This window comes from Cydia pomonella, chromosome 17, assembly GCF_033807575.1.
Source record: "Cydia pomonella isolate Wapato2018A chromosome 17, ilCydPomo1, whole genome shotgun sequence".
In the NCBI taxonomy this organism is placed as follows: domain Eukaryota; kingdom Metazoa; phylum Arthropoda; class Insecta; order Lepidoptera; family Tortricidae; genus Cydia; species Cydia pomonella.
Window position 1 is genome coordinate 7584332 of NC_084719.1, and position 124248 is coordinate 7708579.

At 40.5% G+C, this 124248-nt stretch overlaps 4 protein-coding genes and 1 long non-coding RNA gene across 7 annotated transcripts; 2 read left to right on the plus strand and 3 right to left on the minus strand.

Annotated features, from left to right (window-relative positions):
• The first annotated feature begins 6132 nt into the window (after positions 1 to 6132).
• LOC133526931 (ADAM 17-like protease) lies at positions 6133 to 18536 on the plus strand. Its single transcript, XM_061863791.1, has 17 exons — positions 6133 to 6395; positions 6499 to 6738; positions 6937 to 7058; positions 7482 to 7617; positions 8090 to 8361; positions 8797 to 8856; positions 9418 to 9552; positions 10230 to 10368; positions 11814 to 12049; positions 12755 to 12893; positions 13333 to 13402; positions 14265 to 14391; positions 14788 to 14899; positions 15371 to 15486; positions 16261 to 16416; positions 17315 to 17424; positions 18410 to 18536. The coding sequence occupies exons 1-17, from the start codon at positions 6335 to 6337 to the stop codon at positions 18468 to 18470; spliced, it is 2292 nt and encodes a 763-aa protein (XP_061719775.1). The 5' UTR covers positions 6133 to 6334; the 3' UTR covers positions 18471 to 18536.
• A 212-nt stretch (positions 18537 to 18748) lies between these two features.
• Positions 18749 to 102472, minus strand: LOC133526935 (dynein heavy chain, cytoplasmic). 2 transcript variants are annotated; one of them, XM_061863794.1, is made up of 96 exons: positions 101992 to 102472; positions 101589 to 101659; positions 100793 to 100995; positions 99708 to 99845; positions 94524 to 94641; positions 94073 to 94186; positions 93107 to 93279; positions 92555 to 92675; positions 91260 to 91381; positions 90328 to 90469; positions 89096 to 89306; positions 87799 to 87998; positions 86949 to 87084; positions 86571 to 86677; positions 85664 to 85827; positions 84800 to 84905; positions 84564 to 84587; positions 83348 to 83503; positions 82884 to 83063; positions 82426 to 82569; positions 80635 to 80780; positions 80241 to 80390; positions 78876 to 78968; positions 77943 to 78157; positions 77231 to 77357; positions 76844 to 76946; positions 76405 to 76627; positions 75928 to 76075; positions 75369 to 75474; positions 74595 to 74804; positions 73485 to 73631; positions 73158 to 73330; positions 72497 to 72664; positions 71876 to 72041; positions 71063 to 71248; positions 70599 to 70781; positions 69734 to 69856; positions 69414 to 69573; positions 69034 to 69167; positions 64833 to 64956; positions 64024 to 64264; positions 63585 to 63699; positions 63262 to 63457; positions 62903 to 62991; positions 60366 to 60413; positions 58769 to 58878; positions 58366 to 58491; positions 56074 to 56251; positions 55560 to 55669; positions 54417 to 54534; positions 53891 to 54048; positions 53363 to 53489; positions 53201 to 53290; positions 51791 to 51950; positions 50922 to 51109; positions 50572 to 50698; positions 49787 to 49935; positions 49417 to 49610; positions 48867 to 49012; positions 48441 to 48556; positions 47486 to 47677; positions 47001 to 47162; positions 45631 to 45740; positions 45264 to 45417; positions 44026 to 44234; positions 42238 to 42397; positions 41442 to 41543; positions 41111 to 41210; positions 38586 to 38784; positions 37277 to 37394; positions 36703 to 36801; positions 36381 to 36497; positions 35416 to 35571; positions 34958 to 35131; positions 34450 to 34614; positions 33792 to 33928; positions 33234 to 33394; positions 32985 to 33127; positions 32623 to 32691; positions 32260 to 32433; positions 31559 to 31779; positions 30509 to 30677; positions 29919 to 30093; positions 29541 to 29658; positions 28997 to 29210; positions 27342 to 27414; positions 27075 to 27196; positions 26433 to 26618; positions 25336 to 25464; positions 24613 to 24718; positions 23173 to 23270; positions 22752 to 22880; positions 22196 to 22396; positions 21746 to 21856; positions 21494 to 21654; positions 18749 to 19180 (listed from the first exon to the last, which is right to left on the minus strand). In XM_061863794.1, the coding sequence occupies exons 1-96, from the start codon at positions 102230 to 102232 to the stop codon at positions 19003 to 19005; spliced, it is 14034 nt and encodes a 4677-aa protein (XP_061719778.1). In that variant the 5' UTR covers positions 102233 to 102472; the 3' UTR covers positions 18749 to 19002. The 2 variants fall into 2 exon arrangements, with proteins under 2 accessions (XP_061719778.1, XP_061719779.1); XM_061863795.1 differs by lacking the exons at positions 60366 to 60413; positions 84564 to 84587.
• On the minus strand, positions 67299 to 68331 carry LOC133527107 (uncharacterized). Of its 2 annotated transcripts, XR_009800825.1 has the most exons (3): positions 68202 to 68331; positions 67814 to 68001; positions 67299 to 67743 (listed from the first exon to the last, which is right to left on the minus strand). It is a non-coding gene; the product is annotated as an uncharacterized LOC133527107 (long non-coding RNA). The 2 variants fall into 2 exon arrangements; XR_009800824.1 differs by lacking the exon at positions 68202 to 68331 and having other exon boundaries at positions 67814 to 68147.
• A 5-nt stretch (positions 102473 to 102477) lies between the features above and the next one.
• LOC133526932 (dolichol kinase) lies at positions 102478 to 110036 on the plus strand. Its single transcript, XM_061863792.1, has 9 exons — positions 102478 to 102700; positions 103049 to 103299; positions 104208 to 104422; positions 104892 to 105080; positions 105507 to 105716; positions 106781 to 106855; positions 107128 to 107302; positions 108082 to 108159; positions 108870 to 110036. Exons 1-9 carry the CDS (start codon positions 102567 to 102569, stop codon positions 109016 to 109018), a joined length of 1476 nt encoding a protein of 491 aa, XP_061719776.1. The 5' UTR covers positions 102478 to 102566; the 3' UTR covers positions 109019 to 110036.
• LOC133526934 (NAD-dependent protein deacetylase Sirt6) lies at positions 109815 to 114971 on the minus strand. The gene is made up of 6 exons (XM_061863793.1): positions 114793 to 114971; positions 114581 to 114708; positions 114036 to 114278; positions 112727 to 112900; positions 112197 to 112320; positions 109815 to 112112 (listed from the first exon to the last, which is right to left on the minus strand). Exons 1-6 carry the CDS (start codon positions 114856 to 114858, stop codon positions 111444 to 111446), a joined length of 1404 nt encoding a protein of 467 aa, XP_061719777.1. The 5' UTR covers positions 114859 to 114971; the 3' UTR covers positions 109815 to 111443.
• Positions 114972 to 124248: the final 9277 nt, after the last annotated feature.

Genomic DNA, 124248 nt, shown 5'->3' on the forward strand with positions numbered 1-124248 from the left:
AAGCCACTGTGCGAGTCTGAGAGTGGTGTATCCGCTCTGATATTACATAATCCGTGTCCAAACCAAACCTGCATAGAATTACACCGTTAACACTGCACCCGTGGACGAGGATGGCGACATACAATACCCCTTTATTATGGTAGCTCAATTTCGAATTACATTTTGAATATAACGATGTGATAGCGTTATGTTCGGGTGTTTGTATCCGTATGTAATCGAAATTTATTGGGTCAATCTTGCAGGTTTAGGGTTTAAAATTGTAATTTGGAGCCACAATGAACAGAAGATCAGAAGAAGGTCGTTATAAATATTAACTAGGTACCTAATCAGCAGAGTGTTTTAAATATACAATGGTGAAAATTGCTATTACATTTTTTATCTGGTATAGTATACCTAATAGTGTAGTATATAAAAGTTTTCGTGTAGGTGCGCAAACTTTTTTGGACACGTCAATGTCCGTAAACTACGCTAGAGCAGAGGGCCTACCGCGAATTACGTTCGACGTGTTGGCTCTCTGTGTCACTTACAAATTCGTACGTAAGTGTGACAGGGAGGCAACACGTCGAACGTGATTCGCGGTAGGCTCTCAGAGCTCAACTGGGGAAGTACCTCCACCTTACAGAAAACCGCAACCAAATAACACTAGACCCTACTCATAGTGTTGTAATCCTGCCGGTGAGTAAGGTTACCAGAGCTCAACCAGGGTGCGGAGGGTTACGGTCGGCAACGCGCATGTAACACCTCTGGAGTTGCAGGCGTCCATCGGCTACGGAGACTATATAAAATATACTATATCTGTAAAATCACCCTTGCTTAACTATGGTCCAAAATTACTTCATTTATGCGAGACGTAGGTGAGACTATTATTTGAAAGAAATTCTATTATTACCAAATTGTTTATATAAATAGAGGAAAAAACGTAGACTTAACCAAATCTTGCACTTGTGAAACTGTGTTGTGTTGTAGCCAGTGCCGGATTAAGATATTTTGATGCCCTAAGCATTTCTAGACCATGGTGCCCCCTCATCAAGATTACATTGAATTTTCTTAGTAAATTGAGTGACGTTTATTGCCGCATTACTGCTGAGAATAGACTTTCAATCCGTCACATCATTTTATCACGGAAATTGACAGTACTGCAGCAGTAATGTAACAGTAGGTAAGGTCAAGTGTAAGCAAATTCGAAGACCGTGTTTCGCATAAGGCAGGAGGCCGAGCCAACCAATATCAAAGTGTATGCGAAGACGTAGGACAGGCCGTACTCCGCACAGGGTTTTGCAACCTCTAGAGCTTTCCTGCGAAGCTCATTCATGTGAGGGCAAAGGCCTTCAGTAGGGGCCTGGGCCAATTATTGACCTGACCTGACGTTTCAAGAACGGCGTTATCCCCATGGTCTCGGAGAAGACTGGGTAAAGTCGACATCATTATCTTGACGTTGGAGGTAATTTTGGAACTTAATCAAACGCGATTAAGTCCCGTTTTCTTAAATAATAATGTGTCACAATTACCTAGACCAAAAAATTAGATTTTTTCAAATTTGGTCCTAAAAATGCGTGTAATCCGAGTTTGCTCCATCCCAGGAGGTGTGCTGGTAAATGTTTCCTCTTTTTCAGTTTTTTTTCTTGTAAATCGAAAACGGTACTTCCGTTGGAAAAATTGTTCTAATTATGACTAAAATTGATATCTGAGGATCCGAAATAACTATGTTCTTGTTATAATTTAACTATGTTCTTCTTCTTGCAATAAAATTTATTGATTGATTGAAGATACCTTGATATGTATTCGTAGTCAATTGTAAAAAAAAGATCGACATTTTTTATTTTTGGTAAAATCATGTAATAATCCGAAAACGCTTTACCAGTGTCTGATCCACCAAGTGCTATGGTTTGTCAATGCAAAGGAAAAAATATCTCCTAAGGATCCCAAAAGGTATGCTGCACACCTCTTGGGCTGGAGCAAACTCGGATTACACGCATTTAAGACCAAATGAAAGTATTAAAACAATTTCCAGCTTGCTGGGAATTAATTAGTATTTATTATTATTTTTCGATCTAATTTGATTGGCCTGAATCATGAAACTTTAAATCAGTGTTTTTAAAAGCAAAGGCTGAGCTTTCCATAAGGCTAAACGCGCGGAGCGTTCGATCGGCGCTTACGGATAGGCCAAAGGTCGAGCTGGAAGAAAGCCAGGCTTGAATTTGACCAATGACGAGGTAAGAATGGCTGGACGTCCGGAGCGTCCGATCGCGGCGCGTTATCATACAATACAACCAACGGCGAGGTGTGAGCAAAGCAGAAGGCCCAGCTGCGAGAGAGGACTTGGATTTGGATCCATAGCCAAGTGAAAGTGAGGCAGTTTGCATAAAGTAGAAGGCATAGCGTCGCATAAGACTTAACGCCGAACTGCAAAAGAGTGGCTTGAAATCGAACCTATGTACCTAATCACGGTTCTCCTACTGCTCAGCCTTTGGCTTACCTCGAAAGCGCAACTTGATAAGATACTTTTGGTTTTCGGCCTTCGCGGGGCCCTTTATAACACTTTGACAATTAGGTCGCAGGATCGCGGCTCTGCAGAAACTCGGTCTGGCCGACACATCTGGTGTGCAAGAGAGCAAAATTCGCTACAAAATCGGTGATCAACGTCGAGAAAATCAGTTGGCCACAAGCCCGACGGTAAGATTTTTTGACCATGAGCTTTGAGGGCCTCCGCGTAAGGTTGGAGATGTGCTTACGTGTCCTCACTCTCTTACGACTCTTCGTTATTAGATGGGTAGACACATACCAAAAAGTTTCGTGTACATAAATACTACACTACGACTGCGATGCTGATGCAGCCTGTGCGTTTTTTTTTCCTACGATTTTGGTGCCCCCCTAGACGTGGTGCCCTAAGCAAGTGCTTATTTTGCTTAATGGTTAATCCGGCACTGGTTGTAGCACTACATTATTTATAGACGAATGGTTTTGCGGTTCATATTTTCGTATGAATGCGGTTTTTTATTGTATAAACCCGTCAATTTGGTACCAGTAGCCCACACCTGTGTTTGCCGTCGGAATCCGCTGCCAGACGCGGTCGCCCATTAATTCCCGGCGCTGATTCACGAGGAATGCTTAATTACTACACCACTTACAGATGACTTGCTTGATTCATGGCAGCCATATTGAATGTCGTGATGGAACTGTTGATTCGGACCAATGATAATAATAAGCATTGCGCTGGACAGTCCGCGTCAATATTTGAGGAAATAATACATGTAGCCCAGAAATAATCAAAGCCGAAAATAACTAGCTATTACGTGCTATTACTTTGCGCGCCTGATTGAACTAAATAGCAACTTTTTAACACAGTGTTTTGCTTCTTATGCATGCGCTCATATTAATCTCGTACATATAAATGTTAAATGTAGTAAATATATTAGTGACCGAGCATTAGCGAAAGTCTCCGTCCGTTTCAGCTTAAGCAAAAAGCTTTCGTATGTCCGGATGGTCTCCTCTGCAGGTCACATTTCTCATTTCTCGTGAAATGTTGTTAGCAGGTGTGATAGACAGATTTTTTCTTTCGTTCCGTATTTTGAAAAAAGTTCAAAATGACGGAAATTGGTATATCAGATTATGGAAGGTAGAGGCAAGGAATAGAATCCCCATAGGCAGAACTGTAGCAAAAGGGACCAGCTGTCAGCTATAAATAATAGTTCCAAATCTCTCCAGAGTAGCGCTAGAGTAGCTAAGAACCTAGGCGTTATTGACGGAGTGAAGTGCGCTGCTGTCTATGATTAGATTTTTTTTCTCAAGTATTCTAGGTATTGTAGTGCCACCTATTTATGGTTTTTTCTCGGACACTTTTTGGTATATGGAGATTCTATTCCTTAACTCTACCTTCCATATATCAGATTTTGATGGACATTTTTCATACATAGAGATTTTGCTCCTTTTTCTACACTCCATAATAACAGACTTAATATGGAAGGTAGAGGCAAGGAACAGAATCTCCATATACCAAAAAGTGTCCGACAAAAAACCATAAATAGAAATAGGTGGCGCTACAATACCTAGAACACTTGGGAAAAAAAATCTAATCATAGACAGCGCACTTCACTCCGTTAATAACACCTAGGTTCTTAGCTACTCTAGCGCTACTCTGGAGAGATTTGGAACTATTATTTATAGCTGACAGCTGGACACTTTTGCAACAGTTCTGCCTAGGGAGATTCTGTTCCTTGTCTCTACTAAACCTAATAAAAAATTTAATAATTTATAAACAATAGCGACTTTGTCCGCTGACCCATTGCCCACAACATGCCCATTATTAGCTATCATGTTTAGAATGTTGTTGCTACTCCCGCGAACTCTGTCAAGCAGTGAGGCCGTTTTCTTGCGCCACACGGCATCAAACCGTCTGTGCGCGCCTCGGCGAATATGGACGATGCGCTGCAGAAACGCGGAAGTCTCAACAGCATCCTAAAAGCATTATTGTATTGAATGCGCAAGATATTGTAAGCTCGCTGAGTATATCTAACCCACAGAGTTGACGTGTAGAATGATGTACAGTAAGCCTTAAAGAGAGTGATTTTGACTTCATCTGTACACCGAGCAAATCTGCGGGATAGCATGTTCGCTCTAAGGCCGTTCAGACCATTCAGACGCCGCGGGCGGCGGGTCGCTGTCGGCCGCGGGCGGCGGGTGAAAACGACCCCGGCCTAACTGACAATGCCATGCGCTCCCTCTCCATATCTAAATCGTCCTTTAAGTCGTCGGTCAGCAAATGTCCCAAATATTTGAAATGTGTCACTCTTTCTAGTGCAACACTTTTAAGGACGATAGGTGGTATAAAACAGGACATTTACTTCTCGCCTTAAAGACCATGATCTTAGTTTTACTTACATTGTAAGTCAAAACATGCGCTGTCGCGTACGCCTCACACACCTGGATTAGCTGACGCAATGCACTGACTGAGGGGTCCAGCAGCACCATGTCATCTGCGTAACTCAGGTTATTGACGCAGACACCGTCAAAAAACAGCCGATTTAAGTGTTGCTGAGTTCTTCAATCAGCGCATTCATGTATAAACTGAACAAAGGTGAGCTCAACCCCCTTTGCCTTACTCCGTAGTCCAGCCTACATGGGTCCGACAGCTCTCCTGCCCACCGCACTCGATTTTCCTGGTGTAAGTACCAGTACTTAACTAGTCACATCAACTCCGGTGGTAACCCTATCCCTTCCAGTTTACGCCAAAGTATGTCATATGAAATAGTGTCGAAAGCTTTCGAAAGATCCATAAAACAAGCATAAATTGGCTTATCCCGGTCGGTGTAATACCTGACAGTGTGCTTCAAACTAAGGATGACAGCTTCCGTAGATAGCCCCGGTACGAACCCGAACTGGGCGTGGGCATCGTGTAACTTCACATACCTTTTTAAATGCGAGTTGAGCACACTGTCCTGTGTTGACCTTTGCTATTATCGTGGCCAAGGAGATAGGTCTGTAGTTGGATTTATCCGATAAATTTCCCGACTTGCACTTGATAATAGGCACCACTAGAGTTTTGATCATGTCCGGGGGCAGGTACGAGTGACCGAGACAGATGTTGTAGAGATAAGAACTTAACGAAGGAAGTAAGTTTACGTTTTTTAAGCTTATCGCGAGGTCGACTTTTGACTGTATAGGTTGCGTACACTTAGGTTACTTCTGTTCTTGTATAATATTTACGCTTTCAATTGACAACGTTGACAATAATTGGTTACTCTTTGGACGGAACTGTAGTATATACGCTTCACACACTTTACTTAATTTAGTAACTGACGACAGGAACACAGCTATATGTTAAACACGGTGGAGATATTTTCATCTCACTTCTAACTATTGCTGCGTCACTTTTGTCAGTTACTGAATTAATAAAGGTATGTGAAGCGCTCCGACTGGAGAAAGAAAAGGCGTGGGCTACTTGAGCGAGTTGTACAAATTTGATGCACCGATAATTCGCGTGAATTCGATACACAGGAATTAAGCAGAGCCGGCAGAGGGCTTACCGTGGACGCCAAAAACGGAAAGCTATATGTACCGTGTGCAAGTATTTGCACTTTTTTACTCTTTACTCTTTCCGAACGTACCGTCAGAACAACTGTCACTGTGACAGCAGGACTAAGAAAAATAATAGTTTATTGACCGTAATCATAAATACTTAAAATACTTTCCTAATTTCAAGAAAACCACTGAATGGGAAATCCACCAATTTTGTCTTTTAACTCCAGTAATTACGATAAGATGATTAAATGTCAACATTTTGAATAGTCCCGCTATACATTCTAGTTCATAGAAATCAGAGGTCTAGTCTGAAACAATGAATCATACAGTGTTTATATCTTCCTTAGTCTTATGTTATTTTATTGTGATTGGAACCTGTAAGTATATTACGACCATTAAATAACAAAACGATTGAGTTTAAAATAAAAATAGTTTAAAGTTTAACATAAAAATTTACTACACAATAAAATGCCTTTTAAGGTTCTATTAATCACAACCTGAAGTATTACGAGACTATCCATGCGTCGAGTCTGCGGCACCACGTTGTGAAGCGCGGAGCGAAGCCCTCGAACCATCTCTTCAATACTATTAAGGAACTACATTTTCGAACCTTGGGCAAGGATTTCAGGCTCATACTCCATCCACGATCATCAGTATTACATTCCAATTTCAAAGCTTATGCTGTTGATGGGGATGGTAAAGAAACTACTGTACATATTGGTAAGTATGACTCTAATTCTTAAGGTTCCATATAGCATTGCCATAAATATGGGAATGTCAACTAGAACCATTGGAGCAAAAGTAACATAAAAAGGTAAAAATAAACCAAAATTCTATCCACTTTTGAGGATCTTTGCATGGATCACAGACTGCACCATCTCTACTTTGATGTGTACTGATATAAAGATATGTTTGTAGATAGAGGCAACTTCTATACTGGCAGGGTGTTTGGTGAAAAGTCTTCAGAAGTCAAGTTGCACATGGAGGATGGGCTCATCACTGGCATTATCCACACCCCAGATGAGACATATCACATTGAGGTGAGAACTCCCAATTTGCGCACCGTGGCGCCCTGGAGCGACAGTAAAGAGGGGCAATCCTCACCGCCTCACCATGATACCTATTTAATTCAAATAGCCTAGCTAGATTAGGGTGCCAAGATTAAATTTTTAACTTCAAGTGTGCTGTGGACTGAAAAGATTGGGATCCCCTGATCTCCAGATCTCACACCTCAGTTAACACTCAAGAGCCTGAAATATAAAGTTCTGTACGTCCTAATAATAAGAAAAGGCCAACTGTGGCAGAAGTCAACTAACCGCAGCTTGCAAGCTACATGTGGGGGTTTTGGAGTTACAATTGTGGCTTCTTTTCTGTTTTAAGGCTATTTTAACAGCTTCAGGCTTGACTATCAACATTTTCAGTTTTTGTGACACCACTCATAGTTATCTTTTATCTCAATTTAGCCATCATGGCGTCACCTGCCAGACCTGGATGATAAGACAATGATTACATACAGAGCTTCTGACATTCGGTTCAGCTGGGCAAACTCCGATGATGACACCAAACCTAGGGTCTGTGGATATGTTAAGGAAGGCAAAGGTATGGAAATAATATACTGATTTTTTGTCAAGAATGGCATCTATAGTTAGTTTTATTTGGGTTCAGTTTGGGTTTAGTTTTTCAACCATTAATATAATGATGATGACCATGATACAGAAATTTGTATTGTAAATAGTTTTTGTGGAACGCATGTTGTGTTTACCTATTATTGGATAGACACTTACTCATGTATTTTTGGGTTTTTATCTGTATTTTTTGTAGTGTTGTATCTGTTGGTAAACCTTAAATAAATAAAAAATAAAATATTTTTTTTTTAAGTCTAACTGGAATAGACTATAAGTAAACCTTCTTGAAACTATCTAGTATCTCTAATCTATATTCATTGATGATTATTTATTTATCGTTGATATTACATTAAGGTGTTAGGTTATCACCAACACAAGACATAAGACTACATGCTAATCGTAAGACTTTGCAAATCCCATTCTAACATGTTCATTATTTTAAACAGAACTAGAAGATGATGATGACGAAAACGACCAACTAGAGCACAAACACGAACAATCAGAAAGGGACAAATACTTAGACAACATAGAAGTAGACCACGAACTACCCCACAAGCCGGACTCCACGAGCGACAGGGACGAACATAAGCGAGTGAAGAGACAGAGCGACTACGAGTACACGCCGACCAAAACACGCTGTCCCTTATTGCTTGTGGCTGATTATAGGTTCTTTCAGGAAATGGGCGCCAGTAATACTAAAACAACTATCAGTTATTTGGTAAGTGTGATGCTGATGATTTTGTGTCTAAAGTAAGGATGCTAAGCACGAAGTATTTCGTACATCGACCCGCCATTTCCTATCTCTATATTCATATTCTTTATTTGTATTGACCATACATTGTCATAGATACGTGCGATATATGCGAGTCCGAGCGCGCCGCTTCGGCCGAGGCACGTCTCCGTTTTGTGCGCGAGGAAAATGCATCGCGCGTGTGTCCGCTCTGTGTGGACCCGCCTTTTTGCATGCGATACGAAATTCTTGTCTTTACTTTACCCACAATTAATATGTATGTTCTCTATGAACTCTCTACATATATCTCTACTGAACAAAGAAAAAAAGCACTTCATTTAATGTTTTGGTCCTCACAATAGCTTTACGATGTCTCAATCGCAATCTAACATAAGTATTACCTAACTTTTAAATCATTTTCAGATAAGTCTCATCGACCGAGTTCACAAGATCTACAATGACACCGTCTGGCAGGATCGTCAGGTGAGCGAACGAACATAACCTCATAAGGCCCAGTCTGCTTCACAATAAACGCTCCGATAAAATCTAATTAGAACCTTACATAAACTAAATCAAGAAGCATTTCTTTAGCCTACTAACACGAAATACCTGAGATACGAGTATTAAGTTACTTAGTTTAGGTATTGATATAAAATATATTAGAGCTAGTTTTAATTTCTGCTTACAAGATCATAATATATATTCTATGTTTACTTTTATAAACCATGTTTGTACATCACACACTGAGTTAACTTTAAGTCCCGTTTTTATTAGTTAATAACAAGTTTGTACATTTCCAGTATTTAAGTACCTACTACATAAGCATAAGCATTGTTTTAATTTTTGATTTTTTTATGAAATAATTTTTTTTTTATTTTTATTTGCTTTCTTATTCAAACGAATTTCATTCTTATTTACTATACAACAGACTTCAATAAAAAATAGGAACATTTTCTGCGGTGGATACGACGAAGTTAAATAGTATATATATATTTTTGGACCAGTGAGTTCAAACTATTTGTAGGAAGCTTATCTATTTCGCAGGACATGGACGGGTTCAAAGGCATGGGCTTTGTGATCAAAAAGATCCTAGTTCACTCAGAACCGACGCGCGTCCGCGGCGGCGAGGCGCACTACAACATGGTGCGCGAGAAGTGGGACGTGCGGAACTTGCTTGAGGTATATTTTGAACCTACCTCTGTTTTTGAATATACTTGCTGACGCTGAATTTAGATTTTCGAACAAAGTAGATGAAAATCTCGCGCCATCTGTTTCCATTTTTTCGTATCTACCACGAAATTATCTATTAGAGAAAAGGCAAGGCAAATAATATTTAGTGGTATAATACTATTATTATAGCACCAAACTAAAATAAAGGGCAAGGCTAGCCTAGATTGTCACGGATATCATTTCGTGGTAGATACGAAGAAATGGAAAAAGATCAAATATAGATTTTATGGATCAAAATTATTTTCGTTGCCTTGTTTCTGACCACTCTGTCACGCTTGTAAATACAAATGTGCCTTCTATCAAAAAAATAAAACAAGTCGAGTGCTATTGCATGTTGTTCTAGATGTAGATTATAATTTACATCGGAAAAATTAAAAAATAAATTTCATCTCGTACAAAAAGCTACACTCCGTCACATTTTTTGGGGACATAAAACAAGATAAAATAATTTTAACCTTTATATCTACAAATATATGTTATGTTACTATACGTTACAAAATGACAATAGTTTATTCAACCGTTTCAGTATATAATGTCTGATTTCCGGTCCGTCAGATTTTTCGGCACACGTCTCAACAGATATGTTTGACAAGTATGACTGCAGTAAACAACTCTTATATCATCAGGTGTTCAGCCGCGAGTACTCGCACAAAGACTTCTGCCTGGCGCACTTATTCACAGACCTGAAGTTCGAAGGGGGCATCCTGGGGCTCGCCTATGTGGGCTCGCCGCGGCGCAACTCCGTCGGCGGCATCTGCACGCCAGGTAGACACGCCATTTTGAACCTACTGACTGATGGGTTAGAGTTTATATTCAAGTAAAAAGGCCAGACTTACAGCGATGAACTTTTACGTGGTCTCGTGTACCATCGATGGTCCACATTCTTAACTCGCACGCCGCCTCGCGAGGAAATTGCCGCGCGGAGCTCGGTCTCTGTAGACGTACCTCGGCGGCATTGCCTCGAGCGAGGCACGTCTCCACTGACCGGACCGGCAATTACCTCGCGAGGCGGCTCGTTCTGTGAGGCCCCGCCTACTGACAATTTGTAGGTAAACCTTACTGGAAATGATAAAGTCTAAGGCAGTGTTTCGTTTTCAAACATTGCTCATGGGTCATGTTATCACAGCCAACTAGTGGCTCAGCCAGCTAAGGTAAAATCGTTTATTATTTATGCCAATCGAAAATTTAAAAATCTACAGAAATGCATACGGGACTATTCGTTGCCACCTTCGTCATTAGTTTTTACTTTTCTATTGGCGTTCTTCATTAACAATGTCACCTTGACTATATGTGGCTTTCCGCTAGAGAAGGGTCCATGTGCACAGGGACCCTTTAAGCGTGTAACCACATAAACGCATGAAATGAAAGAAATTGTGACGTAGAAATTAACACTTATTTATTTTGTGGTGATTGTTAAGCCCTATACTTTTACCGATAAGATTTTGTGATCTTAACATATACCCATGTAGTTATATACATTAATTTAAATATGTTTTCTTTTATTAAGTCACCCTTTAATAGGCATATGGGTGTCAAAAAATATTCAAAATTTAAGCTTATACCAGTAGAATAAATTCACATTAAAACAGATTGAGTTAATTTTTATTTTTAAGCACTTTTGTTTGTTTGACATTGGGTTTGTTTCGTTTTCAGCTATTTCGGTGCAATAGTGTGAGTGTTTATTTTTTGTTTCTTTTGCATGACATTACATTTATATTATTTATTATTACTTATTATGTTGTATTATTTACTATTTAGTGTATTTATTTATGCAATATTATATTCTAGGGTGGTGGAATACTTATGTATTACATGTAGCTTTGCAACTATATTAAATTTGTAACGCAGGTGTAGAATAAGAGATAATGTAGTATCAAGAAAATTCTTACTGAAATTTTCTTTAGCTTAATAATTTAGCGTGAAGTTAACAAAATTTTAATATTTAATTCTAGCCGCTAAGAGGCGTCATTGTATTATGATTTTTAAATTTGACAAATAACAATTGCAATTGTGTAGGAAAATTTTGAGTTGCTAGCGGATAGAGATTAACTATAATCAGTACTATAGTTTGTGTCATCCACGATGACGCGCAGATTTGTCGAATGTAGCCTTTAATAACATGATATTACGAGTCAAGACACGTGTCGTCGTGAATGACACGATCTATCCCCCTTATATATATCAACAACTATTTTTTCCCGAAATTGCAGAATACTTCAAGAACGGCTACACCCTATACCTAAACTCCGGTTTATCCTCCTCCCGGAACCACTACGGGCAGCGCGTGATAACTCGCGAAGCCGACTTAGTAACCGCTCATGAATTCGGCCACAACTGGGGCTCGGAGCACGATCCGGACGTCGCCGAGTGCTCGCCGGCGGCCAGCCAGGGAGGGTCGTATCTGATGTACACGTACAGTGTCAGCGGCTATGACGTCAACAACAAGGTACATATATTATACATATATATAGATTTCTTTGTATTCTCCTCATGTCCGGCATACGACTTGTGAGCCAAGATGACCACTGAGTGGGAGCCCCACGAGTCCAACCGAGGAGCCGGTAGACCTCGTCGGCGATGGCGGGATAACTTGGACTCCTTTTTAAGAGGCTGGCCAGATACAGCACTAAACAGAGACGAGGAAAAAGAGGGGGGGGGGGGAAGGCCTTTGCCCAGCAGTGGGACACAGTGGGCTCTGAATAATAATAATAATAATTTTCCTCATCTCTGAGACGTGACAACTGTGGTCACTAACGATCTCCAAGCCAGTCGATCTTGGGCTTAATGCTAGCCTGTAATGTGGCTAGTTTCTGCAGCTATTCTATCCACTCAACGTGTGACCTTACGTCGATTCCTACGCTTTCTTGCCTTGCAACCAGTGAGCATAGGTTTTTCCAGACCCTTAGGTCCAGATCTGCTCAGATGGTCAAAAAAACTAATTAGAACTATTACCGATATATTATAAAGATATAAAAAATTAAACCCCTAACTTTGCTACAATAATCTAGTAACCAAGTAACCATACAGACATCTTTAAATCCGGACTTAGGTACTAAGCATATAAATAAATCTATGGTAGACAACAGGCGGTCTGATCGTCGAGACAACCTTTAACTTTTTGAAGTCGTTTTAATTGAATATTTTGTGACAGCGTTTCTCGCCGTGCAGCCTTCGCTCGATCCGTAAAGTGCTGCAGGCCAAGTCCGGGCGCTGCTTCAGCGAGCCCGAGGAGAGCTTCTGCGGGAACCTGCGCGTCGAGGGCGGCGAGGAGTGCGACGCGGGGCTGCTCGGTAACTTGTACTTGTGTTACCAGCGTGCCCGCGAAAGGATTTTATCCGACCCGCCGCCGGTCCTATGAAATAATTAGTATATGGCATGGCCCTCCTCTTAAATTTCTTTAACTTTTTGGCTCCCCATGAAGAAACTTTGACCACCACTGTGTTAAACAGTTGCTGCACGCGAAGCAATTAAAAAAGAGACAGGACGCCGCCCGCGCATATAGGTGTGACAGAGAGCACGCTACGTGTTAGCGTGCAGCGACTGCTTGACTATAGTTGTGACTATTTATAATAGAAAAAAAAATTGTGAAACAAATTTAAGAGGGGTTAAATTTGTTTCACAGAAAGCTTTGTTTAACATATATATTAACTGACTTCAAAAAGTAGAGGTTATATAATGAAGTGTAATTAATCCTAATGGACCACAAATGATTCTATTTGATTTCCTCAGGCACGGAAGATAACGACATGTGCTGCGATAAGAATTGCAAATTAAGGAAAAATCAAGGAGCCGTTTGCAGGTAAATTATGTGCTATAACTCCGCTATATATTACGTTATACATATGAGCCGACAACTAATAACGAAATATCAATTTTCAAATTTAGAGATGTGAGTCGGATTTGAAACAAAATCAAAAACGGCGTGAGCCGGTTAACCTATTGTTAATGTCAAATTAAGCTAACGGCTGCCAGACTTGGATTTACGCCAAAGACATAAGACACAAGATTCAAACTTGCCAAAGAGCCCAAGAACGAAGCATACTAAACCTAAAAGGACTAGACAGAGTGAGAAATACAAAAATACGAGAGAGGACGAGAGTCATCGACGCATTAGAACACTGTCTGAAAATGAAATGGCAATGTGCGGGCCATATAGCGAGAATGAGCGACCAAAAATGGACCAAACGTGTAACACTTTGGAAAGGGCCACATGGAAAAAGAAAATCTGACAGACCAACCACAAGATGGGTCAATGACTTCATCAACATCATACCGCACAAATGGCAAGATGTAGCGCAGGACCGCTCAGAATGGCGGCGGCTGGGGGAGGCCTTTACTCGCGAAGAGGTCCACTAATCATAGTGCTAGTTAGTAGTTAAATTAAGTTAATAATAATAATAAAAAAATTAAGTATGTAAGCTAGAGATATATATTTATTAATCATTGTTATTAGAGTGGAATTAAAGGCTTTTTTTTTATTTATTTTTTAAGCTAACGACCATCGGATCTTTCATTTACACATAATAGGCTGAAATTCTTAATATTTTTTTTATTTTTATAAAGGTTCATCAACAGTGAACAGTGATTCTTTTGATTTATGTAAGACACGTCCCGACTCCAATCGTATCCAGATCGTATACAGGACTGTTTTCTCCTCTCAGTGACAAGAACTCTCCGTGCTGCTCGGGCTGCGTGTTCGCGCCGCCGGGCGTGGTGTGCCGCGAGGCCGCGCACTCGGCCTGCGAGGGCGAGGCCACCTGCAACGGCGCTACTGCTGACTGCCCCAAGGTATGACAGTAAACATACTGTACTGAAGACAGTGCCCGTGACCGAGACAGTTCCCGCCACCGGGCGTGGTATGTGGCGAGCCCTGCGAGGCGAGGCCACCTGCAACGGTGCCACGGCCGACAGCCCCAAGGTATAAAAGTATCTTCAGTGACAACTCCCCGTGCTGCTCGGGCTGCGTGTTCGCGCCGCCGGGCATGGTGTGCAGCGAGGCCTGCGAGGGCGAGGCCGAGGCCACCTGAAACGGCGCCACCGCTGACTGCCCCAAGGTACCATTTTACCCTGTCAACTGACCGTTTTCTGGCAGCTTTAGGTCTAAATGTAACTAAAATTGACGGTTTGATGAATCAATGCGAATGTTTTAACGGTTAACCTCATGAGGATGTGTTTTTATGACAGGCGCCAGCGATAGCGGACGAGCACGAGTGCGCGGAGCGCGGGCGTTGCCGCAACGGCTCCTGCGTGCCGTACTGCGAGACGCAAGGCATGCATAGTTGCATGTGCGACATTGGTATGTTGAATTAATCACCCTTAGTTTTGTAGTGTATTCCCTACCCACTCCCCATCCCCATTCCCTAGTTTGTACCCGCCCCACGTAACCGCCGCCATACAATGAGGTGGGGACAGATGGGAATGATTCATATCAATGCACCCGGGGGGAGATAAATGGGAATACACCAACCTTGCTGCAGAAGGTGTATTCCCATTTGTCTCCCCCCATAGGAATAGCAGTGACACATGTATTACAATCATATTATGAATAGTCTTCTTTACTGAGTAAAATCAAAATCACAATGGACTCTCCATTGACATTAACATTTTAAATGTTTTAACACATTCGCTGCCAGCGACCCGCTAGGCGGGTTCTCTGTTTGTAGGCGATCATCGCTACAAAGCGGATAAACCATGTAATTGGTTACACAGGTAGCGGGTAGCTCGCGCTGGCATTAAATGTGTTCATTGATATATATAAACTTTGCAGTGGCGGACGCGTGCAAGCGTTGCTGCCGCAAGAGCCTGAACAAAACGTGTTTCCCCGTCGCGCACAACGACATCCTGCCCGACGGCACGCCCTGCATACAGGGCTTCTGCAACAAGGTCAGTCCGTCCCGTCATAAGATCTTGGTCTTCGGTTGACACTAGGCTAAGGGTCTCATACCGTTACACTTTATTTCTGCGGAGCTCGTTGCAACCCTGCGGCCCACAACGCATCTACATACTACCAAAGACACATTGATTGAGTAAGATGCGTAAAATCAAAGACAATTTCGTGATAATTTCGTGTACGGAAGGTGGAGATAAGGAACGAAATCTCCATGTACCAAAAAACTTTAAATAGGTGGCGCTACAATACCTAGAGTACTTGAACAATAAAAACCAAATCATAGACAGCGCAATTCACTCCGTCAATAACGCCTAGGCTCTTAGCTACTCTAGCGCTACTCTGGAGAGATTTGGAACTATTATTTATAGCTGGCAGCTTTTGCAATAGTTCTACGTTAAGAGATGCCACTCCTCTTAATTCCACATTCCATAATTTCGTGCTTTAAATTTGACAGGACAAAAGTTAACGTTTGACAATTCAGTGACCGTAAAATATACGGCGCAGCACAGCGCCATCTGTTTTGGATGTCCAACTAAGGGGCACGTTTTATTCTTAGACTTTACTTCATTATTACAATCAATTCTCTTTGCTACTAGGCTACTTACTACCTTCATATTTTAAATTTTTTATATAATACTTTAATATATGTATTCTTATGCTGACTTGTGTTTTTAAAATTGTAATTTGCAACTTTTTTAAATACAGCCAACCTCACGAGATCCGCTTACTGTCTTCGGGCACGGTTATAATACAAAATTTAATTCCAGGGTGTCTGCGAGAAGACGATCCAGGACGTAGTGGAGCGTTTCTGGGACATCATCGAGGACATCAACATCAATAACGTGCTGGGGTTCCTGCGCGACAACATCGTCGGCGTGGTCGTACTCGTCACTGCGTTCATTTGGATCCCTGCCAGCTGCGTGGTGAGTAGCGTTACCAGATATACATATACACCGTGTTTTTATTGAATTTCGTTAACTTCGGGGTATTGGTAAGTATGTTTAAGGAAACTACTTGACATAGTTAATTTTTTTTACGTTTTTTTTTGTTATAAAAAGTAATTAAATGTTGCATATAGCGTTGTTGTTGCACGGGCATTACATTTATCTCAATCAAACAATTGAAAACTGTGACATGTCAATGTCATTTCGAACATCGATCGTCCGAGATAGTACTTACGTTTAGTAGCAAATGTATTAACCCGTACTAAACACTAATCAATATGTGAACGGGCCCTAAGGTCAGTGTACACACTCGTAAGAGCTTTATAAGATAAAAATAAAATATTGATTATCTCCGAAATGGAGTTAATTAGAATACCGGTGTCTTTGAGAAAGTTACTTAATTTAAGCTCAGGAATGCACCCTTGAAATTAACGCAAATCAAAAAAACACGGTGTATATATATATTTTACACAACGCCGGTGGCAAACAAGCATACGGCCCGCTGGGTAAGCAGTCTCCGTAGCCAATGTACGCCTGCAACTCCAGAGGAGTTACATGCGCGTTGCCGAACCTAACACTCTCCACCCTCGTTGAGGTCTGGCAACCTACAATATTCTAATTTTTCGGAACCACGTTAATACATAGCCGGGTCCACACAGAGCGAGCATACGCGTGAGGCAATTTATTCACGCACAAAACTGCCAGTGTAGACGTGCCTCGGCCAAGGCGGTGCGCTCGGGCGAGGAAAACGCACGCGCCGCCTCGCGGTTTTGTCAGATGCAGAGAGGTTGTATCCAAGGGGGTTCACCTCTCTTTGCAGCTGACTGTACATGAACCCTTTTAATACATACATTAGTAACTGCTGTTTCTATTCCAGATCAGTTACGTGGACCGGCGGAGGCAGCGGCAGCACCAGAAGTATGTGGAGTGGGAGCGGCAGCACGACCTCGTGCACCCCTCGTCCCCCCGCAAGATCATACACACGAGGTACATTTTATGCGTACACGCTTTTTAAGGTTCCGTACCCAAAGGGTAAAACGGAACCCTTTACTGAGACTCCGCTGTCCGTCCGTCTGTCACCAGGCTCATGAACCGTGACAGTTAAAACTTTCACAGTTCATGTGCTTCTGTTACCGCTATAACAAGAAATGCTAAAAAGTACGGAACCCTCGGTGGGCGAGTGCGACTCGCACTTGTCCGGTTTTTTTGTGAGCGATGAAACTCCGAGGCCTCCTAGTTCACTCTGTACCTTTTTTTTTATACTACGTCGGTGGCAAACAAGCATACGGCCCGCCTGATGGTAAGCAGCCTCCGTAGCCTATGTACGCCTGCAACTCCAGAGGAGTTACATGCGCGTTGCCGACCCTAAACCCGCCCACCCTCACGACTGCATGTTGTGCATGACATTCAATATTGTATACCATAAATGTGGTAGACTACGGACAAGGACATATTACCAATAACATCTTTTATATTTTTACCTGTGGTCTGACAATAAATAATTTCTATTTCTATTTCTCATTGAGCTCTGGCAACCTTACTCACCGGCAGGAACACAACACTATGAGTAGGGTCTAGTGTTATTTGGCTGCTGTTGACCTAGTCTTCTCCTATGGTATCTTGAGCGCCACACCCATTAAATATAACGCCCCCGTATTGGAATGCATGAAGGCCTATATTACACTGTAACTGTGTGCGGCAGTTGACGTCTTTTTGGCAATTGACCTTTTCGACGCCGTGGCAAACACAGAAGCTGTCACTCGGACGCCACGTCACCGAAGTGTTAAAATTTAAATTGTACTTTATGCATATGCACGTAGGTCTATGTTGCTCTATGGTCTGTGACGGATTAATCTGTCTTCAGCGTGGGACCTACGGTGCGGATATATCCGTCTTATGCGTCAAAAAGGTTAAAGAATTAATAACCAATTTTACCAGTGAATTTTTGTCTCATGTTCGTTATTTGTTCTAGATTGCCAAAGCAGAAGCCGCCGGGCATGAAGACTGCCATTCAAGGCACCAGCCAACTTTAAACCTCTCTAATCGTACAAATATTGTAATAAGTAGATAAAATTAAATTACGTATTAAATGAAACAAAGAGCTTTTTATTTATTTTTTATTTGCATTTAATAGTGATTACAATTTATTACCAGAATAAATAACTTAGTAAGATAAATAATATTAATGCTTAGAGCAAAGTAGAGTTTTTACATAATACTCAGGATAATTAAATCTGTATTTCTTATATATTTAATTTCTTATTTCCTTTCTTAATCGGGGATATAATGAACCTTTTTATAATTTTTTAAATTTTCTGGAAATCGGAGTTAAGCACACATGTCTCGAGACACTATTGGGAGACATTAATACGATATGTTTACCTCTGTTTGCTTCAATCTGTACAGTGTTTTAAAATTACAGTTAGCAGAAGTTATAGTTAAGCGGGTGAGGTGTTGAAAATGATTAATAGTGTTACATTTGTCTGAAAAAAAAAAACGAATTAAAAAGTTAGTTGTAAACGTAGACATTGTCAGGTATCCCTCATGTCAGCTCGGCTCGCAGGCTCAGTTGAGCGCCGTGGAGGTGAGCAGCGCCACGCCGCGCTCGTAGAAGGCGTGCGGCTCCTGGCCGGGCGCCACGGGCAGGCGCACCGTGAACAGCAGCTCCGAGCGCGCGCTGTTCAGGTACACCGGCAGCGTCAGCGCCTGCCCGCCGCCCGGGCCCGTGCTGCTCTCCGGCCCGCTGCCGACCGAGGGTAACATGTTAAATGACGGCACACGGAACTACATTCTAAATTACGAAGGATCGACGGAAACGCTCGGAAGATTAATTAATAATGATATATTCTGGAATGTTTCTTTATTCGCTGCTGCCCTTATTTTGTTGGCTTTTATACGTTAAATCTTATGAAGTAAAATTGGTTCCAACGTCTGACGGCTAGCATTAATGTTTGACATTCCATAAGATTACGTGTGTTTGTGACATTCAGCGCCTCTTCACCTTGCCAATTGGACGTAGTTAAAGGAAAAGGATCCAATCCACAAAAATACCAAAACATGAGTTAAGTATACCAAGCAGGCCTTTAATGTGTATATTTTCATTCAGCAAAAAAGCACTGAGCTCACATAGCGTTTTCATATTTTAATCGACATCGGATACCATCCCCCATGTATGAAAGATTAAAAATGATATTCACCAATAAGTATTCAATACTCTTGGTACCTTGTTGTAAAATTAGGTTAGTGACAGGACTGGTTTATATAAATTTCAACAAGAAAAATCCAAACTGCTTGGAATCTTTTTGAGAAAATGCAATGAATACTTTTCGTCCTAAATATATATCAACAAAACTGATCCAACCCATTTGGATCGTTTTTGAGAAACTAATTTGACGATGTGTAAATACTTTAGCTAAACAACAAAAACGATTCAGCAAACTTGGATCACATTTGTGGAATTCTTGTTATTCCAGCATTGGTGTATCAGTAAACAACAAAAACGATTCATGTTAAATATATTAACTTTAGGCTGACTTTTTAAATTTAAACAACTTTATACTTAACCTAAAAGGCAGTTTTACTGCTATGATAGGCTAATTTTGAATTTTTTACTATATATGTCGACTTGGATCGTAATTCATAAACAAACTAAATAGATGAGGAAAAATAACAGAAATCATTCAAACTGTTTGAATCATTTTTGCAGGTTTAAATTAACTTGTTCTTATATTCAGCGTCAAACATCAAAGTAGATTTAAGTTAATTGGATCTTTTTTGATAATTTACTCCAGGTATAGTTTCATAGTGGCAAATTAATCAACGGAAAAGATCCAGTTTACATGAATACGTTATAGGGATTTTTTTATATTTAAAATGGCAATACAATGCTAAATTTTAATAACGATCCATGTTAATTATATTGTTCATAAAAAAATTTGCTTTTAGTATTAATTTCGTTTATACGTTGCTGGTATTAATAATGTTATAGTAATTATAATTTTGAAACTTTACCTATCATTTTTGTAACTAAAAAAACTGATTTTGCTATTGCGTCATGCTGTGCATTGTCGCGAAAGACAGGCCTGTGGATTTGTAACGACAAAAATGGTGAGTAAAATCTATTTTGGTTGAGTCCATCAAAACTTCTTCCGACTTATAAGATAAATTATTAAAGTTCTGTTCTAATATGTGTATGTTATTATTTAGCTGAGAATAGCGATCCTAAATTTTTTGCAAGGAAGGCATGGCGGGACCTTGCTCAGCACAGGGGGGATTGGAAAGCTAGAGGGGAGGCCTTTGCCCAGCAGTGGGACACACAAATAGGCTACTAAAAAAACCGATTAGTGATTATAAGAGGCTTTTATTATCGTTAAACAGAAGTGATCTCAATTTTGTTAATACTCAATACTTTGATAAGCTATTACATTGTTTTTTTAATAAAGTTTTTTTATCTTTTCTTGGTGATTTTTTCGTTTTTTTTCCAATTTATTGGGATGGATCCTTATTGCCTATTTAAAATGAAAAAGGTTACATGGAAAAAGTATTTTCTCAAAATGGATCCAACCCCACATTTAGTTAAATATCTCAAGAAATACGACATTAAACTAAATCGTTTATGTACAGAATCTTAAAACACATCAAAACTCATGTTTCATCCAAATAAGTATTATGGGAAAAGTGAATCAGTAATGAGGAATACCATTTCTAACTTTAAACCTCCATAACTTTTGCTCATCTCGCTGTGGATTGAATCCTTTTCCTTTAACTACGTCCAATTGTCTGACTACCAATTCAAAACCAGCAAAAGTTACCATCTAAGCGCCACTTACACCATTCCACTAACCCGAGGTTAACCGGTTAACCCCGGGTTAGTGGGACGGTGCAAGTGGCCCTAAAGAGATAAATTCTGTTAACCTTTTCGACGCCGTGTCAAACACAAAAGCTGTCACTCGGACGCCACGTCACCGAAGTATCAAAACTGGGTCTGCGGCTTCCTTGCCAGCTCCAGTACCAGCTGTGGCATCTGTACCGGCCCCGGTATCTCTAAAACACGTACCGTATCCACGTGAGCACGGTGAGCGGCAGGTCCACCATGATGGTGTTGGTGAGCAGCAGCCGGTTGCCCTTCACCGTGGCGCCCTGCAGCTTGAGCCCGGTCACTTGGAACGACCACTCGGTCGCGTCCGTGGCTTCCGTGCCCGGTTCCGGTATCGTCACCTAGAGGGAAAACTCGATATTAATAGAAGAAGTAGTTAATATGACGGCAAAGGGACGTGATTATGTTTTTTTTTACAGGTATAACAATTACCTGCAGATGTAGTTCTTCAAGTGACCAAGAATTAGCCTGCGCCACGCACTGGCGGGTGGCCGTGATGTACGCCTCCGGGTTTAGGAGACCTCCGAGCCACACAGGAATGCTCTGAAAATGGTATTCACGTTTTAAATTCGGAAAGCAACTCAAACAACATAAACAAATTTAATAAAAATAAAAATAACCGCATATAAAAAGCAGTTCAAGAATGGTATATGATATTTATAGACCTTATCAAATACGGCGCGATGGTAGCGTATCAAAATACGTCGTGTTGCAGGATCACGTAGTATTTCCCGTCCAAACAAGCCATCGTGATACATATTGAAGACAAAGGCAGTAATGTGTTCTCCCAAACGATCTTTTGTGGACCTTATCTCGTTGCAATAAGATTGGTACATGTTGAATGATGTGGCACAAGCAGTCCGTACTCGTGTGCAGCGGTACCTGCAGGCGGCGCGCTTGGGCGTCCGTGGCCACGCAGTCGGAGACGGTGGCGAGCTGCTGCACGCGGCGCGCGAAGTCGCCCACCCACTGGCGCACCGTGCAGCCGCGCGCCACCGCGTAGCGGCGCCACGCGGCCGGCAGCATGCCGCGCACCAGCGCGCCCACCATCGACCGCGTCTCGTTGGTCTGCTTCATCTCGCCCTGCGCACAACCACAACGACGTTGTAGCACCCGCACTGGCAGGGTCGCCATGTGATGGCGGGTGTTACGAGATACGACTGCTTGCGTACTAGGTAAGAGGATACTGTAAAATACTTATGTTGCGTACGTAATCAAACGTATCAAAGTAAAGGAAATATATGAAAAGGTGTGCGTGTTGTACGTCACATTACAAATTCAAGCTATCAAATACCGCAAGATGACGAGAGATGGGACCGTACCGTCCAGAGGTAGCGGGCTGATTTCGACAAAATTTTATTCCGCTTTAGATAGAGTGTGACATTGTAATTTCGTTAACTCTGCTAAGTACAATATTACCTAAATAAAAAATAGTTACCTGACAGATAGCGAGCACGTTCCTGAGGTCGTGGTGCACTTGAGCCAGCAGCGAAGCTCCTGCGGCAACCTCGCGCTCGAAGAAGCGGTACAACGGGTCCTTGATGTTCTCCACCGTACGGCGAAGCGTCTGGGTATCATTAAAGTTAATCAATAGGTGTTCTATTTTGGGCAGGCAAGCTCGGCTCGGCTCGGCAGCATCGGCTCAGTTGACCACTGCTATATAGACGTCAAAACTATAAACAATATTGCCTATTTTCATCTAATTCAATAGAATAAACCTTTTATACCCCAGATAATAATACGGTAAACACCATATGGTGGTATGGTATCACTGGACGGATACGAACTATTTTATTTTAGGAAATGCGACCTCTGGGGTAGCTAGGGGAAATGACAAACAAAATACATAAAGTTCTTACCGGTAGTTTTTCAGGCAAGAGCTGCAGCCATCCAGTAGCTGTTTGGTGAAGAGACTTCATCCAAGCCGGCCGGCCGTCGCCCTCCACCACCAACGCATCTGTGCAAACACATACAATATAAACCAGCGGCATAAACCGCCTTCCATCTGCATGATAACTTTGACTTTCTTTAGCGACAGGAATATGCGAGTACACTCTGCACACGAGCTCCAATAAATTGTAGAGGAGCCCCGCTTATCCAATTACCCACCCGACTTTTCAGTCTGAAAACGGATGGAGCTCGTGCTCGGACTGCCAAGAGTATTGAAAAGAACTCATGAAGTATCGAGCCACGCATGCAAAAAGATACGTAATATTATCATGCATGAATATTGCAAAATACATGGCTGGTATTATCACACTTAGTCAGGGCTCAAGATGATTTATGCCACAATTCATAGTAGTGTAAACGTAAAAATGCATTAATTTTGAATTTAGGGATTGTAATAAAGACTTTCGACCGTACATCACCATTGTATAAAATAAAATCGTAAAAGCTTGATTAATGCTTCCTGCATAATTTTAAATTAGGTATCTAAAAACTTTCTTGCCAATTCTTTAAACTGCCTAAACGACGGTTAGAATAAGAAGCTCACGCGGAAAGCTTCAAGCGCTTCAAAGTGTTGTGCAGATGGAACGGCGGCCTAAAGCAACACGAATGCGCTGCAGTAACGAACAACGATTAGATAGTACTCAAATTAAATCTAATAATTACCATCGACTTCTGTAACGTGGAAAAAAGAAATACAATTAAAGCCAATTACTAGTTTTGAAGCCAATGTGACATTTTGCGCTGTGTGCTGTGTTTACTATTCAGATTCTATAAGTGTATTTATGTACATAATGCTACATCAATAGCATTAGGTACACACTAATGGGAAGTGTAAGTGATGTTATATGCATTTATTACAATTTTTTTGTAAACGTTTTAGATAGTGTGATGTATGTGCATTAATATTTTATTTAGCTACTTGCTACGGTTTCCATATGTTTGTTATGTTTATAGTGGCGTGTATTTAGTGCTAAAGGGTCAAACGCAAACTACGGGATCTAAAACGCAGCCCCTGTTTCTGATTTATTAGCATCGAGAAGAAAATTCATTACCTCCTTGGGTATGGCGCACTAACGCAAGTCATACAGAGGTGCAAGCACTCAATAATATTATTGCGCAGAGAGGATGATTTTAGTTAATTATACTGCGCAGAAAGGATGGCAATATGAGTGTTCAAATTATTCGAAGTCATATTTCGCGTGTCAGTGGCACGGCTTAATCCCGACATCGAGTTTGTATTTAAGGTCCTTGATTGAAACTAACTTAATAGCTATTTATATTTATGTAAGCTGCGAGTCGCACTACTGAGCTTGGATAATCGACAAGTATAAACCGGCAAATATACTGACTGTCGTCCTGCGACGCAGCGTTGTAGGCGAGCTCCTCCTCGTCCTCCAGTTGCTGCATCTTCAGCAGCTTCGACACCAGGTCGCTGCCTTGTGTTGTCAGCAAAACCTGTACAAAAATACCACATGTCATGATCTTCCTACGCGTTGTCCCCGTATTTTACCAAGGCTCATTTACTTTATTTTCCTTAGCCGATAAGCCACTGGTAAACATCAAATTATATTTCGTATATACATATATTATATGTGAGTCATTCTGTTTTTTACTGCAGGTTTATGCAATTTCAAAGAATCTTGAAATCTCAATATTCGTAATGCGTCTTAACTTACACTAGCTACTAAAACATGATAATTGATAAGTATATAATAGGCCTCAATATTTGACCCTTGACTTTATTTTATTTTTAGAATTTATAAGCCTGGAGTATGCAAACATACAACTATGTTACCATCCCTGCCCTTTTACTTATAATGACAACTTTGTTACTTATAAAAAATAGATATTTTTTACTGTGGTTACAAGACTTACAAGGTATAACTAGTGCGGCATTAAAATGTAATTTATATTGATATACAATTAAAAAAATAAACATAATTTACAAATATAAAAATCAAATAAGTACTTGCTTCTGGGGACAAAAAACCTCATGACTGAAAGTCGCACGCCTTACCGCCAGACTCCCAAAGCCCTTAAATATTTTTTTTTATTTGTTTGTTATGACTAACCTTTTCAGCGTTGTTAGGCAAGCCGAGCCATGACGGAGTCTGCCTGTCGGACAACTCCTCGATCCACTTGAGGAAGTGGTCGCGCCGGTTGCCGTCGGGCATGGTGATGTGCCTCTGATTGCCGCTCGCCTGCGAAGGAATACCTCGTTTATAGATATTATACGTCGGCTATCTTTCCGCCTTATTATAGGGCGGCAGCGGTGACTTTTCTACAAGAATAGCAGCCAATGACTACCTTTTGAATACCAAGAACATATATTCATCGTAAGTGGTCGTACCCAAAGCCCCAACAACGCTTATAGTTGTTAAAAAAATATAAAAGTTTCTTTATTGCACATATAAAAAGAAAAGTTACACAGAGATAACAGTAAGTATTAATAGTAAGGCGCGTAGCAGTGCATTTTCAGACATTGAAGAGGTCCCCCGCACTAGGCCAGGCCTGTATCGCGGAGACCAGTTTACCATATTGTGCCATGCCTTAATCGACATAATATGTAAAGAAGAAATACACAATGATATTTTTGCAAACTTAGAAAAGTGACTAAAATACTAAATTTCCTATACTAATTTTACAAGCAAAGCCTCCGTTTCATTGTATGTTAGTGACAAGAGCCAGGTAAATATAAGTTTTTTGGCATTTATTAGAGAGAGCAAGAGCAGAGCAGATTATGGAACTTAGCCTACTTGTTACTATGTTGTAAATAGTAGAGCCGAAGGCATCGCCGAAGCGTCTACCAAAACCGGTGTTTACTCTAGGTACAGGTACACTAGGTACAGGCAGTTTAAAGACTCGTCTAGATACCAGGATAGCGTAGTTTTCCTTAGCTATAGCTGTTATTTTTGAAATTGTTTTATTTACAAGTAAGGTTTATTTTGGCATATTTTAATCCGAGTGACGTTTATGTATATTTATAATGTATGTTGTTTAAAAGGTAAAAAGGCCAATGATTGGATAGGTTACCTTATAACGGTTTCTAAAGTGTTAAGTAAGAATGACTTATAACTACAACCGCTAGTTGTCGATCTGATTCTCAACCAACAGCGGATTCAACAGGCCTACAAAAAGGACCTTAGTTACAAGGTACAAAATCCCTTACCCCATCGACATTAGCCACAAGCGCAAAGTCCGCCTCGAACGACCTTGGCGTGAACAGTTTGCACAGGAAAGAGTGCAGCAACCGTTGGTCGAACAAGTTGTCGATCTTGCCTCCGTAGATGCACTGCGAGAGCAGCGTCACTAGCGCCTCCCACGGCACCTTCTCGGGGGGCAGGTTGGTGCGGCCCTGGAGAACAAATTAGATTTTATTAGAAAAATATGTATCGAATTAAATATAAAATTTAACATGTTTCGTAATTAAGTTAATACATTAACAGTAATAGCTTTTATGGGCTTATGGCTGATTACCAAATGTAATAAAAAGACGACGTAAATCATGATTAATCTGCGCGATAAGTGCGCTATGGAAAACTAAAATTTAGAGTAGAGGAGAGAGCGTTTATTCGTGGCAAAATAAAAGAAGAAAACAACAAATAAGCCACGAAATGGTCCCGACTCATCATGGTGCTAGCTTGGCTGAGCTAGCGTGGTCTCCCGTGGGGTTGAATTTAGATGGTTGAATATTCATCGAATCAGATTTTCGAATACCCCGATTTCGGATAGCCGAATATTCGCTCCCCGTTATGGGAACGGACAAAGCACTATTCGTTGGAAATTTCATAAAAGCTAGGTATAGAGTTACCATAGCCGTGGCGTCAATCCAGGTGTCGAGCGTGTCGCAGGCCACGCGAAGGTCGGACTCGTTGAACTCGTAGTACTTGGCCCAGCCCAGGGGCACGTATCGGAGCCGCTCTTGAACGATTCCTGTGCGACAAGGATAAAGATTTAAATATAACCTTTTTACATGTATTTGTTAATAGTGTCTTTAAGAAAATATTCCTATGGCTATGTACGATATGCCACTATAAAATTAACAAATGTCGATTTCGACAGGCGTTAAAAAACTGACCGTGGAACCACGCCAACAAGAAGTAGAGACGTGCGCGTTCTGAAGGAGGCTTCATCATGCGGGCAGCGGGTACCTGAAAACAATGAAATTATTAAAAAACTCTAGTTTCACCAGATCCTTAATTAACTTAATGCATTTGAATCGGTTGTGGAAAATATTCCTTGCTGTTGTTTTGTTCTAACACTGTTGTTGCCAGACTTGAGACAACAGTGTTATAATTTATAATAAAAAAATTGCAAGAGATCATGCAGTATCGGTTTTCATGTGTTCGGTGGCGAGAAGGCTGCTGGAGACGAATAGAGTATAGTGAAGCTTGTTCTTCAGCTGCACGAATATAGTATAGTACCGTGGCGAAGGTGCGCAGCAGGTTGGCGCGGATGCCGGGCGGCGGCTCGAACACCAGCACGCGGCCGGCGCGCAGCAGGTTGACGGGCAGCTTGGGGCTGATCTCCGTCGTCAGGAACAGCCGGAAGGCCGGGTGCGGCTGCAGCGAGTGCAGCTTCTTCTCCAGCTGCACGAGTATAGTACAGTACCGTGGCGAAGGTGCGCAGCAGGTTGGCGCGGATGCCGGGCGGCGGCTCGAACACCAGCACGCGGCCGGCGCGCAGCAGGTTGACGGGCAGCTTGGGGCTGATCTCCGTCGTCAGGAACAGCCGGAAGGCCGGGTGCGGCTGCAGCGAGTGCAGCTTCTTCTCCAGCTGCACGAGTATAGTACAGTACCGTGGCGAAGGTGCGCAGCAGGTTGGCGCGGATGCCGGGCGGCGGCTCGAACACCAGCACGCGGCCGGCGCGCAGCAGGTTGACGGGCAGCTTGGGGCTGATCTCCGTCGTCAGGAACAGCCGGAAGGCCGGGTGCGGCTGCAGCGAGTGCAGCTTGTTCTCCAGCTGCACGAGTATAGTACAGTACCGTGGCGAAGGTGCGCAGCAGGTTGGCGCGGATGCCGGGCGGCGGCTCGAACACCAGCACGCGGCCGGCGCGCAGCAGGTTGACGGGCAGCTTGGGGCTGATCTCCGTCGTCAGGAACAGCCGGAAGGCCGGGTGCGGCTGCAGCGAGTGCAGCTTGTTCTCCAGCTGCACGAGTATAGTACAGTACCGTGGCGAAGGTGCGCAGCAGGTTGGCGCGGATGCCGGGCGGCGGCTCGAACACCAGCACGCGGCCGGCGCGCAGCAGGTTGACGGGCAGCTTGGGGCTGATCTCCGTCGTCAGGAACAGCCGGAAGGCCGGGTGCGGCTGCAGCGAGTGCAGCTTGTTCTCCAGCTGCACGAGTATAGTACAGTACCGTGGCGAAGGTGCGCAGCAGGTTGGCGCGGATGCCGGGCGGCGGCTCGAACACCAGCACGCGGCCGGCGCGCAGCAGGTTGACGGGCAGCTTGGGGCTGATCTCCGTCGTCAGGAACAGCCGGAAGGCCGGGTGCGGCTGCAGCGAGTGCAGCTTGTTCTCCAGCTGCACGAGTAGAGTATAGTACCGTGGCGAAGGTGCGCAGCAGGTTGGCGCGGATGCCGGGCGGCGGCTCGAACACCAGCACGCGGCCGGCGCGCAGCAGGTTGACGGGCAGCTTGGGGCTGATCTCCGTCGTCAGGAACAGCCGGAAGGCCGGGTGCGGCTGCAGCGAGTGCAGCTTGTTCTCCAGCTGCACGAGTATAGTACAGTACCGTGGCGAAGGTGCGCAGCAGGTTGGCGCGGATGCCGGGCGGCGGCTCGAACACCAGCACGCGGCCGGCGCGCAGCAGGTTGACGGGCAGCTTGGGGCTGATCTCCGTCGTCAGGAACAGCCGGAAGGCCGGGTGCGGCTGCAGCGAGTGCAGCTTCTTCTCCAGCTGCACGAGCCACACCGGCGCCAGGTGCACGTTCTTGAGCATCACCCATCTGGGGAATAACAAAGCGCATTTAATCTTGGTTGCCCGAAAGACCAAGGTTATCGTAAAGTGCAGTGCTTTAGTCATAAATTTAACAGCCAAATTAGGAGGTGTTGTATGGCGTCATACTTTGTAGTAATTGGATTATCAAATGTTACCTCTTTTTAGATGGTTGTAATATATGTGAACGTAGACCTGATCAAAACTATGGATAATAAATGTGGACTACATTAAAATGAGCTGTCTCATACGGTAGTATCTCTCATCAAGATCACTGGGGGATGCGGGAGGCCTATGTTTAGCCAGTGAACTCTTGTGGCTGATAAATATTAGTACATACCGGCCGGTCTTGCAGGCGGTGTTGATGGCGCGCTCGGCCTGGTTGAAGCCCTCCGCGGACCCGATGGCGATGCTCGACAGAGGCTTGTTCAGTTCCGTTGCCATGTCATCCACACGACCTGTATACAATCCACAAATGCATAGTAGTTTCAAAGATGCGAGGAAATTTTATCACGTTTCGGGCGCGGCAAGTCAAAGGACGGAATTCTGTACGACAGTTCTCGATCTGTATTCGCGTCAAATGCTACGGTGTAAAATGAATTTATGAGATTAGTACTGGTATCTATGTCGTATTTTAGCGCAGTTTCATTACTACTGCAAATATTTATACCCTAATTATATATTTTTGTTGTTGATATTTATCAATAATGCCACATACCGCTGGCATCGTATCCGGGCACGGAGCACAGCAGCGCGGGCGTGGTGGCGTTGAGCTGGTGCTCGGTGATGGAGGCGAGGTCGAACTCTGTCTCAGCCTTGGCCATGAAGCCGGCGCCCAGAACGGCAGCGACGAGCTGAGTGGCTGCTGCGATCACGCGGTCCGGACGGAACGCCTAAAACACAAAACATTTCTCACAAACGAATACTTTTCTTTACAGCGACCTTTAATGGGCATTGACCGCACGCCGACGAAACATCGTTATCGTTACCCGAGGGCCACAGATTCCACGCTCCAAGCGTGCTCGGTGCCGGACATTTTTTTTAACCAATGTATGTGACGTTTTCGAGCAAAAAGTACCACATTGTCGCTTATCATAAGGATGAAATTTGCTTTTATCTTTATACGAGTAATCTGTCAGAGCGATTTTATGACAAACGACGACGTACCGTTTGCTCGAAAATGACAAATATATTATTTATATATCGGTAAGTAACAGCGTCGAGAGAGTTAGAGCGTGAATCAACGTTTAGCCCAAATATGGCGATCTGCGTAGGCGTTGAGCGTGCGTTTCGTGGTCGGGGTGATACCTGTATGAGCAGCAGACGGTACATGGCGAGCGTGTGCGGCGCGGGCGGCGCGCTGGGGTTGGAGTCCCACAGCGTGGGCACGCACTGCTCGGGCGCCGCCTGCGCCAGCCACGCCGCCAGCTCGGGCAGCTCGCCCGCCTTCTCCAGCAGTCGACGGAACGCCACCAGTCTGTGAACGCACAGGAAGTTATAGGATATAAATCAAACAGCCCATACTTGACCAAAACTTTCACTATTATATGATTCAAAGAAACATCTCAAGAAACAATGAATAATACCAAACCAGACCTCTCATCCGTTACCGAACGGAAAGTCACTAAGAAAAAAATTGTGCAACGAAGATGCACAACAACCGCAGGCTAGAGTGCATTAAAGACTCGAATTTGCAATATTCTTACCCCCGGAGTTACAGACAATATTTTTCATCACACTCGCGAAAAAAAACAAAATTTTAAGCGAAATAATTCTTAAATACGGTGAAATTTCAAACATTCGTCCGCCATATTGTCATTCGTTAACAGGTTAGGCATCGGAAGCACAGACCTATCTCTGGCATTCAGCCACGACTGAAAATTGTGTAAAAATGTTTTAAACGGCTATTAAATAAATAAAAAATATAAAAGTCAGTGTTTTAAAATTAAAACTCATTTATACCTACTTGGTATGAATTAGAGGCACAATTAAATAAAGGCGACAAGGAGAATAAATTTTTTGATATTTAACAAACATATATCAGTGAAAATAATATATGGATCAAAGTCAAATGGCGTTCTGAAAGTTTTAATTATGTTTCGAAAGATGGCAGTAAATTTACGTGGCTACAAAGTTTTCTTTGAAAATCCACCTCTATTTCAAATTCTCTTTGATATCGGCTCGATCAATCTCCAAGTATCTTAAATAATTCCGGAATCATCCACTCTGTCCCTTGCAACTGTTCACGTCACACATGGCGACCCTGCCAGTCAATCCTTGTGTTGCGATAGCGGTGCGCTGTACCAACCAGAAAAGAAATAGCTCAAGGGAAAATTGGTCTACAGTATGTAGTCTGACCTAGAGCTAAGTCTCGCAGCGGCATCATGTTGCTGCTGCGTGAGCGGCTCGAGCGGCGCGCAGTGCGACACGAAGCCCTCCTTGCCGCGCAGGAACGTGGCGAAGGGCTGGTCTAGCGTGTCTTCGGCGCCGGTTCCCTTCAGATGGATGCGACACAGCAAAAGGGCGAAGGTGAGGCGGTCCGTGTGCAGCATGCCGCGGGCTACGCGCTCGTAAACCACCTGGATAAAATTACTTTATTAAGGAAATTATTCATCGTTGCTTTGCTTGGGAAGGTAATATCTGAATTTCGATTTTGGCTAGTGGGGGTAAGAAGAGAAAACAGGAAGGACATTAAAAGTATCGATTAATGTTCAAAGGTCTAACCTCTTTGAATATTTTTTCTCAGAATAACTTTGAAGAAAAAAAATATTACGTTAGATTGCGTAACTGGGTATGAAGCCAATGTAATCGGGTTTGGGTGGGTAATTCTATTAAAATATCTTGAGCATTTAGTAGAGTTTAATGGAGTCTGATAGTTAAGACACTAGTTTATATAGTAAATAACATTGCATTGACAATAGACTGCTGTACCAAAAATATAAACAAATCGTGTCAGCATACGCATATGAAAACTCCAACAAATTCAAATGGTATTACGGCCGGTACGGAATTGCGGCCACTATCAGGGCATCCTGTTTTTAAATATTCTCAATACCAACCGTGAACAGTTCCTCGGTAATGATGCTAAGTCGAGCGGTGTAGTCCGAAACTCCGTTGAGCAGAGGACACACGAGGACAGAGCTGAAGATGTCCAGGAACATCTTCAGCGAGTACTGGTACAGGAAGTGGACCTGGTTCAGCGACTCCATCGTAAAGTAGATGCTGCTGCATGCCTGTTAACGTATAAATACTTTTATATTGAAAACTACATATACCATTACATAAAAGGTTTACACATACAAAGTTATAACAGTAGAATACATTTTATTGACAATATGTAGGGACAGGCATATGTCTCACAAAACCGATGTTTTCTAGCGGAAGGTTCTACAACAAGCAGGAATTTAAATTCGTATACTCACTTGAGAAAGAGGCAGGTATTGCTGGCTGACTGTCTCGATTTCAGCGATAACTTTGTCAGTTTCTTCAACCTTAAATAATATAAAAAATGTTAAATGTTATTTGTATCAATATAATCAACAACAGAATGTTCACGGATTATGATAATTGAGCATTTTAATTGCATCAAGTGGCTGTGATTTTGATATTTGAGGAATTGATTTTGATTGTGTCATGATGATTTGAAACAAACGTCCAGCAGAATTCCGAGTCTCATCCTTTCTAAAATAAGCGCAATCATCGTATACTACACACGATGATGACACATAACAATGTCAGTACAAATATGAAGTTTCTTTAAAAAATATCGGTCGCCTAAGATTACCTTTTGACCGATGTCGTCGGCCTCTTTCTTGAGCGTCTCGAGCGTTGCGATGACCGAGTCGTCATCCAAGATCTTGCCCTTGGCGTCATTGAGCGCTTGGAGAAGTGACTTCTCCAGTTGACGCAGACGGAGATGGAATTCACCTGTTCAGATTTTTTAATTTAGCAGCATACAAGACAATTGGCATGGTGTAGGCACTGTGACTACAGCGACGAGCACCTACGGTCCCTGTCGCATGCATATGCTTACCTTGCAGTTTGAGCAGGTCGGAGCGCTTGGTGTCGATGTCGGGCCGCTCAGCCTTGAGCACGCGGTGGAGGCACTGAGACTGAAGCGAGGAGCGCGTCACCGTAAAGTTGACGAACGTCACACGCGAGCACATGTCCGGCGGGAACTCCACCGTTGGGTCCCTGCGATACAAAGGCAAATGTAAACGAGGGCAGAGCAGGTTTACATCGGGTAGTAGTGATGTGTGATGCATTACGCCTCCAGTACAGTACAATCTGCATCGACATGTGATATGGGGCGTAAATATATATATGAAATATGAGTCCTATGTTAAAGTGTACAATACCAGAAACATTATAGAATTAAAATACAGAAGATGCTCTCACATTTTGACGTTTGGTTAGTCTCAATACGCTTTCACTGGGACATATATCGTTGCGTGAACCACGATGGTTTAAACTACGTGATTTAACGAAGGAACTTGTAGAGGCAAAACGTACAATGCGAAGTGAGCTACGCCTGTACTTATTACGTGTGGGAGTGTGAATGAGGCAAATGAAGACTTGCACCGTCCCATACCTGGTGGAGAGGAAGATGACGAAGGAGGGGCTGAGGTCGATGTCCTGGTCGCCGAGCGTGATGAGCACGCGGCCGCCCGTGCGGCGCAGCTCGCGGTTCAGCACCGGGTTCAGGATCGGGTCGTAGTTCTCCACGTCCTGCGAACAGTGTACAAATATTACTCATACCGGCACTAAAAGGCAGACTTTTTTGTCGTCAGTTACTAATGTCGCTCTTTGCAACAGTAAAAAAAGTGCACGAGCTTTATGAAAATATTTTTCCATTCATAGCAAATATTAATCCATTCATACCGTCCAAATGCTTCACTTTTTTACTACCTCAGCGGTTATCGAGTGCTATGAGTAATGTATTCTGTCCACAAACACTTTGGTCTCGAAATTCTGGACAGAAAGAACTGGCAACGACGTCTGGTCATGCGCTCTCGGAACTCGAGCATAATGAACTCTGTCCCTTATCCTGATTGATCTAGGATCGTGGTGTAGTAAGCCAATAATAATCTACATGTGCAGCGGGTTGCCGAACTGCACCTCAGACTCGAGGTTTTTGCGGAATGTATCGTCCACCAACGACGTGAGCTTGCGCTCTCGGAACTCGCGCATTATGAACTATCGCTGTTCCTGATTGGTCGAGGATTGTGGTTTAGTAAGCCAATAATAACCTGCACAAGCAGCGGGTTGCCGAACCGCAGTGCGGACTCGAGGTTCTTGCGGAAGGAGTCGTCCAGGAAGGACGTCTTGGTGATCTTGCGCTCTCGGAACTCGCGCATGATGAACTCCGTCGCTTGGCCTGATGGATCGATGATGAGGGGGTAGCGGTTGAAGCGCTGCAATCAAATTAAAATATTAACGTTTGACAAAATGTTACGTACAATACGTAAATTATTTTTTTTGGTACCTAAATATTTAAAATACTTCACTTTAAAACTACCAATGACGTGTACTAACGGCGTTGGAACTTTTAATTGCAGGACAAAAATAGCAACAAATAGGGTAGACTAAAATTTCAATACCGTTAGCTCTTGCGGAGACTCTTAAAGTCTATTAGAATAATAAATTGAAAACATCAATTTGCGTCACTTGGCACAAGTTCTTAAAATGTCCTGTAGGATCAATCGAAAAATTTCCAGTAAAATGTTCCAGAACATTGGAAAGAGTGCAAGTCGATACCCTCAGCATGATGGCGTTCTCGACGCACAGCTCGTCCGTGGGCAGCGCGTTGGCCTGCCAGCGCAGGCGCTCGTCGGGGTTGCTGAGGTACTCGGTGCGCGCGATGTCGGCGCGGTACTTGATGTTGGCCGCGGCCAGGTGGGCGGTCCATGTCGAGAATAGGTTTTGACGGTACTGTGGACAAGTATTGTTCAAATTATACGTTCATTCCAATATCTTATTGAAGGTATAAATCAATAATATCTGGAAAGCTCAAAAACACGCTTTTGCCTAGAGATAAGACCTAGCTAGATCGATTATTCGCCCCCGAAAACCCCCATTTAGCAAATTACATCGAAATCCTTAGAGCCGTTCCCGAGATCCCCGAAATGTATAAATATACAAGAATTGTTCACTTACATATAGAATGTAACTAGTGTTAAAAAAGATCGAAATTCTTCTTATTCGTCTTCACTTACATGCTGGTCGAAGTACCCTCCGTACGCGATGAAAGCGGCGGAGAGCAGCACGTCTCCGACGATAGTGCTCATCTGCGAGCGGAACGTCTCCGAGCTCGCCTCCCAGCGCTCGCGTTCGATTACGAGACTCTTCAGGAGCGCAATAGATCTATCCACCTGTAAATAATAACATATTAAAACGAGCATTGATAGACGGTTACTGTGAAAATTATTTAAGCTACAGTTGTGACAGCTAAAATGGCTTTGTATGTCATCATATGAGTACATTATGTAGTTAAATAGATAGACTAGATTGTCAAGCGTTATCGCTCACCACAAAACAAAAGCTGGTGTCAGCGTATTCTTTTAGATATCCACCACAGATGATTGTATCGTTACCCCTGTTTGTCTTTTCATAATGTGACTCCATCTGCATATTTCGAATGCCGCTAATAACCACTGGCTGATCCGCTGCGCAACGCGCAAGAAAGACAGCTTCAACCGTGCTTGTGGCAGAGTACACCGATAAAAAGACACGTTATACCTTGCGGCTTAGCGCCATGAGCCCAAGACACACTATGCTATGCTATGTGCTAACAATACTTAGACCATATCACGTCGTAATGAGTTGTAACGGCGATGGTACATTGTGCAGGCCGTTCTCCAAGTCAGTCTTGGTGGCCTGTGCCTGGTTAATGAACTGCGCGTACTCCTCTTTGCAGCTCGCGATGGACTTCTCCAACTGCGCGATAAGCACGCGCATCTAATAGACCTTATCACTTCACTATAAGGTTTAGAGTTAACTGTATCAGTGTCTTGGCTTGCACGTTCTCCATGTCTGTCTTAATGGCCTGCGCCTGACTGATGAGTTGCGCGTATTCCTCCCTGTAGCTCGCGATGGACTTCTCTAGCTGCGCGATCAGCCCGCGCACCTAATAGACCTTATCACTACGCTATAAGGTTTAGAGTTAACTGTATCCGCGTACCTTGGCTTGCACGTTCTCCAGGTCTGTCTTAATGGCCTGCGCCTGACTGATGAGTTGCGCGTATTCCTCCTTGTAGGACGCGATGGACTTCTCCAACTGGGCGATCAGATCGCGCACCTAGTAACATTAAAACATTGGTATCATGTCTTCAAGCGAAGTACGAGTATTTGTAGTGTCTTGTTCGATATATAATGTGTGTAATAGTTGTACAAGTAAAATAAAATATTTTGTCGGTTGTGTTCAGCAAGTACAGGTTTGCCGCAGCTTCATCACAAAACCCTCGTCTTGCCGTCGTCGATTTTTTTTTATCTTATGTTGTTACCTCATCGCCGGCCGTCACGTTCGTCTGCGCCTGATCCTCGAGCGCGCGCAGCTCGTTGCGGAGCGGCTCCACGCGTTTCAACATGTCCGCGTATTCGATCTGTACAAAACATATCATATCGGTAATATCCATTAGTGGCAGCGTCTTTGAGCTATAAGTATCAAGTACGGACAACTTTAGGGGTAAATTTAAATTAATTTAAAACCTTGACTCCTTTAGCTCAACTCGCTGCTGACAGGTTTTTAAAGGCACAGTTGCGGCTATTTAATCCTTTGGTATGCTTTAGCACTGATCATTGATTACAATCAATTGTTTAAAGCATATCAATATTAAGTTTGTAACAATATCGAACAGCCAACATTTACAGTAGCATACTGTTGCATTGATACTTTTTGTTTCAATGAGATGGGTAATTAATTAATACACCACCATCAATGCTCTAATAATAATTTAAAGTAACGTTTTATTTACGGTGTCTCTTCTTCTTAATTGTTTGACGATCCATGACACAACTACTATTATTTTTAATCATCAACAATAATTTCATATGTTAAGCAAATATTGCATTACATACCTGAGCGATAGCCCATTTGACCATAGGCCCGCAAGCCATACTGGCTCGGTTGACCTTCTCGAAGTTGTAGTCAGGATTGCTCAAATATCTGGTCCTCATCTTCTCGCGCACATCGTCACTGGCCACACAAAGGGGTGATTGAAACTTAGAATAAATAAAATGTTACAATCGTGCATAATACCATTCCGTCATGAGTGTATGATCTGAGCGGACGTTCGAGCGGGGGGGTTCGTGTTAAACAAATGCTTAAGTGTGCGCTCTGTGTAAACGCTCCGCTGGACGCTCGCCACTCAGGCCGTACACTAAATCCGTCAAATACTCATTAAATAACTCAAAAAACCCCTCATGCTTTTTATACAAATGAAAAATGTGTGTTGTCGTATGAAACAAAAATAATCACTTACCCACACAGCAAATAAAAACTAAAATGGATAGATGTTGTGTTGGATGTTCAAACAGTTCAACCAGATTAGTGGTATTTTCAATTCCATTTTCTGTCAAGTGAAATTAAATAGAGTAACTGTTTAGTACACACTTCGTTACAAAACAGCCACACGATTATATAAAGTTTACTCGATAGAATATCTATACCATAAATCGACTTGAACATAAATTTTAACATGGTAAAAAAACTCAGAAGTAGCAAAAATATATAAAACGGAACAAAAGAACTCGAGTAATCGAATTACTGTTTTTGATGTTCAATTACTCGGACGAGGATGGACGTGTAACGGAGACGGACACAATTTATTTATTGGCAAATACATGCAACCCGGAGACAAATGTGGATTTCTGGCAAAATAAGGATATTACAGGTTATTTCAACATTAGTTTCACCTTTACTCTACCGCTAACTAGGTAGATTAATTGCAAATAAAACTTGCTAAATCATTTAAATTACTATCTAAAATCGTTATCGGTTAATTTAGCCATCATCACAACACTTAATGTTACAGAGAAATACTGAACACAATGTGCAAAAGCATGCTTCAAGCACCAAACCAAACAGTGCATTTCTACAGAGTCACCAAACGCCCGTACTTACCGCCACTAAATAAAATGGGGTTAAAAACTGCTAATACTTTACTACAGAGGGCGCTAAAGGCGCAATGTTCATTTGACGAGGTGTATGGTTGATCTTTGGCCCTTCGCCATTTTGAAAACAACCGCTATCCGCTAGATGGCCCCTTTGCTTTAATTTGATCACACACGTCTGCTTCTTCATACGTCAATAGAACATAGCCCCTTCAGCTCTGAGCTTAGTTTTTAACCTCATTAGGATTGTAACGGGTTGACAAGCGGTGCTCACGTTATGTCCTCGGTAGAGAAGTTGGAGACGATGCTGTTGATGAAGTTTTCACGCATAATCACGGCTCGGATGGCCTTCCAGTCCGTCGCGTTCTCGCCCAACAGCAAGCAGATAGACTCTAGCGCCACCTTGACGATCGCCGGCGGGTTGCCCATGGACCGCACTTCCACCAAGTGCTGCTTCTTTATCGACTTGACCGCTGTATGTCCAACGCCATCCGAGCGTCCAGCCACCAGCACGAAGCGAGAGCGAGAGATTACAAAAAAGAGAGAAACAAAAAGGCATTTAGCTTTGTGATACATGCGGCTGGCGTTATTATTAAACTTATGTCACGGCTATTTAAACTAGGATCTTAAAATAAAAAAAAACACAAATTGATTAAATATAATGTTAAAAACGATTGTTAATTTTGTTGTTCATGACGATGCTTAGCAGAGTTAGTCACATTCGAGTATCGACGATGTTATTAGTGGTATTTGATGCATTTCGCTACACGAGGTGATCACAGTATTAATGTCGATTGATATATTAATAACAACAGTCACATATGCAAGCAAGCTTAGCTTATGTACAAATAAACTTACAACAATGTTCATTCATAACAGTAACGACTTATAAAAGATTAAACTAATATTAAAATACAATGCAATGCTTACATGTAGAACATTCTAAGAAACAACTTTATAAAGAATTACAATTGAATTACAATTCATTCCAAGTACAATGTGTTTGCCAATAAATATAAATTAAATATATGATATATGACATATGAATAAAGTCTAAAATTTCAAAACTTTTTACCTTTCTTCCTTGCTATGAGGCGAGACGGAAATTGCTACACAAATAGAACAAAAACTACACTATTAATGCATGCCACATTTGTAGTGCTAAGTTTTCTAGAAAATGATCATGCTATAGTTGCAATACTAACTCCTTTAGTTGCAACCCACAATGCTATTTCAGTACTTAATTTATTTAACATTTAATATAACAAAGATTATTTGTGGAAGGACTCATTTTAATAAACAATTTTGAAGCCGAATCCCTTTTAGAGAGTATTCAGATCGGCATCAAAACGTTGTCATATATTTCCGTCTCACCTCGACAAATAACTTATGTTGTACAGACGTTCATTAACAATACATTATAAGTATTTTGCTGTCTTTAAAAGTCAAATAATATTTCCTACTTGGAATAAACACTATTAAGTATATAATTTATAATAAAATAACATCCCTTATTGATTTATTTTTTAAAGTTGACCAATTTTTTTACAGCATTTAACTGTCACGTTGCGTACAACCAGAGACAGTTGAACTAAAAATCGCGTGTAATGTTAATGAACGTTTGCAAATAAGTGTAAAAGTAAACTAACGTGATATTCTCAGTCTCGAAGTTAACAATCGTCGATATAAAGTTGTCCTTCATCACAGCAGAACGTATCGCCTTCCACGTGTCCCCCTTCTCTCCCAGCAGCGTGCAGATGGACTCCAGAGCCATCTTCACGACCGACGGCGGGTTGGCCATGGAGCGGACTTCGACCAGTTGCTGCTTCTTGATGGAACGCACCGCTGTGTTGGGGCTTCGTGTTTAATACTAGGTTTTATGTTTTGGTTTACAATATTGAAGCCAATTTTCGTCGGCCCATCCCCTCAGGCGGCAAATATAATTTTTATTTTAACTAACTGCAAGCAACGACGCGCTTACCGCCCGAGGAGGTATTTGTAAATTCATTATCTAAGATAGCTCCAATATTGTAATTGAATCCATCAAATTGACTGTAGCGCTCCTTCTATAGTAATTAGGTTGGCTTTTTTTCTGTGGCATCAGTTCAAAATCTGCATTGAGTGTTTTAGTACAACATACACTCGATCTTAGAACCATATTTTAAATTACTATCAATAACAATAGTTAAGGCCAGTTGCATCAACCACAATCAACAGACTAATGACTCAATAGAAAACGATGAAAAAATAAACATACAATAAAATTTTAGACAACGCAAACGGCTACAGAAGATGCAACTGGCCCTTACTGAGGCAGAGGCATCGTCTTATTGTGACTGTTCTAACTACTGATCTATTGATGTTAAGCTAATCGTCAAATGTGAACATGTTATCACTAGGTAACACTTTTATGTAGTCTATTAGCCATGTTGTACTACGGTGAAGATCTGGGAGCTATCGAACGAAACATTACAAGTTCCATGGTGATTCTAGTAAAAATGCATCTCTAATAAAATTGTCAGAAAGCGGCAAACACATATAGTTCCGAATCATTTTCGTGGACACATTTTTGTATAAAGGGTCGTTTTTGTTACCGTTTCTAGCTATCAAAAAGCTATCACAATTGTTCAGAAATAGTGTTAAAATCTACCAACGGATATTTAAAAAAAAAATGTTCACGAAAGCGAGGCTGAGGCTGTTACACACTTGTAAAGTTCCATAGGAAAGCACCCTGTAGTGTGAAACTGTTTTTAAACAGCAGAAACGAAAAGGAAGTATAAATGAAGCAAAGAACCAAACCGTTTTGCGCTTCGATGACAGCGGGCTCGACCTGCGCCAAGTCCGCCATTACGTCGCGGCGTTTCGCTTCGATCTCCTTGGTTTGCTTCTCTAGAGCGACCTGATTTCAACAGAACATATTTGCAGATAAAGACACCTCAAAATAACCTCCTAAAGAGGCTCATCATACAAGAAAAATTACCAGTTTAATTCGAAATCAATAGACAACAAAATAAGGTTGAATTTCAGTTGTTTTGAAATCGAACGAAACAAAACTATTGCCAGTCCGTTCCAATTAGATGTTCTAAAGGGTAGGACCGTGGGCTTTAGGAGGTTATAGAGCTTCACTGACCTGAATTTCCTGGCTCTCGACTTTCTTTTTCTCGGCTTCTTGTTGGTCTTTAACCATTTGGCGCAGTTTGGCGTTGGCGGCTTCGTTCTTTTGTTGTAGTTCCTAAACAATATAATAAGATCTTAGTCTAAGCTAGTTTCCCAAATATTAGGTTATAGAAAATATTATGCAATAATTAAATTTGGTTCTTAGATATAATAACTTTAACTCATTTATGGCTCTTTTGTAAAACTTCCTTTTTCACTTGGTCACATAAACAAATCAATTAATAAATAATAATAATAATAATAAATAATAGGTTTTTTATAATGTGTTTATATGTATTTTGTATTTTTTTTTTGTATGACTTGTTGTATTTTACTTTTATATTCATATTATAAAATGCCTAATCTAAGACACAAGATAAATAAAGAGATAATAAATAATAAATAAATAAATATTATACGACATTATTACACAAATTGACTAAGTCCCACAGTAAGCTCAATAAGGCTTGTGTTGAGGGTACTTAGACAACGATATATATAATATATAAATATTTATAAATACTTATATACATAGAAAACACCCATGACTCAGGAACAAATATCCATGCTCATCACACGAATAAATGCCCTTACCAGGATTTGAACCCGGGACCATCAGCTTCGTAGGCAGGGTCACTACCCACTAGGCCAAACCGGTCGTCGAATCTTGTTCGTCAGAATCCGCTCAGTAGTCTTGATGGCACTGTGAAATACAGAACACACAAATCCACATATACTTGTTAAAGCATACAAGTCATTTAACATCATACCTGTGACTTGACAGCGAGACTTTTCTGCATTTCTTCAACCTGTTCCACGGTTTCGGCAATTTTCCCGAGACCCACGTTCAAATGGAGTTGCTGCTCTTCCAAGTCCGCTCGCTTCTCGGCGTACAACTTCACCATTTGTTGGATGAAGTCGAGATAATGTCTGGAAATGATGGTTTGATGAACTTAAGGTAAAGCCAAACTGATTTGTCAAATGATTAAGAGACCATAAAGCCACTCCCAAACAATTGAAGTCACGCTCTCATTTAAAAAAACAAGGTGAAAAAATATGAAACTTAGCACAAACGTTTGTGAATGTAAAACGTTTATTGGCTCTATTTTAGTTTTATTACAATTCCTAGCAAAGAAAACTAGTAGAGCACCTCGCCGCACGCCGCCGGGAACAGCTCCGGCGGCGAGTACTCGGCCGAGTCCAGGTGCACGCGCGGCGGGCACTCCTCGCCACCTGTACACTACCTGGGCGTGATGGCCATGGTGCGGTTGGCGCGCTTGGCGAGGCGCGCGTTGGCGCGGTGCAGCGTCTGGTGCACGTACACGCACGCGTTCACCACGGCCGCGCGGTGCGCCGGCCGCGCGCCCACCTCGCCGCACGCCGCCGGGAACAGCTCCGGCGGCGAGTACTCGGCCGAGTCCAGGTGCACGCGCGGCGGGGACTCCTCGCCACCTGTACACTACCTGGGCGTGATGGCCATGGTGCGGTTGGCGCGCTTGGCGAGGCGCGCGTTGGCGCGGTGCAGCGTCTGGTGCACGTACACGCACGCGTTCACCACGGCCGCGCGGTGCGCCGGCCGCGCGCCCACCTCGCCGCACGCCGCCGGGAACAGCTCCGGCGGCGAGTACTCGGCCGAGTCCAGGTGCACGCGCGGCGGGGACTCCTCGCCACCTGTACACTACCTGGGCGTGATGGCCATGGTGCGGTTGGCGCGCTTGGCGAGGCGCGCGTTGGCGCGGTGCAGCGTCTGGTGCACGTACACGCACGCGTTCACCACGGCCGCGCGGTGCGCCGGCCGCGCGCCCACCTCGCCGCACGCCGCCGGGAACAGCTCCGGCGGCGAGTACTCGGCCGAGTCCAGGTGCACGCGCGGCGGGGACTCCTCGCCACCTGTACACTACCTGGGCGTGATGGCCATGGTGCGGTTGGCGCGCTTGGCGAGGCGCGCGTTGGCGCGGTGCAGCGTCTGGTGCACGTACACGCACGCGTTCACCACGGCCGCGCGGTGCGCCGGCCGCGCGCCCACCTCGCCGCACGCCGCCGGGAACAGCTCCGGCGGCGAGTACTCGGCCGAGTCCAGGTGCACGCGCGGCGGGGACTCCTCGCCACCTGTACACTACCTGGGCGTGATGGCCATGGTGCGGTTGGCGCGCTTGGCGAGGCGCGCGTTGGCGCGGTGCAGCGTCTGGTGCACGTACACGCACGCGTTCACCACGGCCGCGCGGTGCGCCGGCCGCGCGCCCACCTCGCCGCACGCCGCCGGGAACAGCTCCGGCGGCGAGTACTCGGCCGAGTCCAGGTGCACGCGCGGCGGGGACTCCTCGCCACCTGTACACTACCTGGGCGTGATGGCCATGGTGCGGTTGGCGCGCTTGGCGAGGCGCGCGTTGGCGCGGTGCAGCGTCTGGTGCACGTACACGCACGCGTTCACCACGGCCGCGCGGTGCGCCGGCCGCGCGCCCACCTCGCCGCACGCCGCCGGGAACAGCTCCGGCGGCGAGTACTCGGCCGAGTCCAGGTGCACGCGCGGCGGGGACTCCTCGCCACCTGTACACTACCTGGGCGTGATGGCCATGGTGCGGTTGGCGCGCTTGGCGAGGCGCGCGTTGGCGCGGTGCAGCGTCTGGTGCACGTACACGCACGCGTTCACCACGGCCGCGCGGTGCGCCGGCCGCGCGCCCACCTCGCCGCACGCCGCCGGGAACAGCTCCGGCGGCGAGTACTCGGCCGAGTCCAGGTCCATGCGCGTCGTGAACTCCTTGCCCACCTGCACAGAATCGTTTGCCAGGTGAAGGTACGTTTACGTCTGGCGAGTTCGCCTCACTGCACGCTATACATCAGCATACAACAAATCGCACGCGAGCACTTAGCGGTCTCTATGCGAGTATTTCTTGAATCGCACGCTATCACAGATCTAGTACACGTATGCACGACAACTTTCTTAATATGAACCAATTGAATTAGTTATTCAATCTTTATTGCACGAAATAACAATTAACTCCCCAAAGGACGGACTTCACACCATGAAGGGCCACCTCACACTATCATCTCTCGAGCGTCGGCGTCTACTCTCTCTATGGCTGTTGCTCGACGCAACGTTGGCGCAACTGCGCAGCAATGCCATTTTCCATAGTGCTGACTAATCGTCGACGCTCAAAAGAAGCTAGTGTGAGGTGGCCCGTAGTCAACCTCAGATCAAAATAGAAAATATGATAAGTATTTATAAGCAGTGTTTATCGAGTTCCGATAGTCAGTTATCCGATAGAAAACAATAAATTAAAAATAAGTTTTTGGCAAAAATTTCATTTTTGGTACAAACTTTTATCGCTAACTGTACCTTTCTTTCCACAGGCAACTAATACTCATCGAGACAATTCTAAAAACCCCAAACACAATTACGTTGCGTTGTTTTATCACAGAGTTCCTGTGGCTACGTCTTGTCTCCACCATCAGATCAGCTCGATGGTACCATAATATTGCATTGTCACCTGACTTACATATGTATGCAAATTTTTAGCTTCATTGGAAGTAAGTCAAATTTAACTTGCAAGATTTGATTACAGACCGACAGACAGACAACGGGTCAGGTGTAACTAAATAAAAGCTTGTAAAAAAGAATTATGACAAGCACGACTACGGTTAATCATTAGGAGAAATTTGTCTAATTAATCTAAATAAATGAATTGCAATTGGGATTGGGATTTCAACATTTTCAACATGAGCTACAAAATTGCATGGAGAAATTATGAATGAATTTATTGATAAAGTCGCCATGCACTTTTACAGCTGATAATACCTGGAACAACGCTCCGTCACTCCAATCACCGAACCAGTTGAGCACGCAACGATTAAACAGAGCGGGCGACGTCGCGGCACGGTCTTTGAGCCCCTCTGACGAAGGATTCATTGTAAACACCACGTGCAAGTTGCGCATCACTTGCCCAGTGAACCTAAAAATAACATAATTTAAAAGGCCTTCCGTGTCTTCAAGTCAGTTCAATATGAACCTTAGTAAATTCCAATAAGGTTTAAAATAGCGCATTGTATAATAGAATGTACTACGTGTACTAAGTGTCTTCAAGTCAGTTCAATATGAACCTTAGTACATTCCAATAAGGTTTAAAATAGCGCATTGTATAATAGAATGTACTACGTGTACTAACCACTTGTAGAGTTCGTCGTTGGAGTCGAGCATCAAGCCCTCTCGCTGCGCGCCCTCCTTGCACTGCGTCATGAGCGCCGCGAACTCGTCGCCCTCGAACAAACCGGGCACCTACGGATGTTCGTAAAACATTGTTTAAATATAGCCATTAAGTTCGTGAGTCAAAATATCATGTCGCGAGTGCCAGACGCGACCGGCAATGGATTTGAAATATCAATGCTAGCAAAAGTGGTCTTCGAGCGACAGGTATTTTCGCACGTTAATTATTTGGTGTTTTAAGTTATGCGATAGTATTTCCGCGCATGTTAGTGAGAAGTAGGTACATTTTATACCTCATACGTCGTCCAGAATAGAAATCACCAGCATCGTATTTCTAAACGACCTCGCTTAATTTGCCCATTCATATAACTCTCAGCTATCGGGTCGCCACTTTCCCGAATGAAGGTATGCGTCATACTCGTGAACGGGTGCTGTTTTTGGAGACTGTTTGAGCTAATACAGGCTATTATATTTAGTAACTTTATTTTTTAGTATAATTAGTATAATTACAGTGAGGCACCTAATTCGGTTCTCGTATGTTTCTTTTATCTTAATGAATGTTTTAATTATATAGGATTTTGACTCTTGGCCCTTTACATCAGGATAATTTGATAAACGATATAATGTTTTAGTTCATATACGAGGGACGTTTACTAAATAATTTTAGATTTTTATTTGTATGTGTTTGTTTTTATTAATATTATTATCATAGTTTTTTGTAAATCGACATTAAGAGCTTTTTTACATCTTTAAGTAATAATAATACTTTAGTTAGCACTGATATTTTCAGGTCATAGTTTTTTATAATTACTGTTGAACTTTTTTTGCTTGTATATAAATTCCATGTTGACGTGTAAAAGTGGCGTTACCTATTTGCTGAATAAATGTTGAAGTTGAAGCTGGTAATTCCCTATTTTGAGGCATTTGGAGTACAGTTTTTGGACCCGGGTATGTCCTTAAACTACGACCAAAAGAGAGGTATGGGCATTGTGAATGTCATCTCGCCTTGTGTGGTAGGGCACAGCCAGTGGATGTCATTCCAGATCTAGAGCAGAGCCCAACTGGGGAAGTACCTCCACCTTACAGAAAACCGCAGCCAAATAACACTAGACCCTACTCATAGTGTTGTGTTCCTGCCGGTAAGGTTACCAGAGCTCAACGAGGGGGGGGGGGGGGGGTTTAGGGTCGGCAACGCGCATGTAACTCCTCTGGAGTTGCAGGCGTACATAGGCTACGGAGACTGCTTACCATCAGGCGGGCCGTATGCTTGTTTGCCACCGATGTAGTATAAAATATAAATAAAAAAAAAGTGCATTGTTTGTAAATGTTCACCTCTCCGTTGGCCAGCAGCGTGTTCATGCGCTCGAGGAAGCCGCTGTCGAGCACGTTGGACTCGTCCAGGATGAAGGCGACCTTCTCGTCGCGGCAGCCGGCGCGGCGCAGCACCGAGCGCAGGTCCTCGTCGAAGTCCGCGCCCGTGTACTTGTTGTGCACCTGTAGTACAACTAACTGATTACAAAAGTGTTCTTGCCTGACTTAACCGAACCATCAGGCACCTGAATTTCGGCAAGCGAAAAAAATAACCAACAAAAACTTTCAAAAGATTTCGTAACGCCTGTTTTACCCGACAGGACAAAAAAGAGGTCTTTAGTTGCAATAGAAATGCTTTGCAGCTTTTTTTATTTTGTTTAATTCTCCTCTGAAGCCTTGCGCATCTGATGCTATTGTGGCTGACAGAATTTACGGACGATATGCAAAACCAACATCGAACAGGACCAAAAATTGAACTTGTTCGTAGAGCCAAAATAGCTGTATACCTTGATCTGGAAGATGCTAAGCCCATTCATCCAGGCCACGAAGCGACTGAGCGTGGTCTTGCCGGCGCCAGAGACACCGATGAGCAACAGGTGCCCTTGCGGCTGCCGGAAGATACGGTCGATACGAAGAACGTGGTCCAGCACTTCGTCGAAGAGGACGAGGGGTACGTCCAACTCTTCTTCGTAGAACACCTAAGAGAATTATTAGATGGGTTAGTGCTGATGTGCAAATTCATTTTCTCGACGATAACTTGAGTATACGTTATTTCAACTAGGAGTTTGCAGAAAACTCAGATATTCACTGTCTTCTATCTACTTCGCTGTCACTGAAATGTCAGGAAAGGGCAGTAGAATAGGGTAGTTGACAAGTTTTTATGAACGGTATCTGTCGATCAGGTTTGTTTTGAGGATCAAATACAAAAGTCACAAATGATAGTCAGAGTCTGACAATCGCACTTCACTGACGAAACGCTCCTAACAAAATGGCAATACATCGTGACCTCACGATATATTGCCATTTTGTTTAGAAGCCTATTCGATGAATGAAAAATAAGGACATTGTAATTTTTACCATGAAATATTGTGTTTAGGTATACGTAATAAACTACTATATATAATACCTAAAAATTGTATAGGTACTATATATAGTACCTATACAAATTTTTTTTTTATAAAATGTAAGGAATGGAATGGTACGTTTTTTTTTTCATTTCTGTAGGGATAAAAAAACTTTGAGGTCTTGTATTTTTTTTTCATATATTTTTTATGTTTCAAATTTATTATGTTAAACTGCTCATTTTACAATTTGTAAAATTTAACATGTGTCAACAACCCTATTGTAGATACGCGAATAATGAAAATCAGAGTTCGTGATAGACGAAGATTGGTTGGGATTTTTAAAACAATTAAGTCAACACTGTTTTATTTGTGCGGTAGGTTTAATACTAAACGTTACCTTTAGTCGGGCCTTGACATATTCACGCAGTTGGTCCCTCTCGACCGGCACATAGTCCTTGCTGAGCCAGTTGCTGTACAGGATGGGGCGGGCCAATGCCTGCTCGCGGTTAATACCTTGATTGCGAAATACATTTTTCGTATTAATTTATCTTGACTGACGAATTATATTAATATAATCAATAAGAAATGTATTTTTAATAAGTACAATAATTTGATTCATTTTAATTTAGTAGCCTAGTCTTTAAAATACGACCATAAAAGCGGTTAGTACCGATGAATGCTAGAAGCAGAGAATCAATTTAAGCATTTGACAGTTGCGTATAATCTTGTCGCGATTTTAAATTAATTATTGATTGTCAGTTGATTGCAAAAAAATTGCATTCCAGAAAAGGCTTAGGTAATTTTGTTTGTAAAAAAAACTTACCTGGGAAGAACCTCATAGCCACAGTGTCGATGTTCTCATCAGTCCACTGCCTTTCAGTCTCCTCTACCAATCGATCCTGGAAGAGGCGCAGAGCTTCGTGCGCCCACAGTCTCACCAGACCTTCCACGTTCAGGTTGTCAAGAGGCCTGGGAACGAAAGATTATTTAGTGATAAGGTAGTCCAAGAAGCGAATGACGACTAGACAACTGAAACGATTGGAATTACAGAGTATAAATAAAAATTTGAAATAAACTGAGTCACGTTAAACTCTCAATCACTTTGTATAGAAATGTTACAACTTACAAAATCAGATGCTTTTAGAAAATAAATAAATATAACGAGTACAACAACGAATCACGTCGTCCCTCTCTAAAGCATGAGTCGCATCACGCGTGAATGACTTACCCCCTTATTCATAAACGTGTACTAAAGTTACGATGCCGCTAATAATCGTTTGTCCCTTTCCCACGTTTTGGTATGATGGTTATGAATAAGGGGGTTAATGATTGTACACCTCTCATCATCAAAAGAGTAACTATCTACATCTCACCTGATAGCTTCACAGATGCCTCGTACCCATCTGGTCATCTCTCTGGGCGAGTATACGTAATGCGGCTGCATGTCTTGCGTAAACCGTTCTTGTGAAGCCAGGTACAGCTTGACCATGGCTTGGGTCAGAGGTTCTGCGTAGCCGCGAAGTGCGGGCTGCATACGCAGCATGGCGCGAGTGAATGTTCCGTAAATCTGTTGAGAAATATGTGTTAGAATTGAAAAAAGTTACGCATACAGATGGTAAGGTTACAGACGTCCCGGCCACGAAAAACGTAGATTATGATAGTGGTTCTGGATTCTCGTCAAAGTGATTTGCGTGGAGCTACTATGAGCAGACCAGCTGATTATCCACGGGTACTGTACTGTACCTGCTCGAGCGAGGTCTCGCCGGGGTAGTCGACGTAGATGACGGGCACGTGGCGCAGCAGGCGGTGCGACAGCGGCTTGCGGCCCGGGTCCGTGGGCGGGTTGCACGCGCCCACGAACTGGATGCGCTCCAAGTGGACCCACGAGTGATCTATCAAAGTTCAATCACATAAGGCTAACTAAGAACACCTGGCCGCGTAGCTAACGTTACAATCGTTAATACTCCGTAGCGTAGCGTAGCGTAGTCATCTCTCTCTATCACTCTTCAGTTGCGTTTCGTTCGCCACGGAGCGTGAACGATATGCACGTTGGCTACGCGGGCTATCAAGATAAATAAATCTTACAAGATTTTTAGCTGTTTCGTGTGGCGTGTCAACTCATTGTGAACTTTGTCAGAATGGACGAAGGTTAAAATTGGGCTGTAGCCTCGCGCGTCAGTTGAAGCCTTTGGCGGCCAAAGACTAAAGACCTTGACATCGCAAGAACGAATCTTTACATAAAAAAGCAGGGTGCTTAGCCAACATGCCAATCGTTAACGCTCCGTAGCGAAGCGTAATCATCTCTTTCTATCACTCTTCCATATTAGTGCGACAGTGACAGTTGCGTTTCGTTTGCTACGGAGCGTCAACGATTGGCATGTTGCCTACACACCCAGTGGCTGAAACGCTCCGCGGTCTAGTTACTCTAATTTATCCAGGCTAGCTATATCCAACGTGTATCTTTTGTTATTTCCGCATATACTTAAAATGTTTGTTTGAAGGTTTATATTAATGTATGAAAATCTCACCGCTCGCTCTATAGAAGCCTTTGTGCTCGAGCAGCTGCCTCAGGAAGGAGATGACGCGCTGCGTGCCGTACTGGTCCATGTCGGGCAAGTTGATCTCGTCGCAGAACAACACAAGCCACTTGCCCAGCTGAAAACAAACATTGTATTTACAAATACGTTCAGTGAACCAAAAATATCGTGTGATATCATGCAGATTTGAAAGAGCATGGAAACATGAATTATTTACCAGTAAAAATAGATAAAAATGAGATTTCAAAATCTATCTTTCGTTTCTCTGAATCTGGAAATGCGCCATCTACTATTAGCTTTTACCGAACAACCTCATTAGCCTCGTCGCATCAAGTACTAACCTGAACAGGCGCCAACACAACGCCATTAGGGGTCTTCCTGTACTCGCAGTAGTGGTCGAAGGTCTTCAGCAGGAGTTCAGGCGTGGTGGCGGACGAGAAGTTGAGCCCGACCACCTCCATGTCGGGCAGGGCCCGGAGCGCAGAGAAGAGCGTCATGGTTTTACCGGAGCCAGGCGGGCCGCATAGTACTGAAACATTTGATTAAGTTAACGAACAATCGAACATCGGACGCGAAAAACAACAACATCTCTATAGAACGTAATGCTGCGAACAGTCATGGTCTTTAATTGTTGAGCCACCCCTAAATGGCTAAGCAAAGACCGTGACCATGAAGTGATTGGTAATAATCTAAAGGTTATCGACAAGACAAGATAGGTTATGAGATTTGAGTTACGAAAAAAATGGTTGAGACTTAAGTTCGCAGTTATTTGGGAATTTGAATAGTAGTTTGTGAGGTTGTAAGATTACCCTTACGTGTATTACATAGACACCGGGGCCAGATACACCACATATAACATATAGGTAATAACATTTTTTAATATACCATTTCGCACTCGGAGAACCTTAGCTTCTCCCGAGCGTCGGCGTCTAGTTATCTGCTCGACGCAACGTTGGCGCAACTGCACAGCGTCATAACTTTCCATAGCGTCTTTTGGACGTTGTCGTCTAACAACGTCCAAAAGACGCTTGTGTGTGGTCTCTCCTAGGACCACCCCACACTAGCGTCTCCCGAGCCTCGGCGTCTAGTCAACTCGACGCAACGTTAGCGCAGCTGCGCAACGACGCCATTTTCCGTAGCGCTGACTAGACGCCGATGGACAGAAAACGCTTCCTAAGACTCCTGCTATGGTCAGAGCGACGGTACGTACCCAGCGGCTTGTGCTCGGCGAGCCACGTGTAGAGCAGCGCCTCGTGGCGCACCGTGTCGAGCGTGGGCACCACCACGTCGGGCGCAGCCACCTTGTGCGTCTCCACTTCGATTTGCGGCACTTTGGCGGACCAGGGCACCCACTCGCCGGTGATAGACACCTACGTAATATGTATAATACTTAGTGTTGGTAGGAACTCGAGTCTTTTGAGTCTGAATTTGAAGAACTCTACTCGTTTTTACGAAATTCGGCGCTTAAAGTTAAGCGTTTAAGTCCCGAGGCGAGTCATTTATTGAGTCTTTTTTAAGAGAACTCAAAAGGACTCCAGTTTCCGAATAAAGACTCCGTCAACAATTTCATAGTTTTAACCTAAATAAAAGTAAAGAAATTATGCGTTATTGTATTATTTGTGTGCCTAATCCATGAATAAAAAAAAAAATAAAAAAAAAAATATTAATTAAAGACAAAGCATGTCGAAATTTAGCAAAAAAAAGAAAAATAGTTCTCTGAAAAGGACTCAAGTCTCTACAAACGAACTCGAGTTTAGACTTAATATGTGAGTCTGAAAAACTGAATAGAGTTTCAAAGCAGAAGACTCAAAGGACTCGAGTCTTAACCAACACTAATAAAATTATACTTAATTTTTTTTTTGTACTAATGCTAGCGACATTAACCTTTTCACCGCCACGTTAATGAAGTAATAGTGTCATCAACGCGACGTCAAAAATTACACATAAACAAACCTGTCTAAAACCACGACCTGATTGACTTGAGTCGTGGCGTGGGGCGTGGGGGACTTCATATCGAGTCAATGGAGGCGAAACGGTTAAATAGCGTATTGTTACCGATTATTCTCAATAGGGAACGTGCATGAACTGTAGGGGGCAACACAGGTGCAACTTGATTATTGGCGCAAAGTGTAAATGGCAAGTTTAAGTTTCCGATTTAGGTCACAAGATGGCAGACCCTCCAACATGCACGGTCTCTATACGACTTGAAAAGTCAGTACCGTTAAGACAGCCTATCACTGTGAACGGTAAATCGGAGTTCAATAGAAATTGCAGATCATGAAAACAATTATGAGCGGTTTTGTTAGCATTTAACATAATTATAACCTAACATTTTTACGAAGGTTGTTTTTACTAAAATGTAGTTAGTATATATTTTACAAAAAAAAAAATTAAAAGACTTATTAATATAAACTGTTAAAATCATGGATGTCCTTAAAAAGTACAAGATTTCGAAGTAGTGGTGAAAAATATTGATTTATTTACGTTTCTTTCAATTGAACTCCACTTTATATGTCGCAAGGTGCTTTCCTAAGGTGTGGTAAACAATGAAGAAATTACTAAATAAAATTAAATAAAGAATACGAGGTAGATTTACGACAATGAAGTGTAAAAAGCTCACCTCGAAATCAATGATGTGTTGATTTGCCCCGCAATTCGGCAGAGGCATAGTGCTGGCCGATCTTATGAAGTCGCCCAACTCATTACGATCCTATGAAAAAAACACCTTTAGTTTTGGACGAATGTGAACTTTATTACAATATGAATAAAGTTCAAAAAATACCTTGAGCTTAGCGTCACCAGCGAAGGACCATAGAAGGGAGTAGACGAGCCATTTGGGCACGTACGCTTCCAACTGTTCGTTTGTCACTGGGAAGTCGGGATGTTGCCGGTTGTAGGCAAGAATGTTTCTGTAGAAAAATCGTTGCATAAGTTTTGGTTTTTAGCTAAATGTTTTAACCATTTTTTTTATATGTTGCATAGCAGTTTTTTAATGAGTAAAAAAAAAGTACTACATGTATTGGTATATACGTAGACGTGCAGGTCTGCGCACACGCATCCAGTGTGCACAGACTTTTCATAATTACGTATTTTGTGTGTATGTCAAAATGACTCTCATGCAATAACGTCATTCGTTTAGTTTATCCTATTTAATTTAGTTTAAGTGAATTTATTTGCAACTTTATCATGAATAAACTGATTTGAATATTTGTTTTCAGAAACAATCGTGTTTTTTTTACAATTCTTATTACAGAATCTATGTTTGTTGTTGTTGTTAATGGCTGGACGTAAGGACATGTATCTATCTCACCTAACACCGCGATTTAACATGGAGTGCAAGGAGGACAGCGCGCGATGCCGAGTGAAGTCCATAATGTGATCGAGCGACACGGCGCGTTCGAAGCATTTCACAACCAAGCCGTCGCCGAAGAAAAGAGGTTGGAGAATCATGGCTACATCCCGTTGAGTCTGAAAAATAAAATGGAATTACCAAACCGTGCTCCTAAGCATTAATCACACAGGTGGCAATCATAATTAATCTCAAACTTAAAAGCTCAATGAAATTTATACCCATTGGACTCGAAAAAATACTGCTAAGCTGTTATAATACAACCAAAAGTATCGTTGGCTTCAATCATATATCATCTTTCTACTATATCGGTCGCCACATATTGGCGTTCCAAGTATGAGATCGTTACCGCTCATTTACTAATCATTAAAGATCCATACACACTTGTTATAATTGAAAATGGTTTAAGGACAAGAGATGATTTTCATTAGTTAGACTATTTTGTAGGAATTACTATAGAATATTCAATTTTAAATAGACAATTTACCTGTAAAGCTGGAGACAGGATATTTTCCGTGGCGTTCTGATCACCGCCCGCTGCCGGAGCGGCCATCACGATGCTGAACGAATCTTCTTCGCCATCCTCCAGAGGAATGTTTCTCAGTCTGAACAGAAAATAAACAATTTTATAATAGTGTTATTCAGTAACTGTTATACAGTTTCGTTATACACTTTCGATATAATGACGTGCTCAAGCGTCACCTAAACGCGCGTGCTATCGATCCGAGCACGTTGGGAGGAGCTCGCTGTGAAACGGTCATCTTGGCGGTCTACCATCTTTGAATCGATCAAGTCGTTCGAGGAAAACTGCCTCAGGACATTAGACGTAAAACGCCAGTTACGCAAGGACAGACCGAAGCCCTCCTACGTGTATACTTACAACATGGCCGATCAACTCTTCTGCTGTGAATGTAAAAAAGTTTTTAAGATCAAGCCCTCCTGGCTAGCCACATAAGAGCTCATGAGAGGAAAAACTTGGTCCCTGAGGTCGCCGTCATCGAAATAGATGTGGAGGACTATATATAATAGTTTCGTAACTTGGAAGATTGGGACTTGTTCGTATTATGAAGAGAATTTTTAACATGCAGCGCAGAAACCGAATAGCGGCTATATTTTCAGGCAAATTAATGTGTATTTCATAGTTGTACATATGTTTTAATAACAACAATTCAAGCTATCAAAGAAATTGGATAGCGTAAGCCGAAATTTAGGGTTTCAAGTAAATAGGGTAATAGTAAGTAAGTAGGGTTTAGGAATTGTTCGGATTAATCCCTGCCGCTTCTTTTCGCCATCGCCCTACGCGACAACATTTCCATCCTCACCACTTAGATGGTTGGCAGTCCTCAACTGTGCGTTTATCCAGGAACTTTCTGCCTCGCACAGCTAAACTGTGGAATGAACTGTCGCCTGCAGTATTTCCGGACCGATACGACCTTCAAACCTTCAAGAAAAGAGCGTACTCCCATCTCAAAGGCCGGCAACGCACTTACAACCCCTCTGGTGTTGCAGGTGTCCATGGGCGGCGGTAATCGCTTACCATCAGGTGATCCGTCTGCTCGTTTGCCTCCTCTACCATAAAAAAAAAAAACTAATAAGGGTGGCAATGCGAGGTGAAAATGATATAGTTTACCTCAACAAATAGTTTTCGAAGATCATCTCGGTAGTGAGTACGTCCTGTGAGAACCAAACCATACCGCAACGCGAGACCGTAGCAAGGGTAGCATATTTAAGATCTTGGACCTGGAAACAAATAAATCGTTAAAAGGAGCGTCACTTTCAACGTAAATAAATAAATGATACATGTATGTTTAATTAACTCTGTAGCAGATAAAATAAAGATACCATAGATAAAACAACATCCGATGGAGACGTACCAAATATGGTAGCTGTAGATGCCGACGTGAAGGTAAGAACTAGACGTTCAGCTAAGAAGACATTTACCATTAATGTTTGCGTTTTACACAACTTGTTTGAAATACCCGTCAAACTAACTAACCTGAAACATGAGCCTTATTTTGGGCGTCAGTGACAAGCACTCGCTATTGGGCAGCGAGCTTGTTATCGCCGAGTACCGAGTTTAGATTCTCCACTCGGGGTTCACGTCAAATATGATCCTTTGTATATTGATATCTTATATAACTGACCTCAAACATGACCCGCACGTTGGGCGGCAGCGACAGACGCTCGCCGTTGGGCAGCGTGAGCAGCTTGTTGTCGTCCAGCACCGAGTTTAAGTTCTCCACCCACTCGGGGTCCACGTCACCGTCGAATATGATCCATTGGCGCTTGTTGATTTCACCGCGGACGTTGTCAATGATTTTTCTGAAAAGGTTATTTTATGTAGAGGCAAGTAATAGATGCAACGCCACGATCCTCATTTTGCAGATGGTGCTATTTTTTATTGCTGAATTCAGTTGAATTATAGTTTAGTCATCTCTTTGCTATAACTTCAAAACTAGTTTAACCGCTGTCACGGATACAAAAGTACAATCTTATATAATAATTAATACCTTTAAACGAACAATTATTGTATATTCATATATTTCGGGGATCTCGGAAACGTCTCTAACGATTTCCATAAAATTTGCTATATGGGAGTTTTTGGGGTCGAATAATCGATCTACTGAGGGTGTCTCATAAATAATGTCGCTTTCAATGTTCAGTTTCGTTTATTAAAGAATAATATAAAAAGAAAACCTTAATATTCAAAATATAGCCCATCATATTCTATAGTCTTAACCCAACGTTCTGCAAGCTCTTTGAGTCCTTGATAAAACCATTCTTTGGTCTTAGATACAAAAAACTGTCGTACTGCATTTTCAACATCTTCTTTTGTCTCGAATTTTTTCCCGCGAAAGAATTTTGCCATGGATCTGAATAAATAGTAATCAGATGGTGAAAGGTCCGGACTAAATGCTGGATGTGGCAGGAGTTCAATACCATCAAGTTCATCGATCTTAGCCCGTGTGACTTTCGCAGGCACCACATAGGTCTAGCATTGTCTTGTTGTAAGAGCACCTGTTTTCGATTTACTAAACCTGGATACTTTTGCGATAAAACCTCATACATTCGTGTCAGTTGGCCACAGTATATCTCGGCAGTGATAGTTTGACCCTCTGGAATTATCTCGAAATACACTAAACCTTCATAATTCCACCAGACACATAACAAGACTTTTGACTCGAATCGACTTCTTTTCGCGACAGGTTCAGGTAATTCATTCTTGTCTAACCACTGATGCGCCATGTCTTGGTTGTTCATGTAAATCCATTTTTCATCACAAGTAACGATTCGTTTGAGAAAGCGATCGCCTTGTGGTAGGGCAAGGAGTTTTTTGCAAACCTCTACTCGTCGTTTTGCCTGAACTTCGTCTAATTCGCGGGGCACTATCCGACAACTTCTATAGGTCTTACCTAATGATTTTAAGTGGCGATGTATAGTGTCTTTAGAAGGTCCAAGTGAGTCCGACAATCGACGAGTGCTGGTACTGGGTTGGTTTTCAACAGCTGCTTTTGTAGCCTCAATATCCCACACGGGTGGCCGACCAGAGCGCGGTCGATCTTCAAGGGTCAAATCTCCGCTATTAAAACGATTAAACCAACGCTGTGCCGTACGTTCATTTAACACGTCTTCCCCATCAACTTCACATATTTTTCTTGCTGCCGCAGCTGCTTTAAATTTTTGTTTCCAATAATGTCTCAACAATACACGAATTTCGTATTTGTCGCCCTCCATACTTTTTACTATCAAAACGTATTACACCGTCAATTAACAAAGATAGTATGACTTAAATAAAGTACAACAATTGCACTCTTTATAGGACTAGAGAATTGTCATAACAGGTTACGACATGCATAGATTGTAGTGTAGATTTTTTTTTCTTACGAAACCCGACTCTACTTATGAGACAACCCAGTAGGTAGGTCTTATCTCTGGGTAAACGCGCATTTTTGAGTTTTTATATGTTTTTCGAGCAAAACTCCGTCTCCCAGATATTATAAGCATAGTATGGGCATGAAAACGTAAGTACCGCTCTATCCAAATTAATATATCCCTTCAGAGAGCGTCCTCGTTCTATGTACCAGCAAAATTGAGCTCTCGGATTATCGTGGGTTCTTTTAATTGATGTAAGATGCAGAGTCTTTTTTCTCCAATATTCTCGGAAATGTGCTACAGTAAGCAAAAATAGTACGGGAAGTTCTTCATTATGGTCAAACTCAAATTAAATAAATCCAACCATTAACAAAATAAAAAATAATTGGACTGAAATAAATAAATTAAATTATTATCGTGTTTTAGCGGAAGGAAAGTTATTACTGTATTGTTTTTTACTTTTTAAAAACATGTAATCAAAACTCATCCACGAATTGCCCTTTCCTGGGCTCTGCAATAATGTACTATTAAACTCTTCGAAGGTCCTATGTTTAAGGGCTTACCTGAGAATGTGCGTGAACAGTCCATCGGTCCATTCGCGAGTGTTGGGGTCCAGAACACCGTACAACGTCTCCTTTGACATCGCCTTAGGGTCTATCACGTGGGCTACACCTTCAACGCCTTCGAATCTAAATAAAAACCAGTATGTAATTAAAGGAATGCTGTATGATTAATGATTACTTATACTATTCTACACTTTTGCAACATATTTTAACCTCAAATTAAAATTTGATAGCTGCAAGACCGACATTATTCGGTAGCAAGGTTCATGGGCGTAGGCAGCAAGCCCCCCCCCCTCCTCCTAAGGCCTCAGGTGATATAGACTTGCCTCCCGCCCCTAGTTCACTGCCTGGCTACGCCCTTGGCGAGATTGTCAAGCGCTACGGTACAGTAAAATGGAGTTACCTTTCCAAAGCCTTGAGCAGCACGCGCCACGCGGTGGACTTGCCGCTGCCGGAGGGCCCAACCATCATCAGACCATGATTCAGTTTGCAGATCTGATATAGTTGCAGTACCTATACATAACAATATTAAGTTAGGATAACCTCTGTGAAATTTGGTTTAAAAAAATATGTTAAAAAGTTATTTGTCGTGAATGTGAAAGTGATGAGTTTTGTGATTGACAAAAATAAAGCTTGTGTTGAGCACATGTTTTACTCAAGCTTGATAATAATAATAAGGGTGCTGAATTTATTGAAAATACGCCAATAACACGAAAATGGTTTGTGAGCGAAAATATTAGATTTTTAATGAAATGAAATAATTTGCTACAATGTTGATGCAAGTATTCACAAATGTAACTGTATAATAGCGTTGTAGAATTTCAGCGTGTGCTTTTTATAGATCCAGGGAGAATTTCTGTGGAGTACGAATTTACAATAAGTGTCAAAACAAATAGCTTCGAGTTTACAAGTAAGGAAGACAACAATAGGCAAAAATAATATTCGAAGAACTAATCTAAACATAAAGAGAAAAAGCTTTCAAATGTTATATTCGGGCTGTTTTACCTACAGGGAATTTATCGTTATTACTATGATATAATACAATGTAATGGTAATAGTAGAAATTAAATGGTTTTTGAGAAGACAGAGTATGGTTATTGATCAATAGGGATGGGATCTACTGAATAAATATGAATAGTATATTCTGAATTCTCCCGCGAATGTAAAAATGCTGACTTGTCCCAGCTCTGGGCACTAGAATTACTTCTTTTTGCATTTGAAAAAAGGTAACAGTTTTGCAGGAGATGCATGTAACTGCGTCGAAATATCGGGAGCCCGATCAAAACAATATAAAAGGTAATCACGGTTTATATCCCGGTCGATTTAAGTGTTTTGAAAAAAGGTAAACAATCTTGACATGTCCTTTTATTGGAAAACGCTTTTTAAAATCAGTAACTATTAAAAACAAAGTAATAAGTAAAGATATTTTTTACCGTGTTGTAATGTTACATTTCTAAATAAAGTAATGTGCCATACTTCCAAAAAATTACCACAAGCATTTTATGTAACAGCTACTCCATATAATAATTAAAAATCATAGGAACCATCATTCGACGCGAGAGGTACTAATAATATTAACCTTTTGACCGCCACGCCTATCGTACGCGGCGCGTAATCTTGAACCTTGTCAGTACGCATGAACAATTGGGCTGTAGCCGCGCGCGTCATATGACGTCTTTGGCGGTCAAAAGGTTAATATTACATTTAATTATAAATATCTTATTTTATAGAAAGTTACATTACAGCATTAATAGTCTTTCATCATTACGCGGGTCCACACAGAACGAGCTACCTCGCGAGGAATATGCCGCGCGAAGCAGTTCGGTCGGTGGAGACATTTCCTTGCGAGGCGACTCGTTCTGTGTGTTCCTATTAAATTTCAATAATTTCGAACAACCCGAATATACCACTCATCATCATCACCTAGCAAAACTGAAAGAAACTGCTCCACTACAAGAAGACCTGTAAACACACATACACAGATCCGTGCACACACTGACCTTCTCGATCCACGTGCTGTGATGCTCGCGCGACGCCTCGCGCCGTCTCTACGTGCCGTTAGCGGTTAGCATGGAAACGCATATGCATACACACTCACGGACTACCGTATGATTGATTAGACTGCGCTTTCTAATGTTGTATTATTTGAGAACGATAGCGACTAGGAATACTTGAATTTAGAAGTAAAATAAAAGTCCTTGTGGAAGTAAGGTCAAGGCATTTTATGAGTGTGCTACTTCGTGACAATATTGAAATCTTTACCGGCTTTCGTAAAAAAGTTAAAGAGATTTGCTGTTAGTAATTCAATTGGGAATATTACGCGAAACTCTGCGTGAGGGGGAAAATCGGCGCCACTACCACAATCCATCACAATCTGAGGGTCTACCGCAAAACGAGAAAATCGTAATTTCGTTATCTAACCTCTATCACTCTTGCATATTCGAGCAATGAAGAGGCAGATAGCTAAATTTCGATTTTCGCGTTTCCCGGTACCTAGGCCCTTTGTAAACAAACCGCCTTGATGATCAATGTCATATTTTATTAACTTGTCAAAAAATAGTTTAAGGCACAGTATGTATAAATTACTCTATGGTTTACGAAAGGTGCTAGTGCTGCACTCTGGCGCTCTGCACTTTATTTTTACAACTTTAATATTTTTCCAAATTCGTTTCTGATTAAATCGATGTTCATATCAAAAATGACAAAGCTTGTTACACAGTGAGATGGATGCTTTGTTGAACGCGGTATCTACAATTTTACTTCAAATCTGTTTCAATGTAATTAAGTTTTTTTAACAGAATAGGCGCTAAGGTATTCTTATCTACTTTTGTTTCATTAGAAAACGCAGTCCATAATTATAAATAAAAATAATTATGGTAAAGCAAATGTAAATTTCATTGTTAAATATTTTAATCGCATTCATTAATAATGTTAATAGCAAATGTTTTATAGTTTAATTTTAATGCCACATGATACCGTCACCGGCGGTTATGATGAACTTCATTAAATAAATAATTGAAATAATCTTAGTGCAGGCAATACAAATAACATTTATGTGTCAAACAGTGCGCATGATTCTAAATTATGATCATAGTTATCACTTAAGGCTTGGTTCCCGGTAAACGCCGCGCGATGAGTACAGCGTCACACTTTAAATCAGCCATACTCAACCCTGGGGTTTTTTAGGTGGCCCACCTAGACTAGGGTTTTTTAGGTGATCCAGAGGGCCTACCGCGAACCACGTTCGACGTCTTGCCTCCCTGTCACTCTTACGTATGAATTTAAAAATGCGACAGAGAAGCAACACGTCGAACGCGCTTCGTGGTATGGTGAAACGCAGCTAAGAAGTCATCCTGAGAGTTATAAATTGACCCTTATATATATGACACTAAAGCTAATCGGTTAAACAGTAGGTCTTAGTTTCGTAAATATAAGGGTCGATTCATAACTGTCAGGATTGACTTTATAGCGGCGTTTCACTATAGGCCCTCTGGTGTAAATCCGTACACCACGGGAAGTTCATAGCAACTCGTGAGATAAAATTACAGATATTTGAACCTTATGTAATTCTATTTTAAGATCAAATTTCTTGCCACCGGAACATCACCTTTAAGCAATTTCATCGTGCAGCCCGGAGCTACAAAGCAAAACAGTCTTTGTGGCCCTCTTAAAAAAGGTTGAGTATGGCTGTTTAAACGAATGTAATAGGGTCAACTAGAAACCAAGAGTCGGGACGCTGATGAGCATCGAATTTCATACTACCAGCGACAAAATAGTTTTACCGCCTTCCATGTGGAATATGCACACAACAACAACATATGGAATATGATTAAAAACTACGCCCCGATGATAAAAATGGCCCTTGTTGATCGTCAGTAAGACAACTTTACTCTTTGTACGTAATTAATTACAATTGCAAAGCTAGCACAGATGGGAATAGGATAGGTGCATTCATATGAATCATTCCCATTTGTCTCCGCTTAACCGTATGTGAATTAAAAGGTTTTTTCGGGAATCAAAATTAACATTATGTTAAAAAATGAGTATAGCTATCCGTACTGACTACACATGTTCGATTTGAGACATAAATGGTATTCGAATTGTTATATTTATGATATGTTAAATGTATTAAATTCACCGCATTTCACCACCGTTTCCAGGGATGCAGTTATGTAAGCTTTTATTAGGCAGAGGGAATATATTTCCCACGAGATTTTGAACTTTATTTCAAAGTGGTAGAGTTCAATTTTGCTTATGCCTTAAACTGTGCCGACGGAAAGTTTCCAAAATTGTAAGAGTCTTCCAAGTCTATGTGGAAAGTTTACAGGGAATTTAACTTAGGGTGGTATTTCATCCGTACAATATCTCGGTCCAATGTGCATCTCATTAACCAAAATGTGAGACGCATATACACATTGGACCAAGATATTGGACAGATGGAATACCACCCTTATATTTATTTCTAGAAGTTTATCAAGGTTTTGGAATCTTTCCGTAACGTGCACCTCTGCTGTTATTGAACTAGAATGTGACGCACCTTTTCCATCCAGGTGGAGCCCTGCTCGTCGCCCTCGCCGCACACCAGGAACTCTTCAGCGCACACCGTGCGGATCTCGTTCTTTAGGCCTAGTATAAAAATATTTATATTAAAAAGTTTTGCCGTCAAAAACAAAACGTTTCGCAATGTCTGGCTGTCTGTCCTCTTGTGGCTTAGCTTTTACATTCCTATGCCCAAACGTGCATCTATGCAGTAGGTATTTATTGAATCCGCGTTCCGGCATTTGAAAGGTTAACCATCAGTGCCACAAAGCTGTTACTTGGCATGAATTATTCCGGATCTGAAGATAATTTTCCACAATTTTTTTTTTAAGAAACTTATAAAGTAAATCCACTTACCAGTCATCTCAGCCCTGGTGTAGCCAACATTGGGGAACACATCGTTGAGCAGCGAGAAGAGTAGCGGTATGTCTTCGGCGACCAGCTTGGGCACCATGGTCTCGCACACGGATTGGATGAGGATGTCTTGTTCGGGAAGCGACTCGGCGATAGACGCCTCGTCGGGGACTTCCGTGCCGCGCTCGATCAGATTCTCCTGCGAATGGATGATTGGATGAATGAATGATTGAAATGATGAATGGATTTTAGATAGTTTTTTTTTTATCTCCAATTCATTCAAATTCAATAAACTCTTTGCAAAATGATAATTAGAATTAACTTACTTTGATCTTCTGAATGCGATCTCGCTTGACGTTACCGGCTGAAACGAGTACTGATTTCAGAGCTCGCAGACCGAAGTCGTAGTGGGATTGGTTCGACAGTTGTTCGTCGCAGAGCCTGGGAAAATATTTATCAATTACACATTTTTCTTGGGTACTCTGTATATTCTTCATATTGATAATCTAAGAGATACAAAGTATACACGCTTTCCCCTTTTGCCAAATGTGACTAGATTACAACTTCCTTGAAGAACGGCACAATCTTGCAAGCCAAGCTGGCTCAGCAGTCCTAAAGCCAACGGAACAACATAACTTCAGCGATCAGCTGTCTATGGGTGTGGCCATTGCCAAACTGCGGAACCTCTCCAAGTTGTCAGGTAGGTAGGACCGAACCTCATACCCAGGTATTTAGCAAAACTATTCTAAAAACGTTATAACTTACTTGAAGAACGGTACAATCTTGCAGGCCAGCTTCTCAGCAGTCCTGAAGCCTTGACTGAACAACATGACTTCAGCGATCAACTGTCTATCCGGCGTGGTCATAGCCAAACTGCGGAACAGTTTCTTCAAGTTGTCAGGAAGGTTGGAGCGGCCCGCGTATCCAGGGTTCATGGTTATGAATATGGCCATGTCTTGGCTGACGCGGACTTGCTTGCCGACCAGCTCCACGGTTATGGATTTGGCTGGAATGATAAGATATATTTAAGGCTGCAGTGGTTAAAGTGATTTTCAGTATTAAGATTCTCTTATCGATAAAAATAAAATTAGGTATAATTAATCAATTTCATTCTGAATAACAGTAGTAATTTGGAAGTTAGTTCGATTGAGTAACGTACCATACTGTTTAGGAACAAGTAGACCTCAATAACTAGTGGTATTGTGAGCTGTAGACCTCGCAAACCCTCTTGGTTCCGCCATTTTTAAATATTTAGTAAAACTGTATCGACAAAAAAATCTATACAATTTACCTGTAGACGAGAACATCCGGACATACGAAAGAATTTCTTTCGCGCGGTAAATAAAGGAACAGCATTTTACAAAAAAATATAAATTTCTTATAGATAACCAATAATCTAGTCTAGAGGGATTTTTGAACATATACCGTAAGAACCGATAAAAACAATTTGTCAGTTATCTTTAAATAAAATAATCTCACAATGCACTGGATCCTAGGATTTCACGACATAGCACTTCAAAAGCTATTTTACGTCATTGGTAACTAATATCAAAATGGATCAAATAGTAAGGTACCAGTATTGTCGCCCTCCTGGTGGCTCTTGAGCGCCTCCTGGATGGTCTGCACCTGCTGCGACACGGCCGACAGCATTCTCTCCTCCAGACGATTGAACTCGTCGAAGCAGCCCCAGGCACCAACCTTTTTTAAATTTATACATTATAATAATGCAGGCAGTACAGTCGATTTTGCAAAAATATTTACACACCAACGCTCCAAAATATTTTTGCACGCCTCTAAGACATTGACTGTAAGTTTGTGTAATAAGGTCGTCTTGTAAATGTTGGCAAACTCGAATGTTCATAGTAATTTGCATGTGTATTACATGAGCGGTTTGCGGATGGCAAGCGACCGGGGCATTTGCCAGATCTGCATGCACCTATAGGTTTTCGAAAATCCAGGAGACATTATTTCATCTTATCTTAAAATTATTGAATTTAGAAATTTACTTCTTAGTAGTGTTACAAAATCATGTTGATTTAAGGTGGTTCGTTTTTCATACTAATGTATTTATCCAATTATGGGCGAATGGAGCATGGTTTTATAATGAAACCACTTCCATTAATATTCAATTTGATATTTGTTTGCGGGAAATTATGTTTTTGTAATAAAAACATTTGAATAATAGCTTAACTGAGAACGATATTTTAGTTAAAATTTGTCAATGTGTGAGTGAACGGTGACAGCGTCGTACACTAAGCGTATGTTCAGTGTGTGCGTTGAAAGGCTACGTTGCGAGCTGGCCGAAAATGCGACGATGCCGCTCTTCACTCCGCACGGCTCAAGCGCGCAACGAGGCGTTTGTGTAAATTGATAAATTTCATTTTTCATTTCACCAAACGTCACTGTCATTTTGATTGACCGGCACGCGGCACCGGCAGTTTGGCAAAGAGCATATAATCACTACGTTCTTGGCAGTTTGGCGGCAGTCTTGTTGTTTCTTGTTTCGCTAGTTTGATTCTAATAGTGAACTTTATCGAGAGAATGCCACAAACATCCCGAAAAGATTATAAAAACCATCAATACTCAGGCCCGAGAAAGAGTCGGAAACGCAGCCATGGGCAAATGAAACGATATCACGGAGAAATCAAAAGGTAAGTTCAATGGAGGCTGACTTTTCTATATCTTTTTCACTATCCCACTATATTATAAATGTTTACATGTTTGTTATTCAATCGTTCAAGAGGGACCGTATCTGGGACTTAGAAAATTACAGTGTGATATTTTTTTCCCAACTTAACACTAAATTTTTATTACGTTATGTAGGAAATGTTCAATTAAGTATGTTTTGTCATGTGAAATATCTCCCTAAGACCAGTAGTTCTGGAGATAGGTGAGGTTGTGATGGTGAGGTTGCTTGTTGTCTCACCTATCTTGCCTCTGTCACTTACATTTTCTCTAGAAAAATGTCAAATGACAAAAGATACTAAATGTAACATTTCCTACATGATAAAGTAATAAAAAGTTGGTATCAGGTTGGGCTAACAATATCACACTGAAATTTTATAAGTCCCAAAAATGGCCCCTCTTTAAGAACGTCAAAATTTTCCTATATGGGTGGATGACACTGGAAATTTACTAATAAATAAAAAACACAATTACTACTTTCAGGTTAGAACTACCTACATAAGATAAAATAATGTAATTTTTATTACAGTATTCATGAGAGACAGTTTTGATAATAGGTATTCTGATTGCAGATCCAGGACCAACTGCGGGTGACACAAATGATGAAATGTCACTTCATTTGTTACATTTCCCCAAGTTATGGCATTACAGTTTTGGAAGTAGAGCGCGATGAAACTTTTATAGAAAAGATGTTGCCAAAACTGGTAAACTTTTATAAAAATTGTATATTGCCCGAGATTGTACTGCGAAGAACAAGGAAAAATCTAAAATGTATAAATGTTTCTTTGTGGTAGTAAATGTAAATAAAAAAAACTGTTATCATATTGAAAAATAAACTATCTTTATCTAAACTGTTCTTTGTCTGTGTCCCATTGTAATTCGCGCGTGATTTAGAATGGGATGGAACCTAGTCATGGTGACTGGAAAAAAATTCAAAATTATGAAACCTTGTCTAAATAAGGTCATCGGCTAGGTTTGGTCCCATTCTGATTGTGCATGGATTATATTTTCTATGCTAAACTAGCAAGATAAACTTTAGGGCAGATATATGGTGCCATTCCATCTTATTTTGTTTTTAGTATTAAATTTGTTGTTATAACGGCAACAGAAATACATCATTGTCTAAATTTCAACTGTAGCTATCACAGTTCATGAGACAGCCTGGTGACAGACGGACAGTCAAGTCTTAGTAATAGGGTCCCGTTTTAACCCTATGGGTATGGAACCCTAAAAAGAAGAATTATGAAATATCGAACTTAGAAACTTAGTCCTAACAAAAGCTAGTGATAGTATTGAATTTAGGGTATTACAAGATGTGTAACTTTTTTATACTGGTAGAAGATTAAAACACCATATTTAGTTTCTATGATTTGTTTTATTTTTGTAGAGCAGTGCACTGCAACAGGGCTAGGCACTTCCATTATTATATTTATGCCCATAAAATACTTAAGCTCTCTGTGGGATCCTTGTAATGCTTCATCAGGTCTTGACAGTAAGAATCCCATTTCATCATAAGGCTTCAAAGCAGAGTTTCTGTTATACCTTGGGAACAGGGCTTGGCATCGGTGACTCTGGGGCAGGCTAACAGGTAATACCCACCAGTTATATATACATAACAATGAAAATATAAGCTCGGACATATATTTTAATTGCTATAAATGTAGTTAGTATTACTTGAAATTATTAAATAAATAGCATGATTTATATAATCAAGTCAGTAATAGAAACACTGGTACTTACTTGGATGCTTTGGGGTGCTTTGGGACTGTTCTTGTTGACACAAATTGATGGATGGCTCACCTGAAATAATATTTGATTTCTAAAAAAGGAATTTAAATTTAACATATTGAAAAATAAAAAATATACTTACTCACGAAATAAAACGTCATCTTCTGTATCCGTATTCTGAATTTGAGCTAATTTCGCATTGATCCAATCTTCGTCATTCCAATGTCGTCGAGCATAAAGCTATCATCGGATTGCTCGCTTTAGACGCTCTCTGAGATTACGAACATATTGAGAGATGTATCCACCTGACTGCTCGAGAGTTTCGTTGATCTGCAAGTGTAATAACTACATGAAGTATATTGCTCACACAGTGAAAAATACCATCCATATGCGATCAGGAGTACAATATTTCCCATAACTTTCGAAGTCCCAAAAATCACTAAAATACTGCCATAATCACAAGAACATCATTATGTGTATTTAATATAACTAAAATGTTGTCAATAGCATCACTATTAAATAAAACTTACCGTCCTGTACGACGTGGTGAATTTTTTAAAAATATTTCGCACGTATACAACATATTTTGTTGAAACTTGATTCCGGCATTTCATGGGCTTTCTGACTTTGACATCTGTCAATCATGACAAGTTTGCGTTCCGTTTCACGAATTTTATTTTGGTCGTAAAACGTTTTGAGTGTGTGTGTGTGTGTGTGAATACTTCGCTGTCACTGCTGCGTTTTAAATTATACAAATAAACTTGTTTTATACACTACTCGTCTCAAACTGAGTTGAACACGTAAGAAACAGCATACTATTACCGTGAAACTTATTACTTTTTAAGAATATTTACATTATCATACATAAATTAATTAAATACGTCAAATTTTAACAACAACGCCATCTATTAGCGTAATAGTGCCTAGCTGACCGTGACGAACCACCTTAACCAAGACTATAACAACAATTAATAATTATTTAGTTTCCAAATAATTGTCTACGCTTGTAAGACCCACGTTGGGCGCCATTGAAATTATTAAAGATATAGATCGTGTCATTCACGAAGACGCATGTCTTGACTCGTAATGTCATGTTATTAAAGGTAAGATTTGACGAATCTGCGCGTCATCGTGGATGACACGAATTATACCAGTCCAACTGGTGAGGGGTATTCCAGAAATTGTCAGGTACCTGACGCTATTATTTAACACATCTAGCTAAAACCCTAAAAAGCCCGTTTTTGGCATGATTACGTTTGATGGTTAAATTCAACGGTATAATGATACAGATTTCTGCCGTGCGCGTCACAGCCCCAACAAAGCACACCTTTTGGTAGAATGCCCCCTGAAGTTATACTTTACCTGGCACAGACCGACGAAGATACGGCCCATGGCCTGGAAGTCGAAGGTCTCGTCGCAGTTGAAGACCAGCACGAACCGACCGAGCTGGTTGCCGAGAGCCTTCACGGATTCGGTCTTGCCAGTACCGGCCGGCCCTGGGAAAATAACACGAAATTAAGAAACCTAAAATACTGAATGTAAATAAAAACCCCTCATACACATTCTTAGTCGATCGTGCATACACTTTATGTGGCTCTTGGCCCTAACGCAAGTGGATTGTAGGGTAAGTAGTAACACAGGCGCCCCCTGTTCATTGGCGTGAAGTGTAAGTGTAAGTTTATGTTAGTTAGAGTTTATTATAGTAGTTTAAGAGTCTACAAGTGTTATCTTAAATATCTCACCGAACGGCGAGCCTCCGAGCCGGGCCTCCAGAGCCTGCGTCATGGTCAGATAGCAGCGGTCAGTCAGCGGGGTCTGCACGAGCCGGTCTTGCACGCCGAGGTACTCGAACCCGTACAGGAATTTGGCGTTCGCCATGTGGATCGTCAGTTGTTGAAGGACCTGAGTAAATACAGAGGTTTTTAGTCTGCGCTTATGGAAATTCAAGCTTTTATGGTGTAAGAACACTTGAGATGGAATAATGAAACGTATAAAATACAGGAAACCTTATTGCAATGTGTGTAAGGTCTACATTATAGGTGTTACATTTTGGGGCACTTACGTCATTGTTCCGGGGGTCGAAGTAAAAGCGCATCTCGCAGAGCCACTCGAAGGAGCGCGCGCTGTTCACGTCGGAGGCGATCAGCCGACGCGTCACTGTTCGCTTGTGGACGAACTCGTTGATCTAAACCGAAAAGGCAACGTAAATGTAACGTACTATGACTGTACACCTAACTATAGATTCGAGCTTAGAATACAAGATCGACGTTACTGACAAATAGTGCGACAGTCGTGATTTGGAACGTGAAATTAATGGGTTTCTAAGTTTAATGACGAAATGTACACCTTAATAGTACATCAATAAAGTTGAATTTTCGATATGTATAGTTACTACATAGAAGAGCTGACTGCGAGACTTTTAAAGCGCATTGATAATAAAACAGAGTCTCACGCCTGTCACAAGAAACATATGGGGCTGGGACCTTTATTCAGTGGGAATAGGGAGTATTACTGCAATGATCTGCCGCCAGAGTGCAGCACTAGCACTCGTCGTAAATCATAGAGTAACTTATACAGACTGTGCCTTAAACTGTTTTTTGACAAGTTTTCACAGATAATAAAATATGAGATTGATGCATCAAGGCGGTTTGTTTACAAAGGGCCTACCAGGAAACACGAGAATCGAAATTTAGTTATCTGCCTCTCTATCGCTCGAATATGCAAGAATGATAGAGGTCGGATAACTAAATTTCGATTTTCTTGTTTCGTGGTAAACCCTCAGATTGTGATGGATTGTGGTAGTGGCGCCCCCTATTCAGAGTTTCGCGTAATATTCCCTATTCTCAGATGGACTCTGTAGATCAAGGAAGCGCAACCCCATATGACGTGTAGCAGTGTTCACATTAGGTCGTTTTGTATAAAGTCACCAGGTGTTCCAGCTTCCTCCTCCTGAGCGGCGGCTGCTCCTGCAGCACGGAGTCGGCGAGGATGTTGAGCATGTTCTCCACGTGGCTGAGGACCTTCCTGAGCCCGTCGCCGCCGCCCGCCGCCAGGGCCGCGTCCACGTCCTCGGACCAGAGGATTTGGGCGGCCAGCACTACGATTTGGGCCTGAAAGATGCCATGGTTTGTACTATTTTGTAATGTTTTTTTTTTTTACTTACAGTTTCATCATAAACGTTGTTACTTCGATATCTATCAATAAATACGCGTGCTGAGTATATAATATGAAGAAGGTTCCATTTTAGAAATGAAAAATTTCATTCCCCGTAAAAAATCGTGACAAATTCCACATTCTCCGTAACGAAAACTGCATTTTTCCTACGGTAAACAGATACACACTCTAGAATGGGCAGGTATTCGCGGTCAAATCCTTCAATATAAAAACATACCTGATATTTGTCGCACCAATCAATAAACTTCTGGGGGTCCACGTTTCCATCTTTAAACTGCTTGACGTCCCCGACTGCGTCCTTGAGCCTGCACGCCAAGGTCACCCGCATCTCTCGCTCCACCATGGACAGCCACGAGTTGATCTTGGGGTTCTCTATGGTGGAGACGGGTGATAGGAAGTACACCTAGAAAACGAATGTTGTGTCAAATACGGAATATTCTATGTAAAATTAAATTTGTCATCAGTACATGTAGGCATGAATGTATACTGTGCTACAAGCAAACTGAATTTTCGAACTTTCTCTCATCTCTTGAAATAATCAAACGAAAATAACTTAGTTGAATTTAAGACTGTGGTAGTACCCTTGTGTACCGTAAAGCCATCGCACATAACTTTTTGCGGCGTCGTTACTTTTTGCCATATATCGCTTCCAACCGATGCAAACTTGCTTATGCAGCATTTCACAAAACTATCGACTGTGTGGCCCGTACAAACACGTCTTTTGGACACAGTTGGTAAAAGACTTTATCTTAAGTTATGATCCAAAAAAAAATACAATAAACACAATAAGCATACTTTTGTACAGGACAACTTATGGAATGCTCCTACAGATGTAATGCATAATTGTTTTCCATCGTATTTTCTCGGAAACGTTCGTATTTGCCATGCTACTTCAGTCAACGTCATTACTTTTTGTGCCGAGACTGACTGAAATAGCAAGACACGTTCGTACGTTTCCGTGAAAATACGATGGAAAATAATTATGCACTACCTCTGTACTATGGCACTCGTAAAGGAAGTTTCAACTGACCTCTTCGCCCTCTCGGGACGCGATGCCGTTAATAACCGTGTTATCCTCGTTAAGAATAATGGCGGCGACGCCTGCGAACATCTTCTTGAAGTGCTTCTGCAGGCGGGCGATGTTCTTGCTGTTGCCGATGATTTCCAGCAGGTCCTCGTCTCCCACGAAATAGAATCTGGTAAAGAATGTTGTTTGTAAACAGCTTAGAACATTTGTAATATTATATTTGGCCGTCTTGTGATGTTATATAATAAAAATGGTTTTCTTAAATCACGCAGGAGCTGTTGGAGGGAACAACTGAATAAAAGCTACACGTTTTTTTGGAATAAGAATAAGTGCATACTTACTTAAATAAATCGCTAATAAATATTTGACAACCTAACACAGATAAGGTCATCCATAAGATCAGGTATTAATTTTTTTCAGTTCTCAGAAATTGGTACATACCAAAACTACGCCAACGCCAACACCGGTTTGAGTTATATACGCTACGACCAATGGGGCCCTTTTGTATGAATGTACAATGTGACGGATGACATGACAGGGATCGAAGCAAGACCTTTATATCACATCAAAAATAAAGCTCGTTTAGGTTTCAGAACCAACAACCCATTTTGTGTAGAGGCTAACCTGGGGAAGCTGCTCCTCTCCCTCTCGAGGTACTCTCCGAGCGCCTTCTGGATCTTGCCCAGCAAGTCGGCGAGCCGCTCCAGCGAGCGCTGCACGCCCGGGATGTTCAGCACGTCCATCACCATCGGCGACTTGCTCACTTTCTTCATCAGCCCGAGGAATTCGGAACTGCAACAATATAAACATTTAATACAACCTTCTCAAATAAAGGTGCGTCCATTTCTGGCGTGAATGTACTCGGTAACTGCTCGCGTGCGCAACCGTCGCATTCGTAGCGCATTCGCCAGAGAGAGAATGAAAAAAGAGGACCATTATCAATGTGTGTAAATGTCAAGGTGCACCCAGAATGTACTGGATTCTGGGTGCACCTTGACATATACACATATTGATAATGGTCCTCTTTCTTCGTCGTCGTACCTCGAAGTTACCCTTTGTGGTAAATTCGCAATTTAAACGTATTTGATGTTCTGAAAGCGGCTAGTTTAAATGGGTAACTGCGCGCATCTTAATGTCAGCCGAACATTTGAAGATGCCTTCGAGGCACACCTAGCAAAGCTGCATGTAGATCCTCACGTCGAACAGCTCGCTGATGCGGTTAAGCCTATCTTTCTATAACAACCTGATAATACAGGTACGCAAATAAATTAGCATTTAAACGCACCTGATGCTCTGGAAGCGGCTAGTCTCAACGGGCAGCAGAGTCTTGATGTCGGCCGAGCCGCTGAAGATGCCCTCGAGGTACACCCAGCGGCGCTGCACGTCGATCCACACGTCGAACAGCGCATTGATGCGGTTGAGCTTCTCCTCCCAAGTGAGGGCTTCTTCTTCGAATACCTTAACACGCCAAAATAAGTCAGTAAGTACGTGAACCATTTTTTTTTGCCTCATCGTAACCGTTTTAAAATAGTGTTCAGCAAATACTAGAAAACCATGTTTAAACAGTATAATATCCATTTATTGTGTCACACAAAATTGAACCATAAGGTACCTTATAATAAGGCGACAGTTTCATAGCAGCCACGCTGTTGATGTGCTCCTTGACTTTGTTGAACAAGTCGTCCCAGCCGCGGATGATCTTGCACTTGTTCTGGTAGTTGATCAGGTCCAGCTCGTAGCTCTGCCATGACTCGCGAACCTGAATCAAATTCATTAAGTTAATAATTATTGTATATTTGTAAACTACTACTTTATTTGTATTTTTCGCATCACCTTATTGATAAATCTTCTGGTATTTCCTAGAGTCCTGACGACACAGTGAGGACTACTGCTAACCAATTGTAATATTTATAAGTGAAACTGACTCGTGTTTAATCCTTGATTTCATCTACGCCTGATAAGGAATTTTTTCTTTTTGTATCGAATGTCATTGATTGTCTAAGCGCTTTTCCAGTTGCAAATACAGTGATGTTTTTTTTTTTTTTCAATTTCAGCAATGATTTTTTTTTTAAATCTATGGAATGGTAATACCTATCAGTCGTTCAGGCGAGACTAACATACAGGTATTCACCCCGCGTTGAATGGCTCTGGCCATTCAACGCGGGGTGAATACCTGTTAAAATAAATATAAAAAAATAAATTAATTAATTAATATAAAAAAATAAATATGCAGCACAATCTTTTTTTTGCTCTCCGGCGTTAACTTTCAGCCCGTTGCGCTAAACGAAATTGCCGCTTTCCGGATCCGTCGAGCAGTAAATAAGAAAGCCACCGATCACATGTTTGTCGATCTTAGTTTCGTTTTGGCCGACAATTACATGTGATCTGAGACATTTTTTACTTTACCGCCCTCGGTATGTAAAGTAATATACTATATAATTTGCTTAAGTATCGGAAGTTTAACGTAAGTGATAAGTCTCTAGAGATCTAAATCTAGGTCTCATTGGAAGTAGGTTTCATCAAGTAATTTGATAACCCGATTGGCGTCAGAGACAATCAAAATCTCAAAATGCGCATTCAAAATAAGAAAGCGATCAAGTTAAAGCTTTCTCACTCTAAGGTTGAGCGACTGACATCGACTGGGTACTGGAGGAGTGACCGCTTTAAACAGTTAATCGCAAAACATAATTAGAAAATGAAGTAGTAATATAGCGGACGGCACCTGCTTGAGGAACTCCTCGAGCGCCATCTCGCCCTGCGCGACGGACACGACGTCCTTGACGGTGTGCTCGTTGTGCAGCAGGTCCGCGTCCCACACCTGCCCCAGCGTCAGCTCCGACAGCGCCCACTCCACGCGCAGCGCGCGGCACAGCTGCCGCCAGTGCCGCTCCTTCAGCGCGTCCGACTTCAACTCCACGATCAACATGTTCACCTTCGGAGATATCACGAATTAGATACATCAACAATAAAGACAAGTTACTGTAGCTCAGTGACCGAAAGACTTTAGAAGAGAAAAAAACTCCCAATTTATACGCAAAATGTATATGCTCGCTCGGGATGTTGACATGATAAGTAATAGTAATACGGCGAAAATCGAGAGAAAAAAGTGTATGTTTCCAAGTCCAGTAAAAAGTTCCCACTTTGGCGCTTACCATTAGAACGAGATTTGCTTGTATCTTTATACGAATAACCTGTCAAAGTGTCCTTATGGCAAGCGACAAAGAGGGTCTTTTTACATGAATCGTTTAGAGCTTTATTTCCATGGCTATAACTTTATTGTTAGTTTTCGTGCTTTTATGTCTTAATTTTAATATTAGTTGCATGTTTCTTGTTTTTGTTCATGTAGTTTTAAGTAATTTTATAATAATTATAATTTAAACACAATGTAAAAATTGTTTTATAAATAAATAAATAAATAATAATAATATTGTCAACCCAGAAAACTGGTTATTTTTATGACAATATAGTGGTACGAGTATTAACAAGAGTACTGTACCTTGGTGTAAGAGTGCAGCAGTTTGCGAACGTATTCGTAGCTGTCGTACATGCGGAGACGCGCCGGTAGTTCTTTGAGCTCGTTCAGCATGGCTTCCAATTGTTGCCTAAACAACAAAACGTTCAAAATAAATACAAAAACTAATCAATAATATATTTTGTAGGTCAGAGGGAGAGAGTTCATCCTATTTGGCCTCCTAACTGCCTGCCTAGAGCACAAAATAATTGTTAACATAGTTATGCGATTGTTTTAATACATCAGGTCCTATCTAGTTTTACTATGTGTTATTAGACCACTGTAGTTTGTGGCTTAAGTTATTCAAAGCGTTGGCATTCTCATTATGTACTATTTTATATGGATTTAAAGTCTACAGTATTCCAAATTAAGCTGACGTCGTCGATGATTTTATTTCATTACATTATAGCAAATATCCAATTAGACAGACACCTTTGCAAATTAAATTAAATCATCTGTTTCTCTCTCTCTCTCTCTTCTAGGGTATTTAATTCTCAATTTCATTCAATTCCACTACATCAAGTGACAGATAAATAAATTTAACCTGAGTTTCCTAGGCTGCACCGACAGCCAGGGTTTCTCGCGGATGTCGTCGATCTGAGTCCAGATCTTGCTGAGCGAGGCCCACACGCCGCGCAGGTCCTGCAGCTCCTCCAGCGCCACGGTCATGCGCTCGTTGTTCACTGAGCTTCCTGTGAAACGAGTTCAAAATTAGAGTCTCAAAAAGTAGCCGCCATTTTGAACTTATTGTTCCGATTGCGCCTTAAGTCACTTTGAGTGAGGATCTAAGTACTTCCTGCTATTAGAATCTAAAATGCTTGCGATTTTTGAAGACATAGTCTATTATTATATGCACTTCAAAAACCTTTAAACGACTCCCGTGATTCAACAAAAATGCATAACAAAGTTCAATTTTCCTTGCCTACATAGCCTGGGGACTTGGAACGGCGTCGTCAGGGCTCGTCGAACCATCAGTGGTCATGCTTCCCACATTATTAAGTACATTTGTGGTTAATTTTACCTGTATCATGCAGCTCTAAAGCCTCCTTGGCCTTAGCCACGTTGTCCCTCTCATCCTTCAGCTTGGTGTACCGCGCCTCCATGGCCTGCAATCTCGCTAGAGCATCTTCAGGCCGAGTCGAGCCATCGGTGGGCTTGCTTCGCTCCCACTCGGTAAGGAACTCTAGAGTACGAGTCTCGACTGCTTTGTCTTCGGCTACGATCTTTTGTTGGAGAGATGCGACCTAATGATTGAATAAAATATGCTTAGGTACCAAACGTACGACAAAGCGACAGGCGATTTTAAAACTCACAAACAAGTAAGTATCAATCAAGCTTTTCGTTATTGGCGATATAATAGAAGTCTACATTAGACTAGACCTAATATAATTAACAGTTCTTTACAAAGCATTTGATGGATTGTATTGCTCTTTAGTCATAACAAAGTGAATTTAGCTTACTTGGGTCTGAATAGAAGAATCCTTCCTACGCATAATTTCATTGAACGCGCTCCATTCTCCTTCAATATTATCAACATGCAGCCATTGAGCTGGGAACTGGAATCTATAACAAATGTTACTCATTTTAGCTTAAACTTCGAACACTTCATATTATTATACAGTACCGTGGTATAAATTATAAACTGAAAAATAAGGGAAAGCGATAGAAAATGTCATTGGTCACATTCTGTCCCAGCTAGCGCTAGACACGAATGCTGAAGACGGCGGTTTGGACCCGACCTTGATTATTATTTCTTTTCTATGTGACACTTCTTTCAGTTTATAAGTTTTACTACTTAACCACCGACAATTTATTACTTTTAAAAATAAGATAAGAAGAAAATATACCTTTGACGCTCTAGAATCCGCTGAGCCTCTCTATATATGTCGACTTGCTTCTCCCAAGCAAGAACCTCCCTCTTAAGCTGTTGCACGTATGTAATCAGAGATACCGCATCACTGGTGGAAGCTGCCTCTGTAAAAAACATATTTTTTGGTTTTATTTAGAGAAAGATGTATTTAATTTACAATTACACAACGCAATTATATGCATACTTATGTATGTTAAAGTAATTTTGTAATTGTTTCTGACTATATCTTAACTTCAAATTCATACATTACTTTTTACATCACATGACGATCGTGCCAAGATATGAAGAATATGTCATACATCAACCACAAATAGGATTAGGGAGCAAAGTTCAATTGTGAAACTGTCCCAACGACAGGTGAGATTTCGTGTGTTCGCCTACCAAGTATCGAACTTTAAATATGGCAATTTTAAGTTATATGACACATTGTGTTATGTACCGTATATAATAAAACAGACTATAGACAATACACAACATCCTGTCACCAGAAACTCTTTCTCTAAAGCGCCCTCTCTAGAGAGCCGATAGTAGTCTCACGATTATCCGTGAAAGTGCACCAACTCACCGAGCAAAGCGCCGAACTTGCTGAGCATCTCTTTGTCGTACTCCCTCCTCCACAAGTCGATCGCTGCCACCAATTACTAAACATTTCCCTAGGGTGTGGTGAACAGTTTGTAATGTAGTCTCACCGATAGTCTGCTGCTCCAGCTGTGAGCGCGACTTAGCGAGCTGCCCGTGGAAGTGCACCATCTCGCCGCCGAGCAGCGCGCCAAACTTGCCGAGCACCTCCTTGTGCCACGCGTCGTACTTGAGCGCCACTTTGCTCTGCACGCGCGCGAAGTCGATCACTACGGGCCCGTACTCGCGCCGGGTGTCGGACGTGTCGAAGGTTGTGCGAGATTTCCTAAAAAAGGAGGTTAAAATATGAGGGAGAAACTTTTATACGACGATAGAATACTAACGTTTCCCATATTCCCATACCCACGAATGGAGTACGGGTGTTCGGGTGTTGTGCGGGTCCCAAACATGTTCTCTGGAGAGCTCCCTCTAATTCTCCAGAATCCGCTCAGAATCAGACTACAATGGGAGCTCTCGTACTGAGAAGTATACTTATTCAAACAGAAAATAATTTCTCAAATTAGTCTAGCTGTCTTTAAAAATTCTGGACAGAAATACAGAAATATCCAAAATCAGCATTTTCCAAACTATGGGTCGCGAGCGAAATTTGAGTGGGCCGGGAAACATAAGGCGATATGCCGACCGATCGGGTTAACAGCAGGTAGGCCGGTCTATTTCATGCTCCCTATTTAAGACAGCAAGAGGTGGGTCCCGAATTTGACAGTTTTTGTTAAGTGGGTCGGAGCTCGGTCAACTTTAGGACCCACTGATCCAGATGAAAATCCTTGTTGAAGTCAATAAAATATTTTGTAACAATTATAGCATAACATTATTTACACTTATCATTCAGGTAACTAAAAAGAACCCACTAAGATCAGTTACACAACTATAGCAATGATAGTAGTGAATGTGGTAATTATATATAGTGACTGAGTTTGTGACGCTATGGTGTTAGCTATTTAATCGAATAAAATAAAAAAATAAAATAGTAACCACAGACTTACTTAATATCGTTAAGGCACTTGATCCACAAGGTAATGTCCTCGCCAAGGCGGCCGTACAGCGTTTCTGGTTGCAAATCCCACAGGGCTTGATAACTGTAAAATAATGTAAGCTTGAAAATAAATTCTAAACGATAGTACTTTAACACTGACCAGTTGTTGTTGACTTTTAGCATTCAAGTTACTCAAATAATTCTTTCCGGTGCATGCGACACTAAACTCAAAATACACCACTCCTCAATTACTACCAATATTATAACAAACTATTCTCATAACGAATGAAACTCAAATGAACTTGTTACCAAGATGAACCGTTCTCGATTTGCACTTTCCTCAATATGGGCCAATTCCAAATAGACTGAAGGTCATAAAAACCGGTACACAAAAGGCTCTTTTCCCAAAATACCCTAAATTTGATATTCGGGAAAGTATCAGAACACCCGATTTTCATAAAGATTGATTCACAAAACGTCATGTTCCCAAAATACACCAAATTCACGATTGTCATACTTTATACGGGTACGTTGCCTTTTAGGGTTCCATATGAAATATGTATACATACTACTTAATATATTAATTACAATTTGCTGCAAAATAGTATCCAAAAATTGAGTGAAATTTAAAAAAAAAACGTTACCGGGCTCTTTAATTCGTATCGAATTCACGGCACTTGTGTTTAGGAAAGAGAGTTTTTCAGCGAAAACTATTTATGTTGAAAGTACTTGTAATGCGTTATTCCCTTGACAGTAGTATTTTTCTAAGATGTCAGTATTGCCTTATAGAACTATATAGGGCAATGCGGTCGACTACTACTGCTCAAAATTTTTCGAGGAAGGCGATTTCCTCTAAACATATACATTGAATCAATTTGTTCTCGTGACTAAAATTATACCTGTGCCCGTCATAAAGGAGAGCGGGCGCCCGTTTTGCTTCTCAATAAAAATAATTTCGGTGCTGGAACTCCTCTTGGTCATGGCGAACCTCAAGAAACAATAAATGATGACATCGATTCCTCTCCTAAAATATGACAATCAAGAATTTAGTGTATTTTGGGAAAAGACCGTTTTGTGAATCAATCATTATGGGAAACGGGTGTTCTGTGATTGAAATTTAGAGTATTTTGGGAAAAGAGCCTTCTGTGTATCGGTTTTTATGAGCTTCAGTCCATTTGGAATTGGCCCATATTGAGGAAAGTGCAAATCGAGAACGGTTCATTTTAGTAACAAGTTCATTTGAGTTTCATTCGTTATGAGAATAGTTTGTTATAATATTGGTAGTAATTGAGGAGTGGTGTACTTTGAGTTTAGTGTCGCATGCACCGGAAAGAAATAATTAAATCTAAGTTCAACAAGGTAATTGACAACATACCGCAGCCATTCGTCGACGTATTCGCGGACCTGCGATATCTTCTGTTCGATGGCGTCGTAGGCATTTTCGAGCGGAGCCGCCGCGCCCGGTAGCTTGGTGAGCAAGTTTCGGTACGTCGCAGTTTGGGCCCGAGCTACGCCGACTTGGTATCTATGGGAAAATAACCATTTGTATTATAATTCGTAAGAAATTATATTAAATCTGTTAACAGGAACCAAAAACGGAAACGTAAGTCGTTGAAAGCTCATAAACAAAATAGGATCAATATAGCACTAGTAGAAATACCGGGAAACCAGGTATCGCTGTAAACGAAAAGCGAGGGCTAGTAATTTGAAATAGGCAATCCCGATTTTTTTCTAAGAAACTGAGGATATTGACATTTATGAATAAAGACCTGGTGCTCTGCAGGCGGTGCTGGCTCGTGACGACGGCCTGCCACGCGAACATCTGCCGCATGAGCTGGAAGCGCGCCTCCTCCAGCGACGGGAACAGGTACATCTGCTGGTTCGTGATGCGGACCTCGTGCACCACACGCGCGATCTGGAAATCAAAATGTATTAGTACCAAGCAAGCCATATCAATCCTTATAATTTTATGAAGTTTTAGTAAACTATGTGCGGGAATAAGACTTCAGTTAAACTGTAAACCTCCCGCGTCGAATGATGGTCCCCATGACAGTTGCTTAAGTTTCTTTTGGATGGGCCCTGATTCAAAAAATATTTCAAAATAAATAAATAAATAAATGAGCTAAACTTCAAAAAAAATCTATAAATATTTTACGTGACACCTGATATAAAATTAACTATCATAGGGACTAAATGAAACTATTTTGGAACAAGTCGATAACTTTTAATATATCGGGAGTATCATTAATAACAAATAAAGATGTAGTAAATTTTTTTTTATTAAATCCTACATCTGGAGCATTGCCTTATACGCCTGCGAAACGTGGACACTGACACAAAGAGATAGAGAAAGATTGGAAAGCTTCGAAATGTGGTGTTGGCGGAGAATGGAAGGGATTAGTTGGACAGAGAAAATATCAGAGAAAATATGAGAGTTCTAGATAGGATTAAAAAGAAAATAAATATAATAAAGGCAATAGAAAATAGAAGAGGGGTACTAATTAGACATCTGCTACGACACGATCTGAGGGCCTACCGCGAACCACGTTCGACGTGTTGCCTCTCTGTCCCACTCGTAAATTGGTACGTAAGTGTGACAGGGAGGCAACACGTCGAACGTGGTTCGCGGTAGCCCCTCTGTTCCTTAAGGACATCATAGAAAGTAAAATAGAGGGAAAGAGAAAAAGAGGCCGACCGAGAAAAAATATTTCAACCAAATAAATTTGGGTTGAAATATAACCAAATAAAAAAAAAGGTTCAGGTCGTGTCATACCAGAAGGTTAAGGACTTGGCAGAGGACCGGACGAGTTGGAGATTGCTCCACCGTCAAAAGCACAGCTCTTAAATATGAAGAAGAACAAGGGACTATCATTCGCGGAGAAGGAGGAGAAGAAGGAGAAGCAAAATTACGCCGAATCCAACTACTTCTAGAGCTGGATATCTACCGAGCTGTATTCGGGAAAGGGTAAGCAATTCAAATTCGCTTTCAGTGTTATCCAATGCGCTCTAATCGTGATGGTGTGAATGAATATTCCAAACCACAAAAAATTCCAATCCACATTTTTATTGATCGGTGATATCTAACTTGTGTCCGCATCGCCCCATGGTCGTAGTTTATGATACCTTCACGTCTTGACATAGATTTTAACAACTTAGCAGGGAAATAGTGTGCATGGATAGGTCTAGCTCATTGCTCGTGCCCAGGAGCGCCGCTGTCCACGCTTCCACGCCGGCTTGCAGAAGCGCCGCTAGTCTCTTCTCGAACAGCTCTTATCCGGCTCTTCACCATGTCGTTTAATGATCGTAAAGGTAAAGGCAGGCCCAAGCTCAGATGGTTGGATGGCGTATACCAAGATATCAGGACCTCAGGAGTGAAAAGTTGGAGAAGGAAAGCCACGAATAGATCGGACTCGAGAGATTTGCTTGACCAGGCTACGGGCCACCCGCAGCTGTAATGCCTCACATGATGATGATGATGTTTAATGATCGTAGCATAGGTCCATCATGTATGCGCGTTATGGAATAGGCTTTGAGAAAGTATGGCGAATTGTTAATCATACCTGAGGCTCTCCGCCGGGTTTGTGCGTGGGCTCAGCGGGGGAATAAGTGTCCATGGACAGGTCCAGCTCGTTGCTCTTGCCGAGGAGGGCCGCCGTCCACGCTTCTACACCGGCTTGCAGGCGAGCCGCTAAGCTTTTCTCGACCTGTAATAGAATAATGGATTAATAGTATGTTATTTATACCGTCAATACCAGCTGTATACAGCTTAATTTCTTTGAACAGTTCTTGTGGAAGTGTCTTTAATTTTTTACGATATTTACGTTTGTTAGAAAGGCGTCCCTAACCACCACCAAACAAAAAAAAAATTAAACAAATTTCGGAAAAATCACTACCAATTTCAAGCGGTTAAAACGATTCTTATATATTTTTCCTCCTTATATTTTGGTATATGTCCGTAAAAAAGAGACTACTTCAGCGAACATCCATAGACATGCCAGACAGAATTACAGCTACTTACCTCCTCGTCCAAGCGCTGCACCCACAGATGTAAGTTGCTGTACTGCCGCAGCGACAAGTCGTCGATGGCGCGCTGCAGCCGGCCCAGGATCTCTGCCAGGCTCTGCGCGGAGTACGGGCACGTTTCTAGTGAACGTGCGTCTACAGAGATCTGTTCTTCAACCGCCAGGAGATCTTCCACCTACACAGTAATAAATAATTAATATTAATTCCTTTCAAAAAAAAATATAGTAAAATGTACTCTTAAGCTACAAATTAGGTAGCGAAGCGCATTGTTTAAAGTTAATCAATAATTCAAAAACACTGCAGGCTCTTTATCAGGAACAATGTTGCATTAAAATCACAAATGGACTGAAATTTTATATCTATTTTTAAAATAGCTTGACTGTCGTTCGTTTCAAATTGCTTAGCCAGTAAAACCTTACAAATGTACAAAAATGCCTATTACTGGCTGGTTCAACAAACCTTCTCCTGGAACAGCAGCACGACCTCGCTGAGCTTCTGCACGTAGGGGTCCAGCTTGTAGGACTCCCACACGAGCGCCATGCCCTCCGACACCTGGTTCAGCACGTCGCGGCGCAGCCCGGCCACCAGGGGGATTATCGACGCTTTGTCGCGGATCTGTTTACGATGAGAAAAACTTAGTTTTGACGCCTCTGAGAAGAATGCCACTTTGTCAATGATCAATAAGCCGCTACTTAAGTCCAACAGACGTGATATCGAGTCTGCAAAGAGACTCAAAACTCGAATCTAAGTTTGAAACCAAGGGGTTACGTCGTCTTTATCGACAATTGACAAAATAGACGCATAACATTTTTTTCTAATAACGTTTACAATTCAGCAATTTTCGTTTGCTCAAATATTGTCCGTAATACGAAAAGGGATGCAAATATTCTATTATTTAATGTTATCACATACGAGTGCAACATAATACATTATACTTCTGCAGAAAGCAACCGAAAGTTCTTATATCGAGGTGACTTAAAGAGTAGGATTAGCAGCTTAAATTAATAAGTTACTACATTGGTTACTTTCTGCCAACTAGTAGAAAAGCTAAGTCAAATTTAACCTAGTTTATCAAATCCAAATTTAGTCCCGTTTTCTGTCCGATTGATAAACTCTACCGAGTTATTTGACGTCATATTTAATCAACTTGAATCATCCTACATGCAGCACCGATCAGTTGTATACAATCCTTGATGTGACATATGCATATCATGCTACATAAAATACTTATGTACACAAGCGGGGCATACGCCGCACAGTGCCGTTTGTGCGGAAAAATAAACATAAGCAAGCAAAAAAGGATTGTCATTTATTACTAGTGTTGTAAAAAAGCCGACCCAGAAGGCATTTGAATCCTTACAAAGTTACACATCTTGAAGGCATAGACTCTCTAAACTACCAAGATTCGATATGAGAAATCGATGTCTATACTAGAGGCGTTTTAAGGCATTTTACAGGTGGAAGCGACGACACTATATAGTTGTCAAAAGACTATATTGAGCGTCTGCTCCAATGCGTTACAGAAATGGGCCCAAAAACCTCGGAGCACGTGTGCAGATGTTATAGCATTTGTTGGTATAAAACGCCTAAATGATGTAAGCAAAAACGCATATATTTATGAAGAAGCGGCGGTAATACATGCAGCTATCGCAGGCCAATACATAATAACAACTACCTTCGTATGATTCCTATTATTTAGCTGCACACAAAAAAAATGCATTCGTGTTAGTGACGTCACACAAGAATTTTGATGATTTTTGAAATGTATACTCTAGCCTATATGTTAGACTTTGTGTTTGTTTGTGCCAATCGGTTAGTGTATTAAAATCTATTTGTGCTGAAACTCTGTGTCTTTATGTTATGTTTTAAAATTGTGATTTATATATATAACAGTAATGTTAAAGAATTTACCTTCTCTAGGGTGCGCTCATAAGTACGCACGCTCTCGATGAGGGATATAGCGAATGGGTACAGTTGATTCGCTTGGTGAGCCTTATTTACGATAGCTAAAGGCACTCTGAAACAACACAAATTTTATATTGAGTGAAAAGTATAGAAGTTTTCATTATAGATACCATTTATAAGAATATATTGATTTTCGCGATTAGCAAAAAACAGGTATTACAATATTAGCTAAAACTATAAGTACAAGTTTTTTATTGTGGCGACTCCAAACTCAATGAAGCCGCGATCATACATTAAATCATATAGACACCACAGTTACGTTGGTATATATGGGGGCACGGTAGTGCTCCAGGCAAGACGAGCCAAGCGAAGCGCTAATTATGCGATATAAAAAGCGAAGGCCAAGCCTCATATTTTGATTAAAGTTTAGAGTTTGTAAAGTTAGGGCTTGTATAGTTAAGGTGTGTAGAGTTAGAAGCTTGGCTCTATACGAGACCTGATAACTGTTTAACAGTGCAAGCCATAAATGGTCTCGTCTTGGCAACATTTTACATGATAATGTTTTTGATAGAATGTTATATTACAGCTCAATCGAAAGAAAAATATTGCAAGGTATGACTTATTTGAATTTAAATAAAATATACTACGGCGAAAACTTTTCAATAGCAAACTTCGATTTTATATGGCAAATATGACCACCCCATAACAATGATTTTAAACTTCATTTCAAAATGATAGTTAAATTTTCCACAATTTCTGATACTCACCTGAAGGGTTAAATGTTTATATTCTCCTTGAAAACTTTTATAAAACCTTACGAAAATGTGACTTTAATGATATCTTTGACAGGATTCGAAGGATCAACAATACCTGAAGCCCAGATTCTTCAAGTTGCGCACTTCCTTGTACAGCGTGATGATCTCGGGCAGGAAGTTGACCTTGAGTTTGAGGATGGTGCCGGTCTTGCTGGAGCGCGCGCGCACGGACTCGATCGCGAAGATGCGCCCGGACACGCCGAGGTTGCGTTGTTGGACCTGCGATGTACTTGGTTGTATAACGAGCCGCTTTTCGAGAACTAATACAAGTTGAGGATAAAATGGATCATTCGAGATAGACACTCTTGTTTTGTGCTTTATTAACCATTCATAAACGGGCAGGCAGACACTTGTAAGGCAAAATATACCTATATCTAAATCTTTTCTGTTACTTAGATAAAAGGTAAGGGCAAAATAAGTTTTCTGCCAACAAACTGTTTTACAGTTTGGCAGATAGTGGTAAATGTGAATGTAACACTTACTTTATGAATAAATAATAATAAAAAAAACCCTTGGTCATATTCTGAGAGGTCAATGTGTCAGGTCATATTTAACAACTTAACTTACAGGACCAATCCAAAAATAATTGGCTGCCCGTATCGATATCTGAGCCTCATCCCAGCCAAAGTGTATAAAAAATGCATTTTTTTTCAATATGACTTAGTCACCTCGCACAATGCGTAAGGTTTTTTATACCACGTCAGTGGCAAACAAGCATACGGCCCGCGTGATGTCACCGTAACCTATGGACGCCTGCAACTGCAGTGGCCGTTTTAAAGAGTTAAAACCTGTACACACTTTTTTTTTTAAAACCCCATACTGTAGCCCATATAGCGTGTAGGCCCACGGGAAAACCTCGAAAAACAGCCGAATTAAAGGTTATTTTATGGTATTTATATGGTAAGTAAATTCTCTACAGATCGGAAACAATCTACAGCCGCTTACCGTCATAATTTTCTTACCTTACGAGCCCAATCGTCGAAGACTTCTTGGGTGTCCAATTTAAGGCGGAAGCTGTCACCGTCAGCTTTCAATTTTTGCCCTTCAATGTGGTTCTCCCATCCCTTACCTTTGTAAAATAGGAAAAAAAAATATCTGCATCAATAAAATATTTGCCTGTATAACTCTATGACTTCATGTAGTAGCTGCTTTTTGTCTGACATGATTAAACTAGAATAAACACCGTAAGATGTAATAATGATATCTTAGGATAAACAACATTTTTAAAGTTTGAGCATTATCTCTCGTAATTATTCGACGTAATCGAAGATAACGAAAAACGCCGTAAAAAATCTGAAGGTGAAGGAAATTCTGAAGCGTCCGTGGTAGCTTTAACTTACCCAAAACATCTTCGACTCTCTTCAAGTAAGCGGTGAGCTGGTGATCGATCTGCTTGGCCCAGATGATGGACCCGGCCACCGGGGGCAAGTCACGTACCAGAGAGAGGCGGCTGCACTTCGATTGAGGATATTGCACCTGATCACAATGACCGTAATTAAAGAATAAGCCTAAAATTATGGAGGAAAAATAGGTTAACGGCCAGCAGGAGAACAATAGTCACTTTTGGCACCGCTTGGTAGCAAAATACGGATGATTTATCGTATAAAATTTAAATATTCAACTCCTCTAGTCCCAGCTCTTCCAAATGCAAAAATCTTTAACAGCTAGGCGTTTTCGTTTTTTTTTTTTTATCTATGAAATAGCGTGTGTGATATCGCCACGGTAAGAGGCAAGGGTTACTTGTCTGCATATTACGACGATGGGAATTGAGTGTCGCTTATGTCTACTAGTTTTAGTCGGTTTACGGTACTAGTTGTATGGCAATCCGGGCTTTTTGGAGATTATTATAAAACTTTTTAACAAAAAATAAAACTGACTTCAAATATTACCAAAAGTGCCATACATGTACCTATAATATTTGAAGAGTTCCCTCGATTTCTCCAAGATCCCATCATCAGATCTCGACTTGGTGCCAGCGGGACCATCTCGGCGTTATACCCGTTCGATTAAAAATAAAAAAAATTGAAAATCGGTTCACGATTCTCGGAGATATCGAGTAACATACATACAAAAAAAAATATTCAGTCGAATTGAGAACCTCCTCCTTTTTTGAAGTCGGTTAAAAAGGAGCTCATAACAACAGTCTGGTGTAAAATTTCAGTAGAATACCTATTTGTCCGTGTAATATACCTTAAATTTCTCGTGCAAAGCCTCGATATCATCCTTCACTCTTTGTATGAGCTGGGTCTGGTATTCCCTTATAGCCCCTCGGATATGAGGACGAACGAAGAGAGCGTTGAATCGGGAGAAGATGCGGAACATTTCGTTTGCATTCTTGGCTGTTCCGAGTTGGTCGCGGAGATGAGCCGTGATACGGGTCTCGACGCGATCTAAAGAAAATACAGGCTATATAAGTAATGATATAAAATTGCAAGTTTAACAGTCCAGACGCGGTTTATTTATTTAGTATAAATTTTATTTTGACACTTGGAGAGACTTTACACCTCCAAATTTTATTAGTATTAGTACTCTGACATTGGGGACCTTTTACATGTCCAGATTTAATGTGTTTTTAACCATAGAGACTATACATCTCTATTGTAGTATTATAATGTAATGTTAACCCAGGTATTGGCTGTTGTATTTATAAATGTTGTTATGTATTTTTCATGTCACTATATGATGTTAGTATAAATGTTGTATTGACTTGTAAAAGAGCCTTTGAGGCCTATTTGCAGAATAAATTTTTGAATTTTGAATTTTGCAACAAGTTAAGCAATTAAAACAGGTTACTTTCTTTAGGAAAGTTCATCCCAACCAATATTTGTTACTTCTCTAAGTTTATACTTACAATGAACGAATGCGCTCTTCATTCGTAGCGCTTCCTTATTTGTTTTTAAGACCTTTTCCAGACTGTGACATTTATGTAGTAGCAATACAATTATTGAAATACGTTGAAACTGTTAGGCAGTCAAACATGCAATATAAAATCTCTACAAAACACGCAGTGTGTAAATGATCTAAAGGTGAATGAGGGATTCTAATCTGACATAAAACAGTCCGGTGACACTAGAATAGTACATTACGATACAAGTGCGAAAAATAGGAAATTCGAAACGAGTGGCGATAAATTAAAACACGACCGAAGGGAGTGTTTTAAATCGACACGAGTTGCGAATTACCTATTCGCACATGTATCGTACAACGTTTTACAGTACATATGGCCCTTTAAATGTTCGACACAGTAACGTAATATGCTACTTCTCGCACTAGTGCTATAAAGTAGCCCCATATGTACTGTAATAATTATTTGTATTTGTCAAGTAAGTGGACCACACGATTGTTAAGGTCTTCAAATTAGGTTACCATCTGCTCCTTAAAAATCGGAGTCACACTTAACATGACTTCCAAACACAAGCAAAGAAGTCCACATTAAGTACACGAGGTAAACAATCAATTCGATATTTCAATAATTTAAACAACGTACCGATCCTGTCTTCATATCGCCTCACAGCCGCTTCCCAAGCGTCGCAGCCCTCCCTGGAGATGTCGAGACAGTCCACCTCCTTGACGTTCTCATAGGCCAGGTTGACCTCGGCGATGGCGTTGGCGTCGGCCGCGTCCATGGGCAGCGCCAGCGGCGGCGCCGGCTCGCCCGCCGCCGGCTCCGCCGCCACGTTGGCGCGCGGCCGCAGCACCTGCACGATACCATCTTTATTTATTTATTTCAACTTTATTGCACAATCAAAATAAATACATTTTTTTATACCACGACGGTGGCAATCAAGCATACTGATGGTAAGCCGTCGCCGCAGCCTATGGAAGCCCGCAACTTCAGAGGTTACATGCGCGTTGCCGACCTTTTAGAAACCTGTACACTCATTTTTTGACGAACTACATACTGTAAACCTTCGGGAAAACCTCGGAAGCTCATTCCACAGCCGGAGCGTCCGTGGGGGGACATTCCTCTTAAGCCGCACAGTACGCGATCATTTAGGTTCTAGAATATGAGCAACGGCTGACTTTATGCCTTAAGGCATTCTCTACCAGCCAACCATAGGGCAAAACAGATATTCTCGAATGTAGGTGCAGTGATAAAAATAATTCAGAAAACATAACAACTATAAGCAATTTTCGTAGCATTTTAGGAATTCATTCCCTAGATTACAATCTTCAAATGAGCATATTGAATCGGTCAGACAGCTCCCGCATCTAGTCCAACATAACGCGAAAGTAATATTATAAATGCAATGAACAATAATGTGGCAAAAGTAGCGTTAGACCAAGATTATCTGCAACAATTTTGACAGCACAGACTGTGAAAGTGTTATTTATACGTAATAATTTCATAGAAGTCAGGCGTTTAAATTAACACTTGCGCAGTCTGAGCTATCAAAATCGCTGCAGACTTATCTTGGTCTAACTCTAGCGACTTTCGTTGTTTGTATGCTTAAATCTATAAACATACTTAGATGAGAGCAGAGATGCCATAGAGGAGCGTACAATTCCAGCAATAATTTATCTCTACATTACTAAAGTAATTGTTTGTGCATAAAAGCTATTCCAGAATGGCGACTACATGTGACATGTAGTCGCCAACCACGCCAACGACGCCAAAGACGACTCCGCTTCAACGACGTGCTCAAGTTCGCATGAAATCATAGGTAGCAGTGCGAGGTAGACGACAACATCTTGCCTTACTCGTCTAGCAGCACTCACCCTGAGCATAACGGTCCGCAGCTGCTCGTGGTGGCGGCGGAAGCGGCGCATGTGCTCCATGCGCGCCTGCAGCCGCTTGTGCGAGGGAGACACCCGCCATACCATCTTCAGGTGTTCGTCTCGCTTCTTCTTTACGATGTCACTGTTGGCAAGGGTTTAACAATTAGGAGAAAAAGCGAAACCTTATTCAACTTCCTTCTATTTTAAAATCCAGGATACAAATAAAGTGGAAACTAAGACCAGTTAGCGCTGGAAGGTAAGTAGTTTTCATAACAGTCGACAATGTTTAATATACTTGTCTCTTAGCTTCTATAGGGAGCGCGCATGAACTGTAGGAGGCAGCACAGGAGCTGTCAGATTATTGGCGCGAGGCGTAAATGTAATGTTCATTGTTCCGATATAGCCCACAAGATGGCAGAACCTACTATGCACAAGAAAACACGTGACGTATGTACATGTTTATGGTTCCGATTCAGGCCACAAGATGGCAGACCCTCCAACGCGCACGGTCCCTATCGTTAGCAATTGGCAGTTTTTTGGGTTCCGTACCCAAAAGGTAAAAAGGGACCCTATTGCTATGCCTCCGCTGTCCGTCTGTCACCAGGCCGCAGGCAGGGGATGTCTCATGAACCGTGAGAGTTGAAATTTTCACAGATGATGTATTTTGTGCTGCCGCTATAACAACAAATACTAAAAAGTACGGAACCTTCGGTGGGCGAGTTCGACTCGCATTTGTCTGATTTTCTAATCATACACTGAAATTACGTGGATTAGGAGGCAGCACTGAAATTACGTGGATTAGGAGGCAGCACTGAAGCATCAAATCAATTACATTCAATCAGCATAAAAATCTCATTTTTGGGGCTGTTATCATAATTTTCTCGATAGAACGAGTTCGGTTTTCCTAAAGTAATATTAACAACGCAACTTACCGCAGCAGACCCTGCAGCTTCTCATACTCGTCGTCCCAGCACGAGAACACCTCGAAGCACTGCGTCATGACTCGCTCGAAGTCCTCAAAAGGAATATGCATGAGGCGCCGCGTGCCGAGTACCTGTGACAGAAAATTGTGTTAAGAGTGGAAAAATAATTCTTTGGAGACTTCATATTTACGACTGTCGAATACGGAGGCACCTGATAGTTTTGACTGGGCGACCTGTACGTTGTTTTGTTCCTTTTTAGTTGTATAGGTTAATTAGTAAATACTAACACTGGTTATTAGGTACGTAGCTTAGATAAACTAACAAATCTATGGATTGTAAAGATAAAAGATAAATGATAATTTAATTTAATTCAATATTTCAATCCACGTGCAATTGTGCACGCATCAGTGAACAGCAATGCTCTGTTGTAAAGAATCGGGTTTTATAGTTTGGCGCTCGAACACTTTGAGAGCGCTAATAGTCCGAGACTAAAATGGTGCCTTTCTCCCTAGTTAAACACTACTGTTTTATCTCGAATAGGAGGGAAGTAAAATATATGTGCATTTAAAAAAATATGGCTAAGTATAAACTTCAGTAGTATTTGTTGAGGGTTCTTTAAATTAACAATTTAATTAAAAAATATCGTTATTTATGGGATGGGAAATTAATTATCAAAATGGAAATTGTACAACAAATCCATTTAAAACCAAAACTTTAACTGCTTATCATAATAAAAATTATATACGCGTTCTTAGAAAGTACAGTCATCATTTTCTGCACACTTTTCAGGACAACAACGACCCACTTTCAGAGCGAAAAATTAAAACCTGCCGATAAGGCCGCGGGCTGGACGTACGCGGCGCGCGAACCACCGGACGCGCCGCCCGGTTTCGAGCGGCGTGATCAAAATGTATAGACTTGAATGAACCTGTTTTGGACGACAGCGGCGGCGGCAGCCGCGCGCGTCCAGTCCTGAGGGCCAACCGCGAACCACGTTCGACCTGTTGCCTCCCTGTCACGCTTACGTACGAATTTACAAGTGCGGCCGAGAAGCAACACATCGAATGTGGTTCGCGGTAGGCCCTCTGCTGCTTGCTTCAAACTTTTATTAACGTGTGCAATTTAGTATTCTATTTATCTACTACTATTTAACGCGCAAATTATGATTAAGAGTGACCGAACTGATGAAGCTAGTGGCGTTTAAACCCTTACCAGGGTTTATTAGACGTGATGATAATTAACATTTGTTTCAGATTTTTTTGATCCCATATTTAGTTAGGTTGCTTTGGAGAGAAGATTCTCACCTTCAGGAGTTGTTGACCGAGATCTCGAGAAATAGCTTCTACAAGCCTCAAGCCGCGCTGGATGGGGTACTTCGTGGAGCGGATCTTGCGGAGATGCGAAAAGATCTGCTGCACAGCCAATCTGCAAGTTATGATGATATTTAGTCTGGTTTTTTGACAAATGGACAGCCTTTTAAGGCCTGCAGTTAGCAGCACTCTTAACTTATTTTCTTAACTAATTTTCCTTATACAAGGTGTAACAAAAATAGTGGCGATCCGCTTAAGCACACATGTATTCGGTATCGTGTGTTGATTGGAGAAAAATTGTTGGGCTTTGCATGGAGGATTGGCCGACTTGGACGACCTGCCCCATTGAAAAAAAAAATGTATTCGCGGTTTCCCGTTATTTTTGTTAAATACTGTAGGTTTATCAGCAAACAATCTATTTCTCTACTCTACAGATTTTCAAATGGCGAAATGTTTTAATTACTTTATATAACCGTCCTGTGGGTCGTTTGCTATCAGATATTCAACGTTTTTGAAATAAACATTACATTTGTAGCGCTACCATACCTGATCCTCTCCAACTCAGTGGCGCTGAGCAGGTCGTTAATAGGGAAGTCCTTCATGAGGGGGTTGTAGTCGGAGACGGTGGCCAGCGCCTGCTTGAGCCCGGTGTCGGTGTCGAACGACACGGTGGCGTGGAAGCGCTTGCCGTATTTCAAAATCTCCAAGGTTAGAGCCACCTACAAGATTAATTGATTAAGTATATCGAAAAATTAGGAAAGTTGTGTTAAAACAATCACGTCGGTGGCAAACAAGCAAGGCCCGCCTGGGGGTAAGCGGTCACCGCAGCCTATAGACGCCTGCAATTCCAGGGGTGTTTAAAGAGATACTATTGAAAAGCCACTGTGTAACGAAAAGTAACTCATAAGACCCAATCTATACTCTGTATCTTTGGGTATTTCAATAAAAGTAAACAAAATCTACCCTCAAATGGCTCCTTAAGCCAGTTAAGGGTAGATGAAAACATAACGTGATCAAATAATGTAGGTTAAAGTCAGGTCGTTCAGTGACGAATCCAGCTGGTCTTGTATTTGGTTGGTTAACCAATAAATATTATAAGTACCCGAAAATGTGCAAATTGTTTGTTTACTTTTATTTAAATATCTAAATATACAGAGTATATAAGTGGAAAGGAACCAAAGTCCTAATAGTAAATTCTGTTTTAAATTTTGTGGTTGACCTTGTGGGCATTACGAGTAAAACTACATTTTGTCCCAAAAAGGACAATTGGCCATACGAGGTTAGTCTAACACTATCAATCAATTCTAAAATTCGTCTCACTGACACAATAATCCATAGTGTCGAATTAGGACACATAAATAAATAACAAAACAGTATCTCATAAATAAATAAATAAACAATTTTAACATCTGTTCCGTCATGAAATATGAAAATATATAGTCAACTTCAAACACAAGTAAGCAAAAAAAAAATCATTTTAACGAATTAACTTTCTTTAAATTATAATCTTACCTCGATGCTTTCTCTTTTCTCCTGAATGCGATGGAGAGCTCTCTCCAGGTTCAGCCAGAATGAGATCTCCTGCAGCGCAGTCCCGTTGGAAGGATCGCGATCCAACTTGGTGACCTGTACACAGATAACCAGAAATCAGGGCCAGAATTATGTAAGTTAAAATAATAGACTGCATGATATGACCATCATGCAGTCTAAAAAGCATGACCTAGAAAAGCAGATTATCTTGGGTCAAATGGATGGCAAGTGTGCGCAAGGAAGAGCACTCAAAAAGTCTGATGCTGTCAAAAGGGTGGTTGGCGGCAACATGCAGTGCGTGTCCCATATGGGTTATGACCGCACAATATGGAGACGGAGCATACATGGTCGCGATCCTCAGTAATGAGAAACCGAGGAAGAAGTTAAAATAAAATAAAGAAATGCAAGCTATCAAAGAAAAATAATTGCCTACCTTTTGTATTTCCTTAATCCAGCGATTAACGCCGTTCTGGAGTTGATTAAGGAAAGTGGAGTCTTCCACTTTATCACCAAAATCAGCCACGCGTGGTTTTCGACCTTCGTCGGCAGCCCTGAAATAACACAATTTATTGAGGTCCTACTTTACAAGGATGAAGAAGGCTTTTAATATAATCCATTACATCTATTTGATAGTTACAGTCGCCATCAGATATATCTGAGCAGCCAAGGTGTTCACAAATATCTGAACACGCCTCTATTATCAAGGCACTATCGTGCGTGTTAAGATATTTTTGAGCACCCGCGGCCGCTCCGATATATCTGATGGCGATTGTACCTTTGCGCCAAAAGCGTTTCTTTAGGTGAAGCAAATAACGCAACCACACCTTTTGCATGGATATCACAGGGCGGACGGTTTACTCGTGAAAATGAATCAAGGAGTTGGACTGCTATGGAGTCATGCCAAAGGCACAGTGTAAAAAGTATCAGTGGGCCGACGCCTTTAATGTTTGCGTAAATGCCGACACCGCTCAAGGTCACCGTACCTACCTAGGGTTGTCACAGACTTACACAACTACCCAATAGAGGAGGGTAATGTTTTTCGGTTTCATGTATGTATGTATACTAATTTTACAAATGGCGTCCATTTTGGAAATAAAGAAGAGACCTCACTTTTTTGAAAAAGTCGTCATGGGTGTTGTTTTCTGGGTTTTTGGGGGTGTAGATTTGAAAAATGGCATCTATTTTGAAAATAAAAATGGCGGACGTCACTTTTTGAAATGGGTGTCGATGTTTGTAGAAGTGATGTCAACCATCTTTAATTAATTCTAAAATGGACTCTATTTTTGAAATCTGCACCCCAAAGATGGACGTCATTTTTCGTAATGGGAACCCCGAGGAACCTCGGATATGACACCCTTATCGATTTTTAAGAAAAAATCATGTCCGCCATCTTGGATTTAAAAATGGATGTCATTTTTGTAATCTTATTTTTGAGAGTCCTCGGGGTGCCCGAGGACAAATAAGCTATAAAACATGTCCTCCATTTTGAATTTTAAAATTGATATCATAATGATATATTTTTGTTTACACTGAAACAAATAATTACCACATGTCGTATGCACCATTTTAATTGTGCACAAATTGATTGATAATTACAATACAAGACACGGGTCTGCCCTCAAAATCATATCCCTAAATACTAACAATGGCGCGTATGAAACTCAGGGACCGCCCCAACCGCCACCCGCCCCGCACGGTTGCCCTGTCTAGACGCCTTCGTCAACCGACTGTATTATTTCTTAGACTGTGCCAAAGGTGTTGCTAAAGGTGTGGCAAGAACTTAAAAAGGTCCTATGTAACCTGACGTGCATTAGGTCAGTAACAACGTCATTAGTAATTATCAATATAAACCTCCTTCCTCTTTCAGGTGTACGCGTCCCCCTCAAATCTTTTTTATAATGGGTCCCTCATTTCTTCCCAGGTCGGCGCGCAGCAGGGAGACCCGCTTGGCCCTCTAGTCTTCAGTCTCGCCATTCATAAGGCGATCTCAGTGCTTCAATCCCCGTTAAACATTTGGTACCTAGATGATGGTACCCTCGGGGGTAGGCCTGAGGTGGTGGAGCAGGATCTGATCACTCTGCTTCCGCGCTTTCGAGAACTGGGACTAGTGGTAAACTCTAATAAGTGCAAATATTTTCCTTGCGGCTAGGGATTGCAATCCGGTCCGGCGGATCCGGTAATCCGGCCGGATCCGGCACTTTTCAGGAGCTACCGGATCCGGTAAAAATCACCGGATCCGGACCGGATCCGGTAAAATAAAAAGACGCCTAAATACAGCACGCGCTGTGCGTTTTAGATGAGGAAAAAGCGACGGATGAGAGGTATAAAGTTGAATAGAACAAATAACTAATGAAGAAGTTTAAATATAGTGAGATAAAAATATATTTATTATGACGATAACTGGGAACAGGAGAGAATTTCTTCTTCTTTCATGTTGGTGGCATGATATGACGATTACATAAATACTGTAATAGAAGGAAAAATTAAGGGATGGAGATGCCATGGAAAGCATTTGTAATTTATGCTAGAAAGAAGGTTCATGTTATGTCATAATGTGATAGCAGATTAAAACTAAACAAATGAACAGGATTAAGTCGGCGGTACTTAACCGACTTGAGTTGAGCATATCATATATATGTATATTGATAATCTTTAGTTTACTCCGATTATATATATATATATATATGATAAAATATAGATTCTTTTCTATTCAAATTTAAGAGAGAATCTTTTGTCTTCACAATTTTATCCAATTTTATGCAATTTCCTTCATCTTCGTACGTACGTGCTACTCTACGCCTAGCCAATTCTTTACTTGATCCACGTAACTTTTCTTAGGGAGTTTTCGTTTCCGCAATGGTTTTAATCCTACACTCTATTATTTTTGCACGAGATCGCCGTGTCGTGTTTCGTTCCCTATAATTTGCCCTTCTATCCCTAAACAACATTTTTTTAAATCATATATTCTACTACTTTCTCGCACAAAAAAATGAGAGCAAGATAATATTGTAGCGCATTTAATCAATCAATCATTTATTATTTCGTCATCAAAGGTGTACAATACATTTAGTACAGGTGATAGGGTGTTTTATATGTAGCTACTATGATGTACCTTTCCGGCGTACGACATTTAATATCATTTGGGTTAAAAGTAAAATATATATCTTCTTTTGTTACTAGAATGGATGTCAACGTTACAAAGAACAGTTACCAAAACTTGTCCTTTCAAGGAGTTCCATTTCCCACCCCACATCCCATCATCAGGCTTTGGAAACTACTCAAATTCATAATTATAATCGAAAATTTGAGTACTTGTAAATGGTTAAATATAATAATAAACCGATTTCACATTTTGTTTTTAAAGTGATATTGACATTGTAACACTTTTTACTACTAAGTTCTATTTTATTTTTAAGAAGTTATTTGTTAACTTCAAATTATAGATTTAGAAATACGTATTACGCAAAAAAAATAGAAAAATATGTCACTTAATTAACTATAATATCCCTATACCAATCCGGATCCGGTCCGGCCGGATCCGGCCGGATCATGGCCAAAATCCGGCCGGATCCGGCCGGATTGAAAATCAATCCGGTTTGCAATCCCTACTTGCGGCCCCGATTCTCAGCTTTCTTCACCTTCATTTTGTGATTTTCTCCCCGGGCTTAGGGTACTGTCTGCTCAGACTTTTTATCTTCTTGGCTCGCCCATTTTTCCTGATGCCATTCCGGAGGCATTTGAGGTGCGAAGGCAGCTTCTGCTGACTGCCAGGGAAAGGTTAAAGCACATTTCTGCGCACGTTTCTCTTTTGTTGTTGCGGGTCTGTTTTGCCGTTCTCAAATTAATGTACTTTTTGCGCACCGTACCAACTTGGCTTTACCCCGCGCATATTGACTCCTTTGACGGCGTGTTAAAGGAGTCTGTGGAATTATTGCTGAATGTCTCCCTTAATTCAAATCAATGGGATCTGGCCTCACTTCCCGTTCGGACCGGTGGTCTGGGAGTTCGGCGCGCGCGGGATGTGAGCCTGCCGGCCTTCTTGGCATCGGCGGCTGGGGTTGGCGGCCTTGTCACTCAAATTTTATCTTCGAATGGTGACGAGGTAGCCATACCTTATGCTGCGGATGCTTGGACGGTATGGTCGGCTCTCATTCCGGGTACGCCCGTGCCAGACAGACTGGACCGCCAGCGCTCATGGGATGATATAGGGGTGAAGCGTGCGTTCGATGGCTTGATGGAGAATGCGACGGGAGTGGATATGGCGAGGCTCAACGCCGTGTCGAGGCCAGAGTCTGGGGCTTGGCTTCAGGCGCTTCCTTCTCCGCATTTAGGTACCCTCCTTGATAATGACTCGATGCGGGTGGCTGTGGCTCTTCGCCTGGGCTGTGAGGTGTGTGAACCTCATGTATGCATCTGCGGCTCTATGGTGGAGAGGGACGATCATCACGCCTTAAGTTGTTGTCGGTGTGCAGGAAGGTACCCACGCCACCACGCCTTAAATGATATCATCCGGAGGGCGTTGGTCTCGGCAAATGTACCTTGTGTGCTGGAGCCGCCGGGTCTTAGTAGGTCTGATGGGAAGAGGCCAGACGGGTTGACCTTGGTCCCGTGGGAGAGGGGCAGATGTCTGCTGTGGGACGCTACGTGCGTTAATACTTTTGCTGCTTCTCATATTAACCAAACCATGCGTTTGGCGGGAGCAGCAGCTGAGCTGGCGTCGGTTCGAAAGCGGGAGAAGTACGCAGCGCTGGTGAGCTACATATTTGTCCCTCTTGCCGTAGAAACCACGGGCTGTTGGTGTGATGAGGCCAAGACATTTATTGGTGAAGTGGGCAGACGCATGCGGGAGTGTGGTCATGACCCTCGCTCCGGGTCGTTTTTGATGCAGAGGTTGTCCATCGCCGTTCAACGTGGCAACGCAGCGAGCGTGATGGGCTCCTTTGCATCTAGAGGGGCGCGGGGCGAGTTGTGCGGATAGTTTTTGTGTGTCGGTTAGATTTAGGATTTAGTTCAGTTTAGATTAAGATTTTTGTGTTTGTATAACTTTGTATTTTTCGTACTTTATTTATATGTTGTATTTAATTTCATAGTCATAATATAAACAAATAAATTTTAGCAAAATAAGTAACAGGAAATATATATATCTTAAAATATAAACCTTATATCAGAATAGGTGATGCAATAGATACAGAACATTGTTGAATCTATTCAACAATAAAATCATTTCTATTGAATAGTTTTTAAGTAAAATCATATTTAATGTCTGGGTCTTGTTGTTGTTTTTGGTCCTAGGGCACCCCGGAGGTGCATAGGGCCTCCACAAGATCCTTTCACGCCTTTATATCTTGAGTTACCGTCTTGACCTCGTTCCAGCTCACTCCTATGGCTCCGCCTTGAGGATGCTACTCAAACACGATACTGGCGCTGTTCGCAGCTCCTGTTCGAAGAGTATGTCCAATCAATCTCCATTGCCGCTGCGCTACATCTTAGGCGATCAGAGGTTGTCAGCACATACTCCACAAATCCTCATTTCTTATGGTCTTTGGCCAAGAAGTGCGGGAATTGCTGGGTCTGAGTTGTCTGAAAATAAATATTATGTTTGTTTTGATGAAGTTACCTTTTAATGACGGCAGCCACAATGGGATGCACTGGGAGGGTGATCTCCGGAATGTCAATGTTCTGCTGCAGATGCAGCAAGCCCATCTCCAGCTCGGCTATCTTCTTCTCAACTGATGGCGCCATCTTGTCTCCATCCCTAAAAATCCAACATTTATTGCAGTCAGGCAAGAAGTAGTTCATAAGTTTTTGAATTGAGAAGAATGTTAATATCAGGATTCTTTTGCTTAAAAATGTACAAGTCATAAATACTTATTACAATATCCTCTTTTCAATTGCTTTTACTATAAGAATACTACCCCTTGTATTTACCCAGATAACTATAAATATACAGCGATGTACAGTACGCACGGAATAGCGTAATTTTAACTTGCGTTGTTGTTAAGTAACAGGCTAAATGGACAAAGACCAGGCTGTCATAGCATAATTAATTAATTATCAATAGTCACCCTAGAATTCTAATTAATAGTACATTACTATAGAGGCAGGGAAACGAAGGGTTGCAGGCCAAGTAGATATAGACGGCCAACCATAGCGAGGCCGGATAGGGATACGCGGCCGGCAACCCCGTTTCTCACCGAGATTTGTATAGTGCTTTTCTCAAATATCAAATATCAAACATTTATTCAGCAAATAGGCCACAGGGGCACTTTTACATGTCCATTTTTACAAACAATAAATTAAAAACTTGCAATGAAACAATAAAAAAATTGTAATCAATGTTTTATTCATAGGTTTACACAGCTAAAAACAACTTACGAATTTACTACTATTTCATGGTTGAATGGCAAGACAGTGTCAGACAATTTGATGTTTAAAAACAAAAGAAGGTTGCTTTACAGGCCTAGGTGTGTAAAGCTGTATGAAATTCCTTTACAGTATATCATCTTACCCAAATTTTAAGTAAGTTATATCAGCATTTCATTGCAATTTGAGAAAATATTTAAATATAAAGATACTTTGTCATAAATATCCAAATAAAGTAGTTGTTCGCAATGCCCATGATATTGACCCAAGGATGAATTTTATGATAACTATAGAAGAAAGTCAATGTTTTTCTAAAACAATGTTTTTTGTTAAACATACCTGTCGGCTCTCCCGCTTTCTTTGACATAGCTCTTGAAGAATGGAGCCATGGTCTTGCTGATGAAAGCATGCAGGGTTTCATAAGGCGAGCCATCGGACAGGTTAATGAGACGCAGCTGACTGTGGATGGACTTGTCAGCTTCAATCACTGCTCCTCTCTTGATGCACACAAAGGCAGCAACACGAGGTGAGGTGAAGTGTACCTGTTTGTAAATAATATGGATAGAATGCTTTTATTTTAACCTAAAAGATTTTTATATTTTCATATGTTTTTTTTGCTAGAACTACCCACCCACCATTTTCAATTATTAGCTAAATGTTAATTATACCAATACATTTTTTTTAATAAACATTGATTTTTTTATTGTGATTGTGTTTTGTTTTTGTTTATGTATGATTTATAAGTAATTAGCGAATTGAACATAACAAAGGTATGAAGCAAAATTGTTCAACTAGCATATCATAATGTTGGAGAAATGCATTTATGCATGCCACCTGATCCGGGGGAACCAGGGGGGATGACGGACTAACCAGTGGAGGAGTGGAGGACTATGTCTAAAACAGGGGTCACCAATGAGTTTCTTCAGGGGTCCAGTTTTCAAAACAAAATGACATGCGTTTCTGAGTTTATTAAATAAGTAAAAATGAATGTTTGCAGGGTTGCTATCAGCATCAGCCGCATGCATATTTTGTCATGACCTACAGTACATATGTTTGTTAGAATAATACCTATTCAGCAAGATATAATAATGTAGGTAGATGAAATAGCTGAAAATAATAAACTCTTCAAGTTTACCTCGGTACTGATCTGGTAGGTAACAGCTTCTTTTTCTTCCTCTCCCTCTGTTGGTTGTTCATTGTCATCTTCTGTACAAACAACAATATTTCAATAATCATAATGCTTACCTTCAATGTTCTACAAAAAATTAGTCATATAACTTCTAAGATATAATGAAACTTGTTTTACAAATATCAATGTTCTCTATCGTGCTTTAATTTCAATTTACTTAAATTAGTGTTCATATATTTAATTTCATAACACATTCAGTTAATCAACATTGCGTGTGTGTTAAATTGACGTTCTTAAACTGTGAGAAAAACTGTTTTTTTACGCAGCGGTGAGCGCATCCACATGAGTAATGCAGAACGCTTATAATAATAAAAAGTATGCTAATAAGAAATTGACGGGTGGAACTTGCCTTTGGAGGAGAACCGTTGAACGTACAGAGAAGACACTTGTGGGTCGGAAATGAATTTCCTAATGCAGTCTTGGTTCACTTTATCCTCGAGAGAGGCATTCAACGCCGGTGGTACAATGTCGTCTTCAGGCAAAAGTACCGTTGCGGCTCGCCGCAGATAATTTGCGAAGTCCTGGAAGTCGACCACAACGACATTCTGCGCCTCTGGGGCACTCTCGCTCCCGTCAAGGGAGTCTCCCATGTTGTTTTAAAAAATAATCTACTTTAAAATCAATAATTTAAACTTAATATACGAATTATATTCAGCTGTTCAGTTTCCGTGCAGCTGCAAATTTGACAAGTGGGACATCATGGGAGGGGCGGGGAAGGGCAGAGAAATGACGCATCGGCAAATGTTGCCATAGACAACCGCCGGAAGCAACATGTTTCTAGAGGTTTTATTATACTAATTACGAACATACCTTTAAAACGTCAACGTCATAACGTCAAACGATTTGACTCGCAGAACTGTCATAATAATATTCCCTTTCCCGATATTTATATTTATCTAAATTTAATTTAATAACTAATAAGAAATGGATTCTGCGTCAAAATTTGATCAATTACTTAATTTTTCGAATAAAGTCATTGACAAAAAGTGTTTAAAACCTTTGTCAAAGTACGACAACTTAGTAACACAGAATTTACATGCGGCTCAGATAAGTACTAGGTAAGTTGTTTAAAATAATCTTATAAGTGGATGATTACACGATATTATATGATCATTTGTTGATAACTTTGTTCAAATTATGCACCGTAGTTAAAGTAATGTATACATGCATTTGTTAATATTAATGAATAGTTTATCTATCTGGTCTGGTCAAAGTTCACAAAAAATTATGACCAAACTTTATTTTTGAACATCTATTTGATATGAATTTTTGCTGCATTTTCTATAATATGATTATTTATTTAACAAACTTATCACACAAAATAAAATTAAGCAAGCATTAAATTAAGCCAAAAAAACTTCTAAATAAAAATTGTGTGAGTAACTTATGTTTCAACTTTTTTTTAGGCCAGCAGAAGCAAATGGACTATGGTGTTTCACTCTTCTGCCAACAGTATTAATAGTCTACAGCTTGCAATATAAAGTGTCGGCAGCATATAAGCTAGCAGCTTGTGTGTCTGCTGGACTCTTGTTTTATAATATATTGTTTCATATTTTTATATCCATTACAAGCCTAGTGTTAACTACAGGGTTGGGGGCAGGTTGCTTGGTATCTGGGTTGATAACAAGTGCACTGGTGTACAATGTTGTTAAAGAAGGTAGTGTATTGTACATTTATACACACATATTTTTAACCTCCTGAGGGCCACAATATAAAAAAACGCCCACCGAAGTTTCCTAGTAGTTGTTGTTATAGCGGCAACATAAATACATCATCTGCGTAAATTGCAACTGTCTAACTATCATGGTTCATGAGATACAGCCTGGTGATAGACGGACGGACAGCAGACAGCGGAGTTTTGGTATTAGGGTCCCTAAGAATGACTAAGGCTGTAAATCTGAAATTAATAGTGTAGGACCTACATTGTCTTTTTATTGTTTTGAAATTGAATGTAACAAAAGAAATGTAACTCTGTTGAAATAAAATAAATGGTTTAAATTACATATAAGTAATACCATAAGTAAGTAGGACCATGACCATTTTCAATGGAGCATAGGCAGAAGGAATCATGCTGTCTTTTTTTTATGCTAGCCTGCTAAAGCCTGCCATAGGAAAAAATATTATTTTCTTATTTTTAATTTGAACCCTGTAAGTATAAGTAAATTAGGATAAATTTGTTTTAAAAAGCAATATAACAAAATAAATGCTACTATATTTAATTTATGATAGATTCTAATTACATTGGAACCAATATATAATGTATGTGTAGCCTTATGAGGCTAGTATAACTCAAAGAGGGATAAGTATAGTTTTTTTTATACTAATGTTACTGAGAAAACTTGTATGCCAGACTGTAGTAATAAAACCATCACCAAAGTTTTCAATTTTTTATTTTTAAGCATTGTGGTATTGTTTGCAGATATTTCTGCTAAAATAGCCAGGTCCACACAAAGCGAGCGTGAGGCAATTTCCTCGCGCGTATGCTCGCTCTGTGTGGACCCGGCTAATTACTAGTTAACTGTATATTTGGTACTGCTATTAAGTAAATCTTTTCTTTCCTTCCAGACACACTATTTTTACTTATCTTTGCCCTACCGTCACCATTCATCTTCTGTGCATTACTCCGGCATTTACTGGCATATCCCAAAACATTTACTCTCGGAGAGGCAGTGATCGTTGCACAGAGCGCAGTGATCGCGGGTACTGTGATGGTGGCTCAGACTATGTGTAATTTGGAAGATAAGGGCACTGACGTGGATCTTGTGAATGGTGTTGTTATTGTAAGATATACCAAATTTTTCTTTTTTAATTCAAAACTCAATTCCATGGTGCCAATGCAATTGCTACCTTATTTCGTTCTGCCTACTTAAGAGGGAAGAATAGCTTTTTGAATCTATCGAAGTAACGGTAATTTTTCTATGAAATTCCATTTCGGGAGAAAACGGTATCTATATACTAATGTTAAGAAATCACTTTGATTTTGATGTCGATCGCTTCAGCATAATATATTCTAGGTTTATAGAATTCGCTAAAAAAAAATTGTTTTGCAAATTTTGAAAAAAAGGAAAACCTATAAACCTAGTTTTTCATTGTGTCAATAACATACTAAGAAATCATGGAGAATGGAAAATATTTAGAAGTGGCAAAACGTTTTCTCTTTTTAATATATGGACGATCTCGTGATATTCCTCCCTCCCTACTTGTATCAAAATAATTTCACTGTATTAAAATCTGGTCTACAAATTTCAGACAGTGTTATCAACAGTGGGATTAATTGTAACAGCCCTATATTTACTGAAGGAAGACTCCAGAACAATTAATTTGTTGATGTACATCTTGACCGCCGCTGCAGCGTTTGCGGTCATACAACTATATACATTACTTGGAATGACTTGTATACCTCAATTATTCATATTTCTCTTTATTCATCCGACGAGAGTAAGTATTTTGGTATTTACTCAACAGACCTAAATTTTCAGTTTCGTTTATTTTTTATCTGTCAATGCAAAACATGTAGTCCTTAAGGTTCCTGGTTCCTACAAGAGTTAAAGAAAACTATTGACTGCAAAGTATGTGGGATCTCATTCGATACCCTCCTTCCTGCCGTCTCACGACTGTGATAGCTAGACTGTGATAGCAGTCTTGGGTCTCACCCCTTCGCTGTGGAGTGGTTGGTCAATTTGTAGACGATGAAGTATGTACTTGCTTTTACTATTAGGTCTTACTCCACCCCGTGACTGAAAAATAATCCTTTTTTGTACTGTCAATAGGAGACAACCCTCTTAGCAACTTCCATTGCTGACTTACAAAAGTACCAGATCTTTTTAAAATGCAATATAAATGCCTACTTACCTTAAATTTCAGGTAAGACTAATAGCTTTCTGGGCGTGCCTAGTATTAGTCGCTATATTTGTGCTGGTATTGCGCACCAAAGCAGCCGAAAAGGCTACAACCGTCACAAGGAAATCGTTTCATCTGCTCGCCGCTGCAGTATTCGCCACGGGGATATTGTTAGATCTCAGACTTATGGAGATGGCGGCTGGCATTGGGTTTGGACTGCTTATTTTAGTTGAGGTAACTTTAATATTAGGTACATTTATGTTAAGGGCTCCATTCACCTTGCAGCTAATCCCGTGCTATTTTCGATACATTGCCGCATTTCATTGGTCTAATGTATTCGTTGCAACTACTTAGTCGGCAATGTATCGAAAATCGCCCGAGTTTTGTTGTAAGGTCTGTGGAGCCCATTAGATTACAGAAATCTGTCCTCGGTAACATTCCCCCAAATGTTCTTGTTGCTAAGCAGAAAAATAAAACACTACCTTGGGTAAGATTAGGACTCGGGGTTTTAGGCTAGGTACTAGCCCACCGCTTTGGTTTTAAGTTTATCCGTTGTTGTTGCGGGCGAATGTTTTTATTTTGGAAGGTAGAGGCAAGGAACAAAATCTCCATATACCAAAAAGTGTCCGACATAAAACCATAAATAGGTGGCGCTACAATACCTAGAATACTTGAGAAAAAAATCTAATCATAGACAGCGCACTTCACTCCGTCAATAACACCTAGGTTCTTAGCTACTCTAGCGCTACTATGGAGAGATTTGTAACTATTGTTTATAGCTGACAACTGGACACTTTTGCAACAGTTCTGCCTAAGGAGATTCTGTTCCTTGCCTCTACCTTCCATAGTTTTTAATAATCTTTCATTATGTTACGCTAGATGCGACATCTACCCTAAAGTACCTAAAGACTGACTGCGCTTAATCCTTGTTTATTAAATCCATTTATTATTTTAATTTAATCAATGAAATGCTTAATCATGTAAATTTTAATGTCTAGTATTTAAATCGATTTAAATTTTCGTTTTTATTTAATTCTTTTTATAAATGTTATATGTATATGGATCAATGTTGTCTGCAATAAATGATTTAATTTAATTTAAAGCTAAACGTCACTACAGACGTCTTCAATTGTGTAGGCCTCTACAGACCCTAACCAAAGAAAATATAGCAGGCTTTGTTGGTGCAACGAATTCAATCATTTGAGAGGTTGTTAGAGGTCCTTAGATCGTTATTTTTTAAATTGTAATTCCGTTAGTAGATTGCAAAAAAATACACTTTACATACTTTTAATTTACAGGCATTGAGAAAATCGAATATAGAACCAATCTCACCAGCATTACAATCGGCGTTCCTCGTTTATAGCGATGAGAAGGTAATGTTGTGAGTTCGTTTTGTACCACTTACTGCCACTTTATATCTTTAAAACGTCTGGCATTCACAAGAGCAAAATTAAAGCATTTTAGTCTAACCTTAGAGTTACTTTAATGCCAGTAGCGAGGCGAACGACTCAAGTCGTGATTCCTATTTGCCTCGTGACTGCTTTATTTAATAAGGCTTTAGATTTTATATTTTATAAAAACACTTGCTACTTTAGCTATTTACTTTAATAGTACGCAATTAGGTCTTTAAAAAAAATCTTACTAGGATTGCGGCGAATTCGCGCTAACCCCTATCTACATGTACTGCGGCCTTGGTTTCGGTCTACTAGCGCCGCGCGAGGCACCGACACTGGAGCGACTAGCAGGCGTGCTGGCCGTGGGCGTGGGCGACGCCGCCGCCAGCTGGTTCGGCAAGAGATACGGACACAGGAAATGGCACGGTACGGTCTTAGTTGACAGGTCTATGTTATTAGTGTAAGGTCTGTCATGTACTGTTTATCAGTCTACAAGCGCCGCAAGCACCAACTCTGGAGCGACTAGCAGGCGTACTAGCCGTGGGCGTGGGCGACGCCGGCGCCAGCTGGCTTGGCCAGAGATACGGACACAGGAAATACATGGTATGAACACATTTATTGTCTAAACGAAATGAACTAGTTTACAAAATGGCGCAAAGATTAAAATAAATTAGTTTATTTGTTTAAATGGGTGGTATTAGTTTTACTAAGGCCAACTTTCTTATTTAACCGCAACGTAATACGTGTATATGTTGTGCCCCCAGCACCCCAGAAGTGCAACGGGCCTTCACAAGCTCGCGCCACGTCTCGCCTTCCTATCTTCAGCTCGACTTCTGGCCTCGATCCAGTTCAACCCGACCGCTCGTAGCTCTCTTAGGACAGACCGTTGCCGAGAGTGTACAGGGCACCCGGAGCCACGGCTTCCGTCCGGCGGTTTCCAAGCGAAGGCTATGGTAGCGTTATTCGTTTCCCCTCTTCGAATAGTATGTCCTATCCATCTCTATTTCTGTGTCGCGATTTCTTCGTCAACGGGTGTTTGCCGACATATACTCCATAGGTCTTCATTTCGAATGGTTTTGGCCAGAAAACGGGAAGGATCGACCTGAGGAACTTGTTGATGAAGACCTAAAGTTTATTCGTTAGGCCCTTAGTCACTCTCCACGTGCATATAATAAACATTTACTTAGAAACTGATTTATTTTCAGGGCAAAGCCGAACAGTGGAGGGCACGTTGTTCAACATACTGTCACAGGTCATGACAGTCTACTGTCTCGATTTATTTGGTAAGATATTTTTGTATATAACGGCCCATCCGACGGTAAGTGAACACCGTAGATAATGGACGCTTACAATTCCAGGGTCGGCTAACGAAATTCCAATTTACGATAGATCTTCAGAGCCAGTTTTACTTGAGTCAATAAATGCGAACATTGGTGCTGCCATTTAAATATAGAATGTAACTACTGTATAGAAGGTTCAAATTCCTTTTACTATCGTAAGACGTGTTCCGACTTCCGACTAGTTTAGTGTATATTATTATTAGTGTTAGATACATTGGCTTTGGTTTTTTGGAACGTTGCGATAATTCCGGACCGATACGACTTTCAAACCTTCAAAAAAAGAGCGTCCCATCTAAAATTCCGGCAACGCACAACCCCTCTGGTGTTGTAGTTCGTTATTAAATAGTTCTGCTAGTGTAAGTTAGTGGATAGTTTAGTTAGTACTTATACGAAAATAAAATGGGTGTATTTCATTCGCCAACTGTTTCGCAGTTTGGGAAGTTTTGTAGTTATAAATGTTTTGTTTCTTAGCAATAAAAAATGGAGAGTTTAATATCAGAATGGAAATTGTACAACAAATCCATTTAACCAAATTTTAATTGCCTTCCGCAAAAAAAAACCTACTTGGAAAGTAAAATGCTCCAGAGCAGAAACGTAAAACTTTTATTACGTTGAAAGTTGATCTATCTTAAAATACCTTTTCCATTCCCCAGACGTAATAGAGTGCAACAACGCAGTGTTCCGCACAGCCATAGCGGCGACGGCTTCAAGCCTAGTGGAAGCGAAGACGGCTCAGGTCGATAACTTGATACTACCACTGATCAACATCATCGCCTTCCAGTTTACACACTTTTTGAGCTAGATTAAGATAATAGTCAGCAGTGGCGTAGTATGAACTATTCAAGCCGAGGGCAAAATCTATGAGCCCAAGGCCGAAACACTGAGACCAAGGCCGCTTCGCCCACGCCTAGCTACGCTACCGATCAGTCAAAGTAGGTACTAAGGACGAAACACGCTGTGGTTGTTTTGGTTGTGAATTTAACTTGTGACATCAATTATACAAAATTAAAACGTTTGCTGGGGAAAATCTAGTTAGGTTGAATTTATTTTGTTTAAAAATTGAAACTATGAATAATTCAAATATCATTGAAGCGAAGTTTACAAGGTTTAATCGTTTTTGAGTCTTGCAATGTTTCTATATCTAATTGTCATGAACTTCTCATTTAAATGTGCACAGTTGTGTCGAAGTCTAGTCAAAGGTCCCACTTTGTCGCTTACCATAAGGACGAGAGTTGCTTGTATCTTTATAAAAATAACAACCTGTCAATCAAAGCGTCCTTATGGCAAGCGAAACAGTGGGACTTTTTTGCTTAGAAACGACACAATTGTAAGTCGTATCGTGACTGGCTGACGCCGTGTAGCATTTATAACTAGTAGTGATAAAGTAAGAAGGGGGTAAGAAGTGATATTTAAGACTGTAATTGAACATTTTTAAATCGAATTTATTTAAATTTAATGACAATGCAATGTTTTCGTACCATCAAGCTGTCCAGATGATGGAAACCAAAGGTTCTAAGAACCACTTTGTAATAAATCAACGCAGGCTTATTAGGCTAATGCGCAGGCATCGCAGTTCTACGCAGCGCAGGACAGAGCAGAACGTATGGAACGTCCTTTAGCTACGCACACTGCGGTGCAAGCTTGGGCACGTAAGGCACGTTAGAATTACTTTGAAGACCGTCTAACGAAAAATAATCAGATTAAGAACTTATGTATTATTTTATAAAACCTTTTCTACTTTTGTACCTTATAATTTATGACTTAGACATTCCAAATGACACCAAAGAGTTTTGTTATAATTAAAATTATTTAATATTAAATGTTGTTTCTTTTAAATTGTTCCTGTATTAAGTTTAACGGTTATACATTAATTCGTTTACGATAACATAATTGTATTAGGTCTACCACTGATTTTATGTGGTTGACAAAAAGTTTCAGTCATTTTCTAGTAATTATGAGTAAAACTAGTATTATTACATTGTTACTAACTTAATGTACTACAAATCCTTGTCATGTAACATGCAACCAAGCCTTCAACCAGACCGTGGCTGAATGTGTAGTACCTAGTTCTGTCTACACACATTAACTTTTGACCGCCTCAGTTGGCTGTGGCCGTCATCGGTAAGTCTTGCTCGCGAACGCCGAGCGACCGGAGCACGGCATATTCCTTCGCCGTCTGGCGTTTAAAAGGCATATATATTTTTTTCTTTCGGAGCGATTATTTCCGAAAATATTGATTTTATCAAAAAAAATATTTTAGAGACCCTATTCGTTTTAAAAGACCAATCCAACGATACCCCACACCATTAGGTTAAAGCGGTTTTTTTTTACATTTTGTATGGGAGGTACCTTAGGAGGTAATTTTATTTTTAAACTTTTTATTTTACCGGTCGATCGCCATGCATGATTCATGCATCCCTGCCAAATTGCTTTCTAGCACTAACGATCAGGGAGCAAAGCCGCCGAAGGATGGACAGCCGGACACGGCGAAACTATAAGGGTTTCTTGGTGACTACGAAACCCTAAAAAGCGAGAATCGATATAGGAAGAAGAGTGGGGCGCGTCTTCGTGGATGGCACAAACTATACATGTATTGATTGAAGCTACTACTAGAGCTTGATATTCAAATGAATAGCATAAAACAACATTCTATACCAACTGAACAGACATTTCATAAACCATATTCCAAACCAGACATAAATAGCCTCACCACGAGTTGACATTTGACGATTACGTTACCGACTACGTAAACTCGATCGCTTCCCATCTCGCTCGTACCGACGTATTGGTGCCATAGAGGGAGTGAGATCGAGTTCATGCAGTCGCTAACGTAAGTGTTAAATGCCAACTCGTGGTAGACGAGGTCCACCATGGCAAGATGTTATTGTTATACCTCTCGCATCGAATTATGATTCCTATCACAGTTCAAGTTTTGATGTATTTCTTTATGTAGCTGTCACGTAAAATATTAGTAGACAATAAAAATACGGTAAAACATATTTTGAATTATTTTTTAAATTAAGCCCAACCAAAAGAGCAGGAACTGTCGCGTGTCGTAGGGACAATCATTTCTTGCGAGAAGTCTATTTAGTACATAATAAATGCGACAGGAATTGTACAGGCCAAGATTTATCATATTCTAGGGAATATTACAGTCGTACCTGTTCCATTTACTTAAAATATTTACAACTACAACATTCATTTTCATTGTAAACTATTAAAAGTTGTTATCCATTTTCATTTTCAACTGTAATTTGTTGTCCATTTTCATTTGCAACATCCACATCATTGTGCTCATTTTCAATGACAATATTTTGTCCATTTTCGTTTACATCATTTTGCTTATTTTCAACAGTATGGTTTTGTCCAATTTTATTTTCCATATTGACATCATTTTGTTCTTTTTCTATCTTGATTTGCTGTCCATTTTCAATAACAATATCCACATCATTTTGTTCATTTTCAAATGTACTTTTTTGGCCATTTCCTACAATGTCTACATCATTTTGTTCATTTTTAACTATAACTTGCTGTCCATTTTCGTTTACAATATTTAGATGTCCATTTTCTGTCTTATTGTCATCAATTTCTTCTTTTACTTCTAATTTTATTATTTTGGCTTTATCATCACAGTTTGTTCCACTGATACCCATATCACTATTACGTTTCTTTATAAGTACCCGTTTCTTTTTAACACCTTTACACTTCGCTTTGAACATTTTCTCTAAAGTTAGAACACTATATCTATCTATGGTCCATTCAACTACTGTAGATTCTGCCTTTTTCATAGGATTCTCATCCTCCGAATATGTTGGTATGTCTATTCGCAGGATGTTCATAACTTTCTCTAAAACATCGTCGACATAATAATTTATTACAAGATCAGCTTTGTTGTCCTGAAATATTCGAATGGTAATATAAATTATTATGTAAAGAACAAAAAAAATGGTAAAAAATAAATTGATAAAACGATTGCTTACATGTTTTGTGGGTTGTAAGTTGCAGATGACTAGTTTCCCTCCATATTTAACTGTTTCTAAGGGTAAGTTTCCACTTGGAATGATTTGTAGAGTCGTTCCTAGGCATATACTGAGGTCTGCAATACTGAAAAAATATAACTTATTTTTTTCACAACATCTGTAAGGCCTTGTTTTAAACACGTGATTTTGTATTAAAATCAAATTTAAAATAAATAAATTGTTTCAGAAAAAAATTATGTCAACATGGACTTTTAGTATCCAGAGAAAAACTGATCACAGCAGAGCCTTAACAATTTCAGTGTCAAATGCCTCATTTCCAATAAAAAATTAACCCACCTAGCGGGTTCTTGGCAGAGAATGTGTTAAACTATATCCAAGATAATTTATTTATTTAGCAATAATATCCTTTGCTCCTAACAGAGAAACCTACATTATAGAGAGTAAATATATTATTAGTAAAAAATATTTTTCATAGAGCAATGATTATATTATTAAATTGTTTTGGCATAATTGAAATATATTGTCCTCACCTAGAGTGCCACTCCGCCATGAGCAGATCATTCTCCGGCAAACTGTGCTCCCAGTCCAAGACACCATCATAGAGTCGCCCGCGGCAGGGCCTGCCATATACGTGCGCCGCAGCGCACGGCACGCCACTGCACTTCTTGCCCACTGTCTCCACTGGAGCGCTCCGGACAAATTGCCTGCCAAAATCAAGCAGGATGGTTATATGTTTTGTTTTCATTTACATTTATATCATTATATATTTCAATTAATTAGATGCAATTTATGGAGGGATACTTTTAGGACCATAATAGATTTAAAATCAGCTTTGTTCAGCATTTCTGCATATTTCTAATAATACTAAACTTTTAATCGCTACGCGCCGATATCAATGTTGTTTGTTAAAAAATATATATATTTTTATGAGAACATTTATCTTACTAATTGCAAATGGAGCTAATTGTGACGTTATCTATGAAACCTGGATCTTTTGTCAAGGACGCTTACGCCACACTGCGTAGCGCAGCGTTGTATTTGTATAGGAGCATCGTTGATAATGGCGTAAGCGCCATCGACAATAAAGTCCTTTTCAGTAAATAATGTCACAATTACACGAACGAACAAACAAATCAGTCAAAAACCGATTTTTTTTTATCACTTTTAAGGCAGTTTACTGAAACAGTTATCGACTTATAATGAAACGAATAACTAATTAACTTATAATTAATTAGACGTTTAATTAATTATTGATTAAGGAACTCTATATTTATACTGTTTTTATTAGTATTTAATGCTAACCAAATTTTGGTGGTAACTACTGGGAAAAAAAATCCCAGTAGTTACCACCAAACCAAGTTGGTGGTAACTAGTGGGAACTTCTTTTCCCAGTAGTTACCACTGGTAAAAGGTGGGAAAAAAAAATTCCCAGTAGTTACCACTGGTAACAACTTGGTGGTAACTAGTAGAAATAACCCAGATTTATGTACAAGCAAACTATTTAGGGACTTAAAATTTTGAAATGAGTGAAATTGAAGTTGTCCAAATAAACAAACAGTAAGATCCTTTTGAAAAAATAAATTGTAACACTATGGCACCCTAGAGGACATAAAAGAAAGAGGTAGGTAATTTAAAAGATGGTCCAATCAAATAAAAGACATGTCTGGAAGGACTAAAACATGGACCAGATTAGTGCAAAATACGGAAGAGTGGAGAAGATTGGGGGAGGCCTTTGCCCAATGGCACACAGAATCGGTTATCCTCGATTAAGGAAAACTATAGATAGTATAAAAATGTATTTCTGATATAAAGCTATAAAAAAAAATGAAACAAACAAACCTTTTGCATAAGTTGCATTCATCAACAAACATGTTCCCATGCAGCTCAGAGAGGTAATCCCGTGACAGCCCTGACTTCAAATGCAAGCCATCTATGTTTTGACTCACTATATAATGCACTTTATCACACTCTACAAGTTTTTTTAGTATGAGATGGGTTTTTGTAGGCTTTGCATCAGCAAAAGAAACATTGATAGAGGGCTTTTTGCCTTTTTTCTCTAGAGTCCATACACCATTTGGCCCTCTGAAATAAAAAAAGCTGTATTAGTAGGAAACTAACTATTTATTGTATTGTCACATTCAAAGTAATGGAGTAGCATAGTTAATTATATTTAATTGTAACAAGAAGGGTTGAATCCTACCATCTGAGAGGACAATATTGTAAAGACTGTTAATCCACCCTGGAGAAGAGAAGCAGCAAATCAGGCTGCGTGGAGGAAAATTGGAGAGGCGTATGCCCATCAGTAGGCGCATACTCACTGATGCAATTAGGGTGCAAAGTAAAGAATTGTCAGTGTAGTATGATGAAGTAAATAGTGAACTTACCTGAAGTCCGGTATACCAGCTGAAGTGCTGATCCCAGCGCCAGTATGAACAACCACATGCTTACTTTGATTTATGAGCTGTGCCAATAGATCACATTTCTTATTGAATGTAGCGACAGAGTCAAATTTCTAGAATCATATACAATTATGACAATAAAAATTATGGAATAATTCAAAAATAAAAGGACCACAAAGTCGGTAGTATATGTTTACCTCGGGAATTCCTAGGACACCTTTGTGTTCATAGGGTGATAAGCCCTCAGCATAATTACAAGACATGCTGAATTCAGGTTTACACTTAAATCAAAGCATATGTCATTTCATTATTTAAAATGAAATGTACAAATTAAACTATCGCATCGACAACAAACACAAGCGAACCAACTATGGAACCACAGATTAATAATATGTAGCTAGCTACAGATGGGACAGTGGCCTTGTGTTAGTTCCCTTTACTATAGTTGTGGCGCTGTAAACTTTTATAATCTGTGGCACTTATTTGACAGCAAAGACTAGGGATTTCAAGAATGAAAATTATCGATATCGATATTCTTTAGTGTTGTGACTACGATAAAAAATACGATGAATGACAGGACCCTCCTTCAGGAAATATGTACTTTCAAAAAGGATAACAAAAAAAACTAGAGAATGTTTTTAATTATATTTATTTTTAATCTTTAGTAGCTTTTTGTCTTAAACGGTGCGCTTTGTATTTTTTATAAGCGCTAACATGCAAAGTATGCATTTTTAAAATATATTTTTCCTCAATTTTACCATTTAAAATTCTGTTGATAATGTTACACCAGTTGTGCACTTGCAAACGTATTACCAAAGACATAAAATATTTTTTGATTAATATTTTATGAATTTTACATCCTAGCCAAGACAGGTCGCAGCGTGAATTAATAATAGAAATAATATTTTTTTTAATATTATTTGAATGGCATGCCGCGTTTAAATAATTGTGTATTATTTGCGCACATTCCCTATACGAACATACCATTCTCGAGCTTGGGTAATTCAAATTGGCATTTTTTAGCCTCTTATACTCCCTATGTTTTATATAATCATGGATCTCTTGGTTTTCTTTTGTCGTATAACTTTTTGCACAATCATCACATTTTGATTTTTTTGTTATTTTTCGGCATATGTATCCCGCCGTATACGCGGACGTTTGGACATTCATCCTTTCCGTTACAACTTCTCTATAATTGATTTTGTCCTGACGGGACGAGGTGGCTGACGACGATGACGGCGTATTTAAATTTCCAGGACAGTTTTCTTTCTCATCCTCAGATGATGTAGTGAAGAACAGATTACTTACATTAATTAGGGTTTCTCCGTCATCGTCTTCACAGTTCATGGATGTTGACTGTGGGGCCAATATATTAGAGAGGACTATGGATTTAAAAGAATATATAAAAGTGTTTACGTCGGGATTCACATTTCTGTAATTAATTGCTCTTATACGACCAAAGAAGTTTTCGATGGGATCCTGATTGACAAAACGAGGGTAAAAATATTTCACTTTGTATTTAGAAAATAATATTTTTGATAAGCCCAGGAAACTTTTTAATGTGGTTATCCACCCTTCCAAGCATGGAACGCGTACATGTCTTGGCTGGCCATTACGTTTGGCCAGTTTGCTATTGCGGTCTAAAAATGTCATACTTTGTAATGTTCTTAGCGCATTTTGCCAAAAATCCTTATGGTTTGATGTTTCTGTAACAGCACATCTAAGTTTGCCTTTTCCTTGGCCTGGCGATCCATTGACACTGTCAAATAACTCATCGAAAAATAAAACGACTGCAGCTGTCGTCTCCATAGTCTCTTGTGGATTATTGACTCGTTTGTCTGAAAGAAAAAATTGGTATGTACAATGATGGTAACAAAAACGATGTTTAATACAACTATACTTATATAAGAAATATTATGCAAAAAATGCTCATTGCCGGCATCGCCCCTGCGTAGTTTTGCGTAATATGCCCCACTGTTTTAATTCAATTGCTAAGTAACTAAATCAACAAAAAGACGGCTTCTTGACTATATTAGAAATATGTGAAATAAATAATGAATCTTGATGTATATGTAAGTGGAAACATGCCACCGTCAGAATTTTATTTGAAATGTTCTGCTGAAGTATCCATAGGACAAAGTCTTGCAGGTACTAGCGAACCCGGCTTCGCACAGGTTACACTACTTAATCTTCCTCAAGAATCAGTCTATTGACAGGTGAAAACCGCATGAAAATCGTTCAGCAGTGTTTGAGTTTATCGTAGACAGGCATATATATATACAGCCAGATGCGGTGGGGCACTTTGTTTAATGAAGTGTAGTGATTTTTCAAATAGCTACGATACAAATGTCAGCTCAATACAATTTTGCGAGATGACAGCTATCACCATACTCAAGATATTCGAAAGTTATAACGTAGGACTACCTCCATCTGTGCATGATGTCTTCAAATGCTTCGTTTTCAAACAAAATATGTCAGTCAATTTTAAGAGAAGATAGCTTTCAATAGTCATAACATAATTTATCCCTAATCCTCATCAAATCTTTTTGACGATGTAATTTAAAAAAATATGTTCAAATACATAAATATAACTTGGTAGACTTACGAACACTGTCGGTAAATTTCAGCATTGCAGCAGTTCGGGCGCTTAAAACTTGAGCCGCCATTTTTACTTTCATCTTTTTTATCCGTTTTGGATCCACGTGATCTGCCGTTATTTTTGGTAGCGCTCTAGTATGGCCGCCTTGCATGTCCGTATCGTATACGTATAAAATGTCCTTCCACGACGCCATTTTTCCATTGAAGACAATATCCTTGTTCAGAAAATTATTTCTGATGGATTTCAATAAATGTGGTGGGTCATGAAATATAAATAAGTCATGTCCGGCTACATGAACTGTATCTGAAAAGAGTGAAAATAAGGTTAGAGTTAGAACCATAATCTGTGGGTTTTTAATCACATTGTGAATTTGGAATTTATACTATAACGGTAAAACTAACTTGCTCTTAAGACGAAAGTGGAGGACCCGCACGTAATCGCCTTTTTCATACAAACGTGGTTCTCATCTTCCTGTCTATTATTAACATTATTGAACTTATTTTGAAATAATTTGTCGTATGTCCGACGATCACTATACGATTAAGTAATAACTTATGTATTATTTTATATTAACGATGAATATTGTATTGAGACTTGAGAGATAAATAAACTAAAACTATCATCAACCACACCTATGCCCCTACGTTTGCTTTTTTATTATTAAGTATAGGAGTGAGGACCATTTAAACATTTGTATGAAATTTATTTTTCACTCCTAATGATTACAATATTCAAAAAGTCGATAAAACATTAATTTTAACATTATAAGTAGGGGGGGGGCATTGTAATTGTTAATATATATCAAATTATGTAAAAATATTTCCAATAAAAAACAATATCCATAGAGGAAAATGGGAACTACGTTCGTATGGAGAAACGGTCGTCCCCTTTCTTCCTAATGCAATAGGTTTTTTCATATTCATTGCCAAAGAAAACAAACAGCCTAGTGTAGGAAAAAAAATATTTAGATAAAACCCACCACATGGTCTTTCTTCAGGTGTTTGTAGCCGAGTGGTTCTAGCTTTAAGATTTTTAAAACATGACCGGAATGTTGAACCCTGATCACACACCAGGGCAAGAGGTATCAGGCCAGCCTCAGAAAGCTTTGGAATGATTTCTTTTAATATCCTTTCCAAATCTGGTGCAGAGACAGTTCCGGCACAAAAATAATATAGAATGCTTTGTCTCCACGATGAGCAAATGCCTCTAACCATAAACACGAGAGCATGGTCAGCAAATTTTTGTTTGCGTTCTCCCACTATTTCTTCGAATCCGTTTATTACATCTTTATTCTCATTGTATATGAGATGCGGCGTCAATGCTACTTCGTCAAACACCAATGAACACAACCTTTTTGAAGTGTCCCAGTTTTTCGTGCTCCGTTGAATATGATCAAAGACTTTTTTATTGATTCCACATTCGAATACAATTTTTTGCGACAGACGTGCTAAAGTTCTTTTCGTGGGTAAGGCAAAAATATTTTCTAATAATTTATATCCCTTAGGACTTTGCTTCATCAAGGCAAGCGCGAATAATTTGTCTTGAAAAGTAAATCTTCTTGCCATCTTGTTTTTTCTTGCAAGTCTCAGTTGCATTAACAAAAAGGCCTTAGCCTTTTTGTTAAGTTTTTCAAAATCCTGAATAATATCTAGGCTTGCATGTTCATGTGCACTTTGAAGCCTTTCTGCTGCTGTTTGACCGAGGCTCTCTGTAGCAATTTGTTTAGTCTGCTTTATGAAGCGTCGAGTTTTTGAGTTAAACTCTCTTACTGTCGAAGTATCTGAAATCAATTTAACATGCCTATAGAAAGGTGTTACTAACATTATTAATATTATAACTCGAATTAAGAAATAGTACATTACGATACAAGTGCGAAAAGTAGGAAATTCAAAACGAGTGGGGATAAATTAAAATACGACTGAAGGGAGTGTTTTAAATCAACACGAGGTAATTCGCACATATATCGTTCAACGGTTTTACAGTACATATGGCCCTTTAAGTTTTCGACGTAGTTACGAAATGTGCTAATTATCGCACTAGTGCGGTTAAGTAGCATCATATGTACTGTTATAGTAAAGTAGAAAAGTAGGAAATTCGCCACGAGCATGGGCGTAGGCGACGAAGTGGGGTAGGGTATGAAGTGGTTTAGTTACATGATTGATTGGTACCGGTGACCACCTTGCGACTCCATCATCAGACCCTGAGTACCAGCTCGTTTCTAAGCCCTCGTTATACAAATTAATTGAACAAAGGGGTTTTATCATAATTATATAGCTATAGTTTCACTACACAACCTATACCTAATGCAATGACGAAACAACAAACAAGTGTTTATAATTTCCTTGTAGTAAAAAATAATTCCTTATTATTATACATAAGTACATTTGCACCAAAGAGAATTTTAAATGTGGATGTGGAAATGTGGACAAGTGGATTGTCAAAGAAAACTTTGAAAATTTCGTTAAATATCAAAAAATAACCCAAAGGTTAGCCCGGTAAGCTAAGACGGTGACTTTTTGATATTTAACTAGCTGAACGCCGAAACTTGAAAGCGCTCTCCACTACCTATAGATTTTATTAGTCCAACTTTTTATTATTGATACAAGCTGTACTATCAAGACGATGTAATAAAACAACGCAACTTCAGCGTTGTTTTATTACAGGGATAATATATATTTCCACTTTCAGTCTCCATCATCAGATTAGGTTAATAGCACAGTTGACGTCAAAGATATTTTACATTTTTCGCCTTAATCTAAAGGAGTACATCCAAGTTCCAATCCTGGCAAGAGCTTTTTTTGTGAGTTCATCACATTGCTCCTGAGTTGTGGATGTTTTTTTATGTATTTATCTATATCTAACTACTACACATATAATTGTCGTCTAGTACACACAATCCACTACAGGCCTTAATATTGAACTTACTCTTGTCTCATATTATTTATTTATTTAAAACTCTTTGTTATTAGGTTGCCTCAGGGAAAGTTAGAAGGGACTCTAGGTTTTTGTCTTTCACTTAAAACATTAGCTGACAAACCCTATAACTTAGGTATTACAGGTCTCATATTGTTATTATACGGAAATGGATTGAAACATACCTTTCGTGGTAAATTGCTTTGACGTGTGGGTGTGGGACAACGGGTCATTCGTGGACTTTTTGTTGGTGCCAGTGCCAGACAATTTGTCAGCGACATGTTGTTCTGAAAAAGGCAGAATATTGAATGATGTTTTGTTCATTACCTATTAATATTTAGATATCCCTGTTGGGAACGCAAACTAGCGCACGGTAGTGTTTGGTATACATAGTATACATTGTAAAGGCAACTGCACATTTGAGTAAAGTAATTGATAACATAGCATTAACAACGTCTTAGGCTGCATTTCCAACAGAGGTATGCTTGACACATGACCCAGTAGACACACTTCATTTACCTATCCTCGCACAGCACTACTGGATACTACTCAGCATGCAGCGGTTTTTGTACATACAAAACAAAGGAAGAATGTGTGCGAGGGATGTGTTGCGAGGCGAGAGCGCCCCCCCCCCCCCCCCCCCGCTCGCTAACAATTCACCGCTCAAATACCTTATTTGATTTCAGTTAATACTTTGAAAACACACCTGCGGAAATATGATCCTCTGACAATTTACTTGTAACGGTGACATTGTACTGATGGCTGATGTCCATCAATGGCTTTCTGGAGCAAGAAAGTCCTGAAAAAGATGAAAGATGTAGTAATTAGTTGCAAAGATCTCAACAAGAAACAGAAATATTGTAAAAAAATGTTCCTAATCAATCATTTAGAAAAAAAACGAAACCCTAAAAGTTACTAGTTACAAACTAAACAATAAAAGAGGCCTCAACAAAGCATTGTTTAACTATAAAATACCCAAAAAATACCTTAGCAGGGGTATGAAAAGTATGATACTTCTCTGTTCTGAAGTAAATTTATTTAAATTTTCGTTCTGCACTTAACCCAAAAATTTATGACAATACTGACCTTCAACGCTATGTTTAGCAGTAACTGTTGTTGACTGCACTGTCTGCACTGTCGGAGAAACTGGGTGTTGATGTTCTTGTAAAGGGACATCAACTGCAAAAGAACTTTTAAACTTATATAAAATGTACTAATTATAACAATTACATTACTACATACATATCACCACAATATGGGATATGGAATATCAAAAATAAATGGTTTATTGCTTATTCTTACAGGGCCAGTGTCCACACAAATCTTCCTCCTTTGGTATATCCGGGATTTTAAAACATACTCTACTTAATACTTAACATTCTGGTCAAATAAAGTACTAAGGTTAAAATAAAAGTACCTGGGCGAGCAAGCTTTGCTCGGAAAATATATAAAAACTAAAAAAATGCTATTTTTTACCCCGGAACCCCATATAGCGAATTTTATCGAAATCGTTAGAGCCGTTTCCGAAATTCCCGAAATATATACAAGAATTGCTCATTTGAAGGTATAAGATAATAAGGGAAGAGTAAATTATCTTTTTTTTTTCAAGTCCAAAACTTAAAATACCCAAAAATACCTTAGCAGGGGTATAAAAAGTATAATTATAAAAGTATAATCTATTGATTTACTAACAAAATATGGATCGGATGGTCTGAAATAAACAAATTTTATTTATTTATTTATTATATTCTACTGTATTAAATACATTGTAAATTTTATTTTTATTTGTTATATTTACTTCTCTGTTCTGCAGTAAATTTATTAAAATTTTCGTTCCGCACTTAACCCAAAAATTTATGACAATACTGACCTTCAACTCTATGTTTAGCAGTAACTGTTGTTGACTGCACTGTCGGAGAAACTGGGTGTTGTTGTTCTTGTAAAGAAACATCAGCTGTAAAATAAATTTAACACATTTATAATATTGTACTGTCCATAATATAATTAATGTAGACATTCACAATATGGTACTGTACTACAGTCTAGTAAATAAATAAGACCGACAACTAGAATCATAACGGGATTATACAGTGTGTCCCTAGCCATTGGACAAAGCCGAAAGGTACGTATGCATTAGGGTGTTTAGAACCAGTGTACAAAGTATCATAACAGCCAGTGTAGCGGTTTCGAAGAAATTAACAAATAACCAATTTTTACTTTGGAGCAGCCTGTATGTGTTAGTAGCTCCTAAGGTAATATCCTCAAAGAATAGTATGGAACCTTCTTCAACCTTTAAAGCTTCTGACTTTTGAAAAATGTCATCAATCATCATTATCAAATATTTCGAACAAATTGTCAAAAACACTGCCAAAGATTAACACAGTGTGTTTCTTTTTGTTGTCGATTATTGCAAATAACTTTTGTTCGAAAAATTTATTTTTTTATATTTTGTTCTAATTAAAAAAACATTTACGTCAGAGCATTCCTGAGAAGTAACCCTGGGATCTCAGGGTTTGTCCAATGGCAAGTCTAGTCTTTGTCTAAGGTCACCTTGTATGAATGAATTAGGTAGATTAGTATATTGTACAAGTTTTGTCACCAGTGTCAGCTACATTGCATAATACAATTATTACACATCACATCAATATAAAGAGCAAATAATACTAAAATTTGTCCTGGCTCTGACTCACAGAAGAAATTAATCGCAATAAATCTTAAAGTCATCATTATCAAAACCAATGTGGAGGACTATTAATATAAAACATATTATATAAACTGATTGAAAGACGTGACTAAACTCTGTTTTTGTAACAGTAATATTACATAAAGAAATGGTATTCTCACCTTCATTAGATTTTGATGTGACAGCCTCTTGACTTGTAGAAGGAAGTGAATAAAGATGTTCATGCAAATGAACATGACCTGCAAAGTATATGATGATATTATAGTAATTCTTGATACATAAATAGAAAATGTATTGGTGTGTTCAGGTGATAGGTCAAGCTAGGTGGGCTGTATAGTGTATAGGTATATCAGTCTACCAATAAGATGGATGTATGGGGCCCACCAAGCTTGGCATCAGCTGATTATGAAAATGAAAAATTATGTATTTAATTAAATATTTCGTTTTGACGATACAGTTAATGGAGTCCCCTAGTATGAGAAAGTCATAGGAACTCTATAATTATACAACACAATTGTATTGTGTTTGGCTTTGTTAGAATGGTCTCATTGAGTATTAGTTGCCTATTACTGTTGAGAGAAAAGCACAGTCAGAGATAAAAGCATGTAAGAAAAATAATTTAAAAGAAAAAAAACTCAAATTTGGACACATTGTCCTTCTGTTGAATTGTCCCCTACTGCCTTAAAGCCATCCATATACATGGACCACTTAAAGCTGTCCGACTGCTGCAAGTAGTCCGTCTATGGCAGGTCATTGGAAACTAATTATGTCCAACTACTGAGCATGGCCTCCTTTCAGTGTGTAAGAGGACTTTGGACTATAATCCTTAAGCTAGCCAAAATACAGACAAATTAGAAAGCTAATAATAATAATAAGTCACACCTTACATACCCATGTTTGTACCTTGCATGCCCATGAGTATAGCTGGTTCTTGCACTGCAGTATCATCTTGTTCTTGATTTGTACAGTAGTTATGTTCATTGAGAACACTGTATTCTGAAATATACACCAAAATAAGTTCATGTAATATTTCATGAATTCCGAGCGTGAGGAAAAATACCATGCTGAAAATCATATATTCGTTGTCGTGGTATTTAGTAAAAATACCACGAGCATAATATTTAATATAGATTATTCATTTATTTAAATATATTGCTAGGTACAAAAACATAATAATATATTTAGCAAAAACACCATGACAGAGTAAGAAAAATTTTACACACTAATAATTTAAATAAAAACTTACCTTCAGACGAGAGAGGGACACCGTGAAAAAATTCCTTTTCTGTGAAAAGGCAAGGATAAGAATAGCGAATTCTTGACCCTTGGCTAAACTGAGTTTCGTCGAAATGTTTCTGACAAACACGTTTAGTCATTAGCTGACCCTTTGTCAGTCCAAGTAAATGTGGGTTAACTGGAACTAGAAAAGACATCCACAAATTTCGCAAATGATCGTTT

Bases quoted from the DNA above. Each gene is read 5' to 3' on its own strand.
- LOC133526935 (XM_061863794.1), bottom strand. From the start codon at position 102,232: ATGGGAGACTCCCTTGACGGGAGCGAGAGTGCCCCAGAGGCGCAGAAT. The intron at 101,660-101,991 runs GCAAGTTCCACC...TTGTTTGTACAG, and splicing joins TCAACGGTTCTCCTCCAAAG to AAGATGACAATGAACAACCA. The intron at 94,642-99,707 runs GTAACTTCATCA...GTGTTATTTCAG, and splicing joins GTGGCTGCCGTCATTAAAAG to GGCTGCCGACGAAGGTCGAA.
- LOC133526932 (XM_061863792.1), top strand. From the start codon at position 102,567: ATGGATTCTGCGTCAAAATTTGATCAATTACTTAATTTTTCGAATAAA. The intron at 102,701-103,048 runs GTAAGTTGTTTA...ACTTTTTTTTAG, and splicing joins GCGGCTCAGATAAGTACTAG to GCCAGCAGAAGCAAATGGAC. The intron at 103,300-104,207 runs GTAGTGTATTGT...CTTTCCTTCCAG, and splicing joins GTACAATGTTGTTAAAGAAG to ACACACTATTTTTACTTATC.
- LOC133526931 (XM_061863791.1), top strand. From the start codon at position 6,335: ATGAATCATACAGTGTTTATATCTTCCTTAGTCTTATGTTATTTTATT. The intron at 15,487-16,260 runs GTCAGTCCGTCC...ATTTAATTCCAG, and splicing joins TACAGGGCTTCTGCAACAAG to GGTGTCTGCGAGAAGACGAT. The intron at 17,425-18,409 runs GTACATTTTATG...TATTTGTTCTAG, and splicing joins CGCAAGATCATACACACGAG to ATTGCCAAAGCAGAAGCCGC.
- LOC133526934 (XM_061863793.1), bottom strand. From the start codon at position 114,858: ATGTCTTGTAATTATGCTGAGGGCTTATCACCCTATGAACACAAAGGT. The intron at 112,901-114,035 runs GTTTGTTTGTTT...TGATTTTGGCAG, and splicing joins GAATGCAACTTATGCAAAAG to GCAATTTGTCCGGAGCGCTC. The intron at 112,321-112,726 runs GTGAGGACAATA...ATATTTTTTCAG, and splicing joins ATGGCGGAGTGGCACTCTAG to TATTGCAGACCTCAGTATAT.